Source organism: Dermacentor albipictus, chromosome 5 (assembly GCF_038994185.2).
Source record: "Dermacentor albipictus isolate Rhodes 1998 colony chromosome 5, USDA_Dalb.pri_finalv2, whole genome shotgun sequence".
Taxonomy (NCBI): domain Eukaryota; kingdom Metazoa; phylum Arthropoda; class Arachnida; order Ixodida; family Ixodidae; genus Dermacentor; species Dermacentor albipictus.
The window spans coordinates 62,382,543-62,526,721 of record NC_091825.1 but is presented as its reverse complement, the minus strand read 5'-3'; the positions used below and the strand labels follow the sequence as shown (position 1 = coordinate 62,526,721).

Sequence of the window (144,179 nt, the reverse complement as noted above, 5' to 3'; positions counted from 1 at the left end):
AATTCCGGCCTTCCTGTGTCATGAAACGACCCTTTGGCTTAACCTTCCCGAGAAGACTAATTTCTGAGGAATACGCTAAAAATGAATCCAAGGCCGGCCGCTCAAGAAAAGGCAGGACATAGGAAGTAGCACGCCATGTAACGTCTTCCGAGCGTCAGTCAGTCAATAACTTTATTGAGGTCCTGAGGGGGTTTAAGCCGTTGGAGATCGCACGCGGGGAGCTCCTTGGACCAAAACCGTAGGCGACGCCCAAATCGGGACGGGAACGTGGTGACGCTCCGCCAGTTCTTGGGCCCTCTGGACGGCCTTGAGTTGGAGTTTGAGGTCCGGGCTTTTAAGTGCTTCTTTCCATTCGGGCTCACTGGAGAGAGGGCCTTCTGGTAACGCGGTACATTGCCAAAACATGTCCGAGAGTGAGCAATAGAGTTCTGGGCAGTCTGGGCAATTTGCCGGGATTTCTGAATTGTAGTGGCTTAATAGGCCTCGTGACGGCCTCGAGCGTCAAGAATTGTTTCCATTTGGCACTCAAGATATCTCGTCGTGGTGCGCGAGGCATTCAAGTAATATCTGCTGAACTGCATCTATGGACTGCCTCTGTGATCTCAATAGGAAACGTTGTTTGCGACGCAGATACATGTTCGTGAATGCAGCAGAATACTTAAAAAAAAATTCAGGCAAGAAAATTCATAAAAGAAACTGCCAACAACATACACCTCCGTTTTCTCAAACAATTTAAAAGCTATCGCTTCTTTCTTTTTCTATTTAACGCAGGTTGCGAAATCTGTCAGATGTATATTTTCCTTCGAGAACGTCATTCCGTGCAGAAGAGGCCAGCGCGACCATGCAGTTCCCAGACGGTGGCGCAACGAATTAAAAAGAACAAAGAAAGGAGAAAATAGGGGCGATTTCATTTTCAATCAGACTGAGTCTGAAACAATTTATTGGACGCTAAGTAGAGAGGGAGAAGGGCTTCTTAGCCCGCGCTCTCCGCGCGCACTCCTTGGAGCGTAACTGACGAAGGCGGGAGCAGTTGAAGCGCACACGGCCAAAGCGTGTCAAGCGCGCTTTGCGTCGTGTTCGCACCCCGGGCCGCAATCTCTCACGCCGTCCTCGGTCACGGTTCGCGAGCCCGTGGCGTACGTGGTCTCGCGTCGCTAAGCTTAGGTGGGCCCGCTAAACTGGGCGAAGCGATGCGCTTCAGCGGACCATCACGACCTGGATGGAACAGGCCGGGAGTGACGCTCGCCCCACGTGCGGCATTACTAAAGCGCGTCAGTCCGTGGCCATCGACGACGCACACGTGTACTACATACATCGGGAGACAAGGAGCGTTTCGAAAGCCTGCCATTATCCCATGCTTCTTCTTTTTTTTTTTAGTATTTCTCGCGATGCACTCGACGTTCTTGCGAAAGCAGTTGGCACGTGCCACGGGACGTGTATGCACGCCTACCTTTAGGAGAGCGCTGTGTGCAGTTTGGGATCTGCACAGGATCGCGATCAGAAGCTCCACGTTTGTTCACCACGCACGGCTTTCTATACCCGCGCGGACCCGGTGCGTGTTATTTCAGCCGTGGGTATCGAAAACAGCGGGCACAATGGAATGAATTAGTCGTATAATACCACATCTGTTACAACTACAACAATACCTATTTTGCTCAACTGTGATATGAAGCGCACCGTTTGATATGACACTCAATCATCTTAACTGCTTCATGACCACGGCAAAATGACCATTTCTCGAGAGTCTCCGAACAAGGATTTCGCCCTGGGAGGCACACGCAACATTTTATTGCAGAATATAGAATTACAAAGTAAAATGTACAAAACTAACTGGTGTTTCATCACACATAAAATGCCAGGAAAGGAACTTGTCCAGCTTATCAAGTATCAAAACATTGGGAAGGCAGTGTTTCTGTGGTCACTAAAATATACTAATGTTGACGTTTCTACAAGGAGAAATGAAAAAAAAATCAAAATAAATTTCACAGCTACATGTATGACGAACATGCTACAAAAATAATATTCGGCCCACCACCGCTTTTCGGGTACGAAAGACAAACAGTGAATCGTCCTAGAGCCCGTGCCATGCAGTGCAGCAGTCCCTCTACTTCTTGAAGCAAAGGTATACGTTGCGCATTTCTTGCAGTAAACGTGCGTTTTTGATTCAAGATAGAGGTCCCTGATGTATAAAATTTGAAATATTGCATCTTGTCGACTTGCATAGATTGGTGCTGAAGATGTGATACTGGCAATTCTCTATAGGAATAAGCTCTTCGAGATCTCTTCCGGCAGCAGCTGGGAGAGCTCGACTCCGAACAACTTGCCGATGTTGGCTCTTCTATGATACTGCAACTGTTCTAAACATCCTGAAAACACACAGTTCTGCATTTTGGACGTGCGTCCGACATTTCTAAGTGCACTTGAACAAACAAAAACGCCAGAGTCAAGCCTAAACTCACTGGTGAACAGCGAGCGATCATTTCTTCGCATTGCCAACCTTTATATAGCCCTGAAAGGTCGCAGATTTCATGGTGTAATGTCGCTGTCTGACTTAGGGCTGGCGCTCTTATCACGATAATTTGTGTTATGTGCCGTAATCATGAGTGGCAGGATTACTTTTTTTTTTGTCCCAAAGCGACGAAGTGCAAATTTTCGACAAGAAGGTTATTAAACGATTTCTAAAACAACCAGACTTCTTTCATCGGGAGAAAACTGTAAGTTATTCTTAAAGCCCATTTCGGGGGGCTAGTTTAGGTATAGTCTTATGTGTCAGATAAACAATTTCAATGAGCTTAAATCGGCGATCGGCGATCACAGGTGATCGCTTTGAATTTATCAAAGATCTGTAACGAAAATTGAACGTTACGCTTATAAGATTTAGAACGCAGCTCTTAACAGACCATTCTTGCGGCAAGCGTTGGCAGCGTCGGCGTTACCGAGCGAACGAGCGCCTCGAAGAATGAAAGCTAACGTGGAGCGCAGCGGGCAATGAAAGAAAGCCGGTAGCGAAGAGTGGAGGAGCAAAGCGGAGGAGGAGGGTGCATCAAAACCATGAGGTGGAAATCATCTGCGCTTCGGATGGGAAGCAAAAATGCCGTGGGGTGCCGTGGGGTGAGTTGTCCATGGCGTCAGCTGCTGAGGCCAGTCTGCGCTACCAGTGTGTGTGACGGGTCTCAATGCTCCTGCAAGGGGTGATGGTAATCACCCACGCCTAAGGCTCTAAGTGAGGCTCCCTTGTGTGTTGTCGCCGCTGACACTGGTGGCACGACTTCCCCGCGACGAAGGGCCGCTCGCGCCTTTAGTGGAACGAAAGCGTGAGAAGTGCAGTGCCGCGCAAGACGGGCTGTGCGGCGACGATGGCTACGATATGGCGCCAGAGTAGACGGCGTCGTCTGTAGAAAAAGAAAGCGCAGCATGATTGGAGATAAGTCTGCGGCGTTTGCTGTGAATAGCACCCACGCGTCACCCACGCGCTGCCTGTCACGATCTCCTTATATTAGCGAGGCAGACGCGCCACACTTTGTCCCGCTTGTGCCGCACGAGACAGATTGTGAGCACCAGCCAATATACCGCGAAATGGAAACACGTGTGGAGCTGCGCTAAAATATCGCCTCAGGGAGTATTGTAATCTTCAGAGAACTTTTTCTTCCATAGCTTCATGCATGCTTCTCAGCCTCTCTATCTGTTTTCAGTAGCTTCCAAGTTTCAGTGCCGACTCTTAGCACGAACATGGTATATAGGTACTGTGCACGCAATGGTTCTATGAAGTGGGTGCCATAGGCGCTCCAAACCATTTTAATGCTTCCAAATATGTATTTATCACGGCTAAGATTCCCTGTGACCCTCTTGGCAGTATACAAAAATATACGAATCCCTTGTAAGGATATCGCAGACAAGCTTAGGCATTTTAATGCAAATATTCAAACTTACATATAGGACGTGGGAGTAAATGTCTGTATTAATTCCTTATTATGGATAGGACCAGGTCAGCTGCAAACAACTCGTCTCTGAGATATCTACCACTCTAACAACTAATCCTTCCCAATCTGCTTCTAATATATCATCGTATCATCCAGCGAATAGCCGCGAATAGCTCATATCTCCAAGCACACCTCCTGAAAGAGATTTAGTTTCGCATTTCTTATCGAGAATTACCTAGCCTATTCTGAACGACAAGACAGGGGGTTGACTGAGGGGCCCAATTATTTATTATTCATGCCATGACAAGCCAACAAACAAAGTCGCCAATGACAACATGGAGGAGATCGTTTGTACTTAATATATACATTAAATTAATGATAAATTTGGGGCCATGAAAGTGGATGAAAAAACTACTTGCCGCATGAGGAGAACGATCCCACGCTTTCGCATTACGCGTACGATGCTCTAAACAAATGAGCTGCCTCCGCGCTGCTCAGAAAGTCTTGTAATCTATTAGGACCATAAACAATGCTGTCTATGAACTGCAGACTTCCTAATTACCTTATTGATGAGAGGAATGCTTTTGAGCCCTACAACTGTAAACATCTTTTATCTAGTCGACCCTTATTCCACCTTATCTTGCCGGTTTCTAACTGTCCATAAACCTAAGACATTCCTTCTATATCTCCACCCATAATTACACTCGCGACTTGCATTTATTCCCTGCGGCACGTCTATTACTGGCTATGAAGGAAAAACAGAGCGTCTCGATTTTTGCTCAGCAGGATCATATAAAGATGACAGGCAATGAAGCCAAGGAAGGCGTGAGGCAAATTAGCGTTCCCATACAAAAATGCTTCCTTACTTTCTTTAGAACTTTTATCAACATCCTATCAACTTTAGTAACATCCTATTGACTTTTACTTTTTAGTAACGTTTGTCAAAAGAAAGTTGGTTACTTCTTTTCTAACTTCAGTATGTAAAAAGAAAGTTACTAGAAAGTTAAGACACACTATTTTAACTTTTTAAAAACACGATTCAATAGGAAGGTAATAAAAATAATTATGTTCTTAAAGTACATAACCCAAGTTACAAAACATGCATGAATATTATTCAATAAGGTTATAATTATTCAGTGAACATAGCTGGTGCAAGACAATGTTGTTTCATGGACAGGTGTAACTTTCCACAATTTGCAATCAACTTTCTAGTAACACTGGTTACTACAAAGTTGTTAAAAATGATTTAGTGAAAAATGAACATATAACAGCATCTGAACTATAAATGAATATGCAAAGACTGGCTGCATTAAAAAAATGTTTTTTTTTTTTTGCACAGTAACTGTTTTGCTAATTTTTAATCAACTTCCTAGTAACAGATGATAGTAGAATGTTCATAGAAAAAAAATGCTTCTAATACCGGACGCTAAGAGAAAATATGGTCTCACCAATTCAAGATGTGGGCACGTATTCTCGAAAACACGACAGCTAGTGCCATGGGAAGCGTGTATATGAGCGGTGATCATGAATTTGTGCTCAGTAGGTGTCAAAGAAGCCCGTAGGCCATGCACCATCGCACTAGACGGCGCGCTGATCGGCTCGTGTTCGCCAACTAAAGTGGGAGACACACGGTCCGATTTGGTGTCCGATCCGGCGTCTGACGCGCCGAAACTGCAGCCCGAATCGAGGTGTTTTGCCGTGCCGAAGCGCCGGATCGGACGTCCGGCGTGCGACAAACCGGGCAGATTTTCATCGTTCGACGTGTCCGACAACTGCACCGTCGTCTGGCCGCAGCCATTGGCAGCGCGGCTGGCATGTGACGTTCTCTGACGTTCCCTCCACGGAGGCGGTGCTGGCTTTCCGGTTTCTCGCAGTTATCTTTTTCCTTGCCTGCTGCAGTTTGTTTCTGACATGAAATAGTTACTAGTTCAGTAAAATTATCTCGAACGTGTGCCTGTTACGCAACCCAGCGCCTTGTACACTAGCGCTAAGCTACTGGTGAGATCGGGAGCCGCGACGCGAGGGCATTTCGCGAGCAGACATCACACACCGACCGTCTGAGCGAGGCCGCTCGCTTCGCTTGCACGTTTGCCCTTCGCAACGACTGCGTCGAGAAAACCAATTGTATTTAATTACGGCCGACCTAAGTGTACAGTGTTCATTGTTTTGGCAAAAATAAGCACTCTTCGACGAGCTCGGACTGGATCGCAAGCGCCGTCGGCTGCAGCGTCCGCCTAGCTATGCCTACCGGCCCTATCGCTGGCTTTAGCGGAGCCGGCAGTGGACAACCCGCCGTCGTGAAGTGTTCTGTCACTCACAGGGGCATAATTTTATCGACAGCCTTCGCGTAAAGCGAAGCAGTGTGGTGCAGAGTTGTTTATATTGCGTTTCTCGACGTGAATATCAACTCAAGCTGGGGAGTTGGATGTGGGCGGAGCTTACGCGCCGCTCATGCCGTAGCATGCAGCGCCGCACGTCGGATCGGACACCGAATCGTACCGCGTGCCTCCGTATAGCTCGCTCATGGTTCGGCTGAAGTCCCTGTATACACTTTATAAATAAGGAAGCCTACCTAGCCACTGTAAACCCAATTATTGGGGCCTAAATGCCTCTCCGCCTCCTACCTCGGCTTCCTTTGAGTGACAGTCTGATCTCGAAGGCCATGCTTTTGCAACCTGCATGCACCTGAAGCAATTGCGAATCTTGAAGGCAACATCCGCTTAGTTTTTATTATATATACATTTCCTTAAACTTCGTATCACAAAGTACAAAGTACACACTTCTGGACCAAATAAATTTATTAAAAGACTCTATCAAATGTTATTAGGAAAAAACACGCAATTTTTTCATTTAAGATACATTTTTCTAAAAAACCGCAGAGTGGCGCTACTGTAGTATTTGTTTGGTCGACACACCACGTTGGTTCTCGTTAGTGCTCCCTGCAGTAAGGTGGTATTTGAGGTAAATTTTAGAAGTGCCTAGACAAAACGTGCTGCTTGTTGTGTGCAGTGACCATCCCAAACCCTCCGGACTCGTGTAACGCCATTAGTTCGCCGTGTGTTTCGAGCGATCCACCAGTGTCGTCAGTGAGTGCCCTAGTACAGCTCCCGTCCGAACTGCCTTTGTTCTGCCGAGCTGCCTGCCGGCGCTCTCGTCAAAAGTCTCGTACTGGGGCTTCGAATTGTAGTGTTTGGAAGACTGTTGAAGGTTGTGCTTTTGTGGAGCTGGAGTTCATCGGCAGTTCTACAGTGCTTGCGCCAGAGAAACGTCGGTGCTTCTGTACCTGTTAGACGAAGGAGCGTTTGCCAAGTCTTGAAAGGTAAGCAAGTTTGGCGCTTGCGCGCATTCTTGAAGCTTATGATTTGCGTAATGAGCGTTGTGTAACTAGCAAGAGCAAAGCGCTTTCCTATCGTATGTTAGCCATGTTGCTGTGCACATTTAGCAAGCAATTTCGCGAAAGCTTCCTCTGATGTTACAGCGTACTTGCATTCTGCTACCCGCCTTGATTGCTATGCCTGAATGGGTACACAATTATGAAAACACATTGAAAGTTTGTGTTCGTTCGGCAGTGCGTAATAATTTGAAGACTGCGATTTTGTAGCAATACTTACCCCTCGATTCTATATCACTCTTCTCGCCCACCGCTAACGGCCGGCAGCTGCAGTACGTAGCACGGGCCGGGGCGTCGGTCAGCCTACTAACGAATAGCGCAAAGGAATACCATCGCTACAAAATCGCGGTCTTTAAATTATTACGCAAATTTTGTGCACAATGAGATGTTATAAACACACCTTGCATGTACATGAAAAAAAGGTTTACAACAGAGATGACATATATGCATGGGTACATATATGTGTCAATAAAATACTCGAGCCTCTTTCTGCCTACAGAAAAAAAAGTTATGTCATCTCGAGGGCATGGCTGCTTGTAATAATGAACCTCTAAGGGAAGGTTTTCTCTAATCCCTATTTTTGATATCTAAATGCTTATGTGGCATGTACAAACTGCTTGCATCCATTTCTCATTGGGATGAGCTGTCTGAAATTTATTTTCAGTAATAATTGCAATAATTAACTACTTTCACCTGTCTTCTAATGACTAAAGTTCTATGCTTCTACCTTGACAAACCTTTTGTGAAATTAGTTTGATGAGGCCCAATATACAGCGCTTTCTAAATTGAAGGTATCAGTACCTATTAAAGACTACGCTAACTATGAAAATGCTGCTTGCGTATATTGTTTATTCACTCTGTCAGACAAAATCTTTACACCCAAGTGCAGTCAGTAAATTTAAAAGTGCATGCCTGCAAGGGGAAGTCAGAATTGTATTTGAAGACAATTGCATCTTGTTTGATAGTTCTCGAGCACTTGTGCGCCACTAATCGAGCACAGCTTGGCCCTATACTCGATGAGGCTTGAAGCTTTCAATGTCTGCTAATCACTAAAACAGCACCAGATCTCACTCTGTGTCAAGGGGTGGCACACATTTGCTTAGTTCTAGGCAGATGCATGTCTTTCTTTCGCATTGAAGTTCCCAATACTTTCTAGTCTTACGTAAAAGTACACAGCTCAGTACAATGCATGTATGGTATACGTAAGGCTGCTTTGTTCTTTAAACCGAATCAAAAAGAAGCAGCGACTTCCGTTTTTGCAAACCTTACCCTACTTCCTAACCATTCCTTGATCAAATGCGTATAAAATGAATCTTTGGTTGTTGTATTCTTTCACAGGTAGACATCGGTGACGGTGTATACGTTGAAAAGGGCCTGCTGAAGACGCTGTGCCTGGATGCTAACAACTCAGGCTTTCACTTCGCGGAGGGCCTCCTTAAAGCTCCTTTTTCAATAGAAGACGTTGAAGGGAGGTCCTTCTTTGCGCGGCTGTCAAATGCCTTCCACAGAAGGATCCGTTGGATTCCAAGAAGGTCAACACCATAGTAGGTATGTGTGTCACAAAGAAGCATCTTAATATTCTTTGTGCAGTTTTCAACAAAACTCCTTTCATGGCAATTTCAATGCTATCTTAGGGTATACTCCTTTCTTTCCTGCTAAAATAGCTATTAACCTGATTATAATAGCATATTATAATGCAAGCTTTGTCACCATAACTAGAAAATTGTCATTACTGTTGGCATGTGTATTTTTGTGATAGAGGCCCTGGTCATGTGAATGCACTGATAATATAATATCCTGTCTTGTGGAAAGCTAACATGTTTAGTAACAAGCTCACTTTGACAATGTCTGCCTGCACAACAAAGGCATTTTGTAATCTTGCTGTAGAACGTCCGTAATGCCTGTTGAACTGCTTACATGTTGCTTGTATCATTTCGTGTTAAGTGCAACATAAAAATCAACTCTTCTATGTACCTGTGCCCAAGCAAAGCTGCAGCGTAGTTATGACTGACACCTTGCCTTTCCTAAGATAATTCACACATAAAACTTCCATGTACTAGTCACAATACGAATATCGAAGTTCATTAAACTGAAGTTGATTTACAGCTTTTGTTTGTAGATGACAATTGGTACGATAGAGTTTATGTGTCGTGCATCTGTTGGTGTTATGCACATCCATCACGCTCCCAGCTTTAATGCACGAATTCAGTCATTTCATGCATTTTTAGGACTTTGCACAAAACAGGTGGAGATGTTTATAGCTCACAGGATTGAAAGCTTGTCTCTTGTGCACTTCTCATGGCACTTCTTGTCTCATGTCACTGTAGCAAAACTAATATATTGCCTTTTTTCTTCTCATTTCTAGACTACACAACGCAACATTTCAGCCTACTTCCAGGGCAGCTGGAGAACTCGTCCTCCTTACTAGCCCGGGGATATTAAATGGATGTGTTCAAGCACAAATGGAAACCCGTCTTCTTCTGTTGCATGCCACACCTAGCCACTTGGCAATCACTATTCGCCAAAGACAGATAGTTGACAGGATGTTAGTAGCAAGTCGTTAGGATATATAAAGGTAGTTAATAAATAGTCATTGCACAGTTTTTAGGAAGCAAATAAAAATTTTATTCAGAGATAATCAAAGCTTACTTTTGCAATATATAATTGCAAAAGTAATTACCTCTGGATAAAATTTTTATGTACTTTCTAAAAACTGTGAAGCGACTATTTATTAACCACCTTTATACATCCTAACGACTATCTAGTAATATCCTGTCAACTATCTGTGGCGAATAGTCGACAGGATGTTACTAGCAAGTAGTTAGGATGTATAAAGGTGGTCAATAAATAGTCGCTTCACAGTTGACACTTTCTAACGACATAAGATAATAAGCAGTCGGTAAGAATTCTATCGACATTTTATATCTATACTTTCAATTCAATATCGGTGGCCAATAGTCGGCAGGAGGTTACTAGGAAGTTGTTACGGTGTCTAAAGACGTTTTATAGAATGTCGATAGGTTCTAGTAACATTTGTCTAAAGACGGTTTATAAAATGTTACTAAAATTTTTTGTAAGGGTTGGCTGAATATGGGCTGTAGAAATTAATGAAAAACTGTGTCTCATATCCGTGTGCAATAGCTCGGAGTGGCACTGGCTAACACTCCAAGGCTACGTCTATATATGGTAAACATATATGTTAATGGATGGATTAATGGCCGTCGCTTGAGTAAAATTGGTAGTTCATGGCACGCGCGCGTAATGCGAATGCTGTTTCTTCGTCTGCTTTTGTTTATTTTTCTTCATTTTTTTTCACCATCTCTTTCATCACCTCTTTATTAGCATGCCGCAGTCTTGGACTCTGGATGGATCTTGACCACCCGGAGTTCTTTAGCGTGCTCCTAAATCTAAGTACGCAATCGTTTTTTGCATTTCGGCCCCAACAAAATGCGGCGGACCAGCCGGGATCGAAGATAACGCTTGCCTTTTCAGTTTTTCGTGCCTTAGGATTGTATCTTAGTTGCGAACTTTGTAAGTATTTCCGGTAACGCCTTAATCACTACACGAAAGCGTGATGGATTGGGTTAGATATGGTTGGGCTGGAAGGGTTGGAAGGAGATTGAATGGCGTGACCGGAGTGTTAGTAGTGGGATTTAGTTACGTATAAGCTCAATGACCGCGGTGTCTTATTACACTTATTTATTTGATGATACTGCAATGCTCAATGGAACGATGGCAGGAGTAGGAAAAGAAAGCGGAACGTCCGCGCACACAATATTACAAGCCCCACAAGCAGTACAATTTTCTAAAATACAGAACATACACATATACGTACACAAAAGCTGCATGGTTAGTGGGCGCATTGAGTGGCTTTCAAGTATTCTTCCAGTGTAAAATGTCCGACAGTACCAGGTCGCGTGTTCCACTGTTCCATAACCATATAGAGAAAAAACTGTTCGTAAATATGTTTGTATGAACGTAAAAGATAAATAAGCAAACTCATGACTACTTTTTGTAGACAGCGGCTCTGCACGCGACAGGGTCAGGGAGGAGTAGTTACTTAAACCGGCAGTATAGGAGTTAGAGAATTGCGGACCACATGAAAATGAAGAAATTAGGCAAGAAGGTACACATGACATACTCCTCCCCTTCTTCCTAATGCTGCTACTACTACTACTACCTCTACTACTACTACTACTAATAATATTAATAATAATAATAGTAATAATATTATTACTATCCGCCATGGTTGCTCAGTCGCTGTGGTGTTGTTGGGCTGCTGAGCACGAAGTCGCGGGATCGAATCCCGGCCACGGCGGCCGCATTTCGATGGGGGCGAAATGCGAAAACACCCGTGTACTTAGATTTAGGTGCGCGTTAAAGAACCGCAGGTGGTCGAAATTTCTGGAGTCCTCCAATGCACTGGAGTCCTCCCGCGACCTCCGCGCTCAGCAACCCAACACCATAGCCACTGAGCAACCACGGCGGGTTACGATGCTCATGTCTAGCTTTCCTGTGTGTCACATACGTGTTCTTATCAATGATATTGCGGTACATCTGTCAGTGCGTCTTTCCACGTTTGGTACATGACGCGAACTCCACGCGTGTGACAAGTGAATAATGAAGTTGAAAATATCGTGCTGTACTGAAAGCGTGGTAACTTCGTAGAAAATAACTATGCATGACAATTTTACTGCCTTTTTACCATATGGTAAGTCTAAAAGCTATATTATTGTTACGTAGTGCTCCTTAGCGAAAATGTATCATTTATCGATTAGTTTTTTTTTTAGTTTACAACGAACTCTCTAACAGGCGTTCCCCCAGACAAGTTGACGTCGGCACCTCCTTCTCTAATAACCTATACGTGTGTCAAACACTTGCACATAAAAGCTTCAACCACCCTAAAACTGCGCGTACACTCTCAGCCGCAAAGGACTAAAAAGGGTAGGGGGGTTAGTCTCTTTGGGGAGCAAGTGCATTGCCACAACCATTAGTCCCTGAAGGACGAAGCATTCGTCCCTTCGAGAGTAACTGCAAAAGGACGAACTGTTCCTCCCCTAGCAGTTGCTCCCAAGGGGACTAACAGATGCTCCTTGCACATGCTCCCACAAAGGACTAAATGTTCATCCTTCACGATGCTCCCCCTCAGACTAACAGTTCGTCCTGTAGGACCAAACATTCATCCCTGTACATACTCCCCACAAGGACTAAATCTTCATCCTTTCCAATCCTCCCCCTCAGACTAACAATTAGTCTTATAGGACGAACAGTTTATCCTTGCAGATGATCCAGTGGGGAGCACCACTTTCTCCCATAGGATCAACTTTTACACTAGCTTTGCACTGCCAGGGATGAATTGTTCCTCCACTGGGGATTAATGTTTCATCCTCAAACGTTCCATATAGAGCCTTCTCAGTGTCTGGCTGAGGGTTGCATGCTGCAACTTGGTCAAAACATTGTCACAACAGAAAAGTGGGGTGGGGGTGTGAAAAATAATTTATTTTTCCAGCATCATAAATGCTACGAAACATTATTGGTTCAGCATGGTTTGTGCCACACGCACAAGTGGTGTAGCTTGTATTCCACTGCTTACGCCAATAAGACGGCAAAGCAGATCAAAAGTTTTCTGCGCTTTTGCACAAAAAACTATGTCGAACGTCCAGTACAATGCCATTTGCGTGGCGACAGCTTGCAGCAGGTTAGGTGCCTGGATCTCCAGCGCTTCCAGCTGGACTGTACACTCTGGCAGCTCCAGAATGTTGCCAGTGTAAGTCACAGTCGGTACAACATGCACCGCTTCAGGCTCCTGGAAGAGTGATGCATTGCAAGTGGCCTTAGAATAACAACATTCAGAAAAAGCAATATGTATTCAGAATAAGATACATGACGGTTCAGGCATTTTAATTTTTTCCCAAAATCTGGCAAACATTTTTTTTTTCTTTCTGCTAATGTCTACCCCAAATATTCTTTTCAGTGAACAAATCTCATTAGATAAACTTTCAGTGGCGTTTTGATCAGCTCACTAATTTTATTGATGCTGATATGAGCAGTTATAAGTTCATAATTTGCACTTGACATTAAGTTTTAGTGCCCAGGAAAATGTATTAAGTAGCCTTGCAAGAGTACACTAACACAGAATTACCACTTATTTGGAAACGTTATGTATATAAGTACATGGCTGGAACAAACACTGCAGAAAGTGCATCCTGTTACCAGTGAACTTGCACAGTTCAGCCACCACAGAAACTTTAGCATAAGGAGTGCACAGCCCCATGCTCCCCAGCTGTCTGCATAATTTACTGTCTCCGCTGAATTTATTTTTCAGAGGACGTAAAAAATGTAAACTTTAGTAAAAAGAAGTAATGATTGCTAAGGCAACAGGGGCTGATGAGTGATCTCGACTTTGCTAGGAGCCTTTTGTATCAAGCGCACTAAGTTTATACGGATTCATAGGTGCCCATGAATTGCTTTCTTAGCACTCAGATTGTTTTAGAGATGCTTTACTGCTCTAAATAAATGCTGAAAAAAATTTTCTGCACTTTCACATCAATCGCATAGGCACCTTAGGTATAGTCATGTTGCTTTTACGAATCAAGGCATTTTCTAAAATGAGTGATTTATAAAAAGCATAAAATGCGTACTTTATGCCTATTCTACAGTTAAGGAAATGCCCTATTAATGAGACATCAAGACATCTCGTCTCGTTAAAATAATGAATGCAAAAGTTGCTTCCCCTTGCACTGCTGTTTATTTCATGTATCTATTTTGCTGCTGCTGTGGAAATATGCATATCCTGAACTTCAGAACAGGCATAAAATAGGCCTTTTATGCTTATAATAAATTACTGGGCTTAGAAAATGCCTTGTATTTGAAATATCCGGCACATGGCTATACCTAAGGTGCCTATTCTATGCTCATGCACCATTATCAACCTTGATAGCCTGTTTACAAACAAAGGTACAACCGGACATGGCAAAATCATTGCACCTTACAGCAGCTGTGAGCATTCTAATATGTTCCTAAAAGAATGAAAGAACTCACGCGACTGCACACAAACGCCTCAACCCGTTCCTTCACCAGGCTGGGCAGCACAAATATGGCCGCGGTGAGCATCAAGTCTGAAAAATAACAAGGTGGTAAAAAGAAAGATGAATAAATACGGCAAATATGAAAGATGAACTAGCCTCTTGGCGCATACTGAAGTCGAACATCCTGCTTGCTCTCTTTTGTTTGCATTATATACTATATGCACAGCAGTTTGTATTCCCTAACTTTGAATATACAAAACCTAAAACTCTAGTAGCCACAGGCTTTTGTTCATTCTGCTCTTTATTAATGGTGGTAACCACAAGCAGGGGCCAATGCCGAGATATAGTGTTTGCCACCTGCCTCAAGCTTGGGAAGCATGCACATGACGTAAGTCGCTAAGCACCTTTGCCACAGTTGCAGGCACTCTACACGCTTTTAATAAATCATAACCAAAACATTCTGTGCTGCTGAGCCCTTGTGCACGACCACTACGTGCATGTCGCTTGTAGAAACGGAAGCAGCTCATTGTCAGGAGTAGAGCACGTATGAAAAAACCTTACTGCACAGACACTCCCAAGGCATACACGTACACATGGTTCTCTTGCCAATGACAGCATGAGCTTAGTAGGAAACGCACTGCACACAGCTAATTAAAAATGTTTCACTCTAGGTGACAGCAGGTGCTGCATTTACATGAAATGGCACTGGTTTTCACTCAGTAGCAGATTGCTATACGGTCATTTCATACAAAACATCCCAGACACCTAAAGCGACCATCAGCAATTTTCTTGAAAAAATTGGGCTACATGGCTATTGTGTGCATAAGGTTTCACCAAAGTATTTTAGTTGCAAAAAATTTTTTGATCATGTGAGCGCCGAGATCTCTGCAAGGAAGCAAAAGTTGGTTGCAAGTACATATGTTTTAATCAGTCTGAAACTAGGTGCAATAGCAAATTTCACTTTAGACCATTGTATTGGCATCCTTCTTTCATGTGACGTCATAATTGAATGCATTTTACAATTTTCCATGTTTATTTGGCTCAGTAAAAATGCAATAAAAGTAACATTTTCCTAACTATTTTCAATAAACTGCGTTATTTTTTCAGCTACTATAATTTTTCTCTCTTTTTGCCTGCTGCTATAGTGTATGCTAAATATAATTTGGAATTATTAATAAATATATCTTTTGAGACGAATACCTCCAAGGTTGGCAGGAAATGAATTTTATGCAATATGCAAGCCAAATTTAAGCATTAAGGCTCTCCTGATAAAAGTATGTCAGATAGCTCAATATACACACCAAGCTCTTACCTTGCGATTAAGAAATTTTCGTTCGAGTATATGTTGCCTGAAGCAAGAAAACAATATTTGAAGTCGACATCCAACATCACCAGCAGGCACTCTATACATGCCGCTGCTCGTCATCTGCCGCCCAGCAGATTTCGGCTAGTATTTCGGCTAGTATATTTCGGCTAGTATAGTTCGTTTTTCAGTTTTATGGAATTTTTCAAAAATCCCGTGTTGCAGATACCACTATTCTAGTCCTTGAGCTGAATTGTTCAGAGAGGTGTACATGCACCAAAAATCAAAACACATCTCCAACAAAATTACGAGCACTCACTAATGAACTTCCTAATTAGTTATTGTACGGCCCATATTGATTGTCAGGAGTATTCATTTAGAATGAATTTCCAGAATGACACCGATGTCAAAATACTTCCCAAAGTATGGGATGAAATAGTTACCCTTGTACTTCAATGCATAAAAGCATTTTGTTAAAAAAAAAGTAAGGGGACCAACAGTGAATCTTTACGGAGAGTTTGATGGCGCATATCGAAACTGGTGGCATTCTGGAAATTCATTCAAAGTTTCACAACTGGAGCTCATCACAAGAGATTATTAATGATTTCTCATGTTTGTTCCCTGTTCTCTTTATGCTAAACTAACAGTGCTTAGAAAAAAAATGTATACACTTCTTTGTTTCCAATACTTCACGTTTTTTTCTTTGACTATGATATGCCCCGGTTGTTGTTCATTTTTGTTCTGCTTTGTTTAGTGTTCTGTTGTATAGCTTATCTACCTTATCCTTTGTATTTTGTTGAATATTGTTGCTTTTTCATTCTTTGTGTAACTCGCAATGTATTTATGTCTGGAAAAGAAAGTGTTCATGCCCGTCTGCTAGGCTCTCGGCTGAGAGCGGCAGTATTGCAAAATAAATAAATAAATAAATAAAGTGGATATGCCTGTCAATCTCACCAGCTACAGTGTGTAAATTTCAATACGTATTTCAATTAGGAAATTGATTAGCAAACATTTGTTATTTTGTTGAATATGTGTTTCGATTCTTGATGCAAGTAATGTCCACCCCTCTGAACAATTCAGCTCAAGGACTAGAATTGTGGTATCTGTAGTAGCCAATATATAAAAGTTAAATAAAACTGAAAAATGATCACCCCGTATGCTAGCTGTTGAGTGCTGGGTGGCAGATGATGAGGAGAAGAGCAGACGACAACACACAGACGACGCCAGCAGTGGCATATACACAGTGCCTGCTAGTGATATTGGTTGTAGACTTCAAAAATTGTTTTCTCGCTTCAGACAAAATTTACTCAACCGAAAATTTCTGAATCACAAGCTAAGAGGTCGGAGCGTATATTGAGATATTTGAAGTATCTTGATCTGGAGTGTCTCAATGCTTAAATTTGGCTTGAATATCACAAGAAATTAAATTTCTTGCCAACTCTGCAGGTATTTTTCAAAAAAGTAATTTTACTATTAATTACAAATTATTTTTAGCATACAGTATGGCAAGAGGCAGAACGGGAGAAAAATTATGGTAGCTCAAAAGCAACGAAGTTTATAGAAAAGATTTCTGAAAACACAATTTCTATAGCTTCTTTTTTTTTTTACTGAGTCAAAAAAGCAATGAAAATTCTAAAATGCATTCAATTGTGATGTCATATGAAGGAAGGATGCCAATACAATCTGTTATTGCACCTAGTTTCAGACCTGAATAAAAAATATGTACCTCCAACCAACTTTTGCTTCTTTGCAGAAATCTCAAAGAGCACTCATGTAAGCAAAACATTTTCTGTAACAAAAACACTTAGGTGAAACCTTATTCCCACAATAGCCATCTAGCCAAATTTTTTTTTTCAAGAAAATCAATGATGGCCGCTTTTTGTGTCTGGGGCGTTTTGCATGAAATGACCCTATACAAATGTTACAAATGTGCCCAGAGGCGTCGGGGGAAAGCAGGGCAAGTTGGCTGCCTGTGCTACTACCACATCAGCCGCTGCGTATGCTCCTTGGCACTGCATGGCAATGAAATCCTGTTAAAAGTTTGTGCTTTGTACTGTCTTGTCTATCCCAGTCATTCTCTTTGCACGCGTAATGCGAAACGAGGGATCATTCTTCACTTACAGCAAGTTGTTTTTTCATCAACCTTCATTGCCATTAATTTAACATTTCTTTAATTCAATTAGTAAGTACAAATAATTTCCCCTACGTTGTCCTTTGTGTCATTGTTTGTTGGCTTCTCATGATACAAATGTTTTCATGTGGCACAGCAAGAAGTTAATGTACCTTTGCTGAAAGTAAACATACCGTTCTGCTCCGGCTGGGGGATGCCATCTTTCATTTTCTCCAGCCCTATAAGGAAATCTTCTAGGTGGCGTTTTTTCTGGGCACTTTGGAGAATTTTGTGCGCTATTGGGTCAAGGACTCCTCTTAAAGCGTCAACCAGGGTCACATTTGTGATTGCTTTAAATTCCTGGAGGACCTAAAAAGTACAAAGTTAGATTAGAACGACAGAAAGCGAGCTAGTTGGTAAGGATTCATTATGCAAAATATAAGTGAGGCGTGCAGACAGGACGCAAGAGTAGAGAAGTGGACAACATGAACGCCGACAACACAAAGTTAGAAAGCGAGAAATTAAGAGCAAGAATTCTAGGCAGCTTTATGGTGTCAGACACTACAGAAGTGCTTCAATTGCTGTGGTAACTGGTTCCTTAAGTTGACACTGGAATGGTGAATAATCTCGCAGGACTGTGATGTTTGTATATCCACAATTGGAAAACAGCCTGGTGAATCAAATAGGATGCCACCTCCTTTATCACAAGATCTTTAACAGTGGCTCGAGAAGTAGGATAGGAATAGAAGAAAGGGTAGAATTGATGCTTTAATGCCGAGATTAACAGAAATTGGCAGAAATTGAGGTATTACAGAAAGCTCACTACATTAAGTTATGTAAAAATCCATAAGCAGGAAAGAATATGCGGACATTGACCCAAGTATACCATGAAACTACAGAAATTGAATAAGAACAGAAGAGCCGATTTGGCTTCATGCAGACAGTTTTTGGCGACTTGGTCAATGCAGAGTCCATAAACACTGTGCAGCTTATAAGTTCTCAAGCAATTATCTCAACCATTGAAGACTGCATGCATTAGGTCGCACTAAAATGTGCATCGTGTGAGAAAAGAATGCACAACAAATGCGTACCACGGAGCCAACAGCAAGGGCCGGATATTTTTCAACTATGTCCCCAACACTTGGTGTTTTTTCCGAGATCCACTTCCTCCTCTCAGCAAACGTGCGCATCATAGCGTCTAGGAGGTAAATGGTGTCTGGAGAGGCTTTCCTTGCCTCTTTCTGCATAGACTCCACATGCATGAGTAAGCTGATGTCATCCTCAGCATCGTCCATGTCATGAGCCTGGAAAGGCAAGCACGGTTATGAAATACAGGATTTTCATGTCGTTTATGCAATATGTTGCACCCCACACACAAAAAGAATGGCAGGCTGCAAGGAACAAGGCCTAAACTACAATCTATTTTCATAATAAACCTTGGTAGTCTGGAACACAAAAATACATACAGTCAAATCGGGCTATATCGAACTCGCAAAAAAAAAAAAACACCTATCAGTTCGATATAGAGCGTAATTCAATAAAAGCCCACTAAATAATTGGATGTCATAAAAGTGCATAACATTTGTAAAATCACTTTAGTGGTGAACCTAGCTTAGTTTCGCATGAAACAGTCCTGCATTTTCTTCTGCTTGAGCAATTTCGCTGTCTGCGACGCACGAACTTCTCGACATTGTCTAAGGAGTCGCAGTCGGAGCAGCTGAGGCCGCAACCTTCCGCATTCCCGCAGAAGCACCAGGCTAGTGCAAGCGCACCAATAACTTCGGAGGATGTGGGCAAAGGACCGTCGTTGCTTTCCTCATTGTGCCCACTTTCACTTGTGCTCGGTACAATCTCAGCAATGTAGTCTTCGCTTTCGGGCTCTCCCGTGGTTGCGGCACCATTATTTGCACTCACAAACTTATTCACTGTTGATTTGTCAACAGCTTCCAAAAATTCTGACAGCTGACTCCAAACTTCGGCAACGGGTTGGTTGCATTTATCAGAATTTACAGTCATCACCAAGCATGCAGAAGCCGTGCCGGCACGGCTGAAACAATTTTGAATGAACCACTCGTACACGGCCGTGCGTACGTGTCGGGCACCACGGGCAATGGGTTTGCAAGTTTGGCCACTTTAGCCCTAATCTCCCCCTTATTCTTTTAAGATCATGCTAAGAGTGCTCCTCGAAATCTTGCATGCTGTGGGGACATCCGACTTCTCACCGCGTTCAACTCGATTTAAAATTTCGAGCTTCACGACGAAAGGCAAATTCTACCGCTTCATCACGACAACACTGCGGCAGAAGGCACACAAGGTGCGCACACAATTAACCAGAAAAGCAGCGAGACAACTTGCACTTCCGCCATCTTGCGCGATGCCGGCACAATAGCCTCCGATAGGCGGTCTGAGCAAGCGCTGCGGGAGGGCCAAGATCATATTTTGCAGGGGGGTGGTGACAGCTCGTCCGAGGCAGCGCATTCCTTGGTAGGGAGAGTGGTTGGATGGAGCTGCGCCGCCGGGATTCCCCACCACCGCAAGGGAAAGCCAACTTCTGGGGGCACTTTTCTGCCGCTTGACGTTCGATATATCGGGAGTTGCTGCTATTTTTGCTCGATGTAAGCGTCATTTTTGCTATATATACTCATCATAACTATACTGTGTCCAGAAATTGTTCAGTATATAGAATAATTCGACTTAAATGGGTTCGATATAGTCGGATTCGACTGTAAATAAAAAAATTCAGCTTATAACACAAGGTGTTCATAAAACCAACATATTTCTTGCATTACATCCAGATACTAACGTGTGAAGATATCTTAAGAAGAAAAGGTAGCCTTTAAGCAATTAACAATGGTCAAACAAAGAATGTTACCGAGACTGACAAGGGGACTCGTCTGCCTCAAAGCAACAACTGGTCTGCTTAGCAGTGAATTTATATAAGCAAAGGTCACTCTCCTAGACAGGCAATGGAGGAAGATGAGAAGAAGTTGGTGTATAGAGTAGGGTGAAGGAAGTCAAAGTGGTCAATAAAAAAAAAGGGGGGGGGGGAAAGGTGGTGGTGTTTAGTTCTTATAAGACGGGGATAGGTAGGGGCACTGCTGTTGGTTCTTCACCGAGTAGGGACATCAATAATGGGGAAGGACCCACACATGCAAGCACGCACTGCAACATGGCTGGGGCCTATTTCCAGAAAACAGGAAATAGAACAATGTGCCATTTAGACCTTTAAAAGGACAGTGAATTTCTCGCATGGAAGAAGATATGCTATCCAGACATTTCAAAAGCGAGCTTCTTCAAATGTCCAAATAATTGTCGTTCTTGTTTTACAAAAGAAACATGCTTGCACTTCATTGCATGTGTCATCACTTGGCCTTTTTGACACTTGCACTTATCAGAGGAACACCAATCTGGTCATTTCTTATACTAAGCAACCGAAGTTCTTTGTTTTAGCCCCACCCTGTAATAACTCTTATATGGCCCCTTTATTACCGTAAAAACCAGAATATAGGTCGAACTTTTTTTCAAGAAACCATCGCAAAAAGTCGACCCTCGACTCGGATTGGCGGAAAAACTACGGAAGTCCTGCAACAATGGGCGGATGAAGTAAACAGCCGCCATCGCCATCAGCAGCAGCGCGGCATCTATGGCGGCGTGGCGACGTTGTGGCACAGCACACAGGCATTTTGCATTTCTATTGTCGCAAAGTCATATTAATTAAAGGCTGCATTTTCATTTTGTTTCAAAATAAGCGGAAGCCGACGTCAATTCACCGTCGCCTTCAAGGAAAAGGCGATTGAGTACACGGAAGCACACGGCAACCTGGCGGCACAGCGCGAACTTGAAGTATCCGAAAAGAGCATTCGGTAGTGGCGGAGGCAAAAGCAACGTATTACAACTTGCAGCAACCAAAATAAAACGTCATTTCGTGCCGGATTGCAGCGAACTGCAGAACTGGAAGGCAAGGTTGCAGAGTCCGTCCGAGAGCTGCGTGTAGGACCGCTGCCTGTGACTGCCGAATGCATCCGTTTGAAAGCGGTAGAGATCGCACGCGCCTATGGACTGGGCAGCGAGAAGCACTCGTCATCCGACTCTGATCAAAGGCATTGCTCCGATTCGGAGTAGCGCTTGCGCACTTCGTGCCCTTCTGTGTACTGTACACCCTGCCAATTTTTAACAGTATCACACTACCATCGACCCGCGTGTTTGTCAGCACCTTGTCATCACGGCACGGAGCGGCGAAATAGCGAAAGTAAGGGCATGTGTACACATGCGCGTATCTCGTTTGTTTCGCTGCTCAGCGCCGTTAATAAGGAGCTGACAAGCACGCGGGTCGATGGTTGCGCGATACCGCTAAAAACTTGGCCAGGTGCACATGCGAGCAGCATTTAAATAAATACTGTCACCATTGTGCAACCCCCTGAGTCGCCTTTGTTTCACGGTAAGGGTGTCATGTCTTTCGGTACTTTTGCCATTGAAATTTTTTTTTTTCATTTTGAGAATTCGTTAGTTGGGAGATCGACCTATAGTCCGGTTTTTACGGTATGTTCCTCCAATGTGGCTGTGGCAGATTGCTATATGAAAGCAATTATGTCCTCGATGAATATCTCTCAGTCGAAATGACAGATAACCAACCATTCAAATAATTTTTTTTTTCAGTTTACATGATTAGAAAATAACTATTCTTAATAGCTTAATTACATACTGTCAAATTTTGGTGGCACCAATCCTTCCTGCATAATACTTTGGTATTCATTAAGTAGGATATTATGGTAGATGTCTTTACAACTGTACAGCCCATTAAATGTTCAGAATAGAGTGCTACCTAAACAGCAGGACTGTCCTCAAAAGAATGAGACACTTCAATACATACAAGAGATGGCCGGGAGATTCGCTTCTGTGTAACCTCCTCAGTGTGCCTGGTTCTTTTGACAGGCAGGGAATCAGCGGCCTCATCTTGTGTCTTCAGCTTTCTCCGCTGATACTTGGCTTTAAAGCGGAGCTGCACCCGCCAGGAGTCCTGGAAATAAATTAAGCAACTATTGAAACTTTTTTACACATAATAGAAGTAACAGTCAACACAATTTATTAGCAGGAAAATCGCCTAAATTGAACACAGTGAAGCACCATCATGTACATTTCAATGTGTGCTGCTGAGTGCTGTCCAGACTATTAATGATGGTGCTGCCACTTACGGCATAATGTTGCGGCCAACGCAAAAATTGATTAGCATGTTGCCCTACCCCTTCTATGTAACAGCCAACATTACTACTGGTGCCAGGGCATTGCCTTGCTCTCTAGTGTGCATATGACACTGAACAACAAAAATTTATATTACACATTGTGTGCCAGCTAATTTTTGGACCTGTACACTTATTTTGCGCATTGACAGCACAGAAAATGTTACATGTGCTTACATATCCAGTTCCTGTTGAGTCAGCCAGACAGGGGAACTTTGTGATGAGCTCCCTGGCTGCCTCTTCGTAAAGTTTTCCTGGGTACCTATAGAAAGTAAAAAAATATATCAGAAACTAATTATAACCACACTGGCAGTTTCACATACAGAGCCTTTTTCGAAATGTCAGTGGCCTCAACAGTTACATGCCAGAAGGTCATCCAAGGTGGCAGTACAGCACATAAGCAAGCATATTGTTACGTGTAGAAAGACCCCTCACCTCCACCAGAATGTTACGTGCAGAAAGACACAGACGGAAGAAACTATTTACAGGCTGTTTACACTGGAGCCGAGCGCCAGGCTGACATTCGCTCGTGCCATGGGCACAGCCCCACTTCGTCGTTCTCGCGGCGGCTCGTCTTTTGAGCATCTCGTGATAATATCGTAATAATATAACAGAAGAAGCCTGTTCCAAATATGTTAACCTAGCTTCTTATTTTCTTTACTTGTTTATTTGTATATACTGCAGCCAAACATTTGGCTATAGCAGGAGTAGGAAGAGAAGAATGAATTTCACAGATACATTCCAACTAATAGCTGTAAGAAATTCATCTAAAGGGCATTCATGTACATTCCCAGGCAAAGCATTCCAGCACTGAATCATGAGGGAAAAAAACTGCACAAAACCAAGTCTAAATGAGAACTATGCGGAAAAATAGTTCGAGCATGATATTGACAAGTATTTGAGGGGGCTGAAAATGAAATATAATGCCGAGAACAACATGGCGAACTTGCATAAATGTGCAACTTAAAACAATCAAAGTGCGACATTTCTGGAGTGTGATAACGTACAGGTTAGAAAGGTTCCAAGAGGTTGAAAAATATCTATCATAACGACGACATATAAGCCTAACAGCTTTTTTCTCTAGTGATTCTAACAGTTTAACGTCTTTTTTATGATGGGGATTTCATGTGATAAAGGCGTACTCCAATATTGCGCTTATTAGGGTTATATAATCGGGTGCTGTCTACCGTCAGCACCCGATTATGTAGAAAGTAGGATCACGTGCAGAGCATCTGCTACGGTGTCGCCCACTGCTAGCCTTTGCAACGCATGGGTGCAGAATAACGGCCTGTTGTGGAAAGTATTTTAGCCGAGAGTCTGATTCAGTTGATTTGTATGCTGTATAAGCAAATCCTGTGGTTAATTTTCATATTTCTGTGCCTTTATTATACAGCTTTGTTGTGAATTGGTGCTGCAAATACATTCTGCTGGTATTGACGATAGAGCTTCTCTAGAAGGCAAACGCTCGTTAAAAAAAGAAGAAAAAAAAAAGGTGGCTGGCTCTACAAAACAGTGACAAATTACGGTGTGGGAATAGATTCACACTTCATATCTGCATGAAAACGATGGCAACGCAAAGTTATTGAAGGAAGTGAAACGAGCAATCCATCCGCACCTATTTCAAGCAAAAAAAACTTTCTTTTTATACCATGCAGGAAGTAAACACGCAGCTGTCATTGCTACAGGTATACTTGCATGCGGTATCACAACATACTGAGTAGCGGCGTTTAGCAAGGCTGACAGTTGGGCAAGTTGGTGAGTAATGATGATAATGTGTATGTGAAGCATCCAACAGAATAGGATAAAACAAAAAACAGCGACTGTCTTGCTCCTGATCGACAGGTGGCACTACCATACCCAAGTGTGCGTAGATAAGTTTTGTGTCTTTCTTTTTTGCCTCAGAGAGAACTTTCAGTTGATAGTCTGCATTTGTGCTTCATTCTCTTCCCTTGAGTCTGCTTTCAAATTATGAATCCATACCAACTAACTCAACTTACTGTCATTCTAAGCTTGGTAGTATTAAAGTAGGTGGGGTGATGACTCACCATTGCTCATTGATTACATCACATGTTATGATTTGTACTACATTAAAACATTGCTACATTGTTGCCTTCTGTCTTTATGTGGGGTAGTGTGGCTTATCGGGGTGTTCAAACGCAGCTTTTAATTAAAAATTAAATTATGGGGTTTTAGGTGCCAAAATCACTTTCCAATTATGAGGCACGCCGTAGTGGGGGACTACGGAAATTTCGACCACCTGGGGTTCTTTAACGTGCACCTAAATCTAAGTACACGGGTGTTTTCGCGTTTCGCCCCCATCGAAATGCGGCCGCAGGGGCCGAGATTCGATCCCGCGACCTCATGCTCAGCAGCCTAACACCATAGCCACTGAGCAACCACAGCGGGTAAATGCAGCTTTTATCCAGTAATCTTTTGTTATGCATGTACACCAATGTATGTACCAATCAAGTGAAAAATAAGTCAACTAGCCCCTTACAGACTTATATTGCTCGAAATCCTGTACTCGAAGCATGGACAAGAAAAAAACTATGTCTGTGGAGTAGACATTGACTGCTGCTGTTTTACTAAGGTGGGCGATACCCGCCCACAATGATGTTTTTAAGATTTCAATGCGAGGAAGCTACTACCTCAACTGCTGAATCTTCTTTCTACACCCACAACTGAAAAAACAGTCTTCTTATAGCTTTTACAGGAGAACAAGAGCCACAATGGCAGCCCATTAAACGTGTCACAGTAGCACATCACACACATAACCATGCAGGATGAAGTGCAAGCATGAAGACATCTCACAGCAATGACATGCCCATAAAGTAAAAGGAGTGACACAGCAGAGGGATCAGAAAATTGATCACCCTGTCATTGATCCCAAAGATCCTCCTTGTCATACAGCAGCGAAGAGTGCACCCCACCTCTGTCCAGAGGAAGGGCCACATAACTGCTGCGCCTGCTCAAGGCAGAAGTGGTAGCAAAGGAAAGGAAGAGAAGGCAAAGGTTATTGACTGGTAAAGATATTGCATGTAACAAAAGATGGCTGCCAGATATTTCCTTCCTTCTTATATGATGTAAAGAGGTGGCATAAGGGATCTTAACCAGGGTGTCGAACCAAACCCGTACCCGAATTGGAAGTTCGGCCAGAACTGAACCTGACAGAAACCTTAGCAATATATATATATATATATATATATTGGTTATGGGTTCAGAACAAAGCAGCTCGAAGTATAAATAAGAACACTAATTAGAGTCTTCATGGAGAGAGTAGAGTTTTAGAATAAAGTACGCAAGCGGCTTGCATACGCAATAACTAGGGGCCACGGTACGGCACATGCGCAGTACCATCGCCCCTAGTTTTTGAGTATGCAAGCCGCTTGCGTCCTCTAAACTAAAACTCTCCACCGATCCAAATCTAAGTGATTCTGGTACATTGCTGCTGTTGGGTTGACAGTTAGATTCCTGAAAAAAATATATATATGTGTGTGAAGGAGGTCAACTTATCTAAAATAATTACCTACCGTTGCGCCAGTGCTTCTTGCCCTTTATGCAGTGCCTGTCAATTCGCTGTTTTGGTTTATACAAAGCAATTTATTGCTTTGCCAACCTTAACGTGTTTGTATTCCTTCAAAATGATGCGCAGTACTGTAGCCTACAACTCAACAAGCACTGCACTACCCACTAGTTGAATCCAAGTAGAGCTCATTATTAATCATAACTTTCAATGTGATTGTGCACCAGATGATGCCTTGCCCTGTCACATGTAGAATACATGTATGTAAATAAGTTTTGTTACCGAACAGACTCTAGAAACTATTAGTTTTATTTCACTTCAATTTATATTTGACGGTCAATTATTTTCCTCTATTCGACCAGGCTCATATTTTGCTCTCTCCAAACATCAGAGTAAATTTCTAGTGTTTTACTTGCTCTCAGTACGATTAGCAATATAAAGAAATGCAGGAAAATGAGCACGGAGAATTGCGAGTGGATGCATCGAATTGGTGCACGTGCTTGCCGCACAATGCAGCCCTCAAAAGATGGCCGGGTTTATCAGCATGCCCATTGTAGCTATTTCCAATGAATTGCCCTTATATTTATATAACAACACCGATTGCCCTTTCCGGTCTGCCAACAGGACAATTTCTTCCACCTCCTGACAAAACTTCTGGTTGTCCCAAGGGCTCGACACATGATTGGAAATGAAAAAGAAATGTAATGAAACTTAAAAATACAAGTCCTAGGGAACTTACAAGTGCAGTCACTTGAGCAGTGTTGTCTGGAGTTTTTAAGATTAGCATGTTTAAGTCGATAGCATTGTGTAATGTGTAGCACATAAGTTTATTGTGCTGGACCGGTTCGGTGTTGCCAACTGGTTCACAAACCGTTCTAGATCTTTATCCAAGATGGAGTGAAAGGGAGCACACTAAACGTGAACTGAACCCATACTTTTTCCGGTTCGACACCCTGACCTTGACATAAATTTTGGTGCACAAAATATAAAATGATTATTTTACAGAGTACCTTGCAAGTTCTATGCAAAATGTGTTGGCAGTAATGCTGTTGACTTGATCAGATAATAGAAGTTGAAGGTTGCCTCATTTCAGTGAACACCTAACAAGCATGCTTACTTGTTTGGTGTAGAAACAACAATCAAGAACAACAAAACAGCAAAAACATGCACGAACACTGATGACAGTTGCTGTTGTTCAGATTTAAAAAAAGCTGTTTCATCACTGAAGTACACGTTTACTCAATGTAACACTTTTTCAAGCTTGTCTGCTATAGCTTCAAGCATTACTGCACCATACTGCTCACAAAAGGAATATATAAACATTATTATAATTACTTTTTGTCACCAACAAAAATGTTACGATACCGCCAACAATTCCTTCACTTGTATGCGAGCGGCAAGTTCAAGCGAAAACCTGGATATAACGCATCATCATCATCATCAGCCTGGTTACGCCCACTGCAGGGCAAAGGCCTCTCCTACACTTTTCCAACTACCCCGGCCATGTGCTAATTGTGGCCATGTTGTCCTTGCAAACTTCCTAATCTCATCCGCCCACCTAACTTTCTGCCGCCCCCTGCTACTGCTTCCCTTCCCTTGGAATCCAGTCCATAACCCTTAATGACCATCGGTTATCTTCCCTACTTATTACATGCCCTGCCCATGCCCATTTCTTTTTCTTGATTTCAACTAAGATGAAAATAACTCGCGTTTGTCTTGCTTGCGGAAAGTGCCCGTTACCGGTGGGTTTAAGTGGTCTTCAAGTTTCGTTGTTTTGGCGGGCTTTTCGAGTTGCAGGTTTCACAATTTTTTCAAGTCAGTGCTCCACCTTTAGGCGACAGTGTATTTGAGTGCAATTTAACTTTATAGTCACATTTATTTTGGTTTTAGCTTCTTTTTAACTTAGAGGTCTTGTTGCACATTCGTATAACTGGCCGTAGAGAAGCGAACGAAATGGTTGGTTCGTATAGTGGTCTTTCAACAGCTTTTGTTCTCGATTGCCGCAAGGCGTTCATGCACCGTCTTGGCCGGCAACTGCATGCAAGAGGCCGACACGAGGCATACGGTCGGTTTCTGAGGGAGCTCGCACGTCTCTTTTTGCCTATAGGCATTCCAGCAGGAAGGCAATGGCCCTTGTTCTGGTCGGGCTACGTGACCCTTTGAAGAAAAGGCCAATCTATTCGAATGCGCTAGGTCGGAGTCATAAACAAGAAAACCTGCAACATGTGCTGCGAACGAAGAGTAGCGAGCGCCGTAGAGTCCCCTGTCCACACCCATATAGGTGACAACACCTAATAAAAAACAAAATAAATAAATAAAATGACACGTGCAAACGATTTGTCTACTTCGCATGGAATCTTTGTCGAGACCAAGAGGGAGAGTGTGGCACAGTCATAGACATCGCAAATTGGCAGCGCGTGTCGTCTGCTAGGAAAGTGTCGTACGTTAGGAAAACAAGTTGTGGGGCTCGCACGACGGCCCCATTTGGTACGAAATTGCTGTCCTGTTCAACAGGCTTTGACACTGAAATGTCATGCTCACACACTCTCCTCCCAAGAGGATGCACCGCAACGCAAGACAGCACCCCGTTTTACAGAAGACGAAAAGAGCCTGCTGACGGCACTCGTGAACGAATACAAGCATATTGTGGAATGCAAGGAAACTGATGTCGCGTCGTTGACCAGGCAGAACGAGACATGGAAAGAAATAGCAAAACAATATAATGCCAACCACGGGATTACGCGGCGCAATCACCTGCAACTGAAAAAATGCTCGAACAATCTGAAGCAAAAGCGGAAAGGAGGAAGCTCCGAAAGAAAAGCGAAAGCGCCACAAAACAGGTAAGCGCACATGTTCTGCATGACTGGCTCATTTGGGCTACTTTTTATTATGCTCAGTGCATGTTTCGTATTCGGTAGATGAGTGCGTGACAGTTCGGCATGCTGAGCATAAATACGTTTGTGAGCGCTAATAACTAGTGATGGCATGTGCAACCATTAGAGATGAGAAAATACGCTCGCAATCAATCTTTCCACGACTGCGGGAAGCGCACCAGAATCGGTCGCAAGTGCTCCGCGATGAGCAGGGTCATCTTTCCAACTGCGCGGCACACTGTTGACTGAGGAATGCGGACCAGACTCACGGTGACTGTTTGAAACGTGCCAGCGCCGTAAAACAGCAGAGCCATCAGCAACTGCAGCACGAGAGGCACACATGCTGTCCTCTGTTCTCCCCTCTTTCCCGAATAGGCAACATAGCGAGAAGTTGTCGCACAGCGTTCTTCGTGAATCTGCAGCGACCAAGGAATTGTTCGTCGTCGTACAGCTCCATCGGATTCCCTTGGTTACGTAGGGCGAGTCGCGGAATTTTCAGCAAGGGCTGCGCCTCCGAAAATGCTGTATCTATGACGTGGCAAGCAAACTCGAAAGCAACTAACCTCCGCGCGACGTCAGTTCGGGAGGCTGCCATGTTGGAATAACGCACGAAGTCAGGTTAAAGCTAGCCCAGGAGCAGACTTGAAACTTGGGGGGACTTTGACCCAGCCAAGTCGTTCGCAAGCTCGAGAACAATTTAAGATGCTCGGTGAAGCTGTCTTGAGACTGCCAGGAGTCAAGTTCGAGCCAAGTTAGATCTCTGCACTCGGGGGTAAGCTTCCAAAAAGAAACTTAATGGGCAGAACAGTTACCGTGTCAAGTATGCCACCTAATTTGTACTTGCACAGTCCAGGAGGCTTTTCGCATAGGAAGAATTTTTCATCAACTAGGAAGCTCTCTTTCTAGCAGCTTCACGCTGCAAATGAACAGGTGACAATTTTCCGTCATGGGAGTCGGCAAATGCAATCTCATGTATACAAAACGAATAGCTTCAGAAAGTTGCTTTAAGCAATTGGGTAAATTTAAGTAGGAACATCCATAAGATCATCACATTCCTTTGTAGTTGTACAGTAAAGTTCGATGAACAGTTCACTGACCGTAATTTTCACCACGTGAGAGGCAAATCAAAGTCTAATCAAACTAACGGCTGTTACCACACTGAAAGGTGGGCAGTGCCACTAGTATTCCACAGCATGCTGCTGAAGGTGGCCTGTAGTGGTAATGCAGAGTGCAAATAGCTTACTGTATGTTTTACATATTTCCTCATCATTGTCACCCATCATGCGCCTTTTTCTTTCCTCTTTCTTTCCCTCCTCCCAACACAGAATAATGTACCTCAGGCCGAACTCTGCATTTCATATCATTAAACATTTCTCTATCTATCTATCTATCTATCTATATAATAACACACCCTACTGAGCAATGCATTGATGAGCTGAAGCGAAGAAGTTGTAAGGGTTAGCCAGCTTACATTGTGTAGGTGCAGAGGTCGTGGTACAGCCACTCAACCACTCTACGTCGATTCGCAAAGTAGCGGCCTGGCTGGTGCTTCTCGATACTTAACCTGATATCAACAGGCACCGACGGCAGGGTGTAAACCCTGCGTGCAGGTGGTTCTTGTGGTGCAGCTGGGAGGACCTCCACATCAATGACATCAACAATTCTGCAATGCATTTAGAATATTGATTGATACTGCACAATTTGCTCATAGAAACCTTAATAAGTTAGGTGCATGTCAAAAAATTTCATCAATTTAACAAAATCAGCTGGGCATGCTGTTTATTTTTTCACCCCTAAAGGACTTTCTCTTGAAATCGACAATTGCTAAATACAGCACAAAACTTACCGATACTGGCTCCCTTCTTTTATTTCCAACTTCGATTTGTCCTCAATGATAAATTCATCGGTCACATCGACATGTAATCCAAAGTCGGCATCAAAAACCTGTCAAAAATGTTTGTGGCAAATCAGCAAACACTTGTACATAGCCTTGACCTCAGTTTAGGGGTTAGAAAAAAAAATGACAATTTATGAGGAAGCCATAGCTCGGGGCCCACTACAGTGGTCAGAGACGTAAAATCTAGAAAAGGTTTTGAAATAACCCAAGGACCACTTTAAATGAGATGTGCTCCATTTGGGAGAGAAAGCTGTAATCTAGTAACTGTAGGCAGTATAATTTTGTGTAAGGGTCTAGTGTTTCCTAAAAAGAAACAAAAATTGGTAAGGGGAAGCAGCATGAGGTTTACAAATCTAACTCTGCATCAAATGGTTATCAAAGTTCTACAGGCTGCGTTCACAGAGCATCCATAGCGGTCAAATTTTATATATGAAGTCACAGCATGGTGTGAATGTCAGAACGTTAACAAGGCTTTCGAAAAGTCTCACTCGCTGCTTGCGTTTATGCATGAGTGCATATATTTTGCACGCCTTAAAATCATTATGTGCAGTTATTAACAGTATTGTGCGACTGTTTACCATTGTCTGTTTAGGCCAGTAAACTTTATTAAGAACTAGTATGCAAACAAAGACACGTGGTGCATGCCAGGTATGCAGGGCACATGAGGACATAGTAGAAACATGGCTTATGCACTAAGGTCGTGCCTTTTGCATTCTCCAAACATTTATTGCCCTTCATTACAATGAAGTTGAATTCATGGGCAGCATGTTGTCTTGATGTGCCTCGCCTATCTGGCATACAACACGTGTCATTCTTGTATATGTATATAAATTATTGTCAATGCGATAAAGCGTTCAGTTGAGCCAGTGCTCCTGTTGTCTGAATCCCTGTCAGTTATTTCCCTACCATATCAATACTTGTTGCTGGGCCAGTTGGTTAATCTTATTACGCAACGTTAAGACTAGACCACGGGAGGAAAAAGTTCAGGACAATAAACAGCGTCTACAACACTCTTTCCGCTGTAACCTGTCTAACTTTTCTTTCTGCCGTCGGTTGCACCTTAGCTTTGCCTGACACTGCGTAATACATCAGTAATCACAACCGCACGGAATGTTGTAACTTTGAGCTTGCCGTAGGTAACTGAATGCAACCCTCACAATCGCCCGAGTTGAAGGCAAACAATGGAACGTGACTGGAGACACCGCAAACATATATTGAAATTACACTTACCGTCAGTGTTGCGCTGCCGAAGTCTATACCGGCGAATGCCCGCTCACGCTTCAAGTATTCGAATAGCTGTGCGCGCTTCCAAGGGCCAACAAAAGGCACGACGACGTTCTTGTCGCCAAACGTTACCAAACATTTGCACGCCATGGCCTGACAAGCAAAGCACCTTCACAGCAAGAAGCAGATAATATAACCCGATGCGCGTTCTAAAGAATGCCGGCGTCGCTATCGAATGATTGCTTTAACGGGTCAAGCAAGGCTCGCGATATAGGTGTTGACAGACAGGAGATGGTCGAGCACGTGAAAACAGACCTATATGGCATCGGTAGCCAGTGAAGCGAATATATTCCTCGCCGAGGTAGAGTAGTTGACAACACGTGTTGAGGCCGGCCCGTGTTGTATGAAGCAATATTTCCATTTTATGAATAACAAATTATTACGCAAAATTTATCACCAGACTGCTAAAATTTTTTGGCGCTCTTGCAATAACTGAAAGGAAATACGTAAATGCGGAGCTACGTCTAGGCAGTGGTCGGAGAACACACGTGAGGCAAAGTTAGAAAACCTGCTGTGTGCCTTTCTGTAAAGACAACGATGGATGTAAAGTATTGCCCTAAGTGCCCGTACTTCTCTTGTCAGCTGACAAAAGTCGTGAACCACATAGGCATAACCCACAGCGCCGAACCGAATTTTAGTGTGTTTTGTGGCATCAACGGCTGTGCGAGTACGTACACGAACTTTTCTTCTTACCGATCGCACTTGTATCGTCGTCACAGGAGTGTGCTTGAAGAAAACGGGAGCAACTTCCAACGTGTATTCCAAGCGCAGGAAAATGACGCAGCAGAACCTCAGCCCGGGGAATCGCCTCCAAATCGGCAAGCTTCAGAGAGTGACTTTTGCCACATTGATGACGACGCGCCGTCAAGTGATTCATCAGACAAGCAAAAGCCACAAGTTCACGGGTTTCATCAGTTTCTCCAGCAGGCGAAGTCAACTATCTGGAACTTTTTTTTTAAAGTAACTGAGCAGCACAGTTTGCCTCATACTGCTGTGGAGATGCTGTTTACAGAGTTGGAGTTCGTCTTTGAGCTGGTGCTCAAAGCTTATTCTGAAGAGATCACTCATGCTATGAAAGCACCACAGACAGCAGCTGACCTTGAGTGTCTGCTCCAGTGCTCCTTTGTGTCACAACTATTCAATGGTATTAAGAGCAGACGACAAAGGGAGAGGTATGCCAAAGAGAATTTCCCCTTCGTTGAGCCAGAGCAGCAACTGCTTGGCCAGAATGCTGTGTATCACTACGTGCCGCTACCAAAGCTGCTGAACGCTTTGTGCAAAGCGCCAGACATTGTGTCCCATTTGACCACACCTGAGTTCACGGCTTCAGAACCTACTGTGTACAAAGACTTCAATGATGGCCTTATATATAGAGAACATTTCAAAAGCATAATGCGAGAAGGGAGTGAATGCACCATACTGCTACTCCTCTACACAGATGAGGTGGAAGTTGCAAACCCTTTGGGACCAAAGCGAGGCATGCATAAGCTACTGGCTGTATACTGCAGCTTGCTAAACCTTCATGTGAAGTACAGATCACAGCTGCAGAACATTTATTTATTATTGCTGGTGCGCTACACCTATGCCAAGACTTATGGCCTGACAGCCATCTTGCAGCCTTTGCTAGATGACTTGAATAAGTTGTACGAGCATGGCCTCAGCTTCGAGTACAGAGGATCAAAAAAATGTGCTCAAGTGCTAGTTTTTGGCATCTGTGGCGACAATTTGTCTTTGAATCGCCTTGGCGGCTTCTCCTGCTGTTTCAGCCGTGGCCGAGTGTGCAGATTCTGTATGGTGTTTAAGAACCAGCTGGCAGATAAAACATCGGAAGACATGTGCAAACTGCGCACTGCACAAAGGCACAAGATGCATCTTGCAGCCATTGCTGTTAACGGCACTGCCAACAAACGCCTCTATGGGGTAAATGATGTATCTCCACTTCTAACACTTCCATACTTTGACGTAACCCGTCAGCTACCCCCAGATATAATGCATGACATCTTAGAAGGAGGAGCAGAGTGTGTGCTGCGTCATGTTCTGAGAGGACTTCTTTCTTCTGGCTTGCTCTCCAAGCAAGACTTGTCTGATCTGTCTGCATTTGAATATGGCCCTAATGACTTGAAAAACAAGCCTGTGCCATTCAACATGACTTTCATCACTGGCAGTGCTGGTTTAACAGGAACAGCTTCAAATAAGTGGTGCCTGCTCAGGTTCATTACATTGATCCTGGGAGGAAAGATACCAGAGAGCAATGAGGACTGGGAGCTGCTGTTGCAGTTCAGAGAAATCCTTGATGTTGTGTTTTCACCAGAAATCCCAGCTGAAAGCCTCGCATACTTGAGTGTGCTGGTGCAGGCATTCCTCACTGAATTTGTGAAGCGCTATGGCCGAGATTCAGTGATACCAAAGTTGCATTTTCTTGTGCACTACCCAAGATTTTTGCGTGAAGTGGGACCTCTTAAACATATGTGGTCGATGAGGTTTGAGGCAAAGCATCAACAGTTCAAGAAGCTGGCCGCAGCCGTAAAAAATTTTAGGAACCTTACATTTACACTTGCTATGCGGCACCAGCTGAAGCAAAGCTACCAACTGCACAGCTACCAGTTGTATGAGGGTCTTTCAACAGTACAGAGCAAGCAAGTTGTGTGGGATGCTCTTCCAGAGTGTGCAAAAAAGGTTTTGCCAACAACTGCTCATCAAGTGCATCGTGCAACCCTTGATCATTGCCATTATAGATGTGGAAGCATCCTTGTGAAACAAAATACAGGCCCAGAGTTTCACAGAATTGAGTCTCTCTTTGTTGCAAGAGGCAAGCTTTATGTCTTAACAAGAATTATGGAAATTGAACATTTTGATCGCCATACATACTGCTTTTGCGTTAAATGTTCAGGGCAGTTGCAAATGATGGAAGCTGCAGGCCAGTTTCAGCCTTACCTGCTGGACTTGTACCATGGCAGAAACATTGTCCCAAAATGGGAAATATGGTAACTTTATATGCATTTGAAGTCTCGAGAGAGAACAAGCTTTTGTGTGTAGTGTTTGTATTTTTTGTACTGTTTGTAGTGTTTTTATTGTTTGTATTGTTTGTAGTGTTTTTTCGTGATGTGTATGCTGCTGCGTTACTTTGCACATCTGTGACTGTAGGAACTTGCCACTTTGAAGTTGTGGGGGTTGTTTCTCATTGACAGGTTTCATTCACATATTTAATTCATGTGTACTGTAAAATAGGGAGCAGTGGGGCTGTGGCTAGGAGAGAGACAACGACGACGCGAAAGAACAACCTTGTTTCAGTGCTCGGTTGGCTACACTACCTCTCGCTGCCCCAACGTTCTGGTCGCGAGCGCTTACTGCTCAAAGTGCTTCGCGACATTTGGTGGAAGGTGCTGGACTTATTGCCACCCTGGAACTCCGAAGCCGGACGATCCCTGTCACATCTCCCATGCCTGAGGAGACTAGTCCTACCGCGCCACCCATGGCACCGCCTCCAGTCGTCTGTCCTGGTGCGCCACGCCAACGGGATCCTCCCATATTCAATGGAACTGACGATCATGACGTAGAGGACTGGCTGTCATCATACAACCGCGTGAGTGCCCACAACAAATGGTCTGAAGCTGACAAGCTTGGCTACTTCCCATTCTAGCTTTCCAGGGTCGCCCATCTTTGGTTCCGCAACCATGAGGCTGACTTTTCCACCTGGCCAGCATTCCGAACGGCACTTCAAGAAGTCTTCGGTCGCCCTGCTGTGCGCAAACTCCGGGCTGAACAACAGCTTCGCTGTCGTGCCCAACAAAAGGGCGAAACTTTTACGAGCTACATTGAAGATGTAGTTGACATCTGCCAGCGTATAGACCCAGATATGACCGAAGATGCCAAGGTCAAGAACATCTTGAAAGGCATACAAGATTGCGCCTTCCTAATGCTCTTGGCAAGGAATCCTCAGACGGTCAACGACATCATAACGCTTTGCCAGAGCTATGAGGAGCTGGGCAAACAACGGCTTTCTACGCGCCAAGCACTCGCTCCGGACGTCACGCTTTCAGCTCTGAGTGATGGTGTCACTTCTACTCCTTGCAGTTCAGACATTTTCAACAGAATCAAGCAATTTGTACGAGAAGAAGTAACGCGCCAACTCTCTCTTCTGCCAGTCGCTCCAGCCTCAGAGCCGCGCTTGTCTCCAGATCTCCGTCACATGATACAAGAACAAGTCGCTGACGCAGTACCACTTACTCATCAACCACCTCCTACGCCTGTGCCACTTACGTACGCTGCCGTTGTCGCTAATCCAAGGCCTCCTTCTGCTGGTAATCAATCCAGACTTACCAGCGGCTTTCCCTCCCCTCCGCAAGCAGCTGCAACATATTCTCCTGCCCCCCCAAGCAGCTACTGGCCGCCACAGCAGCCCGTGCGCCCACCTCGGCAGTATTTCCAACAGTCTTCGCCCGCTGTTCTCAATCCATGGCGCACCCATGACAATCGGCCTATATGTTATTCGTGCGGCCTACCTGGGCATGTCGCATGGCTTTGCCGCCGGCGTGGATGGTATCCTTCAGATTCTCCGAGGGCACACAGTAGCGGTTTCGACTCTCCGTCCCATTCTGCTACTGCCGCTCAGCCCTTCGAAGCCTCATCTCCTCTTTCCCGACCCTTCAATACCCGTCGGTCTCTGTCTCCCCGTCGGCGTTTTCTGTCGCCGCTTATCCGTCGTCCTGAAGCTATCCGAGAGGAAAACTAAGGACCGCAGTTCCGGAGGCAAGAACTGCGATCTCAGCGAACTCCTCAAGACCTCATTTATTTCCTGCGAACGTCCTTGAAGTTTATGCAGAAGACATTGCCGTTCATGTGCTTGTAGACACGGGAGCAGCAATATCAGTGATTTCGGAAAAGCTTCGTCGTTCCCTTAGAAAAGTTGCGACGCCATATTCTGCCATTTCATTACGTACAGCAAGCGCTGCGCCGATTGAACCCTTAGGGAAGTGTACCGTGCGTGTTGTTATAAGCGGTGCTTTTTACCATGTTGAGTTCGTTGTTCTGCCTCGCTGCTCCCATGCCATGATTTTAGGATGGGACTTTCTGTCCTCTCATCATATGTGCCCATGCTGAACTCGCGCTGTCGCCATTCGGCACCAACGTTTTTGAAAATACTGATGACACTTCCGGTCGTGTGTTCGTCACCGCCGACACCGAGATTCCTCCATACTCTGCCGCACTTGTACCCGTTTCCTGCGTTGGGTTTTCCGACTCCACAGTTCTTTTCACGCCGTCTATGCTTGTTGCTCGCCACCATCCTTTCTTGCTTCCTTTTGCCCTTCTTGCCATTCGACAAGGCTCGAGCGCACTTTATGTATTGAATCTGTTTCCTTGCCCTGCTAGGCTGCTCCACAATGAGTGTCTTGGTTATGTCGACAAAATCGAACCAAGCTTCCTTTACGATGTGTCTGACGACCCGGCTTGTCCACCGGTTGTGCTTCGTGACACATGGTATAACATCACTTGTCAATAGAAATAATTCGTGCAGTGAAGGACATTGATTACCGTTTTCCTGCTGATGAAAGGAACAATCTCAAGAGGCTCAGGTTCACACATTTCTACACATAATGCAATGACCAGCATGCAGCTACTTCAAGCTTATCAACTTGTTCAAGTAGAACTCAAATTATTATGTTGTTAACAAGTCTGTGATGTTTGCATTATGACTACTTGTGACCTTTTTGATGAAAGGAGTGAATGGTTTTTGACCGATTAGTGATGGGCCTGCTGGAAATTGTGGCACGCCTGAAAGAAGATGAAGGAAAGGGCCAAGCACATGGGGTTAAGCTAGCGAAGCTTAGACTGTAATGCATGGCATATCTGAACAGTATCACGCTTGGCACCAATAAAGCCCGCAGACGGACCTTTTGCCACATGGTGTTTTAGTGCCTGTAGCGGCACTAGTAGCAAAGGCTTGCGATGCCTGCCGAGCAGGAAAAAGATCGGTCAGGCATGAGCTAGAGAATGCTTCAGACAACCAGGCTGAATGACACCATGCTGCTCTGCTGGCCAGCCGGTGCTGTTTATTCCTTCTACAAATAAATTCTGTGGTACACTGCCTCCATCAACCAGCCTCGTACAATTGGTGACTTTGAACATAGGAAAAAGCAATAGGCTCTGCAGTGCTGCCGCCGAACCCTGCATACAGATGTGAACCAGTCAGCTGATGAAGAATAGTGCTCAACGACGCTTTAGAACTCTTGGTTTCTGCAGCTGCCGCCTTCACAGCCCTCTCGTTGGTTCTTACAAGTCTAGGCCCAGCTATTCGTCAATATTCTGTATTCTCAGTTGTGACAGTACCGGCTTTGCAAGTGGGAGATTCTAGCAGATGTTATCGCACCTTTCCATCTCCTGCTCCTTGATGGGAGCATATTCGATGGCCTAAAGGGCACCTTCTTCATCCATTTCAGCTTACTGCTGCACAATAGAGACGATTAAGTCTCCTGCGGCATCGGCTGCCAGCTTTTTAAAACATCAGGTGCTGTCTTCAGTGAGGCTGCCACCAGGAGAGGGCGACTGAGGACAACGCACCTACTTTGCCTGCATATGCCACATTGGCCAGCAGACAGACAAGCAGCATGTCACCCTGCAATCATGGTTTTTTGCACCAGCTACCCAAAGCCATTCCACAACCACAGGTGTGCCGTCTTAACTTCCTGCAGAGTGCATGCCTCCTGTAACCCGAAACATACTTCTTCATGAGCCCTTGATGTGCAACACCAACTACTGGGTGAGCAATCATATGCAGGCACACCGGTCACAACGGCATCAATACCTGAGCTCAATCCTGCACCACTGCATCTACAAACGACAGCAAGAGGGCAGCAGTGACTGCCCGTCCTATGCCGACTCCGTCCACACCCACGAGATATCTATCTTGACGACCTTCGCTACGGCGACAACACGCGCACCATAAGCAGCAAGTGCTCGGCCACAGCAGTGACCGCGCTGTACCAAGACCAAACTTTTGTTGGTCAGCAGGATCCACTGCACTGCATAAACACGCTGGCACTAGGCCCCACAACACCGTATTCAGTCAGGTCAACTTCCTTCCTGCCACCACTGAGCATCGTCCAATGACGGTGCACTTAACATCTACCTGAAACAATGCTTCCAGTGCACAATTTTATCCTGGTCGGGTATGGCAGCAGCATTACTTCGCCCACGGCTGCGTCCCCAGTCTGGCACGTGGTTCCCAGACACGCCAGGACACCATGACCTATGGGATCGCGACATGCTTCCGTGCTTTCTTTAGTTACACACCACTTCTGCAACATCTGCCTCCTGCCCACACTTTATACGTCGATGCCCCACGCTGCTTCTCCACTGTAGAATTCTGAGCCTTGACCACTTGAGTACTCATTCCCCTCTTTTACATTAACACGGACTCTGCCTGGACTTCCCAACAAACATTATATAAACTGCCCCTCATGTAATAGTTTCTCTTTTAGCTCTCTGCACCTGTTTTGCATATATGCTTTCATCATGCTGAGCGCTGGGGGGGGAGCTTTTGTTTGGGCACACGTAGCAAAGGCTTGTCACAGCCGCTGGTGGGGAATAAGATCAGCCAGAAGTGAGTTAGAGAATGCTTGAGACTACCAGGCCGAATGGCGCCATGTTGCTCTGCTGGCCAGCCTCCGTGCCGAAACGCGGGAGGCAAAGTGTATAATACAAAGTTATGCGACGCTCTTCATATGGATGCGATGCTGCCACTGAAAAGCACAAAGCACTGGCTCATAGAGTAGTGACAGCAGGAGCAACGTCATTGTGGTGTTCAGCGCAAAGCACACAAAATGCCAAGTGACACTGAAGTATTTGCTGTTCAGCTGTGCTGATTGGGAGACACCCTGACAATTTGCATTATTGGTAGGGTGCCACAATGTATAGCTTGTGGTAGGGACCTTTTTCAAAGTGATGTGCACTTTTTTATAGGACACTTCACAGCTGCCTGCTCACAGAACAGGCAAAGCTCTTGGCAAAGCAGGTCAAGTGGAATCAGAAAAGGAGAGTTGGTTAATTGGGTTTTAGCGGCACAAAAGTGACTAAGGCTATGCTGCGTGAGCCGCAAGGTGTTAGATAATGAATAGTAAAAGCTGCATTGTTCTAAAATTTATTTAAGACATCAGTTTCCTGTAAAATGTTTAGCACAATAGGTGTGTACAAGTAGGTCATCTCTTAGAATCAGAGTGGGGTGTAGAGGTATGTGCAGCTTGTATGATTCGTGCAGATGTTCTTATCTTTGTTTTGAAACAAAGACACTTCATTAGAACATATATTACTGTTTACCTTTCCTAGCATTTGTCACATGTCGGTTCTTTCTAAGGGTTTGTGTGAGACGTGCCTGCCCTATTTAATGTCGGCATAATAAAACCTCACTAAACCATTCTTGGTGATGGCGCATCTCCCATTCACCAAGTGCGGGTTCAATTAGATGAAACTTGTTACATTCACAGGAATCTCAATGGTACTACCATTTTGATGGCACCACCATACAAATCGTTCGGAGACTCATTCAGTGGTTTTATCATTTTTAACTCCTCTGTATACTGCCAAGCAGCGCATTTATCTGCCTTTCTGTTGCCTGGTATTCCAAACTGGCTTGGGACTCTGCATAATTGGATGGATGTATATCTTGTTTGTTTAAAACAAGCTTGTTTAAAGTACCACCAAGTAGAAGTTCATACTCCGATTTTAGGTATACAACCTTTAATGCACTTAATTAGTGTATTAGTTTAGGTGATTGCTTTTCTGTGTTGATTAGTGACGAATTTTGGTACTGCTTCCCATATGGCATAGACTTCAGCATTCAAAATGGAAAAAGACAGGCACTCTGACACTCATTATGCACTCTTTTGTCGCGAACCCGATGCCCTCATGGTTTCTTGTTTTCGAGCCATCATGGTAAAATTCTGTATAGTTGTTACATTTCTCCTGGAGAGGCTGGAATTCTTGTATTATGTTGCATTCATTATTTAGACAGAATTAGTGAAAGATCATAAGACTGGGTCATATAAGATCGTGGCGGCAGTCTTGGTGGTGTCTTTGTGACATTGGGTGTCTCGTCAGGGATATCGTATACACGACAGTATTTAAATCGTAAAAGAAGTGGTTTGATTGTGTGTGGTTTGCTTGAATAATTAATGAGCATGAGTTACACTGTAAATGTTGTAGCATATGTGCTAAGGTGATGACTTAATTCTTAAAACATATATGACACGATTAACAGTACTCTTCAGTGTCATAGAGGAGGTTCGTTGCAGTCATTGTGTAAAATCTGCGTCGGCAATGTTATGAAGTGCCATTTGACAGTCACAGTCCGAGATTGGGCACAGGATGAAGATGACAAATGGGTAGGACTGCCGTGCTGAACCATAAGTGATACAACCATAGTCTAAAATGCAGCGTACCACAGAACAGTAAATGAGTAGCGAACATAGGTGCTTGGAAGCCCAGTGCTTATTTAATAATACTTTGAGAATGTTGTGCACTCTATCTGCCACGAGAGCTGGAAATTTTTGCTTTTTCTTGAACGTTACTCCAAGAAACTTGTGTTCTTGTTTTACTGGCATATTGATGTCACTTAATTTCAGAGAAGGGTCCAAGTGTATTCCTCTTTTTGCATAACATACATAGCAGAAACCGTTTTTTTTTTTTTTTCCGGGTGGAGAAGCGGGAACTTTTTGTCTGGCCATTGTGTAAATTTATTTATTGTGATTTGAAGCTGCCTCGCTCAGGTGGATAAGCTTATGGCATTCTATGCTTCTTAAAAGGCGAATAGCAAGAATGTGTGAAATGCTAAGCATTCAGCAACATTTAGCATGATTACACGAGGCAAGGTTTTCGATCATTGTGATGCTGTCAGTTGTTGAAAGGCTGCTCAGAGAGGCACAGACAGGAAGGGCTGTATCCTCCATGGCAGCTAGCACAGAGTCCGCAAGGAAGACAAATATTGCTGTCATCTTGTATGTCCACCGCCTTTCATATAACCTGAAGAAAATAGCGCTGCGTGGAAAGGTGAAAGTAGTGTTTTCTGCTCTGAATGGTTAGCTTATGTGCAAAAAGAAACCGTAAGTGCACTTAAAAACACATATAGAAACAAGCACCAGAATAAGTGTACTAAAGCAACACCTGTGTCACTTATTGAGTTCTGTTATTCTGTGGAATAAATTACATCTAACAAACCAGCAGTTGCATTAATAAGAGTGTCGGGGAACGCTTCAATTAAGTGAGCAAATTCTTGGCGGATGGTTTCCTTGTACTTAATTGTCATGACGTATGATCGCATTCCCTGCATTAAAGAAACAGACATCATTGTAAACTACCAGTTTTAATCATTTAAAGCACTCGGATTGAGGTATTTAGCGATACATGAGTAAAGAAATCGTCTTTGTCATTCACCATGAAAGAAATGGAATTCCTGAACATGTTTGAGGCGTTATGCGAATGCCTGGTTTTGTATGCAATATTTTATTGTTGGGGTGCTTTCCGTTAGCATGGTTTGTAGACGTGCTCATGATAATAAATGCCACGTATTAAGTGTTGTTAATCAAGGGAAAATGAGACATCCATCCGTGTTAGTTTGGTTTTTCTTCAACTCCGAACTTTTCTTTCGAGGAACCCGTATGGGTTTCCTTTGTAACACTTAGCTTGTTTGGGTGGATGTCTCATTTTCCCTTGATTAATTACTTCTCTCCACCTTGCGGGTTTTCCACAGAACTGTTGCATCATAAGTGTTGTTCTGTCCTAGAAATAAATATTGTTGTTGGAAGTTAATGCTTTGTGTGTGTCCTGTTCCTTTCTTTTTGCTCCCTTGTATTGGGTGCACTAGAACGAAAAAAAACCTGCAAATTTTCTCTCAGGTTAATGAGATCTTATGTTCAGAAGGCGTGCAATGAGCTGAAAGAAAAAAATAGGTAACTTAGTTTTCTTTACCAGATTATTTAAATTTTTCCTTTCATGCCTTCTTGGAATACGTAACGTCTGCTCCCATATTCACAGCCAGATTTTTTAAATGTCGAACTATTACATACAAAGCAGTTATGAGGATGATGGGGCATGAAACAATGTACAGTTGTAGAACAGGGATTGTTACTGTGTAGCCAATATTCCTACAAGTGCACATGTCAAGACATTGGCTTTCAGCAAGTAGATTCTAGCAAGCAGACTTCATAGAAATTTTCATGAATTGCGCAGTAACTGTTCCTGGGACAGTCTTACCAAGGTATATGTATACAGTGGCATTTCCATTCTAAGTTTTACACAGTGTAATGATACATGCGCTACAAATTTAAAATAGCTTAACAGACCTTATTTTGGTTGGCTGGTCCTGAAAAGTTGTGTGCTGAATTCTTTTTAGCAGATTCTAGGGAATTCGGGGAACAGGCAATTCATATGTCATCACATAACATGAAAAGCAAGAAAAAGTAATACATCACATTTCACAAGGAACAACACAGGGCTTTCGTCCCCCACGCCCACCTTGGTGTGGGGGGAGTGCCCCATGCCTTTATATGCTCAGTTTCAAAGAAGTGCGACAAGATGCGGGGGGGGGGGGGGGGAAGTAGTCAAGATATTCAAACATTAAGAAGTCAAAAATCTAGAATGACCCCCCCCCTCCCTCTTTTCGCTGCGACATCACGACGAGACGGGTGCGAGAAATAAAATTTTATTTTGCAAACATCCAAAAGAAAAATCGGCGCAGCCAGTGAACCCACCGCTTGTGCCGGATGCTCAGTGCCACTATCACTGCCACTCGAGTTCGTCGCACCGCTTGAACCGGCGCTGTCGGTGTCCCACAGCAGGCCGTCTTTCGTTCCGTCGAAGTGGTTTGTGATCGAGCACTTAAATGATTTGATCACAACGTCCACTTGGACCCGATTCCAAGTATCCGAAATCCACTTTGCGATGGTTGATGGCAGTGGCGTAGCTAGGTTATCTGGCACCCGGGGCCCATAGGTCTTCTGTCACCCCCCTCCCCGGGTGTAGCCGGCGGAAAGAGGGGTGTCTTAAGACGTATATGACATCCCCCCCCCCTCACCGGCCCCTTGCACCCGGGGCCCACGGCCCCCCGGCCCCCCATGTTGCTACGCCACTGGTTGATGGGGACGCTTTCTGCCGCTTTCGTCGCACAGCCGTACAGTCCGGTTGCACGGCGTACTCGCGCCGCGGACGCCGTGCCACCTCGGGACTCGGACTATCCGACGGCTCCGGCTCGATGACAGAGTGAGCAAGCGCGCTTGGCAGCCTTGGCTACGCGCTCCTCATAACAAATAGGGGGGTGCTTAGATTCGCATGCAAACTTTTTTCCGAATTTTTTCGCGAATATAGAGTGGGGTGCTTAGAATCGCGAAAATACGGTATTTTAGGAGGGTGGCCTCTCCCCATCCCCACCGGCCACTCTACAATGGAACTTTATTATGAATTCAAGCACACACGCAACAAACGAGGACGGAAGACAACAAAGGACACATACGTCCTAGTTTGCTGTGTGCGCGCTGCAATTTCACATTGAAATCCTGCTAACTCACTCAGCTTTCAGTACTTTTACAAGGGGCGCCGCAGTGGAGACCACTATAATAATTTTGACCACCCGGGGCTCTTTAACGTGACCCAATGCCACGACCTATAATATACTGTATAAAGGTCGTGCCCAATGCACACGGTGCGCAACCGCAAATACATCTCGTTGAATTACACCTACACATGGAATGTGCTGCAGCATCCACGACCGGAAATCGAAGCCGCGACCACGTGTTCAACAGCTGAAGGCTACAACGTACCATTGAGCCAACAGTGGGTAATAATAACAAGCATATGCCCAAAGCTCAAATCATATAATCGACAGCAGTGAAGCTGCCGCCTAAAGTGAGGGACTAACAGCAAGGCACAAAGAGACTAAACGTTTCCGTTCATCCCCCCATTAGTACTTCAGAAAGTGAGGACTAAACATTTGGTCCCTGAAATATGCACACGGCACCTATCACTCACAGTTACTCTCCTAAGAGACTAACCGCTCATCGTGAGGACTAACTGCCGCAGTTGCTCCCGTTTTCCTCCTTTGCGGCTTAGAGTGTAGATGAAGTTTGCTTAACACTAGACAGAGTTTTGAACCTTCTGTGCCATGATGAGGAACCGGAGTAAGGTCCCAAATTATGACTTAGACTGGAATATATTGTAAAGAAAACGTCGAAAACGTCTTGAAACGAGAACGACAGCGTATTACTTGAGGCACTGTCTAATAAGCATAAACATGACACGCCAAGCAGTGTCGACCTCGATAATGCGAAGGTTTAGCGCCCAAATGTGGGTGGTATATATAGGAATTCGCTTGGAAGCATTTCGCACGGAACACAAACGCGCTGGAAATCCGTGAGGCGTTTCGTGCCAGACCTCTCGGGTTCGATAGGGCAGGCATGGATGAAGGTGTCAAACATCATGCCGCCTGCCTACGCCCCCTTTTCATAATCCTCGATCTCGATATCTACGGGTCTTCCTGTCGACGACCACGTTGTCATTTATACACATGTCCTGTCAACTGTGCTTGATCGACGGGTCACAGTGAAGCGACAGGAGTGGAGAAAGCGCTCGCAGTAGGAAACACGTCGAAAGACGCAACGCCCAGATCGTGTAGCACCCGAAGTACATACGCACGATAAGCGAAAGTTCGCACTCAGTGCCAACCGGCACAAACACTTTCATCCTTTCATTTTCAGCGTTGCCACAGACCTCCCTCTTTCGATTTTCCTTCTTGCTCGAGACCGAACAAAAGGAGCCAGAGTGTGCTTTTCTCACGACGAAGCCTACCGGGTCGAAGGGCAAAGGGAACAGCATAATACGATCCTGTCCAAATGTGCCGTTTCTCCGTGCGTGACACGTCGGCAGAAGATGAGACGAGTGCTATACACGAACGACACCTCCTTTTTGCCCCGCCCGGCAAAGCAGAGCGAGTGGTCGAACTCGACGACTGTGTGAGACGTTGCACAAGCGCAGCTCGACCTTTCCGATGAACGTCGACGCGGAGATAGTAGGAGGAGGGTCCACTGGTCCGCAGCATCTCCAGCTACGATGAAGTGAAGAAATCTATACTTACCTCCTCACTGCGTCCTTCCCCACAGAGTCGAGCCGAAGAGCTGCACCTAAGAGTTGCCGTAACCAGTCACATTTTATTTCATTTCTTGTTCTGCTAGAAACGTCAGTTTTCTCTCTTCTCGGCGAGTGCACGCTATTCTCCTCCTCCGCCTCTTGTGATCGACTGTCCGCGCCGAGTATAAGAACTTGATACCAGCATGCCAGATGGCGCGAGGAGGCCGGCGTGGGTGGGATCGCTTTTGCACCCTGTCGCGGAACCCACTCGTAAGGAGTGGCGCCAACGCGGGGACGCCACTATCTCTTTCCAATTTCCCACTCTCAGGCTATATGCATTTCTGCTTGCTCAGACAGCCCTCAGAGGCCTGGGCAGGCTCGTACCGCCAAAGGGCAAGCCAGCGTGATCCCTCCTTCGCTCGCACGACGCGGCACCAATCAGGAGGCGCATATGGGTTAGCGCATGCGCGCTGCGATGGCTGATCCCCGCGTACCCTTCCAGACGGCACGGGAGAGCAGGAGAGGAGGCGGTCTTCGCTTTTTGTTTCCGGGGCATTTTCGGGAAGCGGAGAGGGACGACGGCGTAACCGAGAGGAGAGAAAGGCGACTCCCCGCGACTGCGCCGCTTCAGCGAAGGGTCGGTCGCGGCGGCGGCTGGCAGCAGTCAGGAAACCGAAACCAGCGCAAACCTAAAAGCCCCGTCGTCACCGCCCTTGCTTTCCCTTCCCGCAACGCCACACTTTCTAACCGCCGCGCGGCGTCAAGCCTTGCCCCACTTCCCTTCGCTTTCCCGTGGCGAAATGGCGGTGCCCCCTTCGTCACCTCCGGGGCCTGGGGAGAGGTGCCGAGCGTGGCAGGACGAGGAGGGGCTCCGCTGGCCAGCGGGTGAGGGTGGTGAAGCCAGTTTTTCGGGAAGGCAGGTTTCTCCCCTGGGCTGGTGTGGTGGCTCGGCTTGGCTCTATCGAGAGTCACTTGGGGCCATCCGAACCGCGAGTCGCCGGTCGTCGGAGCGGCGAGACTTTGGAGCGTATGCCTTCACCTTCGCGAGGCTATCGAAGCTGCCACTGTAGGCCGCTCACCAATTTTTGTGCAACGCGTCCGTCTTCGGGCCATCATCGCCTCCTCGCTCCCCCTAATGACCCGCGCGTGACCGTGGCGCAGTGAAAGTGAGCTGGTTGCTTGCCGCTCGACTTAGCCGAGGCCTCCGAAAGTCACAGTGTTCGACAGCCAAGCGCCGCAACCGGCCCAGACCACCGCCAGCACGGAGGATTTACGGGTCACATCGCCGCTGGAGAATGTGAGTAACTTCGTCATTTCTGGTCCGCATTCAACACGTGCATCACCTATATCGCTCCATCACTCGAACGCTCAATGCAACTTTCAAAGTCGCTCTCGTACAAAATCGTGATTCTCACAGCAGGTTCAAACCATCGATGGCAAGGAAAATATTATAACATATTATAGAGAATATAGCTACAGAAGCCTTTTACTTTCACTTTGACAGACGAATGGCCGTTCCCTATTTCGGAATGAGAAATTGATGTTTTCCATGGCACCACTTTTAATGAGCCACGTTTCTATATATTAGGTTTCTTATCGTGCCGAAAAACGGCATTTTTTACCGTGAGCACAAACACCATCTGTAAGCGTTTTTGTATTACGATCCAATAGAAATGCCAGCTGCTGCCTTGCACCGGAAATCAAAGTCATGTTCTCTTGCTTCGAAGCTAAACGCCACAGCTATTAAAGTACCTTGACAGATCCTTGAAAGTCCTGTTGAGCTCCCAGAGTCAACAGACATCAGGTAATTATAGAGCCAACTGTCCGCTGCATAAGTAAGTTTACCTCGAACAATAGGGCCTAAGTCATAATGATTTTCCTCTGGGAGCGCTTGTGGCATTGGCCTAACCACCTTTGTTAATATATAACCACTGAGACGGTTTCCAGACACCAGTTCAAAAGAATAATTCTTTGTGAACACTGAATCTGATCAGAATACACCACAATGCAGCTAAATGTCATCGAGTTATTCTCACCAAATATTTACGACCCTATAGAGGCGTCCTCGCGCGCTAGAGGGATACCAACACGACATTGAGAACACTCACTCGATTATAGGGTATGTTCGGGACATACGAGAAGATCCGCAACTGCCCCTTAGCGACTCAAAAGATTTCAGGAGGCTGGCCTTTTGAGGACATTACTATGTACGATGAACACCTCGCTCAAACACAAAGAATTGTTGCTGAACACATCACAAGTATCGGAGTTTTTTCACGATAACTATTCCGAGCGCATTATTAATCTCGCGAAATTTTTTGCGCATCCCTATGCGTCTCATTGAAAAATTATTTCCTATGCGGAGCAATTAAGTCATTGCTTAGCCTTCAACAGCGGAAAGGTGTCCTGGCGAAGCTGCCCCGCTATCTTTCAAACATTAGCAGTGGAAGCGATGTCATTGCTTCCGCATAGTCGAATGATCCAGACAATGGAGAGACAATTGCGCTAAACCTCTGCATAGCAGCCGGAAGTTACCTGTCATGTACCGCGGGGTACCCGACGCGAAATGGTATTTCCCATTTTTTTCATCCTTTTTCAATTATGCATTCACGTTACAGTTCCGCTCGTGCTCGGTGCAAGGGTAACTCGGCTGGATATATTTGCCTGCGATTGAATAATTCATTTCCAGGTATGGCGTTTTATTTATCCTCTATTTTGCAGAAATATTCTGAACTACACTTCCGCGGCTTTCTTCTCACAGTGTTTAATTAGGTATCATTATTCTTACGTAATTTGCTGCTTGAAAATCCTAGAATGAAGACACATGATAGCTCACGACCACCAACGCAACAGGTAATAGAGGGGTGCTGGGCCCACCGTTGACATGCCGGTTGACACACGGCCGCTGCCACGTGATTGACAGTCGGCCGTGTCACTGGCCTTGTGCACAGCACTCTTTTATTCTCAATTCGACACCCTCGCCGCTAACACACCTTCGCTGGTGGCCGCACCCACCCGCCTTGTACGCTCTCCCCTTCAGAAGAATCCCCTCCTATATATACGGTGGCGAGGAAAGCATATGTCGCATTGAAGAAGAGAAGTCCACTTGTCGAAACATTAGCTCCTGCTTTCACCTTGTTCTCGTTTGGCGCATCGTCTCGAATTTCCATGTCCCGCCTTCCCCGTTTTCCGTAGAATGGATTGTAGTTTATACTTTACAGTAGCAAGCCAGCCCATTATGCGTCGCAACTTCTTGGTTCACGTGAAAACACAGAGTAGTCCTTTCTCTATGAACCACCTTCAGGTCTCAAATTATTTTGGATTTATTTCTTTGTTTCTACAAAATTACTATCCATGCACATATCTGTGCGCGCTCCTTATCGACAGGCCCGCATTTGGAAGTTGTTTCTTGCGGTGTACACTTTTTTTTTTTTTGCCAAACAAAATGTCAAAAGCAGCAATGGTTGCCAGAAGTAGCATTCGCTTGATGTCGGTGAACATACTCTTTTATGCTTCTGAATAAGCTTAAGTAAAGCAACTGGAATTGGAAGTCCATCAGTATGTTGATTTATATGTACAGCGCACGATGCCAATGACGACGCCGGTCTTTAGGTATACTATATACGCTGAACTCGCGACGATATAGACACAACATTAGGACAGGGCTTGTACCTTTATTTCTTTGCAGTCATAAAACGCACCGCAAGTGTAAGGAACGCTTTGGAAACTTCTCTATTAATGTGCAGAAAATTTTCAATGATGTACTTGAGCGAACTTCTTTTTTTCTATGGTAATGTACTGGAAAACTCATTGCAAATGCAATGGAGTCGTATTGGGCATCCTATGAGCAACGGTGCTTGATATTTCAGAGACATATTATTGACCGAGTCATGACGACATGCACGCCAGCTGCTAACGTTGACGAGAAATATTTCAGTGGATTAGCACTTTTGAGGACTTCAATATAATTCGCTGGATAAAAGGGGGTAAATTGGATGCGAATTTCGAAAGAGCAGTTGGTGAGAGATGTACGAGGAATTATCAATGGATTTATTCAACTTACCATGCGAAAGCTGCTCTAGGGCCGTAGGGGAGGACTGGAAATAATTTTGAGAACTTTCCTGCTTTCTCTATCTAAATACGCGCATGAGCCTGATATTTTTTTTTATTTGGCCCACATCGAAATGCTGACGCCCGCTGGGGCGCAATAAAACATACACTGTATAGACGTATTCTTTCACTGTGGCCATACTCTGTAGTTAACTACATGTGTTTTGGAAAAATTCTGATCGCATTGGTTGGTAATTACATTTTCAATTAGGACCTTGAGGAATGCCGTTCTTAATACGGCAGACTTGGAAGCAATCCCATTTTAAGGCATCCCCTATAACCCCCCCCCCCTCCTACGCAGACGCCTTCTCATTTTTTTTATCTTGATAATGTCACCTAATTAGACATAATCTACATCGAATTTCTACGTTTAGTCGGCGCGATATCGAAACCGAGTGGACCGGGAGCGCATCAAAGGCAAGTTCGTCTGCAAAAAAAAAAAAAAATTGGGGGTTTTACGTGCAAAAACCACTTTCTGATTATGAGGCACGCCGTAGTGGAGGGCTCCAGAAATTTCGACCACCTGGGGTTATTTAACGTGCACCTAAATCTAAGTACACAGGTGTTTTCGCATTTCGCCCCCATCGATATGCGGCCGCCGTGGCCGGGATTCGATCCCGCGACCTCGTGCTCAGCAGTCTAACAGCCGCTGAGCCACCACGGAGGGTTAACTTCGTCTGTCGTGTCAGACGGAAATGCCCTACGACGAAAAGCGCGACGAAGTTTCAAACTGAAGTTCGCCGACCGTCGCGGTAGATACTGACGTGGCACACTTTGTCCTTCGAGCATATGGCGCAGCCGCAGTAGCGTTTCAGTGACGGCGACATGCCGTCACTGAAACTTCGTCGCGTACTTCATCACGGGTCACCACCGCGTGACGTAATACGGGCACCGCCTTTCTTGCGCTGCAACCATGCTCAGATTCAGTATTTCCTGCACGAGGACTTGCTAACCGTGACAGTCACAACCGAGCCGTTCACCATCAAGCCAGTTAGTCTAGAGATCATTTAATGACATACAATGACGTTACCAAAAAGTACTATTTAGGACGCAGACAATTCCCATTGCCACATTCAAAACTGAACAGGGCTTAGGCAGTCTCACTGCGCCTATTGCAAACGGGTACATATCCCCCACCGTACACCACTAATAAAACACTAATAAAACATATCCAGAGAGGAAGATTAAGATGAACTGCAACGATTGTAATGGCATCGCTGGAATCAGACATATGCTGGCGGGGTGTCCCGCGACTCTCCCCAACCTCGTTGAAGAATGGACACAGTGGGAGAAAAGGATTCAAAGCCCATTGTTTCAGGAGCAACTGAGGGCAGTCCAGAAGGCCCATGATGTCGCTGAGAGGCTTGGCCTGACAGTGCCAACGTGGGAGCGGCCCGCCTTGGCTTAAGAAGTCGAGCCTCCGTACCTCATTACAATAAAAGTTTTCACACACACACACACGAATAAACACTGAAGCTCGCTGATCAATGTCTCAAATAAATGCGATTTCTAAAAGGAAAAAAAAGGGGGGCGCCTTAAAATGCGATTGCGTACAAAGTTCTCATTACTTACCTGCCCCCAAGGTCCTGATAAAACAAGCTATTAGGAAATTTGTCTTACCTAGTCTTCTGAGACTCATGTTATTAGTAGCAATGGATTCAATGTAATTCTAAGGCTTTGCGTGCCAAAACCCGAATGTGGTTATGCGGCATGCCGTAGGGGGGAGTCCGGATTAATTTTGACCACAAGGGGTTATTTAACGCCTGCCCAATGCACAGTATACAAGGGTGCTTTTGCACGTCGCCCCGAATGATGGCGCCCCGTCGGGTTTAGCAGCGTAATGCCATCGCCAACGTATGCCCCCATGGCGGTTAGCATAGCATATTCTCGTAGATCAGAGCTCCTTTGCAAGCATATGCAAAGTTGGATACGCTGATATGCGTCTTCTAAAAATGTCTCTATGTAAAAAAAAAGCGTTCTATACGGTGTAGCATAAGCAGGACGGACACCACATGCTTTTTCCTTGGAAAGAGGTAAACATCCCTACATAAAACACTTCAGCAAGCTCTGTGCGCATGCATGAACGTTTGATATGAGTCGATATGTGTTCCCTGCGCGGCCGTCGACATGATAGGGCGAACGGAGGTTAGTCGTAGTCAAGTGCGCTCTGATTTTGTCCGAGATGTGATTCATTCAATAGCGTTAGTGTTTTTAGGCATTTTTTTGCATTCAACAACAGCGGTTAATATTTCCTAGAAAGTGGCGCCTCCTTAGATCCCCTCGTAAGCAAGCGCTCAGTCTCCGATAATGCCCGTTGGCATTCATGCTGGCAGCCTCACCTCATAAGAAAAAGAAATAATAATAAATTCTTGTGTAAATGGCCACAGCTATATACGATATGATTATAAGGAACGCTACGCTGCATATGTAGGAGCGGACTCCAGATTAATGTTGACCACGTGGTTCTTTTTTTTTTTGACGCGCAGCTAAAACTATGTACACGAGCGTTTCTGAATTACACCCACATCAAAATGCGGCCGCCGTGGATGGGATTCAACCCGCGAGCCCATGTTTAGCCGCACAGCGTTACTATAAGCGGGTAGCTTAGTAACTACTGCAATCCCCCTTTGAACTCTCTGGCTTTTCTTTCTTTCATCTTTTTTTTTTTACTTTCGGTTCCACAGTTCTGTCTTGTGCGTATTCTCCAAGCACTTGCCAGGGCGATGCTACACACTAAACAAAAATAACGCGAAACGGGAGTAAACCGCTCGTCCTGTATCGCATTCCCGTTTCTGGGTTTTTTTTACTACGTACCAGTCGAGGTAAAAATTTACTACCATGCTGACCAAGGTTTTTGTATGTAGAAACGAGAGTAATTTTTTAATCTGTGGGAAGGTTTTTAGGGACGATAGTGGGACTATATTTTTACTGCCATCACGAAGTTCTAGAGGCTATTCCTGAGAGTTATTTTTCAAGCCCATTCGCGAGTTTCTTGGTTCTGATGTGGGAGTATTTTTTTACCTCATTCATCCAGTTTTCTAGGCTATTCCTGGGAGTTATTTTTAGGCCTATTTTCGAGTTTGTTGGTACTGATGTCGGGGTATTTTCTTACCTCGTTATCAAGGTTTCGTAGCTCTACCTGAAAGTAATTTTTCAAGCCCGTTCTGGAGTTTCTTGGGCCTGATGTGGAAATATTTCGAAGACAATTGAAAGATTACAAAGATGATTTCATGGATCCCAAGCATGAGGGATTGTTTATTAGTTCTGACATGTTTCTCATAAAAAAAGTCAGGCATGAGTTAATCATCACAAAACTATAGCCTTATAAGATACTGTGATAAGCATAATAAATATTTGTACTAACACACAGACTGGGGGCTGGTAACTGCCCATTAGATCTCTCATAGCAAAATAAAATACATCGCAACACATTCAATGTGCAATCCCACTAAAGTACAGTGAAAACAAGCAACATACAATATAAAATCTAACTGATAAATATACAGTCAGTACTAGAGACGTTCACATAAAACTCGCTGAATATGCAGGTCATTCCTTCAAACAGGCAGTTGTCCAGAACATGGGTGTGCAGTGCATTCAATGGATTAGTATGAACATAACTATGCAACATAAAAATATTGCACTTAAGGCCAAATGGCATCTGCTGCTAATGGCCATTACTGCGCTAGACAAAATGAAACAACCACGTGGTAAATACAGCAAGCATTCGTACTATCATATTAGTGCCGGCCACTGCCCACCATATCTCTCACTGCAAAAGGAAAACTATCAACGCATTCACGATGTAGTGAAACTAAAGCACACTGAAAACAAAATGACACACAATACAAAATCTAACTCACAAATACAGAGGCAGTACTAGAGATGTTGACATTAGACACACTGAATATGCAGATCATTCCTTCAAACAGGCAGTTGTCCAGAACATGGGTCTGCAGTGCATTCAATGGATGATTATGGACAAAACTATGCAACATAAAAATATTGCACATAAGGCCACATGACATCTGCTGCTAACGGCCACTAGTGCCTCAGACGAAATGAAACAACCATGTGGTAAATACAGCAAGCATTCGTACTACAGTAAAAGCTCGTTAATTCGAACCGCAAGGGGAAGCCGCTTGAGTTCGAGTTAACGAAAGTTCGAACTAACGAAAGTGAAGGAGAGCAACAGTACACTGCGATTTGGAAGCAGTAGACCATGTCAGAAAGTGATGGCGTTTGCTGCGGGCACACGCCATCTTCAAGTCGAAGCTCTGGGTCCGACTGCCCCACCACCGATGTCCACCGAAACGAACGTTAGCCAAGGCTTAACACCATCACAATGAATCGCGATGGCCGATACCTCCTAATCTGAAAACAGAGGTGCACAACCGATAAAGACTGCCGAGACAAAGACGCTGAACACGTGAAGGTGGCGAAGGCCCTGATTCGTTGGTTCTTGATTGCAAGCGCAGCTGCGACGTACTTGATTCGCTGTGTTTTGGCGTTTGCCGTGCCATCTCCGCACAACATTAGCAGCTGTACAAGATTTCTAAAGCCTCCGGGATTCGCAACGGGCAAGAAGTCTCTGAGGTTACGTAGAACGGAGAGGCGGCAGCCGCCGCTGGCTTCTGGCTGACCCCGTGCAGGTTAGATTTTTTTACGATTTTGCCTTTTCTCGCCGTTCTCTCCGTTTCGGAGGCAATATAGCCTTGTGTGTAGGCAGTAGGCGTGTTTTTCTGGCCGTGTGCCAGGCGAGCGTAGTTCGAATTATCCGTGAGGGAACCTTCTCGTGTTCGAATTAACGGACTTTTTTATACATAGACTTCTATGGAGCTTGGCCGGACCAAGTCGCACAGTTTGAATTATCCATAAATTCGAATTATTGAAGTTCGAATTAACGAGCTTTCACTGTATCACATTAGTGCCGGCAACTGCCCACCACATCTGTCACGGCAAAATAAAAACTATCACAACACATTCAAGATGTAGTGAAGCTAAGTCAGTAGTAGAGATGTTCACATTAGACCCACTGAATATGCAGACAATTTCTTCAAACAGGCAGTTGTCCACAACATGCGCGTGCAGTGCATTCAATGGATCATGAACAATACTATGCAACATAAAAACATTGCACTTAAGGGCAGCTAGCATCTGCTGCTAATGACCATTAGTGCCCCAGCGAAATGAAACAATCGTGATAAATACAGCAAGCATTCATACTATCACATTAGTGTTGGCAACTGTCCACCATATCTTTCCTTGCAAAAGAAAAACTATCACAACACATTCAAGATGTAGTGAAACTAAAGTACAGTGAAAATAAACAAGTGACACAATATACAAAACTCTTCAGTATTGCAACAAGCAAATGAGAGGGCACTAGAGATTACCATTAGACCCATCGATAGCATACTGACCTTCAAACAGCTAGTTGCCCAAGACATGGGTGCACAGTGCAATGAATGGACAGTTAGGAAGAAAACTGCAACAACCATGAGCAACATGTTCTATAAACTTTCAAACTTTCTAAAAAATGACCTCACTCAGATAAGGAAAATGGTGATTGCTAATACACACGACAAAACATATATGTGAAAACAGCCATTAACTGATACTAAAGCCCCTCCATACACGTTTCCGCCGACCAGGTTAAGTACCGCCAACCTACCCTCTTCCTCCACGCTCCTCTGCCACTCACCCCCTTAGTTTCCGGTGTCAAGCGGAATTTCCGTAGCTGCAGCTTCCTGTTCCGAGTGGAAGTAACGCTATGTTTTTCTTAACGTTGTTTACTTTCGCGTCGATGGAGAGGCTTTAATTGCACCAGCTGCGGTTTAAACTGTGAATGCGATTCCATCCAAGTACCACCGCCTATTGCAATCAGCGATCTGATCGTGTTCGCTGTTTCGCATCAACCTGCGACGGGTTGTGCCACGAGAGACAACGTACAGTGGAATGTAGTGCCTGGGCGCTTGGAGACCACTGCCGTTTTTCGTGCATTTAGAAAACAGCGACCACGAATTACTACTTCAGCGGAATACAACAGCTTGTCGCCTTTGCATTCTTCTCATGGTGACTCCCACAGCTCTGCTAAGCACGCGTGGGCGTCTCACCATCGGCAGTCAAAGCGGAAATTCCCGCAACACAACTTCAGGAAGCGGTAACGCCGGAACCGGAAACTTTTAAACTGGAAATGCTGGAACTGGATTTGGTGTGAGGGGAAAAGGCGGCGCACAACAACGGTTGTCGCTACCTAAGAAAGCGGCAGTGGCACGTGGATGGAGGGGCTCTAACTGATACTGTTCTGTGCGCGTCGCGAATGCACGGCCAGACTTTTCTTTCAAGAGGGAAGCGAGCCTTCCTTACTTTTATGGCTTTCTCTTTCACTGGCCCCCCGCGGACTCCAAGCTGTGCGCGAGAGAAAGGACCCCGCTCCCTCCGTTCGGTTCCTGAAAGAAACCCAGCGACGACGCTTCGGGGTGTCGGCTGTTGTTTCCCGTGCCTGGGGGCGGCGACGGGGATGGAAACCGCAGTTGGAAAAGCGCGGGACGGGCAGACTCGCCCCACCAGCCCTAGAGACCGGACCACTTTTTTACGGGGCTAAAACTGAACGTTTTGTGTATTTTTAACTTGCTTTTTTGACCTTCTCAGTGTAATTAATGTTTGTTTTAAATGTTCAACTGCGTTCGACCCGTTATCTAGCTGGACAGCGGACGCTTTGATCCCGTCAAGTGCGATCCGCGAGGCCAGCATAGTAAAAAAGTGAAGTCGACTGCCATCAGCCGCCAACTCAACATCCGCTGCAGTGGAATACGTCGCACGGCAAGACCTCCGGTTGGACCATGACATCCGCCTACTGCAAGGACACGGCATCGCCTACAAGTTGAGCAGCTGACGGCATACAGGGCAACGACAAGGTGGGCTCGTTTCAAATTTCATCGCGCAGCTTAGCAGGCTTCACGGCATACGTCCGCTTTGAGTGAGATACGTCGTGAAGCACGCACGCCAAAATGGATCAGGACAAGCTGACGCCTGAAACGTCTCAAATTATGACAGCAGAGCATGAAGCTTCCACGGCAAATATTCGACCACAAAGAGCAACTACGTTTTCCATGAAAGCTAAAGAAACGTATGAAACGAGCCGCGAAGAGCACTGCCGGAGAATAGACGCTGCCTGGAAGAACGTGGAGACAGCTATTTTCAAAGTGTCATGTGCAAAAGAGGAAGACGTTAACAACGCCGCAACGCAGCTTCGCGCAAGCTATGAGCGCTACGAGCACGTCGCCGCCAGGTACGCTACCTTCCTCGCCAAAACAAGCAGATCTGAAGCCCAGCAGGAATTAGAACTTCAAAAAGCAATCGACGCAGATCGTTATGTGACTGTAAGCGACAAATTACGTGAGGCTACAGAACGAGAACGCGACCGCTTACAAGAGGTAATGTCGCAGCACTCTCTATCGGCCCACTCAAGCGTTTCTTCGAGGTCACGACGATCGGGCTCGTCAACAATCAGCCTAGCCGCCGTACAAGCACGCGCACAAGTTGAAGCCGTCCGGGCCAGAGCAGAGTTTGGTCGCAGAGAGGCCGCGATCCGTATTGAGAAGGCAAGGATAGAGGCTGAATTGGATATTTTGCAGCATGAAAAAGAAGCGGCAGCTGCAAACGCACAGGCGAATGCGCTCGAGGCAGCCGTGGAGCAGGATGGCGGGGAGCGCATGCGCACGCTCCCTCCTGTGGACCGAACGCTGCAGACTAGGAGTTATATCGATGAACAGCAAGCCCTACGCAACTCTGCGCTCGTGTTTACTGAGGTGGCTGCCACCAACTCTAGCGACGACGTAAACAATGTTCACACGTCGCCGAGGGCCAACACAGCTGCGAATAATTCGATGTGTCTGCGAGCTGATGAACGTCCACCTGACTACCATGCTGCCCCTAACAACCCAAGTTTTAAGCATGCTGGAGCGACGAGTCGTCCTATGGACTTACGAGTTGAACCGCAGCCGCTTGTGCACGCCCCGGCACACAACAGTTCAAGCTCAGAGCTAGCCGATGTCCTCAAATTCCTGTGCCGCAAAGACCTTGTTTCAAGCGGTCTTATCAAGTTTGATGATCGACCTGAGAACTTTCGCGCTTGGAAATCATCGTTTAAAGGTGTCGTCAGAGATCTAGGTCTTTCGGCCCAGGAAGAGCTGGACCTTCTCATCAAATGGCTCGGCCCTGAATCGTCAAATCAGGCTCGGAGATTGAAATCGGTGCACGTGGATGACTTTTCAACGGGCTTGAACGTTGTGTGGAAACGGCTCGACGACGTCTTTGGGCGCCCTGAGGCAATTGAGGATGCACTACTGAAGCGGCTGGAAGACTTCCCGAAGATATCTTACCGGGAAAATACCAGACTCCAGGAACTTGGCGACCTCCTGCTAGAACTCGAGGCTGCAAAAACTGACCCGTATCTTGCCGGTCTTAGCTATTTGGATACCGCAAGAGGGGTCAACAAAATTGTTTCGAAGTTGCCATCGGGACTTCAAGAAAATTGGATGTCAGTGGGGTCGAAATACAAAAAAGATCATGACACTGCATTTCCACCCTTTTCTTTCTTTTGCAAATTTGTTAGAGATCAGGCCAGCATGAGGAACGACCCGAGTTTCATCTTGCGTGCACAAAATGCGCCGTCTGAATTCAATCAGAGGAAGCAAGACAATGCTACCAAGACCACGCGGCAAAGATCGTCTGTGTCAGCGAGAAAAACAGAAGTGGATCCTGCTTCTGCCAAAATTAATAAAGATGCCACTGCTAACGAACAGCAACCGGAATCGAAGGACTTGAAAAGGTGGTGTCCATATCACAAGAAACCTCACCCTTTGGAAAGGTGTCGCGCCTTCCTTGAGAAAACCTTGGAAGAGCGGCAATCTTTCATAAAGAAGCAAGGGATATGCCTACGATGCTGCTCATCCAAGAACCACATGCAGTGGCAATGTCAGGCAGTTGTGATATGCCTCATATGCGACAGCGCCGACCACGCCACAGCGCTTCACCCAGCACCGCCAACCTCAGAGCCGTCAAGGGCTAGTGGGTCTGATGACAGTACCACAGATGACTCAGAAAGAAGAGTCACATCTAGGCGTACTGAAGTGGCAAACGCTGACAACAGCACAAAGTCGTGTGCCAAAATCTGCCTCGTAGAGGTCACCCATGACACTCAGCCTGAGAAGACAGTTAGAGCGTACGCGATTCTTGACGACCAGAGTAATCGCTCGTTGGTTAGGCCAGAACTCCTCAACGATTTCGGAGTGAAGGGGACGCCTACGCAATACACGCTCCGCACTTGCTCCGGCAGTACTGAAGTGGTTGGAAGAGTCGCTCATGGTTTTTTCGTGCAGAGCATGTCAGGCGAAGTCAAGTTTCCTCTTCCACCTCTCCTCGAGTGCAAGGCAATTCCAGAAAACAGAGAGGAAATTCCGACACCTGACGCTGCAAGGCACTACCCGCACTTGAAGTCAGTAGCAAATCACATTCCGCCTCTTGAGGAGGCTGGAATACTGCTCCTCCTTGGCCGGGACATCCTAAGAGCTCACAAGGTTCGTCAGACAATCAACGGACCCCACGACGCGCCGTATGCTCAGAAGCTCGACCTCGGATGGGTCATTGTCGGCGATGTTTGCATTGGTCGAACGCGGAAAACGGGCAGCGTCAACGTGTTCAAGACCCATGTGCTGGACAGTGGGCGACCATCTCTTTTCGAGCCGTGCCCAAGACATTTTTTTGTTAGGGAGGCACCGATTCTCTACTCTGCGGATAAGGTCTCAAAAGATTTACGATTGGCAGCAACATTGGATGACACACTGGCCCCGAATCTTTTCGAGACAACAGAACTTGACAACCAGCGTGCTCTCTCCATGGAAGACAAGACATTCCTCAAGATAATGAATAGTGAATTCACCCAAGACAAATTAAACAATTGGGTCGCCCCTCTACCCTTTCGCACACCGAGAAGTCGGCTTCCGAACAACAGAGAACAAGCTCTGTCTCGTCTGCTCTCGCTACGGCGTACCCTGCGAAAAAATCCTGAAACAAGGGAACGTTTCGTGAACTTCATGAACGAGCTCTTCATTAGGGGTCATGCGGAGGAAGCTCCACCACTTCACGTGGACGAAGAATGTTGGTATCTGCCCATATTCGGAGTTCACCACCCCCAGAAGCCTGATCAAATCCGAGTCGTATTTGACTCCAGCGCTCAGTATGAAGGGGTATCTCTGAACAACGTTCTCCTGACCGGCCCTGACCTGACGAATAACCTTGTGGGGATTTTGATACGCTTCCGGCAAGAACCAGTTGCGGTTACAGCGGACGTCCAGCAAATGTTCTACAGTTTCATGGTTCGCGAGGACCATCAGAACTACCTGAGGTTCCTCTGGTTTAAGGGCAATGATATCTCCAGAGAAATCATAGAGTGCCGAATGAAGGTTCACGTTTTCGGCAACAGCCCATCGCCAGCTGTTTCAACGTATGGCCTTCGACGGACTGCCCAACAAGCTGCCCCACGATTTGGTGAAGATGCCAGGAAGTTCGTTGAAAGAGATTTCTACGTCGATGATGCACTTAAGTCTCTTCCGAGCGAAGAAGATGCCATTAGTCTGCTGCAAAGAACACAGAAAATGCTTGCAACGGCTAACATAAGGCTGCACAAGATAGCTTCGAATAGGCAGAATGTGCTGAATGCATTTCCTCGAGAGGACCACGCCCAGGGACTGAAGAACCTCGACTTCGGCACAGACGCGTTGCTTACGCAAAGAAGTCTCGGTTTACTGTGGGACATAGGCGACGACAGCTTCGTCTTCAGGGCTCCTCGTCAGGACAGGCCATATACGCGGCGAGGAGTGCTGTCGACCGTCAACAGCCTTTACGATCCACTAGGGTTTGTGGCTCCAATAACGGTTCAAGGCAAGTACCTTCTCCGTGACCTCGTGACGAAGGGTTATGACTGGGACACACCGCTTTCGGACGACAAAAAGCAGAGATGGGACGAGTGGAAGAACTCTCTCCAGACACTACAGCACCTTCACGTGCGAAGAACGTATGCGCCAGTCTCGACGCTTGAAGCCGAAAGCAGGGACATTCATGTATTTTCAGACGCGTCCACAAGGGCCGTCGCAGCTGTGGCATACCTACGCGTGACTGACAAGCAAGGAAACAGACACGTCGGATTTGTGATGGGAAAGGCCAAGCTTGCTCCACAACCAGAACACACCATCCCAAGGCTTGAGTTGTGTGCAGCAGTGCTTGCTGTAGAGATGACCGATTCTATACTACGAGAATTGGACTTCCAGCCGAACTCGGTCACGTTCTACACGGATAGCAAAGTGGTCTTGGGTTACATATACAACGAAACAAGAAGGTTCTACGTGTATGTGGCCAACAGGGTGCAGCGGATACGTAGCAGCACGCAACCTGAACAATGGAAATACGTTCACACAGACGAAAATCCAGCAGACCACGCCACTAGAGCGATTCCAGCAGCACAGCTTAAGAGCACGAACTGGTTGTCCGGACCTGATTTTCTCTCACGACGAGAAGAGGAAGCACGGTCGTCGAGCTTCATCCTCTTAAATCCTGATGAAGACAAAGAAATACGCCCTGAAGTCTGCACTCTGGCGACGGAGGTGAACAGACGACAGCGACTCGGAGCTGAACGCTTTCATAGACTCTCGAACTGGAAATCTCTCACTCGTGCTGTAGCAAGTCTGATCCAGGTTGCCCATCGCGCAAAGAACGCATCACAAGGAGAGGTAGCTCCCGTTGAGGCGCTCTCCAAAGCCAGGCTCGTCATCATTCGCGCAGTACAGCAGGACGCATTTTATGAAGAGATATGCTGTATCCAGAGAGGAGAGCAGGTTCACAAGACAAGCTCGCTTCGAAGGCTTGACCCATTCTTAGACGCCAACGGCTTGATCCGCGTCGGCGGCCGCTTGAATAGAAGCGACCTTCCAGACGATGAGAAACACCCTCTCTTATTGCCGGGTCGGCACCATGTGGCGAAGCTTCTCGTGCGCCACCACCATGAATGCGTGCAACACCAGGGCCGACACTTCACAGAAGGAGCCGTACGAGCTGCTGGGTATTGGATCGTCGGAGGTAAAAGGTGCATCTCATCCGTGCTGCAAGCATGCATTTCATGCAAGAAGCTGCGAGGGCGCTTTCACGACCAGAAGATGGCTGACCTTCCGGCAGACCGAATCAGCACAGATCCTCCTTTCACGAATGTTGGAATCGATGTTTTCGGTCCCTGGATGATTGTCTCTCGCCGAACGAGAGGTGGTGTTGCAAACAGCAAGCGCTGGGCAGTCATGTTCACTTGCTTAAGCATTCGCGCAGTGCACATTGAGCTGATCGAATCAATGGATACGTCGAGTTTCATTAATGCCTTCCGAAGGTTCCTAGCAGTGCGAGGGCCCGTCAAGCTAATACGCTCTGACTGCGGGACCAATTTTATCGGAGCTTGCAGAGAACTTGGAATCAGCGCAGAGGGCATTCATCGCTCACAAATAGGCAAGTTCCTCAGCGGAAACGGCTGCAAATGGATATTCAATCCACCGCACGCGTCCCATATGGGCGGTGCGTGGGAGCGGATGATAGGCATTGCACGTCGCATTCTTGACTCAATGCTCATGCAGTCACGTCATCAACGACTCACGCATGACATTCTTGCAACCTTTTTGGCAGAAGTTGCGGCCATCATTAATGCCAGGCCCATAACTCCTACTTCGTCTGACCCCGAAGATCCCACAATCCTAACTCCGGCGACACTCTTAACCCAAAAACACGGAAGCGCATCTGTAACAACTGGGCAGTTAGATACAAGCAACCTCTACAAACGGCATTGGCGTCTCGTGCAAAACCTGGCTGACGAGTTCTGGAAGCGCTGGCGCACAACGTATGTCACTACTTTGCAACAACGCCGAAAATGGCAAGCAGCAAAACCCGACCTCAAAGAAGGCGACGTCGTTCTACTCAGGGATAAAGAAGCAACCCGCAACGACTGGCCCGTCGGAGTGATTACACGAAGCCTGCCCAGCGCAGATGGAAGGGTGCGCAAGGTCGAGCTGAAAACAGCCAAAGACGGGGTTGTGAAAACATTCTTCCGGCCAACAACAGAAGTTGTGCGTTTGCTGTGACCGTGATATAGTGGTGGCGTCTTAACAACGGAAGACACCAGACGGGGAGTGTTCTGTGCGCGTCGCGAATGCACGGCCAGACTTTTCTTTCAAGAGGGAAGCGAGCCTTCCTTACTTTTATGGCTTTCTCTTTCACTGGCCCCCCGCGGACTCCAAGCTGTGCGCGAGAGAAAGGACCCCGCTCCCTCCGTTCGGTTCCTGAAAGAAACCCAGCGACGACGCTTCGGGGTGTCGGCTGTTGTTTCCCGTGCCTGGGGGCGGCGACGGGGATGGAAACCGCAGTTGGAAAAGCGCGGGACGGGCAGACTCGCCCCACCAGCCCTAGAGACCGGACCACTTTTTTACGGGGCTAAAACTGAACGTTTTGTGTATTTTTAACTTGCTTTTTTGACCTTCTCAGTGTAATTAAAGTTTGTTTTAAATGTTCAACTGCGTTCGACCCGTTATCTAGCTGGACAGCGGACGCTTTGATCCCGTCAAGTGCGATCCGCGAGGCCAGCATAGATACCACTCCCCCTTGTGCTCAAAGAAAACATATGCAGCCCGTTTTCCACACAAGAGGAACACGTTGCACAACTGTATTGCAGTACTTATGGGTACAAGCCAGATTTCAATTTCGTTGCCTAAAAATTGTAGTGCTTCTTAGATAGACTAAAAGGGAATTGAGCGTGTTGCCCTTGTCCGTTTCTAGGCATGCAGTTGTGATGGATGCCATATGCTTGTGTGACAAATTGAACATGGTGCTATAGGTACGACTACAAGGATGTATATTTGTAGCTGCCCTCAAACTCCTTCATGTTGCCAGTCAGCATCTATGGTGCATCTTTGTATTGCTCATCTAACACTGTTTACACACAGAAGGCATGTCTGAATACCAAACCACCTTATTCTCCACAGTTACTTTAAAGTGAATGCGTTGTGACAAAGTGTAATGTGAGAAGTCCATGATAAAGAAAAAAAAATAGCTAATTCAACTCCCTCCTGAATTACCAATTTCTGGGCCATTAAGTTTTGCATAATACACTTGATTAACACAGAGCCACGTTGGCCTAACCCTAGTGGCACAGGATATCCTTCAAGTTATCAGTTGGTACAGAATCATTGAGCATGCTGCTGGTGCTTTTGCCCCCGCTGAGAATACCTGTGGAATACTAACACACATTTTGTTGCTGAAGGTCCATTACAGAAATACTAAAGTGAAACAGTAAATCATTTTAGACTGACAAAACAATCTTTCAGAACTGTATTCATGAACATTGTGGCAATAAGAGGATTATTAGAAGAGAAAATGAAGATTTAACTTTCATTTTTCAAGTTTTATGCAGTGCCCGCACATCCGTGTGGAGTCATACTTCAACTAAGTATATTCTTTGACACCTTTACAACAGAATTCATCAATATTGGCCAGTAGAACATTAGCTAGACCCGAACAGACACCGTCAAATTCCATATCACAGCGAGCTGGTGCAGGAACTATAAGGTGGTGGTGGCGGCACCAGTTTTCGTTTTTGCAAGTTATCTGGCTTATCAAGACAATTCTCATGGTGGGAGTTGTTTTTTCGGTGTTGTAGAAGAATGATTTAATAAAGCTCAAACAAATTTTCTTTTTCGTGTCCCTTTAAAGCAAGCACTGTGCTACATGGCTTGGGCAACCTGTCAGCCACAGAACCCACGAGTGCTTTTGTTAGGCAAAATAATTTTGACAGAAACTTTCTTGAGGATATGCATCTGAAAATTTTTTTGCCTAGCAATAGTTCTTGTAAAAATTGACTAAATCCAATGCTATCACCTGCGGCTTTGTGTAGCAAAAATCCAGAAAGCAGTGCTCAATAAATGTCAAAATCCTGTGGGCCTTTTTCGAGTAGATAACGTGGAAGACCCAGAACAAAGCGAAAAGGCAGGCCAGGCCTGCCAGCAGTGACGCTGTCACAAACAATCGCTGCGCATCCATGTGTAGCGCCTCCCTTCAACCTCTTCTTTTGTAAAAGGAGCCTTAAGGAGGCCCCCCGCAAACTGAAAGCCCGAGTTGTTAGCATCCAGGCGCAGCCTCTTCAGCAGGCCCTTTTCAACATGTACACCGTCGTCGATGTCTACCTGTGAAACAACAGAACAAGCACAGATTAATTTTCTACACTTTTGATCAAGGAAAGGTTAGGAAATAAGGTCAGGTTTGCAAAAACGGTAGCTGCTTCTTGTTGATACGGTTTAAAGAACAAAGTACCCTTACGTATACCATACATGCGTTGTGCTGAGCTGTGTACTTTCACCTAAGACTAGAAAGTATTGGGAACTTCAATGCAAAAGAAAGACATTCATCTGCCTAGCTCTAAGCAAATGCGTTCCACCCCTTGGCACAGAATGAAATCTGGTGCTGTTCTAGCGGTTAGCACACATTGAAAGCTTCAAGCCTGATTTAGTATTAGGCCAAGGGTCAAGCTGTGCTCGATTATAGTCGGATACAACTTTAGAAAAACAGGGGCCTTTACTCCTCCGAGGCGGATGCACACGAGCATCCACTAATGGGTGCACACTCTGGACTGACGTCATGCGCCGGACGGCCGGTGGCCCGCCGTCGAAGATGGCCGCCCGGGCTTCGAACTGGGCCAAGTCGCGTCAGCTGTGCGTGTCAATGCCTCGTCACAGTGAATTCCCAATCTGTTTGTCATTGTCTATCATGCCGGAAATATTACTGCGAGCTTACAATGCGGCATCTGTGCCGCGTGCGTTTATTCTAAGCCGTGATCTCGCGAAGAAACATTGCAGCGAGCATCGCTGATGCTGCGCTAGGCTTTGTCTGAAAATAGGATGCCTCGGTGATTGCTGCAAACACACATCCTGCCTGTTTGTTTCATGTCTTTTTTATTTCGCTCCTGAGTGAAGTTAAGACAAGAAAAGTTTGCCAAAGTCTGGTGCCCGCTGTCAGCGGTGGGTGAGTTCGTGTACCATGTCGCTGCATTTTTCGTCGGACGGGGTAAAGTGATGGAGCAAAACCATTCTGAGGAGAAATTAGAAAAGTGTGCGCGCGTGAAACAAACCTACGAGCGTCTCAACAGAAAATACAGTGAAAGCTCGTTAATTCGAACTTCAATATTTCGAATTTATGGATAATTTGAACTGTACGATTTGGTCCGGCCAAGCTCCACAGAAGTCTATGTATAAAAAAGTCCGTTAATTCGAACGCGAGAAGGTTCCCTCACGGATAATTCGAACTACGCTCGCATGGCACACGGCCAGAGAAATGCGCCTACGGCCTACACACAAGGCTGTGTTGCCTCCTAAACGGAGAGAACGGCGAGAGAAGGCAAAATCGGAAAAAAATCTAACCGACGCGGGGTCAGCCAGAAGGCAGCGGCGGCTGCCGCCTCTCCGTTCTACGTAACCTCCGAGACTTCTTGCCCGTTGCGAATCTCGGAGGCTTTGCAAATCTTGTACAGCTGCTAATGTTGTGCGAAGATGGCACGGCAAGCGCCAAAACACAGCGAATCAAGTACGTCGCAGCTGCGCTTGCAATCAAGAACCAACGAATCAGGGCCTTCGCCACCTTCACATGTTCGGCGTCTTCGTCTCGTCAGTCTTCATCGGTTGTGTACCTCTGTTTTCAGCTTAGGAGGTATCGGCCGTCGCGATTCATTGTGATGGTGTTAAGCCTCGGCTAACATTCGTTTCTGTGGACATCGGTGGTGTGGCACAGTCGGACCCAGAGCTTCGACTTGAAGATGGCATGTGCCCGCGGCACACGCCATCACTTTCTGACACGCCAAATTTCTGACATTCCCTACTGCTTCCAAATCGCAGTGTACTGTTGCTCTCCTTCACTTTCGTTAGTTCGAACTTTCGTTAATTCGAACTGAAGCGGCTTCCCCATGCGGTTCGAATTAACGAGCTTTTACTGTATTTGACAAAGAAGCCTCCAATGCAAAGATTTGTCACCGTCAACTTAGCATGAGTGATCGTTGTCAACAGTGAGATAGCCGAGCGTCTAATGGCGGTGTTCGAGCATTGTGTATAGCACCGTCGATTGATTTCTTTCCACCAGTGCTCACCGCGCACGCACGCTGTAGAATGCGTGCTGTGGCACAGTCACGCATAAGTTGTGTTGCCAGCGTTCCTGCTTCCATGCGTGTTTGCACTTACTCATATTTGTCCTTTTATTTTATATTAGCATTTGTTTTTGATAGTTTTCGTTCAGCAAAGTCCTTACACATTTTCATTAGACAATCTCATTCAAAGCACTAACTCCTGTACACTGCAGGACTGGCCTCTTCCATCTCATTAAAACCTTTCTCACTGGTCTACCTCGTCTTCTCAATCTGCCTACTCGCTGCGTTTTCTGTCCTTGTTTCTTGTATTGTTGCTGCAATGTGATTAACCAACTTGCTCAAAACATATTTTGATCGCCTATCAAAACAGAAAGGTTTAGAGATACATTTTCTTAAAAGCGTCATGTGGGTTGCACAGCAACTTTGCCTCTTACCTCTGCTCACGTTTATGCATCAGTGCATGTGGCAGCTAGCCAGAAGTGCACATGAAAGGCTGCATATTGTGAAATACATTGCTATGCTGTTGCATTTTTCATGCATTCAGTCTTAGTAAACAAACGGTTTCGCTGCCTATCACATATGATGGCGAAAATTTTCAGCACGAATAACAATGTGCAGCGGGGTGTGATTTCTGTCTGACGCTTTCGCCGTTGCAAAGACATTCTTCAGTGAATGGAGCCCAGCAAAGCAGTGCACTGAGAGCTTTTGCAACTTTCACCATTTATTACTTCACAAATGACATTGTCTGAACCTGGCCGTTGATCGACATGCCGATGGCTTGTAAATTAAATAATTGCCTCAATAAAACAAATTAAACTTCACTCAGCATTTTTTAGCACAATGCTAGCAGAGCTATTCAGGGTGAATAATTGTGCTTACATTGGTGTTACTTGCCCGGTCAGATAAATAAATACAACAATGACTGCGGTATGACTGTGATTTGACGTGCAGACTGCTAATGGTGCCTTTCAAGCGTGCCCTCGACTACTGCTATTAATAGCTACCCGACTGAGTATATTGGGCCTAACTAAGCTAATGATGTTTGATAATTGTTCTTATTCGCATTACTTGCCTAGGCCAGGTAACTAAAATAAACAATGCCACCACATGAATGTGTGTTTGCATGCAAGCTGCCAACAGTGGCTGTCACTGTCGCATTGGTTGCTGCCGTTTCACCAACAGTCGTTACGGCTTGACTTGGCTTTGACGTGCAGACTGCTAAAGGTGCCTTTGAAGCGTGCCCTGATGACTGTTATTTCATCACAGGGCCCGTCATGCTCATAGGTGGCTGCCCACTAGAGTATTTTGGGCCTTCTGACATTGGCATTATTCATCTCAACGGGCTGGAAAAAACAGTAGGGGCAGCACAACTGCACGCAAAGCACAATGTGCTTTGGCGTGCAAGCTGCTAAGAGTGGCTGTCAATTTCATTCACGTTGACTACTGCTTTTTCGCGTGAAGCTGGACAGTGGCTGCCCGAATGAGCATTTCGGGCCCCACATAGTTATTCAGTTAATAACTGCATTTGCATTCAGACTTTCCGGCATTTCAGCACGTTTCCATGCCAACGCTTATATTGAGCATCATCTGTGCAGAACGTTGCTTTTTCAGAATTGGGCTTCCATTAGAAGGAATATGTCATCAAGTGAACCGCTTATTTATTTGAGAGGTCACGGGAGAATGCTTGGCTGCTGTGCTTGACACACAGTACACCGCTTCAGTGATGGGAGATCCATTGTTGCGTTTGCCGAGGTATGTGTGGCTGGCAGGAGGTCTGGACCTCGCTTCACGCAGAGTCAGAGACGAGGAGAGCTTTCTCTGCGAATAATTCTTTATACAATGTTTACATGTTGTCGTCGTTATCAGGAGAGAGACCAACAGAGCAGCTGCAAGCTGCTTAAATAACACCCCTCAGCCCAAAGATCTTCCAGACAGTCCCCAAAGACAAAACAAGGTCGTGAGAGAGAGGTTCTGGGCAGCCTCCGGGGTCCTAACGCCGCTCTCGGTGGCCGGCGCTTCCTTGAACCGTGCTGCGGCGTCAGGACGATTTGGCGGTCGGTCAGAATGGTGCGCCGGGCAAGTTTTATGGCCCGCATAGGACAAAGGGAACCAACTGCAAGGCACTGGGTCGAAACACAGCCCTCCTTTGGAAACTGTCCCAAACACAGCGGTAGTCGTTTGTGGTGCGGGCGCCGCCGGACAAACGAGGGGGGGGGGGGGAGGGGGGGGTGCGTTGCTGCCGGGACGGGGAGGGGCCGAATAGCAGTCCGTGATCCGGTGGCTGCTTCCGTCGTGGACGCCGTGCAGCCGCGAGGAAACTCGAGCCGTGCACGTAGTCGTGTCCGAAGCAGGCAGGCACCATGCGGGGATCAATGCTGCCTCCACAGTCGACAAACCATAGCACTGGCCTTCCGTCAGGCAAATCCCAGGGCACAAACATAACACAATATATGCTTCGAGAACTCGTTAGTGATCTTCTCGATCGTCGGTATCTCGTTGTGGTGAAAGAAGTCGTGCACACGAGCTCAGCGCACATGTGTCCTACTTCGTGCTGCTGCTTCTTTTCTCCACATTTTGTGGGCGTTTTCGCGAGGGCGTCGATAGTTTGCCACCCGAAATATGCGAAGCTTTGACCTCCCTCCTCACCTTTAACACGGTGCTTTCGCTGACACTGAGCATCTTGGGTTTGTAATGGTTGCGATAAATGCATTGTTTTATATAAGTACTTGTTCAGTAGCAACTGATTCATTTGAAGCTCGGAACAAGAGTAGTAAATGTGCCGTGTACATGTAAACAAGCACAAATGCCATGCAGAGTTGCTCTTTCTACTTTTGCCGCTTGCAATGAAGCTAAAGAGCAGACGACGGGCAGCGTTGTGGAAGGCACGGGGTTATTTTTCTGTCGCAATCTGGCATGTGCTGTAGCGCATGAGTGCTCTACTAAACCAGTCATCAAAGTCTTTATTTATACTGAGAATTGTGCGTTTCCTAAGCACGATTTTTTGAGCGGGATTATTTTAGTCGCGGAGGCAATCGGAGGTCGCGCTTCATTCATCCGGGCGGGGCCTCCCCTTTTTTCTAAATTTGTATCCAACTATAGTGACACACAAGTGCTCGAGAACTACTGAACAAGAGCAAATTGTTTTCGATTTACTGACTGCACTTGGGTGTAAAGCTTTTGTCTGAGAAATGAATAAACCACATACACAAGCAGCATTTTCTTAGTTAGCACAGTCTTTAATAGGTAATGATACCTTCAATTTAGAAAGCCCTGTATATTGGGCCTCATCAAACTAATTTCATAAAAGGTTTGGCAAGGTAGAAGCATAGAATTTTAGAGTCATTAGAAGACAGGTGAAATGAGTTATTTATTACAATTATTACTCAAATTTAAAATTTAGACCACTCATCCCAATGAGAAATTGATGCAAGCAGTTTGTACATGCCACATAAGCATTTATATATCAAAAATACAGATTAGAGAAAACCTTTTCTTGGAGGTTCATTATTGCAAGCAGTCATGCCCTCGAGGAGAAATAACTTCTTTTTCTGTAGGTAGAAATGAGGCTCGAGTATTTTATTGACACATATATATGCCCATGCATATATGTTATCTCTGTTGTAAACCTTTTTTTCATGTATATGCAAGGTGTGTGTGTGTGTAACATCTCATTGTGCACAAAATCAAATCCATATGGACCCGACAAGAAGCTAAACAAACAAGAGAGCAATCCCAGTGACAAGCCATGTTAAACCAACAAGGTAGCCATCCCAGTAACAAACCGTATCAAAAATTTTACTGACATGAATTCTGACCTTTGAAACATAACATGTGTATATGAATACTATCTACATTAGAGCAATGGGCAACTTTAAGCAATGGCTACGCCAACATCAGAACGATGTGGATGAGAAAAGAGTGGCATCAAATGCTTTGGCAGAGCATGCCGCAATGACTAAACACAATAGTGACTGGATAGTGTCTAGCATAATCGGCCAGGAAAGAAATTGGAAGCCATGCCTGTACCTGGATTCCCTGGAGATGCAATCAACAGGACACACGTTTATCTGAAACCAAGGAGCCCACGCCCATCTTATGCTAAAACTTACTTAATTAAATATGCACTTCCACTTTTTGTAGCCTTATTGTGAACAAGGCTTCCATATGGAAGCCAAAATGTATTGCTTTTAATGTTGTATTTGGTTGGTCTATGTCTGTCTTTGTCATGTTTCATACCGACCACACAGGCTTCTCTGAAACTCTTGATGATACAACTTTTGTGCGAAAGCATTGCTTAAGGCACTTTGGCATAAACTATGTCTTTAGGTGGTACAACGCATTTTTCTAGACACTCTAGAGCACATTATTCAAGGCACGAAACCTGAATTCATGGTTCTTAAAAAGGCATTTTGGCTAGATTAATATAGTCTATATGGAGTATACAAGGCATAATTACTCAAGCGCCCAATTATATTTAACTCAGAGGAGGCTACTTTAGGTAAATTCATTAAACTGAGGGCACTCCACCAAAACATAAAATTCGTGATCAGCCACTAGAAATCCTGAAAATGGCAATACAGTAAAATGATTGCATATAACACAAATGTATCCTACAACTCGAAAGGCAGCGCCAGTTTTGTACGCACCTTTGAGAAAGCACGCAGATCACGTGCTTTATTGTCGTGCTGTCCAGCTTCCAGCAGTGCAGCAGATTCCTGCTCGATGTAGGGATGCCTCCAGAAACCGCATAGCCTTCAAAAGTAAGAAACGTTTAATTTATTGTGCTGTGAACCTGGGAATTTGTGATTTACCAGTGCCATGTGGAATTGCAAAGACAGCCCCACACAGCCAGCTGCATGAATTTGCGCCTGGTTGCACAAATGTCTCTTTGTTATATCTAAGGAGGTTACACTGATATTTTGTAACGAGAAGTTTCAGGGAGGAACGAAATCAGCAACAACAGGCTACCAGGACAATCAAAAACAAAACTCATATAAGCAGTAAAACGTGGCGCATTGGATTAAACAAAAATATTGAGCACATGAAAAGCATTCTGAAAGCTAGATCACGATTTTGTAGCGATGCTATTCCTTTTCGTTATTCGTAAGTGGTCTGACCGCCGCCCCGGCCCGTGCTACGTACTGGAACAGCCGGCCGTTTGCGGTGGGCGACAAGAGTGGTATAGAATCGAGGGGTAAGTATCGCTACAAAATCGCAGTCCTTACTTTATTACGCACTGCCGTATAACCTACGATTGCAAGAGCTGGCATCCCGTTCGTAAGAATTGGTTGGTCTATGTCTTTCTTAAAGGCCGGTGTCTGAAATGTCTCGATTAAAAATAAACTTCGTTACTGTAATATCGGCCTATGTCGGGTTTGCAACATAGAAGACAAATACGCGAAGACACTCAAGAACATAAACAATACACAGGTTCTCGCGACGTGGTCCTCCAAACCAAACTGTATACATACAAAAATCTTCATACAAGCTTCTATCCGCTTAAGCGTCAAACATAGGAATCGTGTGCCAACGCGCGAAGCCCATGATACATCGACGGATACATTACACATGTACTGTACTTGCGGGAATGCATATATAACGAATAACTTCTTGCCAGAAAACTACCGAACGAACAGCAACTTTCAGTGTTTTCATAATTGTGTGCCCATTCAGGCATAGCAATCAAGGCGGGTAGCATATATTTTACAGCAGAATGCAAGTACGCTTACTGTAACATCAGAAGAAGCCTTCGTGAAATTGCTTGCTAAATGTGCACAGCAAGACGGCCAACCTACGATCAGAAAGCGCTTTGCTCTAGCTAGTTACACAACGTTCATTACGTAAATCATAAGTTCAAGAATGCGCGCAAGGGCCGAACTTGCTTACCTTTCAAAAAGACTTGGCCAACGCTCCTTCGTCTCAAAGGTACCGAGGCACCGACGTCTTTCTGGCGCAAGCACGGTAGAACTTCCGATGAACTCCAGCTCCACAAAAGCACAACCTTCAACAGCCTTCCATACACTACGATTCGAAGCTCCAGTACCAGACTTTTCACGGGAGCGCGGGCAGGCAGCTTGGCAGAACCACGACCGGCTTTATAAGCCGGTCGTGGGCAGAACAAAGGCAGCTCGGACGGGCGCTCTAGTAACACTCACTGTCGACACTGGTAGATCGCACGAAACACACGGCGAACTAACGGCGTTACACGAGTCCGGAGGGTTTGCGATGGCTACTGCACACGGCAAGGAGCACATTTTGTCTAGGCTCTTCTAAAATATAACTCAAATACCGCACTTTACGACAACTAACGTGGTATGTCGACCAAACAAATACTGCAGTGGCGCCACTCTGCGGTTTTTAGAAAAATGTGTCGTAAATGAGAAAATTACGTGTTTTTTCCTAACAACAATCGGTAGGGACACTTTAACAAATTTCTTGAGTCAAAAAGTGTTAACTTTGTATAAATATGCACTTTTTTATACGAAGTTTAAGAAAATGTACTATATATAAAAAAAAAACGAAGCGGATGTCGCCTTCAAGATTCGCAACCGCTTCAGTCGCATGCAGTTTGCAAAAGCACGGCCTTCGAAATCAGACTTTGTCGCTCAAACGAAACTGTAGCTGGGAGGAGGGCAGGCATTTAGGCCCCAATTGTTGGGTTTACAGTGCCTAGGTAGGCTTCCTTATTTATAAAGAATATACAGGGACTAACGCCGAACCATGAGCGAGCTTTAAGCAGGGGTCACACGGTACGATTCGGCGTCCGATCCAACGTGCGTGTATCCGAACGGTCGAGCGGCGCGTAAGCTCCGCCCAGATCCAGCCCCTCCCCCCCCCCCCCCCCAGCTTGAGTTCAGATGCACGTCGACAAACGCAATATAAAAACTCTGCACAACACTGCTTCGCTTTACGTGAACACTGTCAATAAAATTATGCCCCTGCAAGTGACAGAACACTTCACGACGGCGCGTTGTCCACTGACGGCTCCGGTAACAGTCAGCGATACGGCCGGCAGGCATAGCTAGGCGGACGCTGCGGCCGACGGCGCTCGATTCAGCCCGAGCTTGATGAAGAGGGCTTACTTTTGCCAAAACAGTTAACGCTGTGCACTTAGGTAGCCCGTAATCAAATACAATTGGTTTACTCGACGCAGTCGTTGCGAAGGGCAAACGTGCAAGCGAAGCGAGCAGCCTCGCTCGGACGGTCGGTGCATAGAGATCGGTGTGTGCTGTTTGTCCGCGGAAAGGCCCTCGCGTCGCGGCTCCCGATTTCGACGGTAGCTTAGTGCTAGTGTACTAGGCGCTGTTTTGCATAATAAACACATATTTGAGATAACTTTATTGAACTGGTAACTATTTCGTGTCGGCAACAAACTGCAGCAGGCAAGGGGGAAAAAAAAAAGACGGCGAGAAACCGGCCTGCCAGCGCCGCCTCCGTGGAGGGAACGTCAGAGAACATCACGTTAGCTGCGGCCAAACGACTGTGCGGAGAGTGCGGTTGTCGGACACATCGGACGATGAAAATTTGCCCGGTTTGTCGCACGCCGGACGTCCGATCCAGCGCTTCGGCATGCGCACGGCAAAACACCTCGATTCCGGCTGCCGTTCAGGCGCGTCGGCCGCCGGATCGGACACCGAATCGGACCGTGTGTCTCCCGCTTTAGTTGGCGAACACGAGCCCATCAGCGCGCCGTCTGTGCAGCTCCGTGTGCTTGCAATGGTGGATGGCCTACGGGCTTCTTTGACGCCTACTGAGCACAAATTCATGATCACCGCTCGTATACACGCTTCCTACAGCGCTAGCTGTGGTGTTTACGAGATTATGTGCCCTCACCTTGAATTGGCGAGACCGCTCGACATGATCGCATCTATTTCTAGTGCGTGAGGCTTTCCATTGACTGTCACTACAACTAACCAACGTTTTGTTTATTTTGTGCTACAGTGGGTCGTGACGATTCCGTTCACAGCTTCAAAGTGGACAAGAGACAGTCGTTTTCTCGCTCGTAGAAGCATGAAAAAGTGGGCTTGTGTTTGGCAATGAACTTTGACCGACACGCTTGCTTCCGGCCGGAGCAGCAGACGCGACAACTCGCCGTTTGTAGGCTGCCGGCCGATGGCGGTATCCCTCGCGAACGGCAAGATATTTACCTGCCGTAGAGAGGATCGGTCCAGGAACGATTCTTGAGGCGATTTTTGTCGCTGAATACGAGCATGGCCACGCCGGCTCGCCGTGCAGAGCGGAATCGGAACATTATTTTTCGATGAGTTCGCACTGACGCAATGCAGTCGATTGGCTCGTCGGTCGTGCAACGGGCGGCGCGCCGGCAGGAAGCCGCGTCCACTTGAGACACCTCTTACGCGACGTATGTAGTACATACGTTCCAAGTTTCCAACGTTCTGCCGTTCCGCTGGTGGATGCACCGCCACGGCATCGATCTTTGCCATTCCTGCCGCGGCCGTGCCTGTCGCCGAGCGTAGGCTTAACTGGGTTGGGCGGAGCTTGCAACCTTGGGGAGTTAAGTGGTAGTATTTAATCACGTGATCTTCAGGTTGGTTCCAGATCACGTGGTTTTAAACTCTCAATAGATGGTTTTTGGTCACGTGATCTAAAACTCCGTAGGTCGTAAAGCCGGCTCATGACATCCTTTTACTACGTTTCTCAGAGGTGGTAGTAAAACGATGTAATGTAACGCATTTTACTGCCGTATGCCAGAGTAATTTTCTGGTGCAAGGTAGTCTTCAAAGCTCATGAGCCGCAAAAACCCCAATGTCGGCTAACTTTTGTTTACAGTGTACTATCTGTCGATGGGGCCCTCCAGCCCCTCTGAATTAACACGAAGGGATGCACTGGTTGTACGATAATGAACAGGATGGTGATTTGCATATTAGCCCCTATATGGCTACTGTTGAAGGCCGTCATAATTTACAGGAATTTTTGTTACTCTAGGTGCATATATAGGTAAAAAAATATGACCTGTTCAATATATAGTTTCCAGCTCAGTTTTCTCCGATTGATTCCTCCCTCGTTCTCAGCTGTCGTTGTTGCGAGCGCCCGTTTGTTAAGCTAAGTATGAGCGTTATCAGATCGAAAATTACTTTTTGCTCTGCACAAATCTTGTCCTGCCAGATACAAAACGCCGTATGTTATACGAAGACGCCTCGGAGAACGCCGAGTAGCACAGCATTCAGCCCTTCAATCAGAAGATTTCCCGTCCATGGAGACCAAGCACCGGTCCCGGTCTCGCTCCCTCTCCGGACCGAGGTCGGATCGCGGTCGGTCCAGATCAAGATCCACGTCGACTCCAGGAGCCAGACATACCTCAGAAAAGGTGAGCTTCGCAGAGGCCCTGACGGGCGTCTCGCGAGAGGGTCACGTAAAATCCCCCCCACTGCCTAAACCCAACACAGACAACACCGACATCGAACACCTTAAGAAAGAAAACTCAGTTATGCGTGATTTAATCCAAAAGCTTACCCAGGAGGTTCACAGCCTCAAACAACCCAAAACCCAACCTACACCTAACACCCCAGAACCCGCTAATAACAGCCAAACTGAAGAACTCTCAAGACCAGCCCCCAAAAAGCGTGCCCTCCAAGAAGGAGCTCAGGGCCAAGTACGCTCCGAGGTCAAGGATATGCTCGTAACCCTCCAAAGCACGGTGGAAGCTTTACAGAATTCTCTAATCGCCCTTATGCACAGAGTCACCGCCATGGAAGCTAATATTCAAACCCTTTTCACACAAACCGCTTCCACCGCTCAAACCGTAGCCATGGACACCACAGGAACCGTCGCCGCCACCCTGCCACCTGTGGCATCCCCTATCCTTCATCATGGCCCACATTAAAATTGACACAACATTGTGGCAGTGGAACTGCCGAGGCTACCTCCATAAACAACCCGTTCTCCATCAACACCTCCGTACTACTTCATGTCAACCCGACGTAATCTTGCTCCAGGAAACGCACAATACTCCGGTCAGCCTTCCAGGATATCACTCTTTCACTGCGAACAACGCTCCACACGGAGTCTCCACACTCGTTCGAAAAAGAATTACCGCAATCGAACACGATCTCAACGATCGGCGCACCGAACACCTCTTCATTGAGCTCATCCCGCACAGGAAACGAAAGGAAGGAATATTTATCCTCAACATCTACAATACTCCATCTCAACGCCATAGCCGATTTCTAACCCTCTTCAAAAAGGCCCTTAATATCGCAGGCAGCAGCCCCCTTATCATCGGAGGTGACTTCAATCTCCCGCACACAGGATGGGGTTACAGACACAGTTCTGCTGCAGGTCGTAACTTATGGCAAGACTCCCATGATCTCGGGCTTACACTCATTACTGACCCAGCCTTCCCCACTCGCCTCGGCACTTCTACTGAACGAGACACGACGCCAGACCTCACGTTCACCAAAAACGCAGACAACGCCCATTGGCGCAACACCCAACACGACCTCGGGAGTGATCACTGCATCATCGAAATTACTCTCCCACACCTAACAGCCGTTATGAGAAGAACGAGGGACTTTACTTGGACGGACTGGGATGCGTTCCGTAAACGCCGTGTAACAGCAACGACGGACACTCCCATTACCGACATAGAATCATGGTCATGCGATCTACTGTCTGATACTAAATCGGCCACCCGCATTATCACAACAGACGCCCCGACTGAGCGCATAGACAGTAGACTCGCCCACCTTATCGAGGCCAAATCATCCATCCTCTCTAGATGGAAGGGACAACGGCTCAATAGAAGACTCAGACGGAAGGTCGCACTTCTCAACAAGGAAATTGAAGCACACTGCCAAGTTCTAAGTCGACAGCAATGGACAGAGCTATGTCACTCTCTAGACGGGCAACTCCACCAACCCCGCTCGTGGAAAATCCTCAAACATTTGATTGATAGCACCACCACCCGCTCATATCAACAAGATCGCCTCGCCAAGCTTTTATTCACAGAGAGCAAGACGCATGGCCAGGACCACGTTAAGAATACCTTATGTCAAAAGTACATCCCATCTGGGCCCACTCAACCTCACGGCCCATACACAGGGACCTCCAACCCTGCCCTTGATGAAGATTTCAGCTTGGCAGAGATTCATGCTGCCCTACATAAGCTGAACAGCCGTTCGGCGCCAGGCCCAGATGGAGTTACGAATAAAACACTAAGAAATCTAGATGACCCCTCGGTGCAACAACTCACCGAATACATCAACACCTGCTGGCGCCAGGGATCCATACCCCCGACATGGAAAACAGCCAAAGTAATTCTCATCCCCAAACCCGGTAAGCCATCTAGCCTCGCCAATCTCCGGCCCATATCACTAACTTCATGTGTAGGCAAGGTCATGGAGCACGCACTCCTAACCCGTTTAAACACTCACCTCGAAGACACATGTGCTTATCCCCACTCGATAATTGGCTTTAGACAGCATCTTTCCACCCAAGACGCTATGCTCCAACTTCAGCATCAAATCCTAGATGGCAAATCCCGTCACACGAAGGCGATCTTGGGCCTCGACCTCGAGCGCGCCTTCGATAATATAAGGCACTCCACCATCCTTCAGCGCATCTCCTTGCTCAACCTTGGAGAACGCACTTACAACTACGTAAGTGACTTTCTATCCAATCGGAAGGCCTTCCTGTCGGTCGGAGACATTCTATCGGAGGAACTCTCCCTCGGCAGCACGGGCACACCGCAAGGCTCTGTCATTTCCCCAATACTGTTTAATCTGGTTATGATTGGATTAGCCCAAGAACTACAAAAACTCGACGGCATTGAACACACCATATACGCCGATGACATTACAATCTGGGCTGCAAAGGGCAGTGACGGCCAAATCGAAACTGCCCTACAAGACGCCATTGACGTCGTAGAAAACTATCTTGAAGGCACGGGACTCCGCTGTTCCCCTGAAAAGTCGGAGCTTCTCCTATACCGCCCCACACTCCGTGGACGCCCCCCGCGGGGCTCCACAACTAAACGCCAATACGAGGAAATAGAGCTCAACCTGAGGGATGGCAGACCTATACCCGTGGTCCCTTGCATCCGCGTTCTGGGTATGACCATAGAAGCCAACGGAGCTAACTCTACGGCTATTTCAAAGATCCTTCGACAGACCGCCAATACATCCAGACTGCTAAAACGAGTGACCAACCGGCGAGGGGGTATGAAGGAAGACAGCCTCATCCGCCTTGTCCAGTCTTTTATCGTCTGTCAGATTACTTATGTTGCGCCCTTTCTCAACTGGTACAAAGCTGAGAAGTCTAAACTGGATATCATCATTAGAGGAGCCTATAAGCAGGCCTTAGGACTACCCAACCACACCAGCACGGAACTTCTACTACAATTAGGTATCCACAACACGCTAGACGAGTTAATCGAGGCCCAACGTCGATCTCAACTAGAGAGGCTTACTCTCACGGAAACGGGCCGCAGCATTCTAAACAAGCTTAACATCACCTACCACCGTCAACATGGAGATAAACACCCAATACCACGCGACATTCAGCAATGGATACACGCCGACCCTATTCCGAGAAACATGCACCCAGACTACAACAAAGAACGCAGGAAGGCACGAGCTACTTCCCTCATCAAAGCTTACGCCAACACCGCGGGCGTCACCTTCGTCGACACAGCTGAGTACCAAGATGGACGGCGCTTTGCGGCGGTTACCACAGCAGGCGGCTTGCTCCGACATGCTGCCAGCATCATTACCAAAAATGCCGAGACGGCCGAGGAAGTGGCCATCGCCCTGGCCACTCTTGACCCAGCCTGCCACACCATAGTGAGCGATTCTCGCGCAGCAGTCAACAACTACATCAAAGGTCGCATTTCTCATCAATCACTCCGCATCTTACGACAAGCCCCGCATTCGTCTGAAAATCAGATCACCCTCGTCTGGATCCCAGCACACGCCGGCGTTGTCCACCCGCACCTCACCAACCTCAACGAGGTTACACACTCCGTAGCACGAGGACTAGTCAACCGTGCCGGAGACGGTGCAGGTGCACCCGCAGGACGCGACCGCCTTACCAGATACAACGACCTTGTAAAGTCATTTTACCTCGCAAGAAGAACCTTCCCCACCCCTCACTGCAAGTTAAACAGGGCACAGGCAACCACCCTTCGCCTGTTACAGACGAATACATACCCCTCCCTCACACGCTATCACACTATATACCCCGACATCTACCCGAGCCAGACGTGCAAGGTCTGTAAAACTGAACCGGCAACACTCCACCACATGCTATGGGAGTGCAAACACCAATACCAAGACCTTAATCCCGTGACCCTCTCGTCGAGATGGCACGCCGCCCTGCGCAGCTCCCACCTCGACGACCAACTCTGGGCGACCCAGCAGGCCTACGAAGCGGCGAAGAGGCAAGACCTCGACGTCCCATCGTGGGAGGCCTAGGCCCAGCCGACAAAACTGCTGGTGCTTATTAAAGTTCACTCTCTCTCTCTCTCTGCACATTTCGAAAGTAAACACTGCGGGCCTAGAAACCATGCATGATGACAAGCATTTTATTAGAGCCGTACAAAAATGGGATTTTTTTTCAAGAACGACTATTTAAGGAAAGAGTATATTAAGTGTCATTGAGGCTTTCAAATAAATGCCTCGTCACGGTATGCAATCACAGGGCACGGGTCGTTTTCTAGGCTGCGTGCTCTGATTAACGAGCTTAACGTACAGCAACTGAATAGGCACCTGTTGTCTGGGTGGAGCGTCCTGCGCCTTGTTGCCGGAGCCTCTGTTTTATGGCGGTATACTGATATTACATAGAAACTAAAGAAGTAGAATAAACCAAGATCTGAATTAATAAACAACGCTACTGCTATTAACGGCCGCTCATACACACAGAGAGGAAGGCCTGATCAGACATTAAAAAAATAAAAAAAATGAACGAAATATGGCTGGCTGTGGCCCAAGAGGTAATAACAACGTCTACTCTGGCGTATATATATAGTTGTGCGCTTATCGGTAAAAACAAAAGTTCGGCAGCATGTTACATTAGTGCAACACGGGAAAGCGAAAGCCTGCTGCACACTTCGTAATGCATTAAGTTATAAGCTTGGAGGCGTCAGACTTCTTGCAAGACAGGACGAGCCTCAGCGTGGAGTAAACGTGTGGCAAGCCGTTGTTTGCGGGCTTCCGCCCCCTCTCTACGTTGTCGTCTCGCATCGACGCGTTGCTGTTTTCGCAGTTCGGCTTCTTCGGGTCGTTTTCACTGCTGAGCACCGGCTTCGCGGGCTCTAGCGGTCGAACGCCTTGCTCCCGCCGCTTCGCACGTCGCACCTACAGTCCCTCGCTTGGCGAGCAACCTCGGCCGTAGCGTACTTCCGAGGGGGGATATGCAGTGCATTACTGATCGTCCAGATGCTCGTTTTGAGCTTGTTCTTTATTGAAATGCGTGCTATTCTGTGTGTTCAAAAACAAGAAAGGGGCTGGCAGATGGAATGGCACACTGTGGTATAAACTTTTTTAAAACAGGGTTGAAGTGCCTCAGACAGGCTGGCCAACGTTTCGATAGGTGGACCTATCTTCGTCAAAGGCGAAGGCCTTTGACGAAGATAGGTCCACCTATCGAAACGTTGGCCAGCCTGTCTGAGGCACTTCAACCCTGTTTTAAAAAAGTTTATACCACAGTATTCTGTGTGTTGTATGGGTGATTTCAATGAATATATGAGCCGTTGCATTTTTGCTTGCTTGCAGTGGTATGAGCCTTCGCTGATGATGATAATTTTTATGCCATTCGAGTAGACCCCGTCTTAAGGCGGTATGAGCCATTGTAACAAGCCACTTAAGGCTTTCGCCTTAATAACTACACGGCGCGTATTTATATACCAAATGAATGTATATGCGCGCTATGTACTCCGCACTATACAGGGTGCCCCACATCATTTGAGCCAAGAATTTCAAAACGAAGCCGCGTCCGAAGCGAATTGAACCAAACGCATACTATTCGCAATAGCTTACAGTAACTCCTACATTTTTTCGTTTTCCCCATGACTCACTAAATAATTGAGTTTCATTACCCAATTTTTTAATTATTGGCTGATCGAGGACCCCAAGTATGATACGTAAACTTGTAGAGCACCTTTAGAAAGCACGAATCCAGTTGTTTCCTTTACGATACATCTCATGCCGTCCTTTTTTCAGGGCTGCATAGAAAGCCCGCGAAATATGAGAAAAGCCACATGACAGAGCTCTTGCGCAGTTGTATCGCGCTCTCAAGCGTGCGTTCCGTGAACAAGGTCAGCTCCCGTCGGATGAGGGCGAAAATGCATGTTGCTTGCCGAGCGCTGTCCATTAGGTAAAGAAGGCGCTGCCGCTTCCTCGTCTGGGTATGGGTTTCCGAATAGACAAGCAGAGCAAGTGCCAAGAAGTGAAGAAGTCAACAACCAAAGCAGCTGAGTGCGAATAGAAAAATTAATGTAACTAAAATGCGACCAGCGCATGCATGCCATGAGCGAGGATCGTTTAGCTGTATATAGAGCACTGATGAACAGGCTAGCTGCAGAAGCAGCACAGTGCGAAGACAGTATAGTTAACGATGAAAAAATGAATCAGACCGTGCTCCATGTTGAAATACACAACAGCAACAACCCGAGTGCGCGTAAAGTCCGGAGCGTTTGAGACATATATTTAAATAGATAATGTGAACCTAGGACATTTCCGTCAGACCCTCTTAAGTAACATTGAGGCTCTGGACTAAATTTGTTCGGGGCCCCATGGACAATGATCACGATTTACCAGTGACGACAATAATGACGAAGACGACGAGGATCACGGTGATGGCTTAAAATGCCTAATAGTTAGAATTGCATCTCTCGTTAGTTTTCAAGTTTATTCTCAGATAAGAGTTTGTAAACAGATACAAAGACACCTTGCGTTTTAACAAAACGTTTTCAATATTTCTGCATTGAAAATAAAAAGTGTGTTTTTTTAAGTGGTAGGGTGCCAAAATCGGTGTTAGGATTATTCCGGAATCATTCCATTTTCTAAAAAAATAGAAAACCCGGAGTGCACGCAACGAGAACGGAATGAGGTCCCCAGTGTGGCAGTTGGAATGGGAATAGAATGAGGGCCCGAGATACCGAAAAGGAGTTGGAATGGAATAAGCAGATATCCACGAAGCGCTAAATGTTTATTTAAAGCTTTAATAAAAAGAAGCAGTGTATTTTTTTTCCAATTAGACTAAACTAGACTTGGTCTATTTCGGAATTTTTACTCAGTAAAACTATCTCGATATGCATCTATAGGTGACTACCTTTGCTGCGGTAATTGTAAACAACATTATTTTCTACACCTTGTATACTTACGTGTTATGATTCGGAAACTTCTGATGAAACGCTGATGAAGTTCAAATAAAGATAGGTGCGTTGAGTTAACGCCTTTAACTTTTTCTTAAAGAGTAATGTCAGCTTTCTCTAGTTTTAATGAACGCCTTTACATTAAGTTAAAGAGCCTAGACTTATTCGATTTAGTAAGAGAATCTTTACATACAGCAAAGGGATGACGACCAAAAACGGCCACGTCGCAACGGTCGAACCCTGTGTGAGCCTACGATGACTCGGAAAGCGCGCTATGTTTTTGGCCCACTACACAAGGCTCGATAACAGGTGGTAAAGGTCTTCTGTGAAATGGCGCCCGTCAATGTTCAAGGTTAAACAAGGAAAGGTATTAGGCGTCACCGAATCGGTCAGCTCAGAATTCATTTGCTGCGACAACCACATTTTCGTGGACGACAACCATATTAATTTGCTTGCCTACTTTTTCTTTAAATTGAGCTCACTGACTACGGCGGTGCGCGGGGTAAAATAATTTTGTACTTTGCTTTACTCGAATGATATAAACCATAGAGAAATTACATGCAGCATGGTCCTGAAGAGATAAGAGGCGAGAAAGAGCGTTTGTCCTTGTGCGCAAAATAGTACGCAGCATAATTAGTTTTACTGTGAAAAAACATAACCAAAATAATGCAAACGCAAGTATTATATAATCATGGAGAAACCGTTTCATCCACTTAAATAGGAAATGAAATGGACCAACTGTATCACTCCAGCACTGAGAACGGTCCAACGTTCACCATTCCGCGGAGATGAAAGGAGTGGAATTACGGTTATGTACACCTTTTGAAAATGAGTGTGACTGGAATCGAGGGTCTCCTCGGCAACACTGGTTGTTTTGCTTCTGTTACGTTATGTAATGCCTGTAGTCTAACGCGCATGTCGGTGTCATAAGGTAGGTCACCTATCCCCGAACTGCTCTATACATAGTGGCATCATCGAGGAGAAAGAGAACCACGTGTTTCGATGCAACAAGCACATTATTTATACAGGGCCACTTTATATAGTTCTGCACATATGGCATATAATCTGCGCGAATACGAAAAGCCCCGTGTACAACTCTACGTTTAAGAAGAAAATGAAGTAAAGGGTCTACATTATGTGCTATTTTTACCAAAATTGCACGAGCTGATACAGCTCGAGAAAACGCAACCGTTCAACACTGTTTCACGGAGGTTACCAATCAAAGATGTCAATAAACAGTAGGTTCGTAACACTTGATAATATGAGAAAAAAAAAGGTTATCATAATATGGGGAAGTATACACACATATTTTACTTCTACAAAAGCATCTCGTGACTTTTGCGACAATAGCCAATTCTGATATGTAATGTTTGATAGAAAGAAATACTCACCTGCAAGTTCCGTTAGGTGGGAATAATGGCGATAGGTTTCAGTTTGCTATTGCTGAGGGTGGAGCGTATAGGCAAATAATCTAGAAAATCAGAAATTAACAAAACCGAGAAAATTGTTTTATCAAGAAAGACTTTGAGTATGACCGCGAATTCAGTGTCGCAGTTTGAGATCAGAATGCTTAAATAAACCCGAAGGGCCATGGAGCCAATAAATACGGAGAATGGTTGGAATATGTGTTAGCTCTTATACTAACAAATTTACTGCATGGACACCATGCATATTCACTACAAGAACCAACCAAACTTAAAGAGTTACCTCAGCATGGTGCGTCGTAGGGAATGCTCTCTTTTGTTTTACGTGTGCCTGCAAGCCCTTTCCCGGCCATGTTCATGGCGTTATCGTAGGACTGATTTGGACAGTTATCAATTAAAATGCTCTTTTCGCGAAAAAGCGAACACGTTTATCGCCATATATTCACCAAAGGACGACTATGTTGTGACGATTCCAATGAATGAATGAATGAATGAATGAATGAATGAATGAATGAATGAATGAATGAATGAATGAGTATAGCAAGTCCCATATGACAATATGAAGCTGTGGACACGGAGGTGTCTGCTGTGGAAGCGAAGAGGGAGGAATGTCTGGTTTCTTGCACCTCATGAACGATCCGTCTGCTTACAGCATCTACCATTATGCCAACAAACTAGTCGCAGGTCAACTTGTATATGGGTAATCTTCGCTCTTATTACCATGGCACTGGCTTCGCGTGCTCTTGATCTTCCATCCGCGCCTTTCCGATCTCAAACTACTTCGGCTGCTGCCAAACACTTTCAAATAATAATTCTCGTAGAACGTTCCCTGGACGACCTGTGACAACTTCTTGTATAGCCAGAATTTCCAATGGTACCCTGGTGATGAGCAATTTAAATTTATTCAGGAGCCCGACAAGTAAATATTCTTCAAGGGGCCCCCTGGCAGGCGGAGTACCCGGCTTGCAGCCACCCTAGCCGATATGGTAATCAGGCTCTAATTTCCATAAGCGTCAAAGAAAGTTCGACACAAGCACCTAATACTTCTTACGTGTGGGAATGTGAAAGCATTGTGGTCGCTTTGGGAAATGTTTTCGCTGAGGTATTCGTCCGCATGTCGTATTGCACGTTGTAAACCTGCACGGCATTGTTTTTTTGTGTTCCCTCACTCCGTCTTCTGTGGTGTGTTTCCGTAGCCAGCCACATTTCACAGCTGCCGCTGAGATAGACGCGTCGAAGTGCGTCCCAGTAGCCACACCACCGATAAAATTTGAAGGGCAAGCGCGGGAGGCAGCGACAGGGACGTGTACAATGACACACGGCACACCTCATTTTGTACACTCATGATTTGGCGTCGAGAGTGCAACGCTGTATACAGACAGCACCGATGAAGTCCGAAGACCAAAGGACACGTGGAAGGTCGTGACGGAGGCAGTGAGGTGACGTGTGGAATGACGCACTCACTGCATGGGCACAACTTTACTCGCCCATAACCGTGGAGCCACCGTGGCGTGAGTCGGAGAAGTGTGCTTGTTGTTGGAGAAGCGTAGCAAATTTTCGATGCATTTTCCTTAATCTACTTTGTTTACAGAAACCTGCTGACAGATTTGACGTCAATCGGCGAATTTTTGGGGTGTGTTTACTCATCGCGCCGTCAACCATTTTCGGTGCCATCTTACGGTTACGTCGACAACGGCAACGCTAGATTATCGCGTCAAAGGGTATATAATGCTTTCGCATTAACGGCTTTTTACACCGATTCACACATATATACACACGGAATCCGGCCACTTTCATTCCTTTCTTTTGTTGTTGTTGTTTCCAGGACTGTAAAGGGATTCGAAATTATTGAGCCGCTATTGTGATGTTTCGGAAAAGGCGCATCCCGCTTATGAAGCGCGCAATGTGGTTCTTGCCATTAAAAGACGATATGAAATGCGATCATGTTTAAAGGAGCACTGACACAAAAATTTGAAGTCGAGAGAACTTGTGAGATCGATTTAGTTGGTCACACACACATCGTCTATAAAATATCAGCGGCGAACATCGCTTAGAACATATTTAAAATCAATTTTAAAGTACTTCCGCGCAGCCAACCGCAAAACAGAGCACCTCGCGACATTGACATCAACCGGGACTGTAAATAGCCAAGAAAGCGCTACGTCATGAGGCTACGTCACGAATTTTCGTTGGCTGCCATGCGGCTTACATGTGCTCTTCTCCTCTGTTGTTGCTTGTTCTAGCTGTTGTAGTGGGACGCTCTCCGTGTCGCTGCAACTGCAGTTTTTGTCCTGTCCATCGGGATATTTCCCACACTATCAGCTTGACTGCGCTGCCACAACGTTCAACGCCGATTTGTTGTGTCTGACCATTGATTGTGGCCGATGCGAGGGTTTTGTTTAGGTTCGTCCTCGCCATCGCCGGCCGCAATATCTGAGTCGCTAAGTGATTGGCCACGTCTAAAGCGCGAGACACATGGCGCGATTTTCCGTGCGATCTGTAGGACGGCGCGTCATTCGACAAGGTATACGAACGAGCGAGCGGCGGCCCAGAACCGGCGCCCCTGCGTGGAAGTTCGGAATGCTGCGTAACGTCGAACAGAAAGTGAACCGTATTTGCACAGCTATCTTGTTTGAAACAAACGATGACAATATAAACACGTCTATGCGAGCACTGTAGACGTGTTTTCGCAAGGCCGCGTTAGCAGTATCGGATCCGTTGACAGCCGCCGATGGCCAAGAGCCGGCAGGCATAGCTCGCTGGGCCATCGAATCCGACACCGGCTGCGCTTGTGACACGATCGCTTGCAGCTCGTATAACGAAGCGCATATGTTAGTCGGCACAACGTGTACGCAGTTATGTCACGCTTAAATTGCAGCACATTTGATTTCATTGGCGCCCACAGAAGCGAACGAGCATGCCAAGCGAGCTTGCGATCGCTGGGAGACGATGTAGGCCTAGCTCGCCGGCCGTCTATCCGGGGCCGAGGGTCCTTGCGATGCGTCCACAACTCGTAATAAAGCGCCTCAATTCGTCAGCACAATCAATGCCTGAACATTTATGTTTCTCTTAAGTGAAAATACGGTTAGTTTTCCCAGTGCCGCTAGTAGCGATCAGTAAAAAGGCCAGTCAGGTGAGCCGCTTCGTATACAGACGATTGCTGGCGCGTCTGCGCTTACGGCGTCCGAGTAGAAATCACGCCAACGATTTACTGTTTCGCACAACGTTTTATAACTCGCACTCTTTCTAGGTCACTTTATTCTAGAAGTTATTTCGTGTCAGAAACAAATTGTAGCCCATTTATGTGCCGCCGTCAGCGGCGAAAGAAGCCCGCGTTTCGATCTGGGAGAGAAAAAAACAAAACAGCCATGATCGGAGCGGCGAGGCGCCCGCTCGCCGACCTCGCCCCGCCGGGTCTACCACGTGGTCATGACGTTCAGGCTACCGGCGCTGTCGTTGGCTGCGGTCGTCCGCCCGATGCGGCAGTCGCATGTCTTGGTCGCGCACGCTGGCTGCGCGTCAGAGCATACGTCATGGCTTTTTGCGAACACGTGACCACTTTGTTTACACTCCCGTTTGTCCCGTCTCGTTGCTCTCTGGAACCGAAACTTCGACTGGTCGCTACAAAAAAGACTGGAAATAATTACCTGTCGCGTTCTGAAGTAAATGAGGTTTCGTGCCATGATTACTGGGTCATTCACTACTTATTAAAGCAGAAAAAACCACGTGGATTTTTTTTTGTGTCAGTACTCCTTTAAGCCTTAGAGCGAGAGAGAGAGAGAGAGAGAGAGAAACGAAGAGGGAAAGGCAGGGAGGTTAACCAAGGACGTACTCGGTTGGATACCCTACAATAGAGGATGGGGGAAAGGGAAGAACAGACAAGGAGAAAAAAGAAAAAAATAATAGCCAGTCATTCACAGTCAGTCGCAGTGGAATCGGCACTCTCACAAACGTTCGTACAATCCAGTCTCCTTCAATAGGTGCAGAACAGCTTTTGTGGCCTTTAGCATTCAAGCGCGCATATAGGCCATGGTCCAAGGATCTGATCTTCTGAGAGCCCGCTATTGTCTAGCAGGTTGAGTTTCGCTTGTAAGATACGTCGTTGCGTGTCAAAGGATGGACAGTGACACAGAATGTGCTCTAGAGTCTCATCGCACCCGCACAAATTGCATGCCGCACTGTTGGCCAGACCTATCAGGACTTATTAGCAATTTGTAAAATTGACCGCGGTGTAGCTTAATTCTCGTCCTTGAGCTCGTACGCTCCGAAAGAAGTACAGTGCTTGTACGATAGATCGAAACACACTATCGACTATATACTTAACAAAAAGTATGCTAATTAACATGTCATTTGATTACCTTACGACACATGTTGCAATTTACGAATCCCAGCCAGTGAGCTTGCAAGGCGTATCCACCTGGAATGAATTTCCTGCATGACACTAGTTTCGCGACATGCGTTCTACTCCGACTGCAACTTCGCATGCGGCGCCTGCGCATGGTCGCGCGGCCGTGTATTCAGAGCGATCTGCGTTGGCTGCATAGGCTAGCTGCGTCGGCGGATCGCGCCTTTGTGCGTGCTGTGGGTCCTCGGGGCTCGCTTTGCGTTTAAGCGATAGACATTACGAAGATCACTTCGCTCACTGCTGCTGCCGCGTTTCCTCACGCCAGCGCTCTGACAGCGAGCGTCCGCGGTCACCGAGTGCGATGTGTTAATGTTTGCACCATGCTTGTTATGTTAGTTAGCCTAACAAGGAGATCTATATACAGAAGGAGGTCCCATTTCAGTTCCTAACTACGGGACCTCCTTCTGTATATACATATGTGGTAATTGTCCTAATTTTGTCATGAATACAAGCTGATTCTGATTCTGAAAAAAAAACGAATGTTTGCAAGTTGACTCGGCCGATAGAGGTATTATCCTTACTTCGTATGGCTGTTTGCTAATTTGCTATCGCAAACAATGATTCGCCTTTCGGACCTAAAGTTAAACGCCATAAATATACGAAGAGGTATAATAGAGATTGAGAGGAAAAAATGGTCTTTATATCAGTCATTTTTTTATATCAGTCATTTTTGGCCGAACACATTGTTCGTCAAAGAGTTTTTTTGTTGTTGTTGTTGTTTTTGGTCCACCACGTTGCCATTTCTTTTGTTACCTTTCGTGTGTCAGTGCAACATGACTTTGCTCTGAACGTTTAGCGCAGCCGCTCATATATGTTGGGTGTAACTTTTGCAGCTAACATTGCCACGAACAAAAATTGTGGAAGCTTCATTTATGACAACGAATCGTTTCAAAAGAAGCACATAGAGCCCTGAACAACATCTTTAATGATTAACGACAGTGTGGTACATACAACATCACAGTAAGAATACACCAAGCAGTATATCCTTTAAAAATGCAGTGTCATATTGGCGTTAACACACTCTTTAGCCTACAGGCTCATAAACAAACCAGACAGCTGGTGCTACTTTTACGCAGTACCGAACAGAAAAAAATGGCAGCAATGGCATTGCCGATAGAACAACGTGCTTCTATAAGGCATGTAAACAATGGCAATCGTGCTCATTACATGCGGCATGTATCTCCTCTTTTTGTGCAGAGAGTTCACTGGCCCTGGGCTCGGTTGGGCCCTCACCTGCCGACCAAATGTGACTCCACAATGGAAAAGCGTAAGCTCATGCTATTGATTTTGTTTTTCGTTGCATCCACCGCGCAATCAGAGGAACCGCAACACACAGAAAAAAAAAACTACTTCTATACCTAAAGAGACAGCCGCTCTCTCTCTCTCTCTCTCTCTCTCTCTCTATATATATATATATATATATATATATACATAAACGAGAAGCCAACAAACACTGACACCAAGTACAACATAGGGGAAATTGCATGTGCTTAATAAATGAAATAAAGTAATGATAAATTAATGGAAATTAAAGTGGATGAAAAAACAACTTGCCGCAGGTGGGAACCGAACCCACAAATTTCGCATGTCGCGTGCGATGCTCTACCAATTGAGCTACCGCGGCGGCGTTTCCCCGTGCACTTTCTTGGGTATTTATGTGTACTAGTAGAACCCTGGGAGTGTTCGGTTCCCACCTGCGGCAAGTTGTTTTTTCATCCACTTTAATGTCCATTAATTTATCATTACTTTATTTCATTTATTAAGCACATGCAATTTCCCCTATGTTGTACTTGGTGTCAGTGTTTGTTGGCTTCTCATTACATGACTATATATATATATATATATATATATATATATATATATATATATATATATATATATATATATATATATATATATATATATATATATATATATATATATATATATATATATACATAGAGAGAGAGAGAGAGAGAGAGAGAGAGAGAGAGATTGCTCAAAAATCATTTCAAGTTTCCGTCACGAACGCATAAGATGGATGTGAAGCGATTTCTTCATGAGGTCATAACATAGCGGCTGTCTCTTTAGGTATAGAAGTAGTTCAAAATGACTACCTTTTTATTTTTAGCACAGTAATACGATAATACAATACATAATGGCACCATGACACAATACGAGTGCATGAATCGGAATATAGGGTGCCTCGATTACAGCACGGCCTTCTGAAGCGCGGTATCGAGGCACCTCACATTGTTCAGTTATTTCATAACCTCTTAAATACCGATTTCTAAAAAATCTGACGCAGCGATAACTTACGAAGAGCATGATTGCGGTTAACTATATTCGCAACCGGAGTCTGAAGTGCCGAACTGCACAACTGCCACGCTCGATCCCCCTCCGCCATTTGCAACATATGCTACATAAACGCTCGTATTTATGAGAATCCCGGTGACACATAAGACACCTGGCGCCGTTGCGTCCTTCCAAAAAAGTAATACAAACGTGCGAAATAAATCGTTACACTTTACCACGTTTTCCGTTGCAACAACCGCACCGGTATGTCCGCCTTCTTGCCAACGCTTTTGTTCTTGTTCTAAATGAGTGTACCCGAGAAAGTTGACCGTGAAAACCAAGCGAAAAAAAAAAAAAGAAAGAAACTTCAGCACAGGCGCGAACCCTGTGACAGCCGGGGAACGAGGGCATTTCCTGTCTGCCGACGACCAGCGGATGGCGATTCCCCCTAGTGGGAGGGACACGTGACTTCGCACGCAGAAGGTACATCTAAAGAGAGGGCAGGCGCAGCAGCGGTGGTGGGTTGGCCGCGGACGCTCGCTTCGCCCGCCCTCATTGACGGGTGTGTCTCCCGTGTCCGGCGCTCACTTGCTGACTTCCCGACGCACCGCCCTACACGAGGCCGCGAGGGCCTGAGGGCCGGTATCGAGGGAGGGATAAGTCAACGGGGGCGTGTCTCTTACTGGCCGCTCTAAACACACGTCCGCAAAAGACGGCACCCAATCGGGCAGCTTGTAGTCGCACGTGGTACCGGGGGAGAGGGGTGTCGAACTGACCGCGCGATACTTATGCATAGCTTCCGTGGTTTCACCGCGGCATGACCATCGAGATAACAACGGGGGGACGGTGACTTGTGTAAAGAAAGGGAGCAATGAAATATGCGGTAAAGACAACAATTAACGCAATTTTTAATTGTAGAATAGATTCGTCAGCTAGAATGCCCTACATATTATGCTCGTTAGCCTTCGCCATTCGACCGCGAAAGTTTGTTTACTTCGCTTTACGCGGTGCCTAATTTTATAGCCAGCATTATCGACACGTCAGATCGTTTCGTGTTCATGTTAAATCCATGCACACTCGGTCACAAAATTTGTACGGAACGCGAGACCTGAGAAAAAAAGCTGAATTTCTGCGCCGCCCCACAACGCAGCTATAGCACACGCATTTACAGCCTGTAACAGACCACGTGAACAACATTGTTATGTTCGGTTTTACTGACTATACTGTTACAGGCGGCTCGCAAATCGAACGTTTTTCTGAGATCCCGTGGTCCGTAAACTTTTGTGTTCAGCTGCACCAAAGTTGAACCCTTTCAGACGTCACGCTGCAGTGCTGTCGCGTCACCCCAATGGGCCACAACACCGCTGACAAAGAAGAGCGTCGCGAATGCAGGCGAATAGATATATCATGCTATAGCGCATCCGCCCCGAGCCTTGGCCATCCTATACCCGGCGTTCTCCGCTACCGCTGGCACCAAGGCCAGGCCGGGATCCAATAAACCATGGCCGCGGTGTTTTTCCTCTCCTATAGGCGGCCTTCACAGTGCCGTTGTTTTTGGAGGTTGCGCCATCTGTCACGCAAGTCCCCTCCCCCCCTCCCCCCCCCCTGGTTGTCTGGTTCTGCTTACTCTGTTTATATAATTTTGTATTTCTCTGCTTTACCTTTTCCGCGCATTATTTTCTCTGAATTTAGCAACAAAAATAGATGGATAAAGCAGTTCTGCAGGCGCATCTTTATCGTGGATGGACAGCGTGGTTTTATACGTGACGGGTCAGCTATAGTGCTCTTAAATAAATGCTGGTCTAGTAGAGGTTAACATGACTGGTGATGTCGACTACTCCTCTCCAAGACGTACAACACATAGCAACGCTATGGTTAATATGCTAAGTGGAATAAACCAACAAACTAAGGAAATAACTCGAAAGTGCGTAATACAAATAATACGTAAATAAGCGACAGGACGCGGCCACGCATAGTTTACAAAAAGTCGAAATCAACGCAATATATCCACCAGAAACGTACACAGTTCGCAGAACAAGTATGTTTGTAACATATGTCAATTATAATTAATATATTATTTGCGTCCTGTACAAGCAAGCACAGCCTAAAGAAAAATCAACGTGAACAATGTATAGCACAAGCGATGACAAGTTCAAGACAATTGTAGGCACATTTTGCAGGAACTTTGGGATGCAGTACGTTAATATGCTGGTGAAAGTAGTTAAGGGAGAACACAACGTCGCTACACAGGAGTCCTCCGCAATTATTGAGCATTTTGCTTTCTTTCTTTTACCATCTCCTGCACCACAGGGGATCGCCTCCTGGACATTCCTTGTAGAGTCTGCGGCGACAGGAGCTCAGGGAAACACTACGGAATATACAGCTGCGACGGTAAGCAACCTTATACGGACATCTCCATATATCGAACCATCACACAAGCAAGCTCAACGTGTCATTTGCTTCACCAATGTTGTGTAGAAATGGCGCTCCTTTGCACGCGCACACACGAAAAAAAAAAAGAAATATACTGGAATACCGAAAGAGCAACATCATTTTGGCAAGGGAGTAGCAAAACAGAATGTCAAAGGGCGAGAAAATAGGCTCACAGAATGTACTTTCCAGTCCTAAAAATACAAATGCATCCCCTTTGAAAAAGTAATATTAAATGAATATTAGGGTCTAGACAAACACACAATCATCATTCTAAAGATAAATTTTTCATACTTATACAGCAGTTGTGTCGAAACGTAGAACAGGAGAGTGCCGGTATAGTTGCACGAGCAGCATGCAGCACAACATGCATCATCGCCGTCCACTTCACGGCTTCACAATTCATCGCTGTATTGTCATTACCGGTTTACTCTACCTGGCTGCCCAGCAGCGGTGAAATGACCTCACCCTCCTACCTTAATAACCATTTTTGAACCTGTCACCTCTCGCTTCCTCCGTACTTTAAAACCGCTTCCAACCCATCAACTAAACAAGCGCTTCCTCTCAGCCTGCCATTTGTGTATACTGCGCTCTATAATAATTGGATGGCACTTCTCGCGTCACTGAGTTGTGCTGATCAGTCTATATAATGTAATATGGGCCAAATAACAAACTGCAGAAACTCCTGCAGTTTTTGAGCTTTTAGTTCATTCAGGAGTGTTAGTGTTCACGTATCCACATATGCAAATATACTGAAAATCGGCTAGCCTGTGTGCGGAGGCACTCTTGCATCATATACGCTCGAAGAGAGGTGGGCTGTTGCGTTGGTTGCTGGAGATGGTTGTGTATGAGACTAGCCGAGTTGATAACGGAAGTGGAACTGTCTTTACTGAGGGTGCACAGATTCGGGACGCGTGACAGGCGGCGAAAGACAGCGCATATATTGCAGGACAAAAGGAGGCGACGATTTTGTCATCTGAATATACAACCTGTGGCACATCGGCGGCTCTGATTCTGTCGGTATGTAGCTCAGCGCCTCACTAGCTCGGTGGCGCCAGGGCTATAGAACGGCTTCCACAAAAATGCTCGCGGTTTAACGAATTTGAACGAATAAACCGTGCACAGAGCGAGCGGACAGAGCATTCTGTGTAAAGCAACCACATGGTCGTAAAGAAGTCCAAAAACTGGCCGTGTCATATAGAAATTACAGATAGCCTGCCGTCACGATGAATTAACTCGAAGAAGCTTTTAGAATCTGTTATTCTCATAAGAAGTTTGGTCAAAAAGATGTGACCAATAGAATTTGTGCCATTCCAGGAGTGCCTAAAAGTTAACGACACAAAAACATAATTGCAACAGCATTAGAAACAAAAAAGCAGACATAAAAAGAGAGATTTATTGGGTTTACATGAAGCAAAGTACGGCATTGGTGCATTCTTAAACTATTGAGTAACTATTATTTCCTGGTGGACAATACAAACATATGCACGAAAGCTGCCATTTCACATAGCTCGTTCGACACTGTTGTGTATGTGCCTTCAAATTGTGGGAAAAAAAAGAAAAGAAAAGAAAAAGGCGCGTCGAAGTATTCAAAGCATGTAGCAGCTCAGTTATCTCTGAAGCTGGTTCTTGTGGCTCAAGAAAAGCTTCTTCAGCTGTTCATCAGCCTGCACTGTACATTCATATGAACATGTAACGTTAAGAGACGGGAAGACAGCGGTGGTTAATTAAAGCGAACAGGGAGGCTAGCCGATATTCTCCTTGACATCAAGACGAAAAAATGCAGCCGGACAGGCCATCTCATGCGTAGGGCAGACAACCCATGGTCTGTTACAATTAATGAATAGGTGCCGTAAGTGAACCAGGTACAATTGGTGTATTAACATACGCACCGTACATTAATTAATGGGAAAGTTGTTAAGCATTATTATGTTAATGATTCTATTAACCGTTTTGATTTCTTCTAGAAGTAATGACCGCCTCATCAAGTTCCTGAAAAGTAAGTCACAGGGGTTAGAATTGCACTATCTGCAACAGGCATTTTTTGAAAAGTTGGTACGATAGCTGAAAAATACCACCATAGAATTGTATACAAGCGGTTGATGCACTTTAAAAACTGCGCTCTAGTGTCTGAATAACTTTTTGGCACCTGCATGTGACAGATGTGTTCAAGGTCCCAGTATATTCACTGGGCCTGTTGAACACGGTCTGAACTTTTTCTACTCCTTTCCTTTTCCTTTTAGTTTGTCTTATCCTGCGTGCATATATAGACTTTGTACCAAACCAAACGCTCGCCTCGTTACCCTCCCGATACCGTACACCTCTTTCATTTCTCTGCATTGAATGTACGGTAGTAAACCGCGGGCGTGAGTCTGTTTGACATCCCTCTCCTTCATTCGCTTTTTCTCTTTCGTGTATTGGCATTCGAAGTAGCAAAGCACGGGAGTCACTATTTGCCGTCGCTGCGCAGGTTGCTCGGGCTTCTTCAAGCGCAGCATCCACCGCAATCGGGTTTACACGTGCAAGGCCCAGGGCGAGCTGAAGGGCAAGTGCCCCATCGACAAGACCCACAGGAACCAGTGCCGGGCCTGCAGGCTAAGGCGGTGCTTTGAGGCCAGCATGAACAAGGACGGTGAGCGGTTCCTCTTTCCTAACCATTAGACAACGACGCCCAGTTAACTCCTACAATCCTTCAGTGTGCGCATTTCTCAGCCGCCACGAATGCGTAATTCAGTATTTCGGCACGCTTATCAGAAAAAGTTCAATGATTGTTTCTTCCGCTGTTGTTCCTTGCTTTTTTTTTGCGTTGCCGCCTTTTCATGCATAGATCAAGTTCAACGAATGATCGGGACTCGGCGATTGTTACTCCTCACATTATTTGTATTTACACCTTCAAGTGAGACGTCCTGTACGCATGGCATGTAGCCGGTACATGGAAATATTTGTATTCATCACACTGTGAGCTTCGTCCGCCTGCACGCACATAGAGTCGACAAGCGTTGCAATGCGAACTTGTGACACCCTAAAGGATAAGAACACATAAATCGACGCTGTAGACAGAAAATGTCGTGCCTGTGTGTTTATGCCTTTTGTGTTCTCATTTCTGCAAGCACTTTCTTATCACCGACAAGATCAGGTGATGTCAGTTGGTTCGAATAGCCGTTCGTTTCTGCAATGAGCAGATCGAGTGACGGGCGTTCGGCAACTTCCAAACTTATAGTATATACAGCACCTGACACCACGGTATATACTAAAGCTTCCTTTAAGTAATTAAGCACGGCTATATCCATCAAGGCGTACTCACTTTAATAATTTTGCTTTCCGTTTGTGAATATTCTCAAGCGTGATAAGCTTTCGAAGACGGAAGGACCTTCAGTCACGTCGCTGACTTCTGCGCGAGTTCAACATATTATCGCGAGCGGGGAGAGCAACAGCCGCTGCGCGTATACATTTTCACGAAACATCGGTGCCGCATGGTCGCTTGAACTTTTTTTTATTCCCTCCTGGTTTCCCTCCTCTTTTGCGTGGAAAACATGTCAATTTTCCGTATCTTAAGAGCTGTTCAAAGCAGGTAGATTTCTTTACTCGCCGACTATCGCTCCCCTCTAATGACGATTCTGTAGGTGAACTAGAGATCAAGAGTGCTATGGTGGAAGGTCCGAATTTGGCAAAGTTCGTTATTTCAGCGAGCTCTTGCGACGATCTCAGATGAAGTTTCTAATGGTACCAAGACAAACGAAAAACGCAGTTTCGCTCGATAGGCGAAGCAACGTTTGCAATAGCAAATTAGCAGACATCCATAAGAAGTAAGGATAGTACTTTTATTGGCCCTATCAACTTGTAAACATTCACTTGCTAACTAAATTAATAAGATGGTGTCAGCGATCCCACGCAAACACAATCATATCACACTCGATTAGCGCGCACACTCGCTGTTCGAATGTTGGTGTGAGCAAGCGCGGGAGCAGCAGCGAGCGAAGTGACCTTCGTGCGTTCTGTCGCTTCAACGCAAGAACGGCGAGAACACCACATGCACAAAGGTATGAGTCGCCTGCCAATTCATTTCAATATTCTGCACGCACGAGTGTGCGCGGCTGTGCGAAGTACGCATTTATTCGCGGAATGGAAGCATCCCCTCCTCCTCCTTCCTGTGCTACCTCCCCTCTTTCGTACATATATGGCGCGTAAGATTTAACTGTAATTATGGAGGAAGGAACAAAAACTGAGCAGGGGCCCTGGCCTCACTCTTTGAAGCTAAGTGAAGCCGGAAGTTGACGTTGCTGCGCGATCATGACGGGCCTGTTCTCCTCTCTTGTTTACATTTCTCGCGATATCACGCCGCGCTACGCGCAACCGGTCTGCTTGGAAAGCTCTATCAGCACGTGTATTGTGGTACACCTGTGTAGGTCCGTATGACCCTCGAACGCGCTCTGCTTAACAGCGTTCGTGCTGTCACGAGTACTGAGAGAAATAAGCAACAGTTGATCAACATTTTCGGCACATTCCCCACACTGGTTCAGACATCTGTCCCATCCAAGCACTAAATTTGCCATGCCGTGGTGGTAGAATTTGTCCTGCTGGCTGTGCAACAACCATCAGACTGCTGTCTTGGTTTTATTGCTGCATGCGAACCGTTGTCCTGACAGGAACTTCTGTAGCGGACTGTAAACGTGAAAATCCCTGGACACTGGTGGTGGAAAGAGGACCGCGGTTCGAATCCCAGCGCCCCGCAATTTTCCACCGAAAAAAAAAAGAAATCCGCGTGTTGAGAAAATTGTATAAACAGGCCTTGATTGGGGCCTGATCCCGGTGACCAGAACCGGTAACGCACTCTCTCACCAGAGCAGGATTGGCCACCCCAATGCAGTACTTGGCCACAACCTCCTATATGAATAAAACAATGAAACCCCGGCCCTCAGTCCCCAGCAGCCGCGAAGCAACTGACCACCGCGGCGGTCAGATCTGTGACGCAGCAGAGGGTGCTAAGAATCCCTGGCTCCGGACAGGCTGCCATTGGAATCTGAACCTGACGACGTTTAACGTTAGAACGTTATCTAGTGAGGCGAGTCTAACAGTGTTATTGGAGCAATTAGAGGGTAGTAAATGGGATATAATAGGGCTCAGTGAGGTTAGGAGGATAAAAGAAGCATATACAGTGCTAAAAAGCGGTCAGGTCCTGTGCTACCGGCGCTCAGGGGAGAGACGAGAACTAGGAGTCGGATTCCTTATTGATAAGGATATAGCTGGTAACATACAGGAGTTCTATAGCATTAACGAGAGGGTGGCAGGTGTTGTGAAACATAATAAGAGGTACAAATTGAAAGTCGTACAGGCCTACGCCCCTACATCTAGTCATGATGACCAGGAAGTCGAAAGCTTCTATGAAGACATGGAATCGGTGATGGGTAAAGTCAAAACAAAATACACTATACTGATGGGCGACTTCAATGCCAGGGTAGGCAAGAAGGAGGCTGGAGACAACTCAGTGGGGGAATATGGCATAGGTTCTAGGAATAGCAGAGGAGAATTAGTAGTAGAGTTTGCAGAACGCAATAATATGCAGATAATTAATACTTTCTTCTGCAAGCGGGAGAGCCGAAAGTGGACGTGGAGGAGCCCGAATGGCGAGACCAGAAATGAAATAGGCTTCCAACTCTGCTCTAACAGGATACCAGTAAGCTATCGCAGGAGACGAAAGATCTGATCAAGAAACGCCAATGTATACGAAGGCCTCCAACCCTATGTATACAGCTAGAATAGAACTGGCAGAACTTTCTAAGGTAATCAAAAAACGTAAGACAGCTGACATAAGGAACTATAATATGGATAGAATTGAACATGCTCTCAAGAACGGAGGAAGCCTAAAAGCAGTGAAGAAGAAATTAGGAATAGGCAAGAATCAGATGCATGCGTTAAGAGACAAAGCCGGCGATATCATTACTAATATGGATGAGATAGTTCAAGTGGCTGAGGAGTTCTACAGAGATTTGAGATTTATACAGCACCAGTAGCACCCACGACGATAATGGAAGAGCGAATAGTGTAGAGGAATTCGAAATCCTACAGGTAACGCCAGAAGAAGTAAAGAAAGCCTTCGGAGCTATGCAAAGGGGGAAGGCAGCTGGGGAGGATCAGGTAACAGCAGATTTGTTGAAGGATGGTGGGAGTTTGTTCTAGAGAAATTGGCCACCCTGTATACGAAATGCCTCATGGCTTCGAGCGTACCGGAATCTTGGAAAAACGCTAACATAATCCTAATCCATAAGAATGGGGACGCCAAAGACTTGAAAAGTTATAGATCGATCAGCTTACTGTCCATTGCCTACAAAATATTTACTAAGGTAATTGCAAATAGAATCAGGAACACCTTAGACTTCTGTCTGCCAAAGGACCAGGCAGGATTCCGTAAAGGCTACTCAACAATAGACCATATTCTCACTATCAATCAGGTGACAGAGAAATGTGCGGAATATAACCAACCCTCATATATAGCTTTCATTGATTATGAAAAAGCGTTTGATTCAGTCGAAACCTCAGCAGTCATGCAGGCATTACATAATCAGGGTGTGGACGAGCCATATGGAAAAATACTGAAAGATATATAGATATCTTTCAGCGGCTACACAGCCACCGTTGTCTCCCATAAAGAAAGCAACAAAATCCCAATAAAGAAAGGCATCAGACGCGGAGATACGATCTCTCCATTGCTATTCACAGTGTGTATACAGGAGGTATTCAGAGACCAGGAGTGGGAAGAATTGGGGATAAAAGCAAATGGAGAATACCTTAGGAGCGCTGATGATATTGCCTTGGTTAGTAACTCAGGAGACCAAATGCAATGCATGCTCACTGACCTGGACGCAAAACAGAACGATGGGTCTAAAAATTAATCTGCAGAAAACTAAAGTAATATTTAACAGTCTCGGAAGAGAGCAGCAGTTCACGATAGGTAGCGAGGCACTGGAAGTGGCAAGGGAATACATCTACTTAGGGCAGGACGTGACCACGGATAGGGATCATGAGAATTAAATAATCAGAAGAATAAGAATGGGATGGGGTGCGTTTGGCAGGCGTTCTCAAATCATGAACAGCAGGTTTCCACTATCCCTCCAGAGAAAAGTGTATAACAGCTGTGTTTTACCAGTACTCACGTATGGGGCAGAAACCTGTAGGCTTAGGAAAAGGGTTCTGCTTAAATTGATGACGATGCAACGAGCTATGGGAAGAAGAATGATGGGTGTAACGTTATGTGATAAGAAAAGAGCAGATTGGGTGAGGGAACAAACGCGAGTTAATGACATCTTAGTTGAAATCAAGAAAAAGAAATGGGCAGGGGCAGGACATGTAATGAGGAGGGAAGATAATCGATGGTCATTAAGGGTTACGGACTGGATTCCAAGGGAAGGGAAGCGTAGCAGGGGGCGCAGAAAGTTAGGTGGGCGGATGACTTTAAGAAGTTTGCAGGGACAACATGGCCACAATTAGTACATGACCGGGGTAGTTGGAGGAGTATGGGAGAGGCCTTTGCCCTGCAGTGGGCGTAACCAGGTTGATGCTGATGATGAAACATGAAAATTCATGGGGGCGAGGTCGGGCGGTATGTTGGGTGCCCCAGACCCTCCCACTGAAATGACCAGAGCTTGTCGGAGCTTCTCATTTTCTCATGTGGCCTCCCATTGTCGCGGAGATTGACTGCGTTGTACACATCGAGAATCCCTGAGCATTGTCACCCGATTGCAGCCAGCAGCTGTGACAGTGTGGAATAGTAACTGTAGACATTGGTAGTTGGACCTTGTGGCACGAAATCCAGCAGTAGCGGTCCTCGGCGATCCCAGAAGAACGTTAAAATTCTGCACTTTCCGAACACATGGCAGTGAACGGATTTTTTTTTTTTTTGTCACAAGCGAACCCGGATGTTTCCACACCATACTCTGCTGCTTCGATTCCGGCGTGAAATGCAGTATCCGCGTTTCATGGCCTGCAATAATGCGCTGAAGGAAACTTTCATTCTCCTCTGCACACTGTTGCAGATGATTAGGGTAGCAATTATTCGCCTGCCTTTCATCATGTCATCCAACTGCTCAGGCACCCGCCGATATGTATCCTTCCGGCACCCTAAAAACTCGTGAACGATGTCGTAACAACTCCCTTACGAAATGCCAAGCTCCCGGGAAATATCCTTGAAGTGCTCATGCCGATCCACTTTCACCATTGCATCCACGTAGGGAATGTTGTCGTCAGTTGGCGACGCACGCGGCCTCCCCGAACACTCATTGTCATGCAAGTCTTCACAGCCTTTGGTCAACTCACAACACCACCACCTCACACTTCTCAAAGCGGGGCAGCTTTCCCCATACGTGGGCTGCATTTTCATGTAGACTTTGATGGGCGTTCGTCCCTTGCTGCATAGAAAACAAATCACACTTGACTCGTACGTCCTAGACGTGTGAAGCACAACCGCCATCTTCAACAACTGACAGCAGCGACGTGCCGCCGAGCTACCGGCATATAAGGCCTGGCTGGTCGATGAAAGGTTCACCGCTGGGATTGGATATGTTGATTTCACATTGACAGCCGTTCTCTGGCTAAAAAAATAGGGGAAAATATTCTCATACCTATGCCGATATTGTGAGGTACCAGACACCCTCCAACACATGGTGTGGTGTGCCCACACCGCGAGAACAACAATCAAGATGATGCCTCAGAATCGCTAAAAGCGATCGAAGAAACGTGGGAGGCAATGTTAAAGGCACAGAGCCCGGAAGATCAGCGAAGTCTGGTGGACCGGGCGGGGGCTGCGGCATTAGCCAACGGCTTTCTGGACTAAGACAGCCGCCCACCTGCGGTGAAGAAAGAACACTTTCTCGCTGTTTCTCACAATAAACGTTCATTCCTCCTCCTCCCCCTCATATACAGTATTAGCCTTATGAGGTTTGATCAGTACCATTATATTTTATCAGCGTTTTCGGTAAATAATGTTTTCGCAATTTATTCAGTACCAGACAAAAACTAACGGGTGACACGCTTGCTGTGTTAATGGAAATTGAAGTGTGGTTTTCGTGAATTATTTCAAGGTAATGTTGATTTTATCTTAACGCCGAAATAACAGATATGTGTTGGTGCTTAGGAAACATGGTTCTGGTACTTATTTTCATACCTGGGTTAAATCGCTTCACTGAATTCATGCAAAATTTTGAAAATTTACTGGTTTAATACCTGCCGTCTTATAATGAGGGCTATAAGTAGATATGGGCGCATCCATACTCCATTGTGACGCCACGTTGTGACGAATATACTCGATTACTTAAGCACCGTTTGTACTGGTGTGTGCTCACTGTATGCGATATGATGTGAGCGGACGCAGCAGACGACATGGTGCAACAAGCCTCGAGCGGCAAGCATTTATTTTTTTTTTTCCACCGAGAAGCTGACCCAGCGAAATGTAGCTGGTGCTGCCGTGCCTTCACAAGCCGCCATTGCAGGATGTATGGGCTTGTATGGGAGCTTCGTTACCCTGCATACCTATCTTGACCCGGCGCTCGGAGAAGCATCTAATTAGTTCTGTATCGGCGCTTAGAAGGAACACTCGCCGCTTCGTGGCTGTGACGTAGTATGGACGGAACGGGTCCTTCTTGGGACCTTGCAGCTGACCTGCGAGCTAGAAGGACAGTAATTAGATAAATAACAACGGCAGAAATTAGGGAAGGTATGCTCACGCAAAACACGGGCTGAATTCGTGAAACGAGGGTCGTTTTTATTTCTTGGTGCACTTCGCTCATCATAAGGTCGGAATTTCAGCGACAAAACTACTCGATGCAACTAAAAGCGCAATTCGACTCGTGCCACACTTGGACACTGTGATCCGACTAGTTCACTGCAACAAGCGGAGGGCCAAGGTAGTGTACTCGCTCTCCGACAAATTCCTGTAATATCCAAACTTGTTATCGTTCGTGCACCATCGCTAGCCTACTTGGCGCTCAGCGTGTGCTTTACGTGAGCGCGCATCTCGCCTCGACAGTGCCAGCTTAAATTTGCCCTGCAGGAGCGCGCGAGAGCCTGCTTCGCGAGCAACGCTTCCCTCCTCCTCAACGCCCGTCTCTCCAGTATCCCCGTTCCTCACCTCTTGGCGCCGGGACCGAGCGCCAAAGCCCGCTCGCCGAAACGCGCTCACACTTGTTGACACAAGGCGTCGGCGAAGAACGGCTGCGTCGTCATCCCCGTCGTCGAGGCTTTCGCGCGAGCGGGGTCACGGACGGCGGCTTTGGGCACTAAGTGCCGTTGCCATGGTTTCCTGGCCTCGGCTGAGGCGAGAAGCCTAGCACACGGCCATCGCCTCGTCTCCGGTGCTCTCGAGACTGGCCCCGCTTGAGTCCAAGTCAAACAAAGGCGCGCGTCTGCCGGAAGCTCGCTTTTTCACTCCGCGTAGTCGCCTTGGAGCACGCGCGCTGTCGCCTTTCACTCCACGGTTTTCGTTTATCCCCTTTCGTGCTCCCTCTTTTCCTTAAGCTCTCTGCCGCGTTTTTGTAGTGTGCTGCCTTTAGCGCCTTTCCGACTGAGCTATCTCTCTTCTTGTTTGTCTTTACTTCCTGTTGCGCCTAGGAGGATGCAATAGTAAGCTCCTTGCTCCTAGTTTTGAACAGAACCATGGCAATTCAAGTCTACGCGCGTGAGCAAAACTGTGTGGAGCATGAGCTCGCCGAGCAAACTGAACGTCATCGCAATTGAGATGAACAAACTGAAACCGGCAAGATCATTTGGGAAGTTCTCAATGCCAACGATGGACCGCATGCAGTCCTCATTTTCAAGCTACATTCTTAGGAGGAGAATAAAAAGCGGCAGAACAAATCTCACGACGACTGTCGAGGGTGATGCGGTTAGCATTGAATCAATATAGCGAGGCTACGTACTGCCACCAAAGAAACGAGTTATGTGCGGGGCATGCAATGCAGTGAGATTCCTCTTTCGCGCTTCCTTGGGGACATTCGGGGCCATGTAGCCCTGTTTACGCGAAGCGCACGTGACCTCCCAAACGCAGGGTGTGACGGTGCGCGCGAACCCGGAGAAACGCGTCATGCGAAAACGCAGCTCCTGTTTTTCGCTTCTCTCTGGAGACGCTGCGCCATCTAGGGTCGCTGCCGAGAAGTCCAAGCAAGGCGTTCGATACGAGAGGCTTGGTGCGCCGGTGCCTGTGAGCGCTGATAATTGTCCCCTCACTTGGTGCGCACAGAGTGGCGCATACACAAGTTGGCGAAAGGTTCGTTGAAGAGGGTCACGTAGCCAGTGCATTCATGGCGCCACTCGCTAAAATGTTGGCGTGAAAGGCGTTCATCGAAAGTGGTACATATCCAGTCCCGTTGTGTCGCGGCCTCCGAATGCGTCGGGTTGCTGTCCTTGAGTGACCCTTTATTTATTTATAATTTATTTGTTCAGTTACCTCACAGGTTCCCGAAGAAGTACTGCATGGAAGGAGGATACAAGGGGATTAGCAAGAAAATGTACATAGAAAGGTAAGATGTTAGCGGGTAAAGCAAAAAGAAAACATCTCTAACAAATATAGATGACGCGATAAAGGAAAGCAACAACTGTATGAATATTAAAAAGGAGTACAATGAAATTATACAAAAGTCAGCTGGCAAAGATGAATCAGTGCGGTAGCAAATTTAAATAATGCGAGGAATGAAGCAGAGAGTACATAACATTGCTATAGATAACTTAGGAGCCGAGTAGGATTAGTTCTGATGAGTTACAGAAATAATGTTTAAGTGCGCTCTAAAGGATACATGTTCAAGAATGTGAACTATATCGTTTGCTATAGGTTATTTCAATGCTGAATGGCATGTGGAAACGTGTATGAACTGAAATAATTGGTTCGGCCAAAGGTACGCTGGAAACTGAGATGATTAGGCAAACTTCAAGATGTACAAGATGGACGAGTGAGCGGCAGGTTGGACGGGCGCGCGCTATGGATTGTTTTGTGAAACAGGCAAAGGAAAGCTATAGTTCTTCGTGGTTCAAAATATAAGAGTGATAATGATGACTTAGTTCTGTTCATGCTACAGTCGTGGCGCTAATTTCCGACAATAAAGGGGGGCACGCGGTTTTGAACTAACTCGGGAGTCAATATTAGCTATATAGACCAGATAGGGGCTGCAAATGATGTTTAAGCACCACGAATGTCGGATAGTTGATGTGTCTGGTGAGGGCAGGAATACCGCGATGGTTACGGCTAAGATAACAGAGTGCACGTGATGCCTTAGGATTCATTGTTTCAGACGTGCGCAGGCCATGGCAGGCTAGGTGTAAGGAGAATGCCGAGTTATGCATGAGTGAGTAATCGAAAGCGGAAAATGTTGTTTTGCGGGTAAATGGTATTTGCATTTACCAGTGTTTAGTGTTATTTGCAATTAGAGCAGCAGTTAGTAATACAGACAAGATCTCGTTGAAGAGCGACGTGGTAATGTGAGCAGATTTCATTCAGGATGGGCCATGCTGTCTTCCGCAAACAAGCGAGCGGACGACGCCATTTCTGATGGGAGATCATTAATATAAATAAGAAAAAGTAATGGTCCGAGCACACTTTCTTTGAGCATACGAGATGTTACATCGCTAATACTGGAAATTTAATTATTGCCGATGGTGAAGTGCTTATGGAAGGACAAAAAAGTTCTTATCCAAGATACTATTACGGAATCGATGTTTAGGCAGGAAAGCTTACCTTGGAGACGGCAATGAGCAACTCGATCGCAAGCTTTAGCGAAATCAATCAAAATGGAATCTGTTTGTGGGTCCGTATCCATGTTTAGAAAAATGGCTGTAGTTAACTCGGATAGCTGTGTTTCCGATGATAGTCCTTTTATGCGAAAGCATTAAATACCCCATCACGCGAAAATCTGTCGGCGTGTAGTCGGTGTGCCCGAAAGATGGTACCAAGAATGGCCGCCGGCTCAAATAGCAAAACAGGTAAAAAAATTCTTGCATCAACCGAAAATATCTCAGGGAGTTTCATTAAACAATGGTAAATTAATGCCTTTGAAAAGAAAATTTTGTAAATTTCTGTCTCGGTAGGGATCGCACCCTGGCCTCCAGGGTGCCCGACGAGCACTCCTCCACGACGCCACGGCGGCGTCACGGCTCTAGTTGACTAAAAAAAGGCGTGCCTACAGTGCGTGCGTCATTGCACACGACCCGCCGCAGCCGTCTGGCTGATTAACGTGTGGCCTAGCGGATGCGTCTTTGGGCACCTGACGGTGAAGCCAACCGGGAGCAGGTGGCACCACGCCATGAGTGTATAAACGGGGCTTTTCAAGCGCCCCTCACCAGACCCCATAAAAAATTTTGGGTATACGCAGGAAGTTTTTACGCGTCTGCTAGGGACCGTTCTGCCGCAAAAAATTTTAAATAGGCTCATTAATATCAGAGATCGAAATATTTCAGTGCCGCGAACCCATCGTTTTAGCAGGTGGGCTCCACTGCTTAACGAGACTCCCTCTCCACTCGCCCCGTCTGGCCTTCGCAAACGAAATTCCTTCCCTGCGTTCACTTATGCTGGACTTTGACGATCGCGTAACACATCACGCAATTTTGTTTTCTCCTCGCTTTTTTTTTTTTTTGCGGCGATGCGCGTTTCTGCTGGCGGCGTTGCGTGCGAGCGGTGATCGTTTTGGGCAGTGCACAGCGTGCGCTTCCCGAAAGTTTTTGCTAGTCATGTGTCCTTGCGCACGCTGTGCACAAGGACACATGAATAGCGGGATAGTTCATGTTACACGAATACTGAGGCTTAACAAGCGGATCGCAGAGCATGACCACGCGGCGGAACACGGCAGAAAACGGCATAATTGCGGCACCTGCGCACGTGACTGCACGACCGTAGGAACAAGCAGACGAAGCGGAAGTACATCTCTCTTCCTACGGTGCTATGTGAATGAAGAACACGCAGGTGTTCCGTTCATGTGTTTTATTATTTGTCTAAATTTCAATTCAATTCAAGCAAGAGATCACACAAATAACAGATGGTGCCTTGAATAATTCTCGAATTCACGTGTCACCACGAGCGACGTCACACGGCGGACTAGAGTACGTAGGCGCAGGGACGCAACTACGTCATCCTCCGGCTTGGAGCGCGGCGGCCGCGAGAAAACGGAAAAATGCGTTCGGTTGAAATTTCAGCTCTTTCCGTGGCGCGTAGCGGTGTAATGGTTTACAGGCACGATCGCTATGACGCAATGTATGCTCTGCGCTCGTCTGCTCAAGATGGCCAGACCTGGTGAATAAATAGCATTAATGTTCAATGGAACGCCGCTGAACGGTCCTTCGAGTTATCAGCTTATCGCGGGCAAGCGAGGACATTTAGACGCTTGGTGCGTTCTCATTAGACCTTGCCGAGGCACAGTTAGAACGCAGGCGAGAGCTTGCGCTGACAAGGAACGAAAAGAAAAAAAAATTCACCAAAGGGACTATAATGCTCTCGCCTTCCCATGCCTAAGCAGTCGTAAGTGCCTCTGCCGAATTTTTTCGAAACCGTGCTGCTATTTAAAGAACTTGTTGATTTGCAAGTGATGTGCTCCATGAGAAGGTGATGCATTCTAGCAGCTTAACGGGAACGCTTGTTAGTGATATCGGTCGGTAATTGGTAACCTCGCTCTTATCACAGGACTTAGAAATGAATAAACTTTAGCAACATTCCCGTCATATGCAACTTACCCTGGACGGTTGAAATAAAAGGGAAATGACTGTGCTAGAGGGTACTACTGCATGTTTTAAGATTTTTTTTTTAGTTTATGCCATTCATGCTGAAAGAAGTTGACACCTTGAGGTTGTCAATGAACTGAACAGCACCAGAGGTTGTTATGTTGTCGGGGGGCCATGGTGTGCTCACACATCCTGGGCAGAATTAGCCCCACGTTAGAAGGGCTTAGTTCAGGTCAGCATCGAATAAATTTAAGAGATTTTTTTTGCCATAGTAGAGCGGCACATTCCCAGTGGAATATACCTAGTTACACAAGCTGACGTCAAATACATTCGTTGAAGTGCAGCACCCATCTATTGGCTCATTCCCAGTGACCCAAGTTATCAGCAAAAAGATTTATTGAACACCAGCACAGACCCAGCCTCACATACCCCGTGTTCCAAGTCGGCGTCAGAGTTTCTTTGTAAAGGCAGCGTTAATTAGGTTAGAGATAATTAGTGCACTCGAACCCACCACATTTGGTGGGAGAAATGAAGTATTAGTGAGTAACAACGCGTTCCAATGAAAATGTGAAGTAATGTTATGAATGCCTAGTGAGCGCGCAGGCTTTCGTCTCAGTAATATTTAGCGCATGCTGAAGTGACCGTAAACTTTTGAAATCCGTAAGAACTTCTGTGGTTACCCAACCAGAAACTGTCCGTCCGTCCTTCCATCGCGTAAGACGATCGCTTTTAAGTTAGAGCCAGCCAGCTGAGGAATAAGACGACGACGAACGCGCGAGCAGTGGCACGAAAATTTGGGGGTGGGCCATCTTGAAATGTGCGGGGGCGCCAACTTGAAATTAGGGGTTCGGCCAACTTGAAATTCGGGGATGGGTCAATTTATATTTGGTGATGGACCAAGTTAAAATCTCGGGGTGGGCTAGCTGCAATTTTTCTCTCGCTGCTAATTCAACGCACACAAGCGCATTCCATATAAGCAATACGGAAAAGGCATAAATTTACATGGTGTCGGTTCCAACGTGTATTCTGACATTGCCAATCGTTGGAAGAAGGACAAGAGTCTCCTTTGCGACATGGTGTTGGTAATAATCATAATGGCACATGATTCAGAGCACGGATGGAAAGACAGACAGGCGGGTGTATCGCTATTGTCGTCTATAATCTATGTCCTGTTACTTCTGCACTAACCTCTATATTCAGAAATGCATCTTAACTTGAACCCATGCTTGACTAGATATAAACACCACCTGATGCGAACGCGCCCAAGACGCCCATTGCGTTTGCTTTGGTGCGTTCACGACAGGCGTCATTTAAATGAAATCGAGCGTGGGCTTCAAGTTAAGATGAGAGAGAAGGAGATTCTTGATGATGGGAAAGAAAGGTTGGGGTAAAGTGCAGCGCAGTAACTGTCTCTCAGCAGAGGACACCTCAACCGCGCTGCACAGGGGGTAGGGAATGAAAGTAGAGGGGCAAGTTAAGATGCATTTATGAATACGGGAGTAAGTAACGTGTTCTATTAGAACGGTATTGCACTGCGCGTATGCTGAAGTTGTCGTTTTAAACACAGAGATAGAAAGATAAGTCGTCTGAAAGCTGCGGACTGCAGATGAAACCTCCGAACGACAAAGTAGACCCCTTTCTTTCAATCAGCATATCAAGGAACGGCAGCTTGCCGTGGACTACCTTTTCCACCGTGAACTGGATCGCTGCCTCCATGCTGTTCAGGTGCGAACTGAACGACTGAACTGCTGTTTTTGTGAATGATGCAAAAACAGTCGTCCATGTGTTGAAAAATTGCCTTCGGAGCAGGGCGGAAAGAAGAGCTCTCGACTTTCAAGTACTTCTATTGTCAAATTAGTGGCGGTTACCGATATAGAAGCTCACGTAGCCGTTCCATGGACCTGTTTGTAGAAACACTTTTTGAACGTAGAGTACGTGTTTGATAAACATAACTGCAACAGCCGTGCCAGGTCCGGTGCATCAACGGGCGATCTTTCGGGTAGAGTTGCATCCGACTCCAGAGCGGTCTTGCGTACACCCACGGCCAGTTCTAATGGCACAGTTCGACGTCACGGACTTTATCCATCAAGTCATAGGAGTTGCGGATATGAGTAGCACGTTGTCCGACAAGGGGCGAAATAGCACGATGCAAAAATCTTGATAGCTTGTGCAGGGGCGAACGCGAAACATCTAGAATTGGACCCATGGGGACCCATGGGCTTGTGAACCTTGGGGAGGCCATAAAGAGCTGGTGCCGAACCATTATGACAAAGTAATGTGCAATACAGCGTCTTGCGTTCAAGGGGGACCATGCGGAAGACATCGTCGAAAAGCTTTGGTAGTCTCTTTCACCTCGGGTGTTGGATCCCAGTCAAGTTGAACTTACGTAGTCGTGTCTTCTAACAGTGTCAACATTTTTAGGGAGTAGTCGAGTTTGCCCAACAGAACAGTCACGTTCCCCTTGTCCGCGGGAAGGATCACGACCTTGCAGTTGCCGTGAAGCCTCTTCACCGCTTGACGCTCTTCTGAAGACAGGGACGAAGAAGAGGGGGCCCGGAGTCTTGAGAGAACAGACACAACACGAGTGCGGACCTCATCACGGTGCGCGGGATCAACTTGACTAAAGGCGCTCTCCACGGCACACACAAAATTCTTTTTATCCGTTTGGCTTGTACGAGGACATACCGCGCACTTCCCTGCTTTGCATTGAACGTTCCTTCCGTGGGCTTGAAGTCTGCGAATCTTGTTGGCATGCGACAGAGGATCTTTGAATGGATCATCTTTGAACGAAGCGTGCCGCCTTCCGTCGCACGCGATGCATCGGGGAGAGTGGAAGAAGAGGGGGGGGGGGACCTCAGGAATTTGTGGTCTGTGATTCCGGAACATGTTTATTTGCCTTGTTAAATGCATTATATACAGCGACTTTTGTTTATATCCGTATATTTATTGGAGACTCTCACGTATGTTTAAACATATTGTGGCGAGCTTTTGTGTCTACATGCAGCGAACTTTGTTTCAAGTGAAAATTTTTTGCCCTTTATTAAGCTGTATGTTCGCGTTTGTCTATTCCATTGTATCTTCGCATTTCTAGTGTATATATTGCAGAACTCTTGATTTTTATATGTGCACTTTGTTGCGGCTATAATTTTATTGCAATTAAAATACATGACCGGTGAGAGCTGCTCCTGCGCAATACATTGGAACGAAGGACATCATCATTGAGATTTTTTCCCTGCCGTTGCATACGTACAAAAACGTAAGAAAGGTTTTTGAATTACAAAGCTTCTTTAACCCTTCGTCTTGAGAATGAGGCTCACAGACGTCGGACGACAACGCCTGTTCCCTCTTGTAATCTCTCTCTTTAAAACCAGCCGCCAGTGACAACACCCGCACGTGACGTCACTGCACTAACCCTTTAAAACTAACACGCCGAGGATGACGAGGCCGCCTTTGACGAAGATAGGTCCACCTATCGAAACGTTGGCCAGCCTGTCTGAGGCACTTCAATCCTGTTTTAAAAAAGTTTATACCACAGTGTGCCATTCCATCTGCCAGCCCCTTTCTTGTTTTTGGACTTTAATCAAGAAAGGAGCTGACAGATGGAGTAGCACTTCGTGGTATAAAGTTTGTAATCAGGGATAAGGTGCCTCAGAAAGGTTGGACAATGTTTCGATAGGGGGACCTATTTTCGTCACAACACATTATGCCACCAGCAAACCTTAATTGTTAACCTCACCTATTCCTCCATTTCAAAAATTTTTTCCTGCCTGCTACTCAATTTAAAATACTCTTTCATGTTTTTACGTTTATATCTACTGCACGTCCTCCTTTTCCCGTGTACACCGGCTCCCACCGGCTCCTGCGCACGTCACCCTCCTATTTGTTATTGCGTTTTCGGTTCCCCCCTCCCATTTTTCATCTGCTTTCTATTATGTTTTTGGAAACACCGTCACAAACACATTCAGAAGTCCCAGACGTCATTATACCTTTTTCGGTGCCTGAGCCACGCAGGGTATCGCGATTTCTGTATACTGCCGTAACGACACCTACGTTGAGGTACTGGGGTTAACGGCCCTTGAAAGACCATGCCGCTGCCTTCCAGATACGTCATACATTGCATCCCAGACTCCTTGTCACCATCTTAACTACTTCAAAATTATTCGACGCGTTGCTGCTATGCTACTAAACTCACGCTTTCAACTCATGTTTTTTTTTTTGCCTGTTGTGTTACTCGCGCATTGACCGCCTAACCGGCTCTTCTAATGCCACAAAAACATGCCGCCAACGACACCTTTTAATGCTCCCTAACCTCTCGCTTCCCCAACGCCCTCCCATGCACCCTTCTTTCTTTTTATTTTTCTTTCTCCCCCCCCCTTTTCCCCTCTTGGTGTCCCTCGCCCATATTTTTCTCTCTCCTTTTCTTTCTTTTCTTTTCTCCCCGCCTTCGCACTCCCCCGCTCTTGTCCCCTCGTCTTGGGAACGGCGCTCACAGATGTCGGACGACAGCGCTCATTACCTCTGAAGACTCTCCCTTTATAAACAGACGCCACCGAAGAAAAACACATGTAACGCCACTGCACTGACCCTTTAAAACTAACATGCCGAGAATGACGAGGCCGCCTTTAACGAAGATAGGTCCTGCTATCGAAACTTTGGCCAGCCTTTCTGAGGGACCTTATCCCTGTTTACAAACCTTATACCACAAAGTTTCTTTAATGTATTTGTCCTCAACTTGTTCATTTCATGGGCTTCACGTTTAGAACCTAAATAGTTCTAAAGGTCCTGTGATATTTTCTTTTAAATACACAAAAAAGTGGACACATTGATGTCAGTTATTTCTGGCGCAATCTTTTGGGACATACTAATATATTGTTTTGTGAAAAAAACACATTTTCCATGCCTTGACAGTGCGTAGCGCTCAAGAATTCGTCTGCAGTATCTTTGCCAATGCAGTTATTACAGATAAATTTGATCCCTCGACAAATTCTACAAGGAGCAGGCCGAAATGAAACGTGAGCCATTCCTCCCTGAACCACATTTCTGGTTACGCCACTGCGTGCAGCATAAAAACATTCTAATCAACTTTTTCAGCGTACTATTACAGCCCATTGTTGACAAAGATCATGCCGAATAAATGCTGCCTAACGATAGCGTTTCTTCAAACGAAGGCCTGCTGCAGTCATAGTCGTAAATCTCTGAAAAGTTTAAACATTCCCCTGTCACTGGCGCTCACCAATCCCCGCCAGGCAGGCTGGCTGCGCTAGGCGCTTACAAAGAGAGAGCCCATGAGGGCGTGACGGGGCTTTCGTGATGTCGACGGCCGTGCCTCCGATGCCACTCGGAGTTGTCGACAGCCTATATCACGGGACCCACAAAGCGACGGCATTTCCGTTGCGACGAGCCGCGTCGCCATGGATCCCGCCTGTCTTCAGAACGGCTCAAGTGAGCGCGGTGCTTTACAGCCGTTCGTTCGCTGACGGCGGAGCGGAGATCCCGCGCTAAGTCCCGGTCAAACATGGCTCGCGTTCGCCGCTCGCCACTTCTCGGGCGTCTCGACTGTTGGGCGAGCTGTGGGCGCCGTGCCCTGACATTGCGTCTGCGGGCTTAACTCCCTGTTGAAAGAGCGAGACTCTATGCGTTGTTTGAAGTACGCTACCGCCGGTACGTGCTTCAATCGAGGATTTATTGCGAAATGCTCTTTTGAATGTCGAAGCGAAATTTCCGCCTTCACTTCGCCTGTGCCACATTTGAGAGCGAGATGCTGAACTATGCTGGCGCTAAGAATATTTTCACTTACTAAATTTAAAAGTGGAACAACTTCTAATGTGAGACCTGTGACTTGACTCACAGCCTCCGGATTGCTTACTTGGGGCATCGGTAACGGAACGTGATGCATTTGAGGTAATATAGTGTACTTCGAACGACAATGTCTCCCATATATTCTGCGTGTGGTGCCGCTCTTGGTTAGCCATTCTTACTTGGTTCTTTGTGGTGTGCACAATGTGAAGCTTGGTCAATGTGGAATTTGTAGTTGTCTCACAGTATAGTGCACTGCGATATCTAGCGCAAATTTCCAAGAATTGACTTACGGCTAGAGTCGGTGTTTTCGGATGAATCCAAAAAAATCCGATAAACACTCGCTTATAAAATTTTTGACAATTCGGATTTGTCCGAAAAACTCCGATTTTCACGGCCAACATGACCCTGTTCCCTTCTTATGGACCGCCTTTCGATAAAGGGCATGTTCTAAGGGGTCAATGATACATCGGCCGGGTTGGCCGATATAAAGTTTACCTCACGTCAACAGCATCTCGTAGACCATCGCACATTTAACGAGGGCTTGTCGCCCCCCGTCCACGGGAGCGCGATGCGCGATCTCGATATGCGGTTCTCTGGCGGCACTCGAGTGCGGGAAGCCTGCTGGCGCAGAGCATGACATGCTCACATGACGCATTTCTGTAGCTCGTGAACAGAAATTTTGGTCGAACAAAATAGGAAGGAAAAGTTTCCCAGCGACTTCGTACAAGAGTTTAGTGGTTTTGAATAGTAAACGCCAGCTGAAAGAGTCATTGCTTGCAAGTTTTGTCGCGTGACAGTAAGCATTGCCAATGGCAAGAGCGCCTTGAGAATTGCTTCGACCACCTTTTCGACCACCTGGGGTTCTTTAACGTGCACCTAAATCTAAGTACACGGGTGTTTTCGCATTTCGCCCCCATCGAAATGCGGCCGCCGCGGCCGGGATTCGATCCCGCGACCTCGTGCTCAGCAGCCTAACACCGTAGCCACTGAGCAACCACGGCGGGTAGCAACATGGTAAAGTATGCTTGCGTCTATTACAATAAGCTTTAAGGCTGTAGTACGCACAGACGTAGGTGTTCTGTATTCAAGTATTTGTGCTTAGCTGTATATGTGTTTATCGTTCGAACCTTCCATACAACTAAAATGCGCTTCTTGTGTTCTGATGTTTTTTGTGTTCAGATATCATTTCATCTAACATTTTGTAGTATTGAGAATAATGCAAAATTAAGCTCCGAATTTCGGAGAATTTGGAATTTACGAGAAATAAACTCCAATAAACGCCGAATTTTCACAAAAAGATAAACTCCAAAAAAGAACTTCCGAATTTGAAGAAAGAAAAACTCCCGAAACACGGAGCCCTACTTATGGTTAACTTCTTGTTCGGTACTCATGCGTGAACGAACAGACAAGGAAGCTGAAAGGGACAATGCGTCATGCCACGACCACGGGCGTTCTTCAAAAAGATTAGCTTTCTACGTGGGTTCCGTTCGTGTCATGTGCAAACGTTTATTCCCTGACCAGATCAGAAGTACGGAGGTGCGTTTGGACAGGTGGTAGGTTAAACACGGGGGGGGGGGGGGGGGGGTGTTATGGTGTTCTACTGCCGAAAGCGTGGCCGTAGATTCATTTCTCGACAACGGCGATTGCACTACGATAGAGGCAGTATGCGAGAAAAACCTTCGAGTGTCATGGTCTGGAACAAAAAGCCATTCCAAGCTACAGCCTACAACGTACGCGTTATCCATGCTGTATCGCTGCGTGTTTCTATGAAATGCATCGCCGTGTCAAGGATCAAGGCCTTTCAGGTTGTACCAAGTTGTGCTATATAGGCTGAACTTACCTGCCATGCTAGGGGCATGGCTCTAGATGCAAAGGCTGTGAATTGTTAAATTGCGCCTCCTCGTTATCGAAGGAATATACAAGGATAATTTCCAGCAAAAGAAAGGAATTAACCAGTTTATAGTGACAACGTATACTTCCCAACCTTTATCTTCGTTATTTTTCTCGTAAGAGGTTGATTATTACAAGTAGAAATGAAGGCCGAGGTTCCAGTTCTTGGTATTTGTGTCGAAACACCAGAGCCTGTACGTCGTTGTGACGTCGTGGATTTGGAAGTACTTTCTCGCATTTAGGCCACTGCGCATCAGTAAATTTTCGTCAAGCTCACGATGTTTAGTATCTGGCTCTTTAGGAATAGAATGCAGTCCATGCTTATCGGTAACAAGAGAACTAGGCCAGCGCAGACTCGACAAGAATTCATGACGTCCCGTCAAGCGGCATGGTGTAGGGGAACTTGAATGCGAAGCCGCCATCGGTCTTTTGTTTTAGCGTTTTTCTTGATTACCAGCCCTCTTCTCCGGGTGACTTGTTTGGTGTTGTAGAAAGGCAGTTCATTAATACAGCTTGGCTTAATTTTCTCTTTTTAGACTCTCTTTAAGTGAGAGTAGATGAGGAGATAGACTACATCTAACCACGCATTCATACACTTTCGAACTATGGCATCAGCGAGTCGAAGGCTCATAGACGATATCTGGAAAGGGAAGGTCCAGACATAAAGTGACAATAGAGCGTTATGTTTGCCTTCTACAGACATTCTCGCAGGCTTTCAAGCGCTAAGATTTCAATATGTTCCTAAGTACGAGTCAGCAAAACGAGAACAAGGTGAAAGCAGTAGCCAACGTTTCGACAAACGGACTTGTCTTCTTCAAAAGCAGGAACCAACATTTCGACAAACGGACTTGTCTTCTTCAACGCCTTGAAGAAGACAAGTCCACTTGTGGAAATGTTGGCTCCTGCTTTCACCTTGTTCTCGTTTTGCTCATCGTTTTGAATTTAGGTGAAAGCAGGAGCCAACGTTTCTACAAATGGACTTGTCTTCTTCAAGGGCTTGAAGAAGACAAGTCCACTTGTCGAAACGTTCGCTCCTGCTTTCGCCTTGTTCTCGTTTTGCTCATCGTCTTGACTTTCCATCTCCCGCATTCCCCGAGTTTTCCCTGAAACAGTACGAGTCACTGGTTTATAGAATAACATTCAACACATGAAAACACTAAACCTTGATATGCCAAGATATTAATCAAAAATTGCGTTGCATATAAACCGCTTTGCACTCGCTGAGCAATACATGACGCGAAATAATTAACGCATGCTTTAGCATTCTCCTGGGCAATTTCACCAGTAACTGTCATGTTTACCAACCTTTCATGCCATGTTTAGCAGAAGGGCGTTTACACATGTAGGCAGCATCAATCTTGAGCTCAGGTACTCTAGGCAGGCTGCATTCATTGAATTTAGTGTATCTGTTTAAACGAATCTTCAGGTAGCGTAACTGCGTGTTTAGTGCTGCAATCTTTATGTTTGTCAGACGAAGTAAAACATGAGGCCTTCACTAAAGGTGTACCAAGTCTGGACCGGCCTCGACCACATTCACAGATACGTTATATGAACGCAATAATGAGAAGACAAAAGAGAAAGAGAGATAAATGAGATGTGAAAGGCAAGGATGTTAACGGGAACATAGATATCCAGTTTGCTACCGTGCACTGGGGAAGGGGTAGGGCGAGACAGAAAGATAAAGAAAAATGGACACACATAGAAAGAGAGGGGCAATACAGAAAAAAAAAACACAAACGAAAGAACTCAGAAGTGTCACAGTCGTTCAAACAGGTCGCTTGACCGGAGGAACTTCAGTAGTGCCTTCATCGCCTTCTGGTGTGAAGACCTTATCAGACGGCACGCTAAGTTCATCTGCGCAGACACCGGTCATCGAGGCATGCCAACTCCGTCACGAGCGACTGTCTCTGTGAGCTGTAGCTGGGACAATGACAGAACATGTGTTCCATTGTTTTCTCGCTGGCCGCAACTATCACAGAAACGCTGTGAGCCATTTCGATGCGGGAAGCAAATGTATTCATGAAACACACTCCAATCCACAGTCGGCAGGGAACAGTTGTCTTGATTGGAGAAAGTTCTGATGGAATGCGTAGTCGTGGGGATGGGTCCAGACGATGCAATCGACTATGCCGGAAGCCTGGCGTGTTCCGCATGGATCGTGTGGCATCACGCGCCAGTATGCGAAGCTTTGTTGAGGCATTGGCTCTTGATAACAGGGTGGGTTCCTTCCCAGCATTCTCGTGATCCCTCCCAGCAGTTTCACCGCCATGTTCATTGCCCATGATGTCCTTTTCCTGCTAGTTGGTGACATAGCTGCCTTATTTCCAGCACAAGTTCGTACAGTCGTCCGCGATGTAAATCGCATAGTAGGCAATGCTGGGCTGCCTTTGAGTAGGTAGATATGCCCATCTTCGTGGTATATATTTATGAATAATGTGAAGTGCGCTGCGAAGTGCAGCGAGCTCCACAGCTGTCGACGTTGTCAGGCAAGAGGTTTCAAACTGAATGGTCACGAATCTTTTCGGTAAAGAGAGCTGTTCCTGCAGATCCGTCAACAGTTGTCCTACCATCAGTGTAAATGTGAAGAAGCTCATTGTATGTCTCGTGCAGCATGAGTAGAGATAGCTGCTTCAGAGCTGGTGACGGTAGTCCTGCTTTGGTTCGAATTCCTGGTTCCGAGAGCCGAATTTCTGAGCGAGCCAAACACCAGGGAGGTGATACCAGCCTCTCAGCAGGTGTATATATCCTCGAGGGAGGCAGTCATGGTACGCCGATATCTCCTGGCAAAAGCAGGGACTGGGCCGGTCTTTCGGCCGTGCATTGAAGTGGTGGAGCAGTGTGCCTGGTGAGGTGGCGTGGCAATGTGCCTGCTGTGTGCTCTGAGCCCTTGAAATGTGGTATGAGTTGTGACTGGATAATCTTGAGCTATCGCAATTGTTTCCGATGTCGACGTGCAGTCCGGAAATCGAAGACAAACCCTTAGTGTCTGCGCCTGAGTGTCTGCGCCTGAGGATGTTGCTTCTGCAGGCATTGCTCAGCACAGGTAAGCTGTACCTCAAATACTCGAGAAACAGCGCCCTGTGCAGTTGTAATAGCGCGTGTACTGACGCACCTTGCGTTTTCCCTCCAAGAAATTTAAAAGCATGTGAAATGGCCGTAGGCGTTTCTTCAGATAGGCACACGGGGACTCCGGTTGAGGTCTCGATCAGTGATCACTCCTACGAATCTGTGCGTCTTGACGTAACAAGTTTTGCCCATTGATATTTATGCGCAAGACATCATTACCTTCCGCGTAAACGCGACCAACGCGCATTTCTAAGGTGAAATCTGGAGACTTTGTTTGCTAAGATACGCCGATATTTAAGTCGCGGCTTTTTGAAGTATCACGCGCACCTGAGGACGAGTTACACCTGACGTCCACACACAGACGTCATCGACGTACATTGATATTTGGACAACATTTTTGTATGTGTTCCAGGAGACCGACAAGAATAAGAGGGAATACTGTGAGGCTCAGGGCGCCACCTTGGGGAACACCACGGTGTGTGTAGGCGCCAGAGGTCGAACGGTCATCGGTATGCACAAAAAAAAAAAATTACCTCATGTTTAATGCGGGTCCGCCGGTAGACTCGATCACCAAGGCCAACCTGTTCAAGAGCGTCACATATGGCGTCATGAGCAACATTGTAATCAGCTCCACTTACGTCCAGAAAGATAGCGACAGATAAAAACTTACATCTCTTTTGACGTTAAACGTTAGTGACCAGATCAATTGCATTATAAATAGAGCAGCGGAGACGTCGAAAAACGGACATAGCGTTTGGATAAAGTCTGTAGCATTCCATGTACCACGCCAATCTGGCAAGGATCCTGCATTCAATCACCTTTCCCTACGCAACTAGCGATTGGGTGGTATGACGTCAGCTATAGTGGTGACTTGCCAAGTTTGAGGAGTGGCACCAGACGGCTTGTCTTCCATTCTTGAGGAACATTTCTATCGAGCCAGGATTCATCGAATATAAACAGCAACGCAGTTCGTGCTCCCTCATCCAGGTGCCACATGATGCGGTATATATCATATGCCTTCTGGTCACACAAAGCAAGAGCCGCATCAAGCCCCTCGGTGGTTAAAGGCAAGCCCATGCGTGAATCCCATGATTGCGACATGATGATATACATACTAAGGGAGCCTGTGTACGTTGATTGACCTACAATCTTCCTCCAGAAATCTTCTGCTACCTCGATGTCCTCTCGGTGTCTTCAAAAGCTCCAGGGCTTTGAATGGCACGCGTTGTTCAGGAAGTATAAGTAGGCCTCGTGCCGTTCTCATTATTTGAGAAAGAGGTTTTCTGTGGTGTAGGAATTCACAAAAATTTTGCACAATGTTGAGATTTCAGTTTGTCCATTCGGCGTTGGATCTTCTTTTCCATGCGCCTGGCTATTCTTAGATCATGCATGGACTTTGTTCGTCGGTAGCTTCGCTCCGCACACCAACGAATCGCACGGAGTTGCTGCAACTCCAAGTAGGATTCTGAAAATACGGGAGATCATGTCAGCATGCACGTCGCATTCTGTGCTGCTTCCCTGATCACTTGCTGAATGCCAGAAGGGAGACTTTTGCGACAAGCTTCTTCCATTCTTCTCTCGAATGTAGACCAGTGAATTTGCCGGTTTGTGTTTGCCGAATGACAGTTGGCCAAACATTTGATCTTAAGGTAACTGGGAATATAATCGCTGCCATGTGTCTCAATGTCTAAGAACCACTTCACCTGAGTAGCAAAGTGACGTGACACAAACGCCGACTCTAAGCAACTGCTGTGCCATGTGCCTCATAGAAAGTTAGGGCCCCCATAATTAAGCAGAGACAGTTCATGATCAGATGCAAATGAAGCCATTCGCCAGCCCGTTGCGTTAATTTTGGAGCTTCCCCAGATAGGGTGGTGGGAGTTAAAATCTGCTGCGATAATCCATGGACCAGGGATTTCGGCCAAGATGTCTTCTGGTCTCTTGCTATCAAACTGGTTTTCTGGAAATAAGCAGGTACCCATCATTGTAAATGTTAGTTTTTCTGCTTAACAGTCTCATAGACATACTGATTGTCATCATAAGGTGGCACATGCTGAACAACGTAGGTAAGTTCCCGTCGAATAAACACAAAGACTGCTGCTTTCGTTGCATGTTGAAGACATTATTGATTCGTGAACGGATAGCCGGAATGGTTTACTAATTTTTGTTCACATATTACGATGATTGGGAAGCGGTTGGCGTATACATACTGACGAAAGTCAGGCATCCAGCATTTAAGTCATCTGGCATTCCACTGGATAATTGGTGCTTCTCTGAACGTTTTGCGGAAAGATTGGTAATTGTCAGCCATGGTTCTATTCGAGGGCTGCTAGTACTGGGCTCAGTGCATCCAGCACTTCCAAGAAGACGAAGTAGTTCAGCTGAGCCTGCAGGATAGAGTAAACACTGCAACAAATCACACACGGAAAAAAGCGTGCCGTTGGACAAATTATTGCAATCTATTAATTCGATAGCCTACGGCTTTATCTGATGCAAGTACTTAAATCGCGAACTCGTAGCAACATCTAAAGTAAGCAAACATTATGATAGTAAATTCTATTCATGTTCCTGTAACCAAACCTACGGGAAAATTAAAGGAAATGCTGAGCATAACGGGCTCGCAACTGATGGGATATTGCCGGAACTGCGCATGCAAATCTTTGTACCATTTAAACTGAGTGTTGTGTCGGCACAGAGACGTCACGTCCCGGGAAATGATGTACCTATATATTTTCTATAGCACAATAGTTATGAAAACGGAAGCGACATTTTTTATCGCCATTAGATAATGAAATCGCTCTTTTGGAACAGAAGACGTCATGTCACCATAAAGTAGCACTTTTGTAGCTGCCGAACATCACGTCATCTTGCTTTTAAGCATGATTACATGACGTGAAATAGCGTGGGGCATTGGCAAATAAAGGATTTCTGCATATGCCATCATTGTTTCCTAAATCAACGAGGAATTCTTAATCAGGGTTCATATCGCTCGTTTTTCGTGTCTTCTCTTCGAGGTATTTCGGTTTCTGCTGATAGAGGGAAGTCAATCATTACTGACCTGCTCAAGTTAACAAAGTTCTAAGGATGAGTAAGGTGTAGTAAAGTGTGTTTGTCTAAATATTTGTGGGGCTAAAATGTAACGGCAACTCAAGAGAAAGAGGCAGTACGTATTAATTGGAGGGTGCGGAATACTCTGAGGCCACCGTCGGCTCAACGCGTGCGCGCCACCCTTCTCTTCAGCAGTGCAACACGAACGTGGGCCAAGGAAACCCAAGGTCAAGGAGGCTGGCGGCGATGCTACGGGACACGGAGTGAAGGTCCCGCATCCGGCGGCCGGCGGTGGTGGTCTATTACTGTCGGGGCTGTCCTTCCCCTCGGGAAAGCCGCCGCCCCCGCCGGCGCCTCCGCAGCCTCCCATGTCGGGCCACTTCGACCCTTCGGCGGCCGTCATGGCCGCAGCCGTGTCCTCTTCGCCCAGCGGCGATGGCGGGCCCCCTTCGTCGCCGATGTTCCCCAAGGATGGTTTGATCGGCTCCGCGGGTCTCCTGCAGATGCTGCTGAACGCGGAACGCTCCCAGGAGCTCATATGGAACAGCGCGAGGTGAGCAAATGTGGTCGCCTCGGCCTAAGCTCCAGCCATTGCGGGTACGGCTTGCAGATTGTTATCGCGGTAAGGTACATTTTATCAGTGGCTGAAAATTTTCGCAGTGGCGACCACAGCTCCTTTAATGCGTGGTCAATATGAGTGCCAAAGTGAGAGAAAAATTGTACGTGAAATGTAGGAAACTGGTCAAGTATTATATATATTATTATATGACGTCAACGTAGGTCAGTGCCGAAGGTGGCAAGCGAACGAAGTTGACGGAACTGGGGCGGCTGGGGTGCGGTTCAGCAGGATCCAGAACAGGCAGGTCAAGGCGGAGAGTACTGGCAGAACAATCGATGAGAGCAGAATGTGAGGAGAGGAAGTCTAAGCCGAGGATGATGTCGTTGGGACAGTGGGCGATGACTCTGAATAGCACGGTTGTTGAGCGATCGGCGAAGGAAACGCAGGCGGCACACATACGAATTACGGGGGCTGTTCCACCATCGGCGACACGGACAACAGGCATCGTGGTGGATGTGATAATTTTCTTGAGCCGGTTACGAAGGTCAGCGCTCATTACGGACAAATGCGCCCCAGTGTCTATGAGTGCCGACACAGAAACACCGTCGACTTGCACGTCACGAAGGTTCAGATGAGTGGGCAACGTCAGTAGAGGATTTCGTGGCGTAGGGAGCAATGCCGCGTCACCTCGAGGCGTTGCATCGTCTGGTTTTCCGGTTGGGAGCAGCGTCCGAAGGGAGTCGGCGAATAGGAGCAACGGGGCTGGGAAGAGCGAGATTGTCGTCGTTGGGGCGAAGGCGAACGAGAATAGGAGCGGTTCCGTACAGGAGAATCAGCGGCGGCGTTATCGGAGCGTGCGGCATAGAGAAAAGAAGGGCCACCTGGGGGGCGAGAGTAGGCAGTGTAAGTAGACCGGGTCGGGGAACTCCAGCGACTGCGACAGTGCCGAGAAATGTGCCCGATTCGATGGCAATGGAAACAAATGGGCTTGTCGTCAGCAGTACGCCATTCATATGGGTTGCGGAAGTGGGGTGGGTAAGAAGATGCGGGACGGGGCGGAATCGAAGAAGCCGGGCGGGTATCAGGACGATGGGCCGAGCAGATGGTGTGAAGACCCATGTTTTCGAACTCTTGGCGAAGAACTGCCTGGATCAGTGAAACCGTGACTGCAGATGTGTTGGTGGCACTGGAGTCGAAGGCAGCCGGATATGCGGCCTCGATCTCACGCCGGACGATCCTGGTAACATCGGCAGTGTTGTTGGGACGAGGAGTGTTGGCACAGGAAGATGTCGCTGGGGTGTTGGGCAGACGGGCAAACTTCTGGTCAATACGTCGGCTTTCAGCGAGTTAAGGCGGCGGCACTCTTTTATAACAGCATCCACCGTCGCTACCTTGCAAACGAGCAAGTTGAAGGCGTCAGCGGCAATGCCTTTGAGGACGTGGGCAACCTTGTCTGACTCAGTCATGTGGGTGTCAACTTTGCGGCACAGAACCAAGACGTCCTGAATGTACGTGACGTAAGGCTCTGTTGACGTCTGCACACGGCCGGAAAGTGCCTTCTGCGCGGCAAGTTGGTGACCTTAGTGGTTGCCGAAGAAGTTTCGCAGCTGTGTGCTCATCTTCGTGCGTGCGATACCAAACTCTAGGTGTGCCACCGAGGTAAACGAGTACGTTGGCGAGCATAATAGTAGGGTCCCACCGGTTATTGCGGCTGACGTGTTCATACAGGCTGATCCAGTCATCGACGTCTTCCCCATCTTTGCCCGAGAATACGCCAGGATCACGGGGTGCGGGGAGAGTGATGTAGGTCGTCGAAGTGGCAGGAGGTGTCGGAGCCGGCGGAGTCGGGTTGTCGTCGCCGGGAGCCATGAAGGAAGGCTCGACGTACCGTCCACTGCGAAGCTCCGTGATGAGGTACAGGGAACGTCTACCTCCACCAGATATGTTACGTAGGAAGACGCAGACGAAAAGCTATGTGCCAGTATATTTACAAGAAAATACGCTGCGCTTGGCCAAGAGGCAAGAGCCCGCGCTAGCTTCTAATCGTCATCGTCGTCTTCACACTGCTCGCCTTTTCGTGATCGCACATATTGTTCCGTAGCAATATTGAAGAAAGGTTTACGGGTTGTGGGCCATGGATCCAGAAAGGTCCGCCGCGAATAGCATTGGTTCAGCTTGTGGTCTCCCGCAACGGCGCGCACGCTCTAATATCGCGCTCGCCGGATGACCACCGCGGGTTCGAGCACTCCGAGTCGCGATACATACACAGGGCTCCGCGCCTGCTCTGGCCCGCTCCGTGTGCCGAAGCGTCCCTGCGAGCGCGCGCCCCCCCCAATCCCACCTAGGGGAAGTGGAGACCACGCTCGCAGCAAGGTAGACCCTAGGCGAAGCTCCCTAGAAGCAACAAAGAACATTTATTAAACTCGGCTGTTCGATGCAGACATAAGGTTGAACAAGACGTCCGAATCCAAATCTAATCTCGACACAATACATGGCCAAATGGTCGCGCCGGTGGCCGCTAACGGCGCACCGCTTCAGAGAAAACAAGGAACAAAGAATCCAACTGAAAGAGGCTGCGTACCCTTCGGTCAGCGCCCGCCATCGCACACCCCACAGCAGAGAAAATAAGAAAAGAAATAAACGGGAGAGCAAACGGGGGCACTATCGGAACGCGCTGCCTGAGGACATCGAGACGGCGGAAGAGTGACCACGCCTGCCGAGGCCGGGACCCCGACGAGCCGAAGTAACCATCGGCCGGTGGCAGATAAAGGAGGCCGCGGCAGGCAAAGAGGAACACCTTCCGCTCCCCGATATGCAACTTCCGACCACGCGATGTGGTCTCCTCGGGCCCCGTCTTGAGCGCGTATACGCGGAGCGCACAGAATCGGGGCCCGTTTGGTGAACGGGCCCTGATTGGGTGAAGCCCGTTGACCTTCCCGTGGACGGGATGACAGCGGAGAGTGACGGTGTTTTATGACCCGCTGCCGCCCCGTCCAGGCAGGGAGGAGAGTGAGGCGGAGCCCCCGTTAACGCAACGCAACGGCCACACACAACCCCCGCGAGCGTCCGAAACCCCACAAGATAGAGCACTGTGTCGCGCACTGCGCTGCCAATATTGCTTGAGGAAGGCTGTCGTCTTTTAAAGTTACAATTGCCCCGGAGATCAAGGATGACCAACCCTGGCGATAGAACTAGCGGTGGGCACAGGAGGGTCGAAGTATCTATAGGACTTGAGGCGGTCTACGTGGACGATATCCCGTCCACGGCGGAGAAGATCGGCAGGAGGCCTAAGGGGCTCGATGGCGATATTAACAGATTTGTGCTCGACCACGCAGTATTACCCGTCATAATTAGGGAGCAATTTTGGAGACAGACCAGGAACATGGGGTGGTAAGTGCACCCATACGCAAGTTCCGGGAAAGAGATTGTTGGCGGAGGGCGTCGTTCCGGATTTGGCATCGTTCCGGACCCGGAATCGGGCTGGCAGTGAAGTAAGGTTCCCTATGGTATGACAGAGTTGGCGAACGCACAATAGGAAGAATGAAGAAGAACCGGCTGCGACTTGCGTACCAGCGTTGTAGACGTAACAATAGCAAAGAGAGCCAGGCCCAGTTTTCCTGATGGACGCAACATGGGTCGCAAGCATGTCGCCCAAAGTGCCATTACATTTGACAATGAAGCCCTTTGTCTTAGGACAAACATTATTTGTTTTAGTGTAACAGGTAACGTTTTCATTTTTGCATGTTAGCGACATGTTGAGGAGCTGTGTTGGCGGAAAAGACGCAAAAACACAGTTTTTCATTTTCTGCTGAACACGATCCGAGAATACCCTATGCACAACGCTCGCAGGATGGGAGGCGGCGGTGGTGGTGGAGGCACTGGAGCGAACAACGCTTTCGGCGGCCCACCTTCCGGGCTGTCGGCCAAGCTCGGTGCCGAAGGTGGTCTGTCTGCCTTCTCACTGCTCTCGTCCACCACGCACCCATTCGGGTCGCTTGAGGAGGCGGTCCTGCGCCAGCGACTGCAAGGCTCTGGAGTGACGCAGCCATGCCCCTGGGGTAACACTGGCGGAGGAGGATCGGTGCAAGAGGTCACGGCCAGGTTGCTGTTCATGGTCATACGCTGGGTGAAATGTCTGCCAACGTTCCAGACGTTATCGAAAAGCGACCAGGTGAGCTTTTTATTCGTATTTATGGATGGCCACATGTGACATACTTTGACCAGTGGTACAAGAAGAGACCCTGCTTTCCCTTATAAACATACTGCGCGGTGAAGGGTCATGTAAGTGTCCTGCTTATCTACGAGTAATGAGTCAATCATTTAATGTTTTATTTTCAGCAGCACCATCGCAAGGTGAATGGGTTGGCTGAAAGAAAAGCTGTATAAACTTCGGCTTGACAAAGCTTCGGTTTTCCAAACAACATTGTGGCAGTGCACTATTCTGTGTCAATACACAGTACTAATACCTGAGTATCCAACTGAGTGGAGAAGTCGACTGAACTGGGTAGGTTGGGTGACGCCGCTGAGATGCAATTCATGAATACCAACAAAATTTACAAACAAACTTCTATTGGGCATTAGCAAGCATGCACGGTTGTGCACGCAATTTAGTTTTAGGAACAGATGGTGCCCTGATTACTTGTGACAATGCAACGTCATAAAAGTACGAAATTACATTCTTCATTCGCGCAGTTTTGAATTCCATTGCACTGAATTTTATTGAGGTTGTTGTTCTTAACAAGATGAGCTGAGATGTATTTGATGAGATATTATTTATTCTATACCATATTGCAGTATACAGATATTGCATTCATCGCATCAAGACCGCATTGTATTCTTTACTGGCTACGAAGTAGTTAAAACAATGCGCACTTTGAATTGTCCCTTTTAGTGTACTAGCAGTTCCCTATTATTGGTTAATCCCTGATATAGGAGCTAAACAGAAAGCCAAAAATTTGGGGCCCTATAACGTAAAACAATTCCAATATGTTTCTATTCCAATCTTCTGACGTCAAATTTGCGTTTACCACCGACGCAAGCACCGGGCGGTCACCCGCAGGGTTGTCTGAACAGACCAATCAAACGCTCTCCGCGTTCACAGGAGGTCATTTTTGTTTGCTTGAAAAACGAATACCATTGCCTACACTGAGCGGCTTGTCGTATCTAATTGGATGACAAGAGGCGAGGAGCATGCTCAAGTGGAGAGGGATTCACTGGGGCAGAGCCAGTGCACTGAAAATCGATAACCGGATGAAGAGGATGGTGCCGGCGTCTGCGATGGGTCGGCTTTCCCTTACTTAGCTTGTGGTGGCTGGTCGAAAATCAGGGCGGCATGCAACGGAAGCTTAAGAATGACGCTAAAACTGACCCTCACCAAAGAAGAGTTGGCAGAGTGAGGTGGTAAACGTGCCGAAAGGGCTCAAAAACGTTACACAGCCACGCAAGAAGCTTTATTATACGCAAATACACACATGCTCTCCGGCTGGTGCGGGTAGCCAGCGTCTCAGCGATCGGCTGCAGCCATCTCTTATTCCTTTCGGAACGGGGCAGCCTGCGGCTATTCCGATGAAAATTCAGTTTTGTTCAGCATATTAATGCACCTTTATCGCGTACACGTCACATTGACGCGGTGAGTTTGTTCGGTTTTGCGACGTCGCGTGAAAGGCAGGTGAAGTGGGTGCAGCCCGAAAACTTTTTACCAATAGCCGAGGGCTAATGGGGAAAAGGCGTCGAATCAGAAATAACTCTTTTTCTTTTTTCTGTCAAATCATGCATAATCAGTGTGTACACATCATATCAGATGGGGAGGTATCGCGGTTATCGTGACGTCGCGTGACAGACAGGTGAAGTGGGCGTGGTCGAAAAAAAGTTTTTGACCAATCGTGGAGGGCTGATAGCAGAATTGGAATAGAAAAGTTTGGAATAGTTTTACGTTATAGCGCCCTTGGTCATTCAGTAGGATGAGGCAAGAAAGATAAAGATGTCCTAGCAATGGGTGCAATCGGGGTACTGCTCAGTCTAGCGCCGGACGTTTAAGCGGCTAGGCCGCTTAAACGCTTAAACATCTTGTCGGTGGGCCACTTAAACATCTTGTCGGTGGGCGCAGCTGACCCATTGGGCAAAGTGAACCCTTACATTCAGGGATTTTTCCAGCGAATCGCTACGTTTACCTAATGCAAGCTAGGGCTGGCAACGTTTTCGCACAATGTTTGTCTACTCTCACGGCACTTCATGCCCGCCAAATAATGTTTCCTTGTTATTTGGTTACTCTGCTTGAATAATCAGAATAGAAGTACCTTATTAGGTCAAACTATCGCATGAGAAACTGAACAAACATACATACAAACTGAATAAGCGAGAATCGCCAGGAGCATCTTGGTTCGAAACATGTAAACTGTTCCCGTCTATACGTGAAGTTCTTGTAGACAGCCTTGCATACAGAGTAACGTCTGCCAAGTATGGATGATATCATTATTTATAGTTCTTCAGTCGACTCTCACCAAATGTCTTAACATTTATGACGCGCATTTAACCACTTCATGGTGCCTAGCACAGGTGTCCGCATTAGAAGAGCCGTGAGCGAATCGGCTGTCACTCCTTAAGGCTGTTCCACGTGGCGCGATTTTCAGTCAGCGACAGCGAATTCCGTCGCTCAGCTACCACCGCGACGTCGTGCGCTCTCCGCGACTACATACCAACAAGTTAGTCGCGCCGTCGCTGAGTCGCAGCGATCGGCGCGATGTGGGGGGAAGAGGGGGGCAATGTGTGACAAAGCAAAGTGCCGTCAAAATAGGCGCTTTCCTATTTTACCGCGTATTGGTAGCTCTCTGGAGCAATGTCGCGCGCCCGTTTTAGTTATGTTGTAATAGGGTGTAGTCACCACCACCTTGGCTTAGGAGCTTCATAAACATTTTGTTTTCTTCCGCTTACACAATTCGTTTCAAAGGAGAAGCTGCACGATATCCATGTCGGGAGAAGGGCACCGCTTCAACATAAGGCACACCATCGTCAACCTCTTCATCGCTACAACTTGTGCCAGCTGCTTATACATGTACACTTAACAGTAGCTTGTTCTTCATCAAAAGCAAATAGTCATCCAGGAAGAAAGTTGTGGCTTCCATATTCACAACCAAACTAGAGTATACTAAACGTAGCCACCCCACCACCGCCGCACAAGCCCCACGCTCATACTTTCAGTGTTGTGCAACGTCTCACTCACCGCATCTACAAGCTGTCGTAATGTCTCAATGCTTTTAAACATTAAAAAGTGGTGCACGTATTCTATTATCGAATAACAATAGGAGAATTCGAATATTTCACTAGTTTCCATGTTGTTTTTATTTGACAATGCAGGCATGAATACTTCGGGAGCAGGGGGCAACCTTGCGCATCACTGCGACGAAAATAGCGCTGCCGCAAACGCATGCGCAAGCCGTCAGCGAAAATCACTCTGCGATGTGCGCGGCAAAACGATTTTTTTTTCGCCCCAATAGCACCATTTGAAACAGCCTTCACTAGTGTGTTAAAAAATATATTTTTAAATAAATTGCAGCAGATCATTCAGCTATTCACCTGAGCGGTTCAATTCTGAACTCATAGCGACAAAAATTATTTACATATTCCTTTTAGTGCAGCCTTACTGGAGCAGTCATCAAAAACTGTTTTTGCTCATAATCGATACTGCTTTAACATTATGGTATACTTGATCAGCCAGGAATAAGCCAGCTACCGAACACGCTTGAAGGAGGTGTTGATAGTCTCTTCTACATTTAGTCAATAAGTACCTTATTAAGTACTTAAATTTATCAGTATGTCAATCAAGTATGGAACGCAGCTCGTAGGCGCCCGCCGCGAGTGTCGGCGTGCCTCGGCGTAGTTCCTTCTCGTAACTGAGCGAACGAGTACAGCGAAAGAGGAAATCGAACGCGGAGTGGAGAGGGCGATGAAAGGCGCGAGGAGGAAAGCGGAGAGGAGAGTGCAGCGGAGCTATGAGGCAGAAGCGGAGGAGGGTACGTTGCGAGCGTGAGAATAAAAGCGAACTGCGACGAAATTGCCTTCTGGTACGTTCACACTGAGGAATCCGGCGTCTACAGCGAATGGAATTCTCCTGCCGCCGAAAATCGCGCAGTTCACACTGCTTGTGGACCGCGCCGCCGGAAAGACATACAGCGCCATCTGCCCCATAAAGTGCTAACCTCCAATCAAGTGCGGTATATCCCGGATGTTCGCGCGGCTCGAAATTGCGCAGTTGTTGCCGCTCGCGTCGAGTTCGTGTGTTTATGTTGCGCGTCTCCACCATTGCTCGGAAAAACAATGATGAACCCCGAGCAAGAAGAGGCAGTACTGCTGAGCCTGTAGGCAAGCTTCTTTCTGGCGATGCATGACGCGCAGAAGCATTCGCCGAAGAGACGGCGGCAGCGGCGTTGGTGGGTTCGCCCACCTATCTCGCGACCGAGCTTGTGCCACAAGTCGTCCTTCAGCACGTTGTCTTTGTGCTTCAAGGGGCGCTTATCGTAGAGGACTGGGTGGTTGCGCACCAGTTCTATGAGCATTTCGGATGTGGATGTCGCGGCGGACTTTGATGACTGCGACAGCGGCGACATGACGTGAGGCTCGGCCGCCATCTTTGGAAGTTCTGTTTCGCGCTCCCCGATTGGTCAGCGCCGCGCGGCGGCGAGGCAATCCGGCGGCAGCTGCCGCAAAAATCGGTACGGGAGCGATCGGCGCGGAAGGGGGTATTCCGGCGGATCTCGCCGCCGCCGAACTGGGTTCCGCCGAACTGGGCGCCGCTCCAGACGCCGAATGTCTCAGTGTGAACGGGGCATTCGAGATGGCGCCAGAGTTGCGCGCGTCGTCTCGGAGGTCTGTCGATGGTGGCTGCTGCGAATCGCATCACCCACGCGCTAGCTCTCGCGATCTCGAGATTAGCGAGGCAATCGTGGAGCACTTCAGTCCATTTTCTATGTACCGCACGAGACAGATTGTCCACGCCAATCAATATATCCCGAAATGAAAGCGCGCATAGAGCTGGGGTCAAATTTACCATTAGGGAGTATCGCGTTAGTCGGTAATTTTTTCTACGTTAACAACCACTTCAGGATGTCATGGGCTGGAGAACCTAGCATTCATTGAAACTTTGTCGAAGATTTTCTCTTTTTATCAAGGAGTCTCACAGAGGATTCGACAATGAATCTAACGCACAGCTGCCTTCTTCGCTCAACGGTCAGGTGATCGCACTGCCGGAGTTTAAGGAGCTACACGTTGCGGCCTTATCTAATCACTGGAGTTCAATCAAAATATAATAAAAACGGACTTTTCACGTAAGTTGTCACGCAGTAGTTTCATTGTTTCATTCGGCGTCTTTGTGCTGTCATGTCAAGGAGCGGAGGGAGTGTCGTTGCTTGGCCTGAATGAATCACTCAATATGCAATTTATAACAGAATGCGTTGTTGGGCAAGTTCGTTCATTTTATTTGGAAAGATTCAATGCGCTTTGTAGACGATCACAAGGATCATTGCACCTGTCCAGTCTTCTTCCTTGTGCTCGTATACAAAGCGCATCCAATCTTTCCAAATGCCATTTATAACCACTCCTGGGTCAGCGCCACCATAAATGAATCGGTTGGTCAAGCAACTACGTTTTTTTTCTTCGTCAGTGATGCTGTAATGCCTGATAAAGTACCTAGAGAAATCCTCGAATTTTGCTGCTCATATAACCAATTGACAGCACGTTCATGCAACGAACAAATTGACGGACATCCTACAGTTCATACGAACTGGTAAAATTGATCATTTCGTTTTCGCGCTGCTACATGGCAGCACAATAAAACTGCTAACTGCCAGTACTTGCTTTACTGTAAAGTTTTGTCGCACAGAAAAGAAAAGGAAGAACGGATGAACGAGACGCGCTCTTAGTTGCATTCGTACTTGTTCAACCGCAAAATGCATAGTTCCAGTACTTTTCAAAATGTGGCTACCTGTTTTTCGTTTCTGGCATTTGAAGCACCCTAGAATCACCATAGGACCTATGAATAGATGGTTGGAAAAGCAAGCACTAGTGCAGCAAATTTTCTCGGACCGATAGGCTACGTGGACGACGAGAACGAGAAGTTCCCGAGCAAGGGCAAGTACTGTTGGATACATTGAAAGAACCCATATACATCGTATCATGAATGATGTCTTTATCATTTATTACTTGGGGGTGAGTACACACAGCTGTGTACACGTCTAGTGCATAGCCGCCCACCGGCTTCCTGATTTTCCTTCCTGAATTTCAGAAATAGCGTGAAGCACGTGTAGTTCGTTGCTGAGAGATATTTTTGTTTAGAAAAACTCACAGAAATTGCTGTCGGTGACTAGCATTATGATCTCATAACTCTTGGTTGCCAGCAAAAAAAAGTTCCTCAGCCATTGTTATTTCGTCGCAACAGTACAACATCACAAACAGCACATTACATAAAAGCAAGATTACAAACCCTTTTGCTATTTCCTGTCACTAACTCTTCCATGCCTCCCATACAGGTTACACTACTGGAGGAGTCGTGGAAAGACCTGTTCCTCCTCTACATGGCCCAGTGGTCGGTGGCAGCCGACATCGTCTCTTCCTTGCCGGGTCTCAAAGGGGGCGGAGGCCCTTCGCCAACGGCCACCGCTTCGCTGCGTCTGCACCAGTCAGACGGCCTAGATGGCCCACCGTCGTCGCCCCAGCACGCCGCCGAACTGCACTACATCCAGGACGTGATGCGCCGACTGAGGCAGCTCTCGCCGGATGACACCGAGTGCAGCTGCCTCAAGGCGGTCGTACTGTTCAAGCCTGGTAAGGGATCACTCGGTGAAGGACGCACGTCACCACTTTGACTCCATGAATGACACTGTATGATGTGTATGATGGACATGCAGACACTAGAGCTGGGCAGAGCGCGGGAGCGCCATGTCATTAAAGGCAAAGGCAACATCAGCAGTTCGGCCTCCATTACCTTTGCGTAGGCTCCTGAAGGGGCTCACGTTCTTGAAAAGGCGGGCATACGGGAACACCTGAAAATAACTCCCCTTGCACTTATAAGCCAGTGTGGTATCGGCCTCCATTACCTTTGCATAGGCCCCTGAAGGGGCACACTATGTGGAAAAGGCGGGCATATGGTGACTCCTGAAAGTAACTCCTCTTGCACTTACAAGCCAGTGTGGTAGTCAAGCGAACGCTCATTGCTATAAACTTTAACGTCGCTGCCATGCAAAATGTGGAAATAATGGTTGCAGCTTTGAAGCATCATTAAATGACAGGAAAGTTCATAAAGTGATCTTAACGCCACGCGACATACAAAAAATGATGCACAACTTCCAATAAGCAGTTTCATAGCCCTTTCACCAACTACATCTCTGCGGTTTCCATTCAGCATATTGAGCCGGTGTTTCTTTGTTCGCGCAGCTCTACAGTTTTATACGACTTCTTCTTGCCTATTTTTAAGCACACATGCAGGCATGTCTCTAAGTGTAGCTTTAGACGAGGTTCGCTTAGGCGTTATTTCTGCGCTAAAATTCATGGCGGACATATCCGTATGCCCCACAGAAATATTTGTGAACTTGGAGTGGATAGTGATGCGAAAGACGGGTTGTTCAATTGTCTGGCCGGTTGCAGCGGTGGTCGTTGCGCAACTTGAAATCATGTTACAAACACTAAAGGCTGACCATTGCAACATTAGTTAGCCGGACAAGCCGTAGAGCAGTATTAACTTTGCTGTCGGCAACGCCGAAGCCAACAACGCATTCGCGCTTGCACCGGCAGTGTTGGCTTTTCTGCTGAATACCAGTGTTATACCTCGTAGTGCCCGTGGAATGGCAGCGCGAGCTACCCCATGCAGAACTACATACAAAAACGTTACTTGACTTCCCCAGCAGATAGATCTGACTCAGGCAAGCAGGGAAACTGTCTTTTGTATGAAAGTCTTCGGGAATTTCCCTTTCCCAGCTTTGGGAGAATAACTTAAGACAGTTCCCCAACACTAATATATCTGACTAGCCTGAATTTCTTCAGTGTGCGAAGTAGCTTAAATGGCCCGCGTGCGTTTGCACCCCACCTCACCTTATGCTGACCACTGATTACAGCAAGAACAGTTTTCTCTTTATGACCGATGACAAGTCTCCTGCAATTTCAATGACTAGGCATTAGAGCAGTCCCGTTTGGTCTCTGCACGCTGTTACATTATCAGATTGTAGAATGCTGTCAGCTTGGAAAGCGACAGGTGGACCATTTCCTTTCGCATACAGTGATGCTTCATAAGTTCAAAGGGTCGGGAGAGCGAATTTAGCTTTAATGAAGCGAATAAACGAAGTCACTTCCTTACCGTACTGTATAATGAACTGATCACCATTCTTTACCACGCAGAGACTATCGGCCTGTGCGACGTGCATCCGGTGGAGATGCTGCAGGATCAGGCGCAGTGCGTACTGGGCGACTACATCCGACACAAGCACCCGCGCCAGCCAACCCGCTTCGGCCGCCTACTGCTGCTGCTTCCCATCCTGCGGGCCGTGTCGGCGGCCACCGTCGAGCGGCTCTTCTTCCGGGACACCATCGGCAACATCCCCATCGAACGCATCCTAGGGGACATGTACAACATGGAGAAAGTCGACTGAAGTACGCGTTTCAGGGCATGCTGCGAAAAAATGCCTCCGTGACCCCCGCACGACAGAAGCAGGAACCGGTATTCTCAGTGGCAATGAGGCAAACGCTGCTCACACAGAATGGATATTCCATGCATCAGCGTTCCGAATGGACGTCCGACCAACTGCATCGCAGCAGCAGCAGCGCGAAGCTGGTTGAAACGTGCCAACGGAGCATTTACTTATTAAGGCAGCATTCGTTTGTAGTGAGCTTATGTCAAACGTTATCTCTTCCGGGTGCGACATTGGTTCGTCGGTCACAGCAACTGAATCGCTAAATGCCGCCATCTCAAACGGTCACATGTACACGAATGGACGAAGCCAGTGCGAGTTCCACAGCAGGCTCGTTGCCTGTCAGAACTCCTTCGGGTATCCTGAGCGTCATCATCAGTGTTTCAAAATGGCCTGTTTAACTTCGCTCGAACTTTATTCATAATTGCAATTATCTGTGTAGACGCGGGTGGCAGGAAATCGGAGACTGTGCACCCTCGTATGAAGGGGCATTTTGGAAGAATATAAAGAACTGAACTCGGAGTGCTAACGAAGGAGGCAGCGCCGCCTGGCACTTAGACAACTGTAATCACAATTTCTGTATCTAAAGCAGCGAGGAAACGCATAAGCTGCAGTGGTGGCAGCCGTGACCATTTGCTCCGGTTTGAGAAGATAAATTAGGCCAGGCAACTGAATGAAGCCGGAAGACGACGAAGAACGAAGACGACGTTCACTTGCTGCCGGTTCGGAATCATCACCAACATAATTTCGGACAAATTTCGGCGTTGCGTGTCACGAGCTTTACATATGCCTCACGTAAAAATCCCATTTTAAGTGGGTTTTCGTAGCGTGAAACACCCACACAAGGACAACTATAGGACCCGCTGCTACCGGTTATGCGCAGCCGAGCTGGAAATATTCAGAGCTGGGTCGCTGACGCGTTACTAGAAGGAGAATAAAATGTGCATGCGTATGTGCTTTACGTTGTGTAATTGTGTGTCTACAGGTCTGGCGTACGACGTGATGTCAGACGTTGTGATTCTTGCCTATAATACTTCAACGATTGCCTACCTTTTACAAAAATATAAAAAGTTATCGCGTGCGTCTCCGGAGTTTCTGCACTCAATGGAAGATCGTAATAGAAGTTACCTAATTATTTTGTTTTATTTCTGTAGCCTCAGCAGTATTTACTGGTGTGTTTCCCTCTCACACAAAGTGAAAATTAATTGTACCGTACGCAGTATACTCAGTTCCAGCAGGACTATTGTTAGAAGCCGTGCCGCAAAGAAGGCGCTGGAAAATAGCTCATATAGGCACCGGCTTTGTCCCGAATACTTGTTTTGATTTCTTGAAATGAGTTCATTGGAAATTCTCAAGGTAGAAGAAGGTAACACTTCATACTTGAAGATATTCCTTGCCGCATATAATTTGTCAAGTATCTCATACACACATAGTTTGTTCTGTTCATTGAAATCCGGCAGGGGCTTACAATGTGAATCACGCATCTGCAGGTGGTGGTCAGGTGGGTGATCTGTATCAATTAATGTCTGCTTAGTACAGTGTCACCACCCCTTATCGACACTTCCCGACATACAGTCGGACTCAAATTTTATGAGAGCCGCTAAATATCAAGAATACGCCATACCGTAATACTTTGTTTGCCCCTGCTGAACTTCCAAATATGCCCCCGTGGGTAATGTCTAAAATACGGGTACGCATCTATTCCCGGTATTTCAAAAACTCACGAATACCTACCTTATCCCTGAGACATTTAACATTTGCATAGAGGTCGAAAGCATGTGGCTCGTCGCTGAATGTGTGTACAGATGGATAGGTCTCGTCGTAGCCGGTTCCGTCGCGCGTACGCGTAAAGTCACTCGACAGTTTCGCCTGCGTATCAAGACGACACTAACATCCACGGAACAAGTGGCAATCTGAGAGGCAGCTCTCTACATTTGGCGACAGCCACCTGAAATGTGGAGAGTTTTCAGTAACGTGAAATCGGCTGTGCATTTACTTAGTCGTAACCAAATAAAGCTCTTACAGTATTATAGCTCTTCGAACTGCCGAGCTATCTATTCCAACACAAAAGAATGACCACCATATTACATTTAAATGGATTCCCAGTCGCTGTGTTGTACATGGCAACGAACTGGTCGCTGCCGAAGCAAAGGCATTCGAAAATGAGAGCCACCCCTTACAATTCCTTTTTCAAGAGCGGACGCCAACTGCCTTCGCTCATGCCATGCGAAAACTGACAGAGAATCGCTGGGACAATCCGGATAATCGCTACAGACGACTCCAGAGACTGGACCCTAACGTGAGATTTAGACTACCACTAAAAATTCGGTGCAGCTGTGTGAGCCTTCTGCACACTTAGGCAGGGGGTGGCGGTTAGGCAAAGGTATGTGCACATAACGAGAGGCACCTAACTAGTCTCTAGACTGTGACCTGCGCATTGTGAAAGAGGCTATGGGTTATGTGCTGTGTGACTGCCTTCAGTACGTTGAAGAGCACCAAAAGTTGAAAAACGATGCTACGTGCCTCAACAGCCCACAGTTGTCGGAGCACGTTATCTTTAGCACTTAACATGACTTTAAACCTCGTCTTCAGGCCATACAGGCTTTACTAGACTTTTTGTAAAGAACAGGGCCCGTATTCACAAAAGGGTTTTTACGCTAAAAGCGTTCGTATCAGCCAATAGTGATGCAGGACATATTATTAGCGAAGGCGATCTGCCAATGAAAAACAGCTCTTACGAACGAAGAGGTTTGTGAATTCGGCCTCTGGTTCGGACCATAGGCTCTGAGTAAACCTAATTTCGTGTCAAATGTTTGACATTGTGCTTCTGTAGTCTTCGTCACCCATCACGCTCCCCTTTCTACCGTCTTTCTTTCCCTCTTCCCCTTCCCCTAGCGCAGAGCAGTTGGCTAGAAGAACGTACCTCAGGCCACAGCCTCTATGCATTTCGTATCATTAAGCATTTCTATCTCTCTCATTTGGCACAGGCACCACTTTAGTGCAGTGAGAGATAATCTTACAACAGGTGTGGTAAGTCTGCAAAAGTAGCTAGGTTATAGCGTGGAAGAGACAAGTTGCGCCGGAGGCTGCCAACTGTCCTGAGCCAATAAACAGGCTGCCGCTGGCGCACATATAGTCATTCATGAACCGATCTGAACGCAATATGCTCGCGCCGGCAGAAACGACGCTGGAAGCAATGAACCACATGAAGTTACCGATGCGCTTGTGGAGTGGACAAAGATTTTTGTTTATAGCAACAGAAGCGCTGGTTGTTACGGGAGGAGTGGTATAAATACGTGACTAAAGGTATTTTACTTACCGCATCTGCCCGATATGTGCCGTGGAAGACAAACGGGGTATCCATCCAATTCCCACTATGCGCGAGAACGCCGACACTATGTGGTGTGCACTGCATCTGCAAAAGGCGAAACGTTCAATTTGCATTCGCCCGATAATAGCGCCAAACTGGACCGAAGAGTTCGTGATGAATTTGCCCTCAACCTGTAGCAGAGTGTCGAAGCAAAATAATTTCCTTCTTCTTTTTTTTCCTGTTTAGCCAAAACATATTTTTTTGTTCAATTTAATTTCTGAACCACAATGTATTCCCGACCAAAAACCTGCTTGAACTGGTTCAAGTTTGCTTAGATTACCTAACAACAATTATAGGACAACAGCCTAAATTATTTGTGCAAAAACACAACAATGCTTAAGGCCCAACAGGGACGTCGTAGACTCACCAGAAGCCCCTGAAGAAAGGGGGCGCACTGTTCTCCAAGCCGTAAGCAGAGAAAAAAAAATGTTACGTTGCGGAAGCACACGTAACAACAAAAAGGTCGGCGGCAATACGTCATTTCTATATTTTACGTACTTCATTTTTTATGCCAGTGCGACCAAAAGCGACCGATAAGTTATAGAAACCACTTTTTTTTTCAAAAGTTATGTTGTTCTGTACAGCACCCATTCATAAAGTCAGCGGACGGTCCAGAAAAAAAAGAACATACCTAACTTGGGGCGAACTTATGCCTCGCAAGGAAAAGAAGGCGCCTCTATACAGGGCAGCAGTGCACGTAAGAAAGATAGCCTTCAACAACTTCAGTTAGCCGACCACAGCGAAAGCTTAAAAAGACGTGTACATCATCCTACACTGTAGCTATCAGTAGAGGGCTATCAGGACACGAGAAAAGAAAGTGAAACGTCGGCAGTAATCAAGCAGCACAGGGCATGAAGAAACGCACGTGGCAATATGTGTATAGGTTTCCAAATACCAGAGAATTATTTAATGGCCACCAGTTTCAAACGCTTGTGCGCCCGATGGCGTAACGTTGAAATTCGCAAGAAAGGTGTGCCGCTCTAAAATGGCACTCAGCTATTGTGAATCTCGATTCAGGGATTTTACATGCGAGAACTTTTTTTTTGGCAGTGGCAGTTGCGGCGGACTGAACAGCGTCTAATTCTCCTGCAATCTGTTCCCAGGCTGATTTCTGCGTGCTTCGTGGCTATCTTCACGTGCGGCCATATCAACTGCGCAGCGCCACCTACTGGGGCTCGTCCCGACCGGCTGCGCCTGCGTAGACTGCTCCCTGGACAAACTATAAGAACCGCTGCAAGGCACCAGTCTTCATTTGGCAGTGGCAGTTGCGGCGGACTGAACAGCGTCTAATTCTCCTGCAATCTGTTCCCAGGCTGATTTCTGCGTGCTTCGTGGCTATCTTCACGTGCGGCCATATCAACTGCGCAGCGCCACCTACTGGGGCTCGTCCCGACCGGCTGCGCCTGCGTAGACTGCTCCCTGGACAAACTATAAGAACCGCTGCAAGGCACCAGTCTTCATTTGGCAGTGGCAGTTGCGGCGGACTGAACAGCGTCTAATTCTCCTGCAATCTGTTCCCAGGCTGATTTCTGCGTGCTTCGTGGCTATCTTCACGTGCGGCCATATCAACTGCGCAGCGCCACCTACTGGGGCTCGTCCCGACCGGCTGCGCCTGCGTAGACTGCTCCCTGGACAAACTATAAGAACCGCTGCAAGGCACCAGTCTTCATTTGGCAGTGGCAGTTGCGGCGGACTGAACAGCGTCTAATTCTCCTGCAATCTGTTCCCAGGTTGGTTATACGATCTTTGTACAAGACTTTGTAACGTTTTATTCTAGCCGCAACTGCTGCCCAGTTATACTTTCCTGTTGCTCAATTCTATTGTCTTTTGCTGAAGAATGCCGTCAAACGCAGAATTATCCAAAAAAATTGATATGCTTGAATCCTTGTTCAATGCAAAGATGGAAACCTTGGTAAGCGACCTAGCATCGAAAATCAAGGATCAACTGTCCGGTGAGGGCTTGAACCAGCATATTACCCTCAGTGCGAGTGTCGAACACCTAAGCGGTGTCTTCGATGAATTGATGACGAAACAGGGTGAACTGCTTGCAGCGAACAAAGCCCTGACAGCACGCAATAACGAGCTTGAAAAGAAAGTCGCGCATCTCGAACAGTATTCCCGAACGAATAATATTGAGATTAAGGGTGTCCCGTCCACCGATGGGGAGGACTGTGTCGCGATTCTCAAATTAATGGGCGACGTGATTGAATGTCCTGTTTCGCCCTCTGACCTAGACACCGTACATCGCGTGCCCACGAAGTCTGGCGAAAAAAACATAATTGCCCGCTTCTGCTGCCGTGACAAGAAAACCGAGTTTCTGCGCAAAGCGAGAAAGGCTCGCCTACAAACTAACCAAATTGGTTTCTCAGGCTCCACTCCACCCCCAGCTCCAGTCTTTGTAAATGACCATTTAACTCCCGACAACAAGAGGCTTTTCGCGAAGGCACTCGCGCTAAAGAAGGATAGCAACTGGCAGTTCCTGTGGACAGATAATTGTCTCATTAAAGCTCGTAAGACCAGTGACAGCAGAGTATTCCGCATTTCATCTGAAGCGGACCTGCGCATCTTCACCTAACCGTGTTTCATTCATCTTTTCCTTGCGCGTGCGCACCTTAATCTGCCATGTCTTTGATATCCCCACAAAGATTTAAGTATGAACTTTCAAATAATAATCGTTCATTGATCCATTTTAACGCTCGAAGCCTAAGGAGGAATCATGATAACATTAGTAACTTTATCAACAATCTTGATCACTCTTTCTCGTTTATTTGTGTTTCTGAGACCTGGCTTTCTGACAACGATTTCAATTTATACGGCTTTCCATCTTATAGTTCTGAGTACTGTCATCGTTTGTCTGATAATCATGGAGGTGCTGCCATTTTCATTGCTTCGGACATCACTTACACCCGTAGGCACGATCTATCAATAAATGTTAGTTCCTGTGAGGCTATTTGGATTGAGGCTGAACAACCTTCCTTTGCACATAATCGGAAAAATCTTATTCTTGGTTCCATCTATCGCTCCCCGTCATCTTCTGTCACTGATTTCCTACTTGCTCTCGACGTCATACTTAACAAATTATCGTTCGAAAACAAGAATGTTTTAATCGTGGGCGACATTAACATCAACTTACTCGACACAAATACCAGCGCATATTCTGCCTACTCGGACTGCTTTTTCGGATATGGCTACGAGTCGCTTATTAACTGCCATACCAGATGTAGCCATAACGGAACCCAAACACTTCTTGATCATGCATTATCTAACATAACACCGTCCCCTGTGTCGGGAGTAGTGCGTAGTGATATAACCGATCATTTTCCCATTTTCGTTACATTTAACAGTTTAGTGCCAACCCCCAACATCTCATTCAGTACATCAGTATTTAACCAAGATACATTTATTGATACCATTAGCAATACTAATTGGACTCAGGTAAATCTGCTGGAAGATCCGGCAGCAGCAGTTGATAAATTCTCTGCGCTGTTTTTACATGCCGTATCAATAAGCACCCGGACCGTTAGGTGTAAGAATAAATATAAGTATGCCTGCAACCCGTGGATGACGTCCGCTTTACTGACCAGCTTAAGGAAAAAAGATAACCTATACAGGAAAACTAAGCGGCAACCTTTTAACTCCAAGTTGGCTCTGCGTTATAAAAAATATTGTTATGTTCTCAACACGCTACTTAAACAGGCTAAAAGGCGTTACTATGATAATGAATTTAATAAACACAGCAATAATCCAAAAAAGCAATGGAAGCTTCTGAACGAATTCATGAATAAATCTTCCACGCCTGAACAATGTTCTAAAATTAACCTGAATGGTACAACATACCGCGAGCCCACTCATGTTGCCAATGCCTTTAGCGACTATTTTGCTCTGACACAAATAACGAACAATCCAGTCACTCAGCCAACCTTGTCTAGGTTACCTCACTCATTTTTTCTTTTCCCTGTTACTGTTCCAGAGGTGCATTTAACAATCTGTAGCCTTAAAAACACAAGTCCAGGTTTAGATAACATTTGCGCACACCATTTAAAGTTAGTTGCTAATATTATTTCTGAACCAATATGTATCATAACTAACCGCATTTTCGAATCTGGCACTTTTCCTCTATGTCTAAAGAAGGCTAAGCTTATTCCCGTATTTAAGAAAGGTGCCAAAGACCTAATTTCTAACTACAGACCAATAGCTATTCTTTCGTCTCTAAGTAAGATTA

General features: G+C 46.5%; 1 protein-coding gene and 2 long non-coding RNA genes across 3 annotated transcripts; 2 read left to right on the top strand and 1 right to left on the bottom strand.

Annotated features, from left to right (window-relative positions):
- Positions 1-8,723: 8,723 nt before the first annotated feature.
- LOC139060465 (uncharacterized) lies at positions 8,724-9,774 on the top strand. The gene is made up of 2 exons (XR_011514836.1): positions 8,724-8,859; positions 9,677-9,774. It is a non-coding gene; the product is annotated as an uncharacterized lncRNA (long non-coding RNA).
- A 54,711-nt stretch (positions 9,775-64,485) lies between these two features.
- LOC139060464 (uncharacterized) lies at positions 64,486-74,324 on the bottom strand. The gene is made up of 3 exons (XR_011514835.1): positions 73,890-74,324; positions 72,650-72,755; positions 64,486-66,057 (listed from the first exon to the last, which is right to left on the bottom strand). It is a non-coding gene; the product is annotated as an uncharacterized lncRNA (long non-coding RNA).
- Positions 74,325-77,217: 2,893 nt separating this feature from the next.
- On the top strand, positions 77,218-137,451 carry LOC135911724 (nuclear receptor subfamily 2 group E member 1-like). Its single transcript, XM_070539393.1, has 8 exons — positions 77,218-77,331; positions 91,360-91,429; positions 94,747-94,827; positions 97,337-97,498; positions 123,550-123,910; positions 127,766-128,087; positions 134,437-134,731; positions 136,298-137,451. The coding sequence occupies exons 1-8, from the start codon at positions 77,218-77,220 to the stop codon at positions 136,546-136,548; spliced, it is 1,656 nt and encodes a 551-aa protein (XP_070395494.1). The 3' UTR covers positions 136,549-137,451.
- Positions 137,452-144,179: the final 6,728 nt, after the last annotated feature.

Coding starts and splice junctions, on each gene's coding strand:
- LOC135911724 (XM_070539393.1), top strand. CDS start 77,218: ATGGAGACCAAGCACCGGTCCCGGTCTCGCTCCCTCTCCGGACCGAGG. Junction 97,499..123,549: donor GGCCAGCATGAACAAGGACG/GTGAGCGGTTCC, acceptor CCTTCTCTTCAG/CAGTGCAACACGAACGTGGG. Junction 123,911..127,765: donor CTCATATGGAACAGCGCGAG/GTGAGCAAATGT, acceptor CAACGCTCGCAG/GATGGGAGGCGGCGGTGGTG.